General features: G+C 31.6%; 7 protein-coding genes across 12 annotated transcripts; 3 read left to right on the forward strand and 4 right to left on the reverse strand.

Annotated features, from left to right (window-relative positions):
- Positions 1-1,428: 1,428 nt before the first annotated feature.
- LOC148277954 (uncharacterized) lies at positions 1,429-13,501 on the forward strand. Its single transcript, XM_088232125.1, has 2 exons — positions 1,429-1,830; positions 12,884-13,501. The coding sequence occupies exons 1-2, from the start codon at positions 1,483-1,485 to the stop codon at positions 12,908-12,910; spliced, it is 375 nt and encodes a 124-aa protein (XP_088088251.1). The 5' UTR covers positions 1,429-1,482; the 3' UTR covers positions 12,911-13,501.
- An 8,676-nt stretch (positions 13,502-22,177) lies between these two features.
- beta4GalT7 (beta-1,4-galactosyltransferase 7) lies at positions 22,178-26,520 on the reverse strand. Of its 2 annotated transcripts, none has more exons than XM_088232127.1 (3): positions 26,199-26,520; positions 25,011-25,587; positions 22,178-23,074 (listed from the first exon to the last, which is right to left on the reverse strand). In XM_088232127.1, exons 1-3 carry the CDS (start codon positions 26,293-26,295, stop codon positions 22,804-22,806), a joined length of 945 nt encoding a protein of 314 aa, XP_088088253.1. In that variant the 5' UTR covers positions 26,296-26,520; the 3' UTR covers positions 22,178-22,803. The 2 variants fall into 2 exon arrangements, with proteins under 2 accessions (XP_088088253.1, XP_088088252.1); XM_088232126.1 differs by having other exon boundaries at positions 25,011-25,596; positions 26,199-26,508.
- A 133-nt stretch (positions 26,521-26,653) lies between these two features.
- On the forward strand, positions 26,654-31,165 carry dgt6 (dim gamma-tubulin 6). Its single transcript, XM_088232114.1, has 2 exons — positions 26,654-27,958; positions 29,856-31,165. Exons 1-2 carry the CDS (start codon positions 26,792-26,794, stop codon positions 31,026-31,028), a joined length of 2,340 nt encoding a protein of 779 aa, XP_088088240.1. The 5' UTR covers positions 26,654-26,791; the 3' UTR covers positions 31,029-31,165.
- Positions 31,166-35,547: 4,382 nt separating this feature from the next.
- On the forward strand, positions 35,548-42,356 carry LOC148277957 (sperm flagella and cilia-associated protein 1-like). Of its 3 annotated transcripts, none has more exons than XM_088232123.1 (4): positions 35,548-35,761; positions 35,884-36,201; positions 38,571-38,719; positions 42,226-42,356. In XM_088232123.1, exons 1-4 carry the CDS (start codon positions 35,638-35,640, stop codon positions 42,250-42,252), a joined length of 618 nt encoding a protein of 205 aa, XP_088088249.1. In that variant the 5' UTR covers positions 35,548-35,637; the 3' UTR covers positions 42,253-42,356. The 3 variants fall into 3 exon arrangements, with proteins under 3 accessions (XP_088088249.1, XP_088088245.1, XP_088088250.1); XM_088232119.1 differs by lacking the exon at positions 42,226-42,356 and adding an exon at positions 39,274-39,625; XM_088232124.1 differs by lacking the exon at positions 42,226-42,356 and adding an exon at positions 38,819-39,162.
- Positions 39,851-61,841, reverse strand: LOC148277958 (retinol dehydrogenase 12-like). 2 transcript variants are annotated; one of them, XM_088232118.1, is made up of 3 exons: positions 61,689-61,841; positions 42,211-42,496; positions 39,851-41,076 (listed from the first exon to the last, which is right to left on the reverse strand). In XM_088232118.1, the coding sequence occupies exons 2-3, from the start codon at positions 42,491-42,493 to the stop codon at positions 40,349-40,351; spliced, it is 1,011 nt and encodes a 336-aa protein (XP_088088244.1). In that variant the 5' UTR covers positions 42,494-42,496; positions 61,689-61,841; the 3' UTR covers positions 39,851-40,348. The 2 variants fall into 2 exon arrangements, with proteins under 2 accessions (XP_088088244.1, XP_088088243.1); XM_088232117.1 differs by lacking the exon at positions 61,689-61,841 and adding an exon at positions 50,051-50,152.
- A 24,164-nt stretch (positions 61,842-86,005) lies between these two features.
- LOC148277959 (retinol dehydrogenase 11-like) lies at positions 86,006-96,383 on the reverse strand. Of its 2 annotated transcripts, none has more exons than XM_088232115.1 (6): positions 96,152-96,383; positions 92,949-93,079; positions 90,555-90,753; positions 88,825-89,010; positions 87,366-87,475; positions 86,006-86,353 (listed from the first exon to the last, which is right to left on the reverse strand). In XM_088232115.1, exons 1-6 carry the CDS (start codon positions 96,312-96,314, stop codon positions 86,159-86,161), a joined length of 984 nt encoding a protein of 327 aa, XP_088088241.1. In that variant the 5' UTR covers positions 96,315-96,383; the 3' UTR covers positions 86,006-86,158. The 2 variants fall into 2 exon arrangements, with proteins under 2 accessions (XP_088088241.1, XP_088088242.1); XM_088232116.1 differs by lacking the exon at positions 96,152-96,383 and adding an exon at positions 93,163-93,328.
- Positions 96,384-97,503: 1,120 nt separating this feature from the next.
- On the reverse strand, positions 97,504-118,036 carry IFT46 (intraflagellar transport 46). The gene is made up of 8 exons (XM_088232113.1): positions 117,883-118,036; positions 113,024-113,238; positions 110,213-110,342; positions 106,904-107,063; positions 105,628-105,794; positions 104,554-104,657; positions 101,081-101,193; positions 97,504-97,842 (listed from the first exon to the last, which is right to left on the reverse strand). Exons 1-8 carry the CDS (start codon positions 117,911-117,913, stop codon positions 97,572-97,574), a joined length of 1,191 nt encoding a protein of 396 aa, XP_088088239.1. The 5' UTR covers positions 117,914-118,036; the 3' UTR covers positions 97,504-97,571.
- Between the last annotated feature and the right edge of the window lie 7,975 nt (positions 118,037-126,011).

Raw genomic sequence — 126,011 nt, forward strand, 5'->3', positions numbered from 1 at the left:
GTTGAAATGCAATATTATTTAAAAGTGTGTTTTTACACTAGAATATTTCATAGTCCCTAGACTTGTACCTGAAGCGTAAGACTGATCACTTGACTTTCATGTAACAAAAATGATCAAGATACTCTGCGATTGGTGTACCAATGCAGTGCCCTATGCACCATTAGGTGCGGAAAGGGAATGATGATGACAATATCCGGAAATACAGAAATACGAAAAATTGAATTAACCATTAAATTAAGACAATGTTTTGAAATAAAATGCGAAATTTACTCTATGGTCACTTTTATTGCCTTTGAAATAATGCAGCGGATTGGAATCACATTAAAAACTCACTTGAACATCTCCAGCAAAGTTAATTGCTTTGACGAAGAAACCCATTTACGAGCAGCGAGGTCCTTATTTCGGGGTTTTATTTCCTGATAGGTTCTGGATATTTAGCGATCTGGATGACTGGAGTTTGGATAAACGGAGTTCTACCGTATCTTGTATATTAAACAATATTGTTTTATTTTCTTTCGATAAACAAGGGCCTCTTCTACATTCTTCTCATATTCAGCAATTTGTATATACTTAGGAAATTGTTATCTATCTATACTCATTACATTATGTTACTTTTTCAACATATACTATCGTGTACACACGATACATAATCCACAAATAAATAATAAACAAAATATTAAATTGAAATTCACATGATTTATTATGCATTAAAATGTGACCGAATTGCGCTATTTTTGTTTTTATTACAATTGCACATATTTCAGGTTTATTGTTTCCAGTTATTAAATTCTTTTTTTTAAAGCTATTATGCATGTACCTATATATATTTCTTATCAAATTGATAATAAGTCATTTTTGTACAGAATGCTGAAGCCTTTTCAACCATCAAATGTATGAAAAAATGTTTTTTCATTCTGCCAAGATAAGGGGTAATGAGTTTTACCCATCAAATGTATGAAAAAAAATTTTTTCATTCTGCCAAGATAAGGGGTAATGAGTTTTACCTGTCCAACTGATGACATTTTCCGATAAGATATATTTTATTTATTAAAAACACTATACATGCATTATATAGATTAAATATCGAATTATTAAAAATATATATACAACTAGCAGATTCTGAAGGTATTTTTGAAAAGGTTTCTTTTTTATTGCTATTGCCAAAATTGACAATTCACGAGTAAAACCCCTGTGATCAGTTACTGATACAATACTTGCATGGAGCATTGTGATTTAAATAAATCAATTTACAGAAAATAATTGTCTTTGTAGAATTCTAAAAAATGATTCAGCTAATAATATTATTTTGAAATACAGATTAAAGAAAACGAACGGAAACAGCAGCTAACATAATTGACTTTTCTTTTTCTCAACACGCTTTCTCTTGCCGATGGACTTGGATTGGATTGCAGTAAGTTTACAGAATATTCTTTCTTAAAACCCTCTGTCATCACCCCGTCCCCTTCTCCCAACGATGTGGTTATGAAATCTCCCCGCGAGTACCGCTCCTTCAAGGCGGACTCTCCGAAGCCTCGAAACTCCCACATATCATCCAAGATCATGAATTACTTGATAGGAGTCGACGAGGCAGACAGTAATGAAGTTTATACTTCGAGCGCCCACGGCCAAGTCAACCATTTTAAGGAAAAGAGAGTCAGGCTAACTAACAAAGTCTCTTCGACCGCCGACTTGTCCCCTAAATCGTTCTGCGGCGATCTTAACAAAAACTATGCAGATTCAAACGAAGACGTCCGAGCCACTCCGAGAAAGGCGGTCAAAGTCATAACCGATCTTTCCGGAGTCCATAAAGTCATCGGTGGCAGTAAGAAGGTATGTGATCTCGAACCAGACTTCACCGACGAAGTATTTTTATATTTTAATTGTCATCCGGTCGATGGCTCTACTAAGCTTAGCAGCAATTGTCTATCCCTCGATTTAGACAAGCTAAAAATTAAGGATGATGAAAAAGTAGACAGTCCTAGGAGCCCTCTGAGAAGTTACGATGATGTAGTTAAGTTCATTTTTTCCGAACACGGTATTCAAGTCTTGAGCGATAAAGAAACTGTAGTCTAATATTACTTTACTTCCCATTTACCTGTGCCAAGACATTCCTTGAAGTATTATTTTTATACCAAACAGTATTATGTAATGTATTGTATTCTGTGTTCAAAAGTGTAATGCATCGTCTAATTAGACATTGTCAATTGAACATGTTGTTTCAGCCAAAACTTCAGATGGTGGTGGCATTTAAATGAACGGTTTTATAATACATTTATTTTAACAAAAAACAATAATCTTAATGAATATGTTTGACATCAATTATAAAATATTTGTAAAGAGTTCAATACTTCTGATAAAAACTGAAATTGTAATTATCGTCCTTAGTATTTTCTTATGTCAATTAGTTTAATATATCAACTAAAGAATACAAGGAGTAAATTACAAAATGACAGTTCAGTTTACCATCATCTATAATCTTCATGTTTTCTTTACAATGAAAATAACTCATTTTAAAAATGATTTTTCTTCACAATCCTAAAGATTTCTTAATATGGTGCCACTAATGAACTATTTGAAAATACATACTGTTGCCACACTGAAGATCTTGATAGAATTTTGAATAATTCTGGTACCATTTAAAACCCAATTTGTTTTAACGTTAGTCCTTATAAAAAAAACTCTGAAACATTTCCTCTATCTAAAAATGATTGCCTTCTTGTTGTAAACTATTTTCTATTGTAGTAATTGAAAACATTAGCAATTAATAAAGTATTTTTATATCTGCCCTTTAAAAGTTTTCAATCAAATGAGTTGAAAATACAGAAATTAATTAAATTATCTGTACTATAAAGGTATGTATGCAAAAAATGTTTTATTTTTAGATAATAATGTAAATAATTGTGAAGACATATTTTCGTCCATTATTTCTTCTCTTTAGAATATCAACATTTTTACTCGTAAAAATGAACATTTATATTTGTAAAATTCATTCACAATACATATACTATCTTCAAGTTATGTCTTATATTTCATAAATACACAAAACAAACCATACATATTATATAAAATCATTTGATTTTCAAACATATTTTTATTGAATAAGTTTTCAACCATAAAAAGTGTTTTCTAAACAGAAACTCGCATAACCTTTAAATGTTAGTTGCCCTTTCATTTTCACTCAAAACACGACTGACTAAAATTTCTCACTTCTCATTTTGTATTTTCCTTTCATTTCATTAATATACTAATCTGATTTTATGTACAGCTCCCGCATTGTAAAAATCTGAATGCATAAAACATACATTTTAATTTTATTTTTCATTTCGGCGCATTCTAATGTATTCACTTCAATTACACACTAATTTTTAAGCTGAAAAAATAAGTAATTAGTGTTTTTCTATGCGAGGTGCAAAACATTTGAAAAAGGAACAAAAAAAACTTCTCTTATTATTCCTTTTGAAACTTTTTTATAGTGAAATATTTGAAAATTTATTTATTAAGTAAAACACCTTAAAAAAATATTTATAGAATATTAATATTTGTTTTAACCACCTTTGTCCTAGGGTATCGCAGTTAAAATAATAATTGGGACAATTCCCTTTCGTGACTGGGTTCAAACTTAAATGAAAATCTATGGAAAAAAGATTTACTGTTGAAAACGTTATAGAAAAAAATAGGTGTAATGAAATTTCATAATAATTTTTAAATAAACTCTAAAAATCCACGTTGAGACAAATAAATAGTATGATCAAGGCCAATGGTGGTAAAAAAAAACTAATGTTTTACAAATTAATTCATCAATATTTTTTAAGTATGCTTGAAAGTGTTTTATTTATTAAATAATTTCTCAAATATTTCTTTCTAAAAATATTAAAACTGAATGATAAGAAAACTTTTTTGTTTGTTTTTCAAATGTTTATGGTCTTTCATAGAAAAACTCTCATATTAAAAAAAAAAAAAGATATTGTTTCTTTGAAGTAAAGTTTACCTTTATGTTGACTTATTGCATAAAATTGTAAAATTTTGAATGTGCTGGAAAAAATGAGAAAAATAAATGAACATCGAAAGTGTATTTTTTTTGCGTTTGGATTTTTATGATGCGGGGGCTGTACATTATACTTTAAAGTCTGATTTTAACTAATGACTACTTTATTATCGAAAATATCATAGATTTGCTGTATATTTAATTCTTGTAGAAACTTTGTCGACCTTTCCATATATATATATATATATTTTATTGATTATTTTTGTCCAGGATTTTTACTGTGGCTTGCTTTCCAGAGATTCATTAATTGTATTTTTTTCAAACGTTTCTTTTAAAAGGTTGCAATAATTTTCATTATTTTTTTTTTACTAAAAAAGGCCAGTCACTATTAATATTCTGAAAAAGAGGAATGTATGATTTTTAAGAAATCTTAATGTGCCTCAAATGTTCTCAAGTTATTTTCACTTCAGTACTACAATTATTTAACTGTGCCAAAAATTATCTTCCATGAAGCCTAGATTTACGGATTTAAAAAGTTTATTTTACCTATTGGTACATTAGGGGCTGTATTGGCATACCTCAAAACAGGGCTGGTATTCCAAACGAAATTATAGCGCGGTATAGCGCGTTTTTACGTACTAAATACGCATTATAGTGCGCTGTAAACGCGTTTGGAATACCAGCCCAGGTGTACACCTAGTGAGATACCAATCTCATAATATTATTAATAGAATTGTCCATCTCGTGGTCAAATGGTCAGTGTGTTTGCCTAGCTGACATAAAATGTTTATTTACAAAGGTGTTTTACACTATAATATTTCATAGCTCCTGAGACATAAAACTTATTGTCTTACGTTTGTATAACAAAAATGATCAAGATATGCTGCGGTTGGTGTACCAATGCAGTGCCCTGTGCACCATGGGTGTGGAAAGGGAATAATGAATGAAAATGAATTCATTGATAAACTTAAATTTTTGAACCAATATTTGGTAATTATGTCATAAGGACATTTAGTTTTATAATCATTTTAATGTCTTATAATGTTTTACATCTTATTAAATAGTGTATGTACATTTTATCAAGAAAATATCAAATATATATATTTGCTGCTTATTAGTATATTTGCTGCTTATAGTACAATCATCTGTGTATAAAAAGAAAAAGGAAAATATGACATTTGTATAGAGATCTAAAATGTAAAAACCTTCTCCGAAAATCTCCCATCATTTTATAAGTAGACAGATTTTCGCTGCTGGAGTGTAAAATCCACAGTTGTTTTTCGATTACCTGTTGAATACATATAAATTTTTACTTCCATTCGCACGGAGAAACATGAAAAGAGATTGTTTTCTTCACTATCTTGATAATGTCTAAGATTCAACTCTGTTCTACGGTTCTCAAATGAATATTAAGAATGTTCCCTTTTCCAACATAGAAATAATTGCCCCTTTGCAAACCATGCAACCATGCTACTTTGATTTTATTTTCAACACTTAAAACAGTTGTAGTTACATTTTAAAAATGATCATTTTTACTTTGTTAAATTCATCTACTTTTGGCTCATTTTACTTTTCTTTTCATACACAGAAAGTGACAATTTTATGTAAATCAAGCATTTCTTTCAAGTCATACTGCCGCTTTCTATAAAATGTGTATCAGTACTGTTTAACTCGTGTTATGCATATTTATGTTTGTACTAACCAAGGCTTTTTGAATCAATGGGATGTGGTACTAAGCTTTTTGCTTTCAAATAATTATTATTTTACTTGATAAATTAAAGTGACAGTAGCCAATGTCTCTTAATTTCAAACAAATCTTTTTAAATACTAGTTGCAGTGTGATAACTATGTATCTTATCATAAATTTATTTTCAAAATATTTTATTACTATATTAATATCATTTTCAAAGAATAATTGAAAAATTGAAAGCACTGTGGCTAAATTAATAGAAAATTGATAAAAAAGAGGAGACTTGATTAAAAAATGCATTCCTAAATGGTCGCTATGATTGTCCCCTGCAAGAGATTGATCAACTCAACACACATTTTTGCAAAATTACTATTGGAAGCTCTATCGTACTCAGCGCTGGATCTAAGGGTCAATTTTTTTTTGCACTTTTTCCACCAAATCTGGCCTTATTTACGAAATATTGTACATTATATCAACTTCCGATGCTCTGAAAGTTGTTGGTTTGTTTCCACAGAGCATGGATTTAATGTCAGATTCAATACAAAGAGCAATGAACAAAGCACTTAAAGTAACATTTAATTTTAATAAATATTCTAGAACCAGAGATTTATATAGAATAACAAATATGCTCAATCTAGAGGAATTAATCTACACAGAAAAAATTAAAATTATATTTAAGATGAAAAAGAATAAAATGAAGACAAATATTTAATTAAATTTTAACTACAACATACATAAAATAAATACAAGAGCATCAAATAATTTGACTTGCGAACAACCTAGGACCAACAGAAAAAGAAACAGTTTTTTGTATACAGCAATAAATTTTTACAATTCAATGACCTAAAAAATATACAAAACATATACGTACTTAAAAAACACCTAAAGAAAACAGTTCTTACAGCCCGTGTGACGAGTGATATGTGATGTTATTTCATCAACTTTTTATTTAAACTATTGTTTTATTATATATACATAATATCCCCTCATACCAGCACTTTTGCTGATTGGGAATATTTCGTACAAATAAAATATATAATGTAATGTAATGTAATGTAATGTAATACGTAAAGTTTATATTTTGTCATAAATAAATAAAAAAATTAGCCATATAGGAAATAATCCAATGGCGTCGAATCCCAGGAATGTGCAGGCCAATTAACGGGACCATTTCTGGAAATAATGTTGTCTCCAAACTTGTCACGCAGTAAATTCTTTTCAATTATCAATTTATTTATTAGAAACATTTATGTACAATGCAAAATATGCGTTTCAAGGTATACATAACACGAGAAACATTAACAATAGAGTTAAAATTTTGAAAATGGTTAAATAAGTCTACCCGTCTATTAGAGTAAAAGAAAGTTTTCCTCTCTGAACTTTCTTTCAGCAACGTGAAAGGTGTCGGTATCTGAAAAGGTACGGTTTAGTAAAGATATTACTCATCCGACTGGCATTGGCAAGCTGGTTCTGCAAGTGGGAAGATAAAACAGTATTAGCCGCTGATGTCTAAGGTAGTCACATGGAACATACAGAAAAAAACTTCCCATTACCCCCAAGTTGATTGTAAATACCACATATCAAGCAGAAAAAATACATGAGCAAATATGCATTTCTTCTTTTCTCCAAACTACTGTAGCCAAGCATTTCCAGTATGAAGACTGATGGGTACAACCGCGGATAACATCTACTCTCTATTATCTATTGTACTCTATTAAGTAAAAATACCTTAGAAATTTCTTTATGGTTTACGAAGAGTCCTATATTAGAACTAAACACTGATTTTTAAAGTAATTATTTTACAATTCGCAGCATTGTCCTTGTGTAAAGCGTTACATTATTTTTTTAGTGTTTTTACAGAAAACAAATGTTAAACAAAAACTTAAATCAGTTTGAAAAGAGGCAGTATTAACCATAAGAAAGTTTTATCACTACAAAAAACACCCGTGACAATTTTTTATAAATTTAAAATACCAGTTTACGCTTCAATATATTGTTTCATTTTGATGTAATTATTATGGCTTTTTAGGCTGTGCATAATAATTAACATGGAAAAAATTGTAAATTAGAAGAAATATTTTTTTTACAATAACAATATTAAGAGCAACAGTCCAGAAATGAAAATAAATATGTACTTTTAAAAAAGTAATAAAATAATATGTATATCATACAAAGTTGCAAATATAATCTAGGAATTCAAATAACAAAGAAAAATAGCAATAAGTACATAAAACACTGCTACAATAAATTTATTCCCGTAGCAATCTCATATTGGTTCCCCTCAACTTCGAAATTGACTTACATATATCTTTAGACCATATCTATTGGTTTAAATATCCTCGGTACTAACTTCTCCATCTATTATATTTAAATTATTTGTAGAAGTTCGTATTAATATTTACAATAATTCCGCCCTGTGATATCCTTTGAATAGTTAGTTCTCATTACCTTCATCAGAGAATCGGGACTGTACTTTTTCATCATTTTTAATTAGTGCCATACTTTTTTACTTTTCATAAATAGATGTAGATAGAAATTTGTAGCAAGACCTTATCATCAGCCAAAATAAATTTACAGTCAAACTCAAGTATTATAAATAACGTTATACAAAATCGCCATTTAAATTTATCAATTTTTAATTTGATCAAGTATTATTTATAGATGAAATATGCTGTTTTGCATAATTATTTTCATTGAAATGATTTAAATTTTTTTCCATGGCCTCTGTCAGGAATATTTATTTTTATTATTTTAACTTTAAAAAAAAATCTGACCGATCTTATTAACTGATATCCCATTTGCAGTGTCCTATACACCATTGGGTGCGTATAAGGGAAGGATAAATTGAATCATTTTCAACAATTTGGGAGATCATATTGACACATGGATGATTTTAGAGAGGGGAATATGGAAGTCTAAGCATTTACAGGGCTTATGATTTTTCATTTACCGATTTTAATTGCCACTGTACCTATGTTTGAAAATGCGTATTTCTTGAATTCTTACATCTGTTTATTTTTGTGAAGTTAAAGAGCTGAAACCTATTTGAATGCAGGTGAGGTTCACCTGACCGAATTTTTCCACCTTCCCTTCTCTAAAATGTTCTCCATCTCTGTTGAAATATGTTAATCTTAATAACTCCCTAGGGAGTGAAATCCAGTCCTTGTCTACAAACATTTGGAAAAACACAAAATATTTTTATTTTCACTTTTTTTAAGATCACTTAAATGTATTTTATTAATGTTAAATAAGGAAATTTTCTTTTTGGTAAATAAGAAAATCCAAGTACAATTTTTTAAATATAAAAGATATTAAAAAATAAAATCTTTTGAATGCATGTCCGTTTTCAGTTGTAAATACAATTTTTTTTACATATAAGTTTAATGATAATGCCAATTTATAATTTGAATTATTCAAAATATCGTTGGTGATACTGCAATCCAGTGTGTGCAATCAATTGTTTTTTTTTTGCAGGAGAACCTAAAAAGCTTTCTGTTAATATCTCAGAGTAATAATGCACCAAGCTATAGAAGAGCCCAAACGTAGGAAAACCATTCTATGACTATTAGGTATTAAGTTAGCTACAGTTTGCAGCAAAACAATGGGCCTTACTCAGGTCGAGAATTGCCAAATGGATATTAATTTGCATTGTAAATATTTAAAATATGTACCTATGTAGTTATTATTGCAGGGTTATTCCAATTTATTTTTTTATAATTTGCCTTTATTTATTTTATAAAACTGAAAATATGTGTTTGTTTATTTTTTTATTTATTTATTCATTTTATTCACAATATACTTATGGTAAATTTATTGAGACAAATCCCAACTCCGTGGAACCAAAGTCCTGTGTTGAGTTTTTTTGTTTGTCCGTTACATCGCCGAAATGGTGAGTCGTAGCGGCCTGAAAGTTGGACACATCATTTAAGATGCGATTTCAAGATTAACAAACTCAAACTTTATATGGATGCCTAGTGCGGCCCCGACATATTGCCCGTAATTAACTGTCATTATCAACAGTAAACATACTTTAATTCACAAATTTATCTCCCAAATTGAGAAAAAATAGTATCTGAAGTAAATATGTTGATATAAAGAAAGTTTTTTAGCAACATAATACACGTGTCTGGACAATAAATGCCAAAAATCAATGTAAATCATGGGAAAATATTTGGAATCAATTACCTGTGAAAACTGACTCCTTTAGCACCTTTGACGCTTCTACTGCTGCAACCAAACATACTGCAATTCACCATAGTCGATTTTTATCTATTATAACGTAAATATCCTAGTTATTTACAAACAAAGCCAAGCACATCGAAAAAAGCATCCGATCGAACCGTTATGTTTATGTTGTCAAACAAAACAAAATGGCCACCAATTGGTTGCTAGCCAACAAACCAACATCGCTTGCGTTCTATGAAAAATAGTGATAGAGCTTCTCTATAGGTTCACGCATTATTACTCTGAGGTTCTGTTAATATATTACTTACGATTTTATTCAACTGAAAATATTTTTTGTGTATCAGAAAAACTATCTTATTTATAGTAAAAATAGCAATAATTTCAAACTAACGGCTCTTAACAAACGAATTGATTGCAGCAATACATTTTTATATTATAAAATCAGATTATGCGGTATTGTAGTATCACTGACGATATGGTATTTAGTTCTGAGATAATCATAGTATTTCAACAGGACAACTGAATAATAGCATAAAAATGGATTTCACTATTTATACTTACGTTTTCTGACATTATAATAAAAAGTAAAAATGCTTCTAAATCATATTTAGGTTACAGACCTAACCGACGCATATATAATCAGGGTCCTGTGGTAGTATCGCCGACTCATAGATTTCAGTTTCGAGGTACAAATTCTGCTCCATCACAACTTGATTTCCACTTTCTAGTACAATTATTTACGGCTACTTGAAAATGACAACAACTTTATGTTATGTTTTTTTATTGAAAAAAAGTACTGTGTCTTAAATATAGAAAACACACATGAAAAACATTTGTTGATTGATGTATTTGTTCGGGCGGTTTTTGAACGCATTAACCGAGTGTGCACCCAACACTTTCCCATTGCTCTACAACTCGGTTCGTCAGAAAGTTTTTTCTGGGGTTGGATGTGAAGGAGTTAGTGTTGAGCGTTGTTGATGACCCATGAAATGGCGATTATTGTTACAATTTTTTTAATAAAACATTACATGAAATGTATTGGGTGTTAACATAAGTTGTATGTGTTTTTTTTCCAAATGAAGAGAGAAAGAGGACACAACAAAAAAAAATTACAACAAATTAGTCACAATAATTCATAGCATCTTCACTGTACACTGCGCAAATATCACAATTCGCTTTGGCAGCTTTATTCCTTCAATTGAACACGAACAGTAGGAGGCGTCTAAAATGATTACTTTCGTCTACTTGACATTCTATTTTAAAAGCTTGTAATTAAATAACATAACCAGAATAACCCAAAAGCGAACATAATATCTTGTAGAGCAGAAAATTTTCTTTCAAACCTTTACCATTTTGTTTTATTTTTGGTGCTCATTTTTTAATTGAAAAAAACAGACACAACTTATGTTAACACCTAATATTTAAATACTTCCTCTGATAAAAATAGATTTTACTAATGTGCAATATTTAAATGACATTATTTCAAAATTATATAGGGCAGAATATTTATCATGGTCACTTGATATACTCTGTTATTGTAAATAATATACAATTTAAATTAGAAATTAAATTTTAATTCAAGTAATACAACTTACGGCGTTATTCAGTTGAACTGTTGATTATTATAACATTTTTTTTATGTGTTCACCAAAAATTGAAGCTGAATAAAATATTTTATTTTATATTTCAAGTTTGAGAAATCTTTTTTTCCTATTATTGGTATCTTTTCAATACATTTTTGGTGACCACAAACTTAACAGCTTATAATAAATTTATTTTAGAGTGTACTGACATTTTGCCCTACAGAATAAATATTATATTTTTTAAAAAATCATCATTACGACCGTAGCAAAATATTGCTTACTGGTACCTCAATTAAAGCTTTATTGATTTTTCTGGCAAATTCCTATTCATGACGTATAATAAATAGACACATTATTCCCATGTACTAAAGTAGAAATCTTGACTAGTCGCCTAGTTCTAAGAAGTACAATTTATTGTCCCAAAACCTTCGTTTTATTTTGTTATGTTTATTCACAACTTATATAAACATGTAATGTTTCTTCTAAATAATTTATAGAATTGTTAAGAAACCAGTTTTGCATGACTCAGGATTCATTGAAGTGTGGTAATCCGTATTTGGCATATTTTTTTAATACGAATATAAATTAAAAACAAGATTTCGTCTTATCGGTCTAGATGGCACACGGAATGGAAGTCTTTTAAGAAGATTAGGAGAATCAATTTTATTGTTTATCAATTTGTACGGGAGTAATTGGTCTAACATTATTCTTCGATTTTGAAAACAGTTTATTCCATGGTACTTGGATATAATACCCATGTATTTGCCAAATGCGTATTTTATACTCATTATTAATTAACAGAGAACAAAATATAAAGACAGTGTAGGTACAGTCTAGTAACAGTGTAGTGGTAGGTACCTAAATTTAATTTTAATGACTTCTACCATTAAGTTGAGATGTACACGCAGAGTAATTTCAAAAATACAATAAAAACATAGTGCATATGATACGTAAAAATGTTGGCTTAGTTTAATATTCTATTAACAAATAAACAAATATATGAAAACCTCTGAACTTTCTCCTTTGAAATGAGCAAATCACGTCACACATGCAATCATTAATTTAAGAAAGACATATGAACATTTCCCTAGTTCATATTTATTTGTGTTTGAAAATTGAGCTTAAAAATATAACTTTTTATCTATTATTTCTTAAATGAAATAATATATCTAATTATATAATTTTCTTAAGCGGCGGCAATATTCTTTGTAATATCATGTCTAATCACGACAAAAGTCTGTTTGATAATGAAGGCAATAATAACCCACAAATTGATTTGCCGTTATGTATCTATTTAATTATACGTCATTGGTTCTACTATAAAATAGTATTTTTCTCTTTTATTTTGTACGGTGAACTGTCAAACTTTGTGTTGCCATTTAGCAATCCTTAACGACTTGTTGTGTAGCCATTTTGTTTCTCTGTTGCATGTTATTGCAGGACGGCAACCCTGCATGCCTACTTTAGCTGACATTATGCTGATTATCGGGAGAACGTGTGGAAGGCCTGTTCTGCTTGGACCTAAGGCCGTCACTGAAGATACACGGGATGAAAATAACCTCTACTATCACAACATTTAAATCTTGTCAAAAAACTCATTTTTAAAAAGGAACAATTGAGCTAAATTTTAAGACAAGCATTGAAAATATTGTCACATCGATTTTCGTTTGCGGTAAATCATAAAAATTGACATAGGTATACATACCAATTTCTTTTAAATATGAGAAGGTAGTCAGCCTGATTGAAGTGTTGTAATTTTACCAAAAACATTTTTAAACCAATTAAATTTAAACAATACTAATATGGAGCCGAATGGAAACATTATGGTTAAGATTCTATAAATTTATGAACAGGTTTCAAATGTTTTTAGGTATGGGATATTTTCAAGTTATTTTAACTATACAATTTGTAGAAATCTAACCAAAATGTCTTTATTTAGTTATTCAACATGGAATTGTAATAACCATTAATTAATTAAATAAAACCAATTATCCACTCCGAGCTTGTAATTTTTATTGAAAAGTAAAATTTCATATTATGTTGTACAAAAAAAGAAAATTCTCCATAATGTATTTATGTATGGTATGTTCTTATTTATACATGTTTTCAATAAATTTGTTAATGTTATAATTTTTTTCTTGGAATAGAACTCTGATAATAATTAAACTAGCTAATTCAGTTAAAACAGCCTACATATGTATTTGGTGAATTATTATTTATAAATTTTTTTTTTTCAAACTGCATATTTTTACGTAGGTGCGTAGATTTTCACGGTCACTGTAGTCAATATGTATTGTCTTTTTTGGGTGATTCCGTGTAGGTTGGATTCGTTCTTACGTTTTGGTTACTGTTGCAGGAACCATCTTCAGAGTGAACTGTTTGTAGTATATATATATATATATATATATAAAAGACGATACATATTTTCAGCACATTTTTATTGAAGATTTATTACGTACTTCCGTCAAATTCGCACCACTATGTTTTAGGTAAATTTTCAACTATCATTTTTGATGAGATTTTGACGAGATGTATTAATTTTAAATTAACGCGGTCAAACCGAATAGTAACTTTTAAAGTATCTACGAGTATCTTATTTATAAAAAAACAGCACCAGTTCTTATTTGAAAAATAGTGTAAATTATGTGATAAGTTACACATTGATGTTAGAATTTTTGTCATAGTTTAGTGGATTGAAATGAAAATTGTGATTAAGACTGGTTAATTTTTATTTTCTTTATCAATAGCGTGTTATCATGAAAAATACAGTTTTGATTACTTAATAATTCATACAACAGTATCTATTTTTCTATTGCATTCTTGTCATTCTACTTACCAATAAAATAGCATACATATTACTAAAAATCTGCTATTAGTCACAATGCACAAATGAGCGCTAAATTTAGGCATAAGAAGTAATTATTAAACATGTTTAGTCATACTTCAAATATAAATCTATCAGTGTGGAAAATTGTATTATTAAACTTAAATCATCAACTAAAATGTGTAGGAACAATCGTGAGTAGACAAGCACGTGGTTATCGCTGGTTCGATTCCCATTATAGGTATATTATGACCACCGCACCACCCTCTATGAGCTTAAACATAAAAATAATTGATATTATAGTGTTTTGTAGATTCCTATTTTTCAAAATATATTTTTTAATTTATATGGATGTAGTTTTGTACTTATAATAGATCATGTGAAGTCAGTATGAGAGGAAATGTGTTAATTTATCATCATTTAGGATATTATTGAATATTTTGTTATTTAATTTGTGTTTGCCAAGCAATTTTATGTAAATAAATTTACTTTAGATTTTCAGTAAAGCTTGCCCACTAAAACACCATTTTTATTTGTCTAAAAATAATACAATTAAATGATTGATTTTATAATGGATCTCCAATGCAATAAACAGAATTTGGATACCTATTATATTATTATTTTTATACACGTATTTTCATTGTAATATGGTACTTGGAACAAATTAATATGTTGGTGATACTTTTGAAAATCAATAAAAAAATATAATTTTACATTCTTTGAAAGTATCGATATAATTATTTTGAATATAGTTTATATGCTTTCTTTCATATTAAATAAAATAACGAGAATACAATCCTTTTTGTAGTATGTAATCATAGAAAACACTTAATTATATTACTGACTTGCAATGCTAAAAATAAATTATTGTGTTTAATGAAATAAAAAATGAAAACAACTTTCTTATTGAAATAAGTATCCTATCTATATTAAGAAAACTGGTCAAAAAGTTGAAGGGTGCATGGCCAAGTCGGGCTCATTGCGTTTCTTCAAATTTGAGATATTGATGCCATTCTTTTCTTCTAAATGACTTCAATCAAGTGGAATATTAAAAAAACTAATAAAATGTGGCTTCCTGTCTTGTAAATTGTAGGAAATAAATATGTGGTCATGGTAGCCAAAAAAATGACATAATATAACAAACTCGTTTTTGTCATTTTAAGAATGTAGTTTGTGTATGATTGTATTCAAAAAGATATAATTCATTAATTGAAAACCTATTTTATTAAATATATGAACCCAGCGTCTCACAAATGAGGTTTTTATTCTTCTTTTTCCTCTCTTAATGAGCCTGTTTTTGAAGTGTTCCTTTCACTGATTTTTTGGAAGTTTTCTTTGTACTATTTACGATGTTTTGAGAGTACACAAGTTTCATTAATGTGTGATTATAGAAATCATATAGATTGTGTGTGTATAAAAAATTGCGTGTCAAATAATCAGTCTAATAAAACAATGAATTCACGTCAATGAGCATATATTATGTATTGTAGAATAGCTATTGGTACTACAATGTATAAATTACGATTGTGTATGACTCTGTCAAAATTATTAAGTTGGATTAAGGGTTTTCTTATTTGGTTCCTATATTATAAATTATCTCGTAAGATTTTAAAAAACAATTTCTTTTTAAAATCATAACCCCCAAATGAATAGTCATACTTAGTACTTAATATTATTCTGTCAGTGTAAATAAGATTTTGAGACAATTGAAACAATAAGATTCTTCATTATTTATGAACTTTTTACACATTTTGTTCTTTTTCACTATCACATTTTAATGTTCTTAATCAAATTACTTTGTTATGATTATGATGCCATCTGAATGTATTTTGTGGAAAAAATAAAAATATTGACTGAAAAAAGAAAATCGAATGATTTCTCTCATTGCCAGTGGTTTGTTGTCAAAAGAATAGCAAATATTTTAGTGTGGAATCCGAAATCTGTTTTGTCAAGTTGCTTATGTATTGCTGCACTTTATAGCATTATATTTATTTTATATGGATTCAATTTTTTTTTTTTTTAAAGGAAAAACCCGCTAGATTTTATTTAGAGCCTTGTCAGCAGGTGGGATAGAGGGTATATGGAAGGAGGTAATGAAAAATACACTACAACACCTAGACCGATTGAGAAAAAAATCTTTCTTGGATTTTCTCTTGCAACTGGCGGGAATCGAACTCGCGATAACAGTTTCACAGTTAGCCGTCTTATTGATTTAACTCATGTTTTATTTTGAAATAAATTGGATCAAATTCATTAATTAAACAATACAAAAAAAAGTATTATGTATGCACCTTCTAATGGATCTTTTGTGAAGTTTATCTTCAGCTGCAGATTATGGAGATCTATGGAGCAATCCATAAAGATGGGTTTTTGCTTATCGATAATTGGAAAATTTTTGCAAATAATTTTTGACCCCTGCAATTGTGACTTGAGATAAAATGTAGCTATTCTTTTTTATATTGTCACTTCTCTACTCACCGCTATATAACTGAAGTGACCATAGCTCTATGGCATTTGATTGTGGCTGTTGTTTAGCATGCTGATACTTAAAATAAGCTTTAAATATTTCTTGCTGATGATAACCTAATTATTTATTGGTAGAATCTTTCCTTGTATTTTGCTCAATATAAAATAGTTTTATTTGTAAACCAGTTGTAGTGCTTTGTAACATTGAATTACCGCTTGTATTATGAAACTATTTTTTAATAATTCTAATAATATATTTTTATCAATACATTTTTGTACTTGTTGCAATCTTTTGATAAGCTTAAGGGACTCATTTCAATAAGTGTGTGCTGATAAAATACTTTTTTGTCTTAGAAATTTTAAGTGTTATTGCCTCTTGAATCATGTCCTCGATATTACAAAAAATATTCATTAAATAGAACTATATTTATTTTCCGATATCATTCCGTTATACCATACTGTTATAGTTTTTATTCCTCGTTATATTATGTTTATTCATATTTGTTATTTCAATGTGTATAATGATATGTATTTTTATCAAATAAATAATAGCTGTCAACTAAATGCGGTTTTATTTTAAATATATATAAAACAACTTTGTTTTAACCACTTATCTTTGTATTTTTTCTACCGACCAGTTTTAAAGCTACCCAAGCTTCTTTATCAAGGTATAATTAACTGATGAATTCTATCCTATTTTATTTTAACAGTGATTACTAAATATTACATCGATACATATTATTATATTAATGTTCTATTAGTCAAAAATACATCAGCATTTTAAAATGCATATTTTTAATTTACCTTCAATAATTTAAATATACCTTATGATAAAAAATAAATGGAAATTTGCCAAAAAAACGCAAAATTTTAATTTTCAATAAATTTCTTTATTTTCCCCTTCAAAATACTCTCCATTTGCGATGATACATTGATGCAAACGCTAAATCCAATTGTGCATGCACTTTTCATAGGCCTGCAAAGGTATGGATTTTAGCTCTCGCAGCGAATTCTCTTTTATGACATCAATCGTCTCAAGGTGCATTCCTCTTAATAGCAATATTAGTCTTGGGAAAATAAAAAAGTCAGACTGGGCCTGGTCTGAAGAATACGGTGCTTGGCTGATAACCTTAGTCAAATTTTTGGCCAAAAACTCCGAAACAATCAACTAGTATGAGATGGCGTATTATCATGATGCAAAATCCGTACAGTATTTCAACGCTGCTTTTGGACAAAATTCAGTGTTAATGGGACGAGGCGGACAGCGATGCGTTTCATGCCCAAAACATCGGTCAAAATTTGATCTGCCGATCCATACAAGATGCTCAATAACACAGCAAGCTCTCGGATTGGTACACATCGATTTTTCAACACTATTTGCTTTGCCGATTCAATGTTTTCTTCGATAATTGACGTTGGACGTCCAGTATGTTCATCATCATCTTATACCATTCGTATGCCCGTGTTTTTGACATACACGATTCTCCAAAGGCTTTTTTCAACGATTCGGCACACGAAATGTTATTAGCAACACAAAATTTGAGGCACGCTCATTCCAATTTTTTATCCATTGTAAAAATCGCCACACAGCAATTTTCCGACTCACTCAAACAGACGCTGACAGAATACTGACCATTCAATCACCGTCAAACTTTGACAAATTGTCAAAAACAGTGCTGCCAACATGACTGCAAATATACAAAATAACCGCACCAATGTGCAGCGCAGGCATTTCAAATAATTCCCGTTAATTTTTGACCATATGGTATATAAATAATAACGCAGAAAAATATACATTTTTAAACAAAGTAGGGACAAAAAAACAAACATTAAAGTTATAAATATTTTATAATTTAATAAATTTTGCCATTGGAAAAATCTTATGTAGATTTTCAAAATCTTTTATAATTCAACACATAAACTAGAAATACTGTGTTACACTATATTCAGTTAGGCATTTTGATAAAATAAATAACTTTATAGAATTTTAAAATTAAAATTATTATTGGATTGTGGCTATCGTAATGCAATTGTTGCAATTTGGCCAGATTGTCAACAAGTTTACACGGACCATTATTAATGCATTTTAAAAGTTAGTTTGTATTACATACAGGAAAAATATTCCGATCCCTCGAGTTTTTAAAATTTAATTTTGCTATACAGCGCCTTTTTATTAAAAAAGCTAATCAAATAGATATATTCGATCAAAATTTGTTGCAATAGAGAGTGAAAACATTTTTGAGAAAGGGATATGGAAGTCTAGGCATTTACAGGGCTAATGACCTGTCATTGGCTGATTTAAGTGCAATGTGTAACATTGAATTACGCGTTGTGCAAAGGAAATCTAGCCTGTCTACAAACATTTGGACATACCCAAAATACTGTTGACAGGTATATTAGAACTGGAAAAATACATAACTGTTAACAAGGTTTGCCCTCTACTAGACTCCAAAAAATTAATAATTCTTTTGCCTCAAACTGCATACAATTCTACAACAAGGTAGGTCTCTTGAAAATTAAGCTTTGCCGACTAAATATTTTGTCAAGCACAGGCTGTTTGGAAAGAGCTACTATAGAATCAAAGAATATTTGCAGGACAAGACTGCTAGGCAATAGATTCGTGTTTAGTTTTTTGATTTTCATTGTGTTGTTGATTCGAATTTATTAGTTTGTTGAGTTTAATTTATTAATTGTTCAACTGGATTATAAAGTTGTAATTTATTGGAGTTTATAAGTGATTCAATGAATCCTATGTAAAGAATATACTAAACTAAACTGAGTTCCATAAAAAAATCTTTAAAAAAAATCACTATTTTAGTTATTCTGACCGTCTATGTATCGAAGAACATTGGTAATATTTGAGAGGCTTATATTACTAAATTAAACTTTATAATACATTGATAATTAACCCTTAAAAGACTGCTAAAAATTCCGTCTGCAAATGGTGCTATAATGTCAAGGCAAGATATTTTGAAATGCAAATAAAATTGCTTTATTTTTTAAATAAGAGAGATATATCAAGTCTTGTATTCTGTGTATCTTCATGTGGCATCATAGCCACACATGAGGTAATCAAAACATATTGTTTAATATAAACAACTAATTTCTGTGCATTTATTAGCTGCCTTAATAATTCATGGGTATATTAAATATTCAGCGTTCACTTATCTAGTTATTCTTTTAAAGTTCTTGGTGTTACCATACAAATGAAAACTGGGAAAATTAATTGAACTAATCTTGGATAACCAATTTTGAAAACGTCACAAAAGCACCTACAACCAATCACTAACTTTCCAAACTCCTTGGAATTTTGTTTCACCCATGTGTTATTCCCAAAATAAATGGAAAAATCAGTAAACACTTCATCTGTCTGAAGTATTGATTCTGTTATTTTTCATTTTCAATAATTCAGTTTTATAAAATAAACGAACAATGCATATTTTTTACTGGCGTTTATTTTGGTAGGTAAAAAAAAACTAATCCAAATACATATTACGTAGGTATATACAATGTGACATAATACTGACCACCAATTGAGCTAAACAGTGTTAAGATAAAAAGTTTTAAATTAAGCAATAATAATTTCAAAACATTAAAGATTTGTAAAACTGTAAAACATAATATTGTTGGCCTAACTTGTAAAAACTCATAAATCCCAAACTTACTTTTGTTCAGGGGAGAGTATAAACAGTTTTTACTTCAGTAGCGAAATTTTTGCACTGCGAATGCTAACGGAGAAGTTTTTGGCAAAAAGTCAAAAACTATTCTGCGCATTTGTCGATTTGCAAAAAGCGTATGATAAAGTAGATATAATGAAATTGTGGGGCGTGTTGGAAAAGTATGGAGTAGACAATAAACTTATACGTGCAGTATCGTCTCTCTATGAGGAGAGTTCTGCGTGTATAAGAGTTAATGGGGGATTTACATCTTGGTTTGCGATCTTTATATATTTAAAAAAAAATGTAGTGTCACTATTCTTATAAAAGTGCAATTTTATAGTCCCAAGAAGTAATTTTATTGCCAGGAGTTACATAAATTATTCTAGGACAGTACAACTAAAAGTGAAAAAATTATTACAAATTATGAATTTGATCATTATTTACAAATACAAAAAAAATATAGACAATATAAGAAAATCACTTATGGCACGATTCTGAATAAAAAGACTATCTTATGAATATATTTTTACAATTGTATTATTTTTATTTCACACATATCACATGAAGATAACATATGGCTATATAGCAATGAAGGAATATTTGACTACCTACAAAAATAACCCCTTTTGAACATAGCACAAATTACAAACAAGTAAAGAAAAACATTGCGTAAAATAATGTACATGGTTGACAACTGTAAAACATATTGTATTTACCCTTTAAAGCTTTTCAAATTTATTTTAACATAATGTGTGTACTTCGGTAAACGAAAAGTATAAATATTTTTAAGTATTTGATTATACTGTAAAACAAATCATAGTGGATAAAATATGTATTATTTAAAAAAAATAACACATTTTAATGAAAATAATGAACAAGTAAAAAGGGGTAATAATTGCATTAGTTATTTAAATATAAATGAGGAGGTCAGCGCAGAAATGACGTAACCCACAAACATTTAGAACTGAGATAATTGCATTCACTGATTTACCATGTATGTAGCCCTGTGACACACTGGTAATGGTGTAAGCAGTGCCATTTATTAATGGATGGGAAAAAGTGGGTCCAATCACTTTTTATAAAATTCATGATTATGGACCCTTTGCAATTTGTGACTGCCTTAAATAAAGTAATGCATGAGTATGCATATTATACGTACGTAAAAGTATTGCTGAGAGGGGACCACTGGTTAAACCTGAGGATGTAAGATCGCTCGCCTCCTACATAAGGACGCGGAGATTTAGCAATATGAGAACACTCGCCCTCCACTCGGTAGCCAGGCTCTCTTAAGATTGATTAAGATCCTGGGCTTGGAGGTTGAGAACTAATTTACGAGGAACCGTCACAAGAGATCTACATAGGTCGCAGTGACGTCAGGAGCTTATATAACACTGACCTCACTTTTCAGAATAAGAATATTTAATAATAAATATGTAATTATAAATTAAGTGATGCATGCTTAAGAGTATTGCTAAATATAAAATATCGGTCTACTGTGTCAACATGTTTTTAAAAAGGAGTATTATGCAGATAAATATTATGAGTTTTCACAATAAAATTGCACATAAAGAAAAATAATTATGAAACATAATTATCATATAATATAAGAATATAAAATACATTTTCACAAATAAACAATGTTGTTAACTTAAAAACTGTTTATAAAAAAAATAACGTTATATTCAAACTGTCAATGATCTAAAAATAAACTGAAATGTAAGTAGATCCTTCTTAAAATTAGTCTAATAAAAGCATGAACATAAATAAGTCAAAATAAAACAAATATTTTTATTTTTATGTTGATAATTCAATATGAAGTACTGGGGTAACACCAATAAAAAGTCATGCTTTAATAATCACCGTATCAAAAGAAATTAAGCAAATATTATATATCATAAAATACAACAAAAATTCTACTTCATTATGAAATTTAAAATTTGTATTTCATATAATTAGGGTTCAAGTCATTCTCTACACCAACTTTTATCATTTTTTTTCCAAAGAACAGCGTGTTTACATTTGTATATTCTTTTTTTATTAAAACAGTGCTAATAAAAATGTGTGTTTTTATTGATGCCAATAAAATATATAGAGTATTTACAACATGATATTAGGTAGAAACAAGATGATTGTGTTTTCTGTAGTGTTGTTTTAACTTCATTCAATAAGGAATTTTATAGCTACCCATTAGATAGGACATAAGAGTGACATCAAGCGTAAAAATTAAAGGCATTAAAAAAAATAAAATGTCTCATCATAGTTTTCTTTCCACACCTAACGGTGTATAGAGAACTGCATTGACTCACCAATTGCAGCGAGGTAAGATGATCAGTCTTACACTTTAGGTCCAGGGACTAACAAAACTAATTAAAATATATCATAATTATGTCTTATAAAATCTATTTTTTGAATCATGATGGTCCATTTTTAATTTTATTTGCAGTTTTAGCATTGTCAGTCACTTGGGATGTGCAATCACACCACGGAGTCCTCTGTGGGTCACATTTTAACTTCACATTAACTACGGTTACTGGGACACTATCTATGGTGAGATTTCGCCTGCCAATGACTTGGTAAGCAACATTATGCAGACCAGTTTCTCGGTCTCTCTTCCTCGTAGCTTCTCTTTGGTTGTAACACTTAACTGTGTCCCTCTTTCGGTGAGCCTTATCATGAATATGGCTTAAAAAAGAAAAATACATCGTAAGAATGTTATTTAAGTACCAGGGTACGTATTCTGATGGGAATTTCAAATTTATCTTAAATTTTATCTACAAAGTAAAATTAAGTTTTCTGTATGAAAAATATAATATATTTACATTTTTTTTTCTAAACATGTTCAATAATCGGTAACCGACGAAGGTACTATGAATTTTTATACAAATATATACACTTTCGTACATAAATGTTGATATTAGTTACCGTCTCAGTATATACCGATAAAGATAGCCGTTCATAATCGCAGCCCTGATCTTGTAAACGTCATATTTCAGTCTACTTAACCCTTATTTTGGCAGAACAAAAAAATTTTTTTTTGCACATTTGATGGTTGAAAAGGCTTCAGGATCCAAACATTATTTTGTTTATTACTTTTTTGTATTAATCAAAGTTTATTATGAATTGTGATAATGCTATAAATTTCAATCATGTTTTAGTTCATGAGGAAAAATGAGATCATATGTATCCTATAGGATACATTGCCAAGAAAAGGGTTTATATTCAAATTCGTTTGAAAATGCCCTAATATAATAAGGTGAAAAAATTGATAGATTAAAAAAAAAAAGTACTAAAATCATTGTTTGATTTTATTCCGCCTTTATTCATAATTTTCACCAGGGACAATAAAATCCGGTCACTAGTGAAAATGATAAATAAAAGTGGAATTAAACTCAGTATGTATTTTTACTATTGTAATTAAAATCCAGTCGCACTAAGAAATGTCAGTAGACAAATGATAGAATAAGGGTGGTATTACCATCCTTATTCTACTACTATGCTCAGGCGTAACTTTATACCAGGATTATAAGTAAGGACCCTCAATCTACTATGTCGTGTGGTAATTACTACAACTATAGTCCTTAAAATGTAACATGATTAGAATGACAGTTGTCAGAAAAAGTGATGACATAACTTTGTAGTAACGTCAATGGAGCTATTTATATTGACACACGAAAAATCATTTGTATATGGCGTGTTAATTTTTTTTTTAATACAATGCTTGAAACATAAATCAACTTTTATATATAAAATTAGCTTTAAAACTAAAATAAACCTAATTATTAACGACTTGTCTTTGACCCGTCTCCAATGACCCGTCTTTGTCGTATTGTTAACTCAAGACAAGATCTGGACTTTTTTGGTTTGAGTTTACAACGATTTAACCGAGCACTAAATAAATAGTCCAGATCTTGTCTCGATGTCCCTTATGTTTGTCAAGGCTTCTTTTATTTTTTTTAATGTTTTAAACTATTCTTTTGTTGTAATATTTAAACTCTATAAATTGTATACATGGACAATGTCCGTTAATAAAAAAATAAATAAAAACGACGTTCTTACAAGGTTACATCATCTTGCAAAAACGTTAGAGATGGGACAATTTGATCTGTGTAAATTGATCGAATAAAAAAATAATGAAAAAAGTAGAAATGTCTCATTTTTTGGTGAATAATTGTGTTAAACATACTAAAATAGGCTTGTTTTTGCGTTTTTTATATCAATTTTCGGAAACAGAGTTTCATGATTGCATGAAATAACTGATAAAATCGATTTGATCAGTGATCAGTAATTTCCCATCACTAATGAAATTAGTTTGACAGCTGTCAATCTAATCAAGCTATATTTTAAGGACTAAAGGTAACTTCGAAATCAGCACTTTTTAGTTACCCACTAAAAACACATTTTTGTATCTTTCTCCATGAATGCTACAAATAGGTAAATAGTGATTAATTTCAATCATATGACGATGATTTGAATGCACAACTGTTTAAAAAATGCATTTTCAGTGGGAAACCTCAATTGCTGATTTTGAAGATACCTAGTTGCAGTAATTACCCAGCGATATGTAATTGTTTTTTTGCAGTAAATATATGCACAAATATGCCATTAGTTCAATACATACCTAAATGTGTTGGTTGTATCTGTAAGAATATTTACAGGCCTTGTAACATTTAACTTGGCTTCTTTCAGCCTGACGTAAAACTCGTCGTCTTCTAAACCCCAGCCCCAATACTTGTTAGACATTCCATCGACCATCTCGTAGTGCTCCCGTTTCACTAGTAAAATACCGCCAACAAACGTGGGATAGTGATAACGGGGATGCAAATCCGGACTGGCGACGTGAAATGGCCCAAACTCCGGGTAATTGTAGGATAGCTCGTTATTCATCGGCAACAGATCCACATCGTGCATCGCGATATAATCAAAATCCGCCTTGCTTTCCATGAAACCGATATTTATCAACGAGGCTCTGTTGAATCTATACTGATCCACCTGATTAATTACGAATATGTGGTGGTCGATGTTTTGAAGTGATAGGAATTTGTCCATGTGCGGTGCGAATTCTAATAGTTCCTCGAATCGGTCTCGGAATGGAACGATAACAGCGAGCTTGTGTTTTTTCCATTTGTGATCTTTAAGGATCTTTTTAAAAGATTTCACTTCCGATGTCTTTTCGTCAACAGTGCATATGCAGCCATCTGAAAAATCTAAATTTCAGGTACTTATACATAAAATATTAATTTATTAAAAATCTTTTTTTAAGGAAGGACTTTTTTATTTTATTAAGGGAATAACCCGCTAAGCCTCTATTTTGAGGCTTGTCAGCAGGTGGGATAGAGAGGATATGGAAGGAGGTAGTGAAAAATACACCACAATACCCGGAGCAATTGAGAAAAAATTATTTCTTGGATATTTTTCTTGCAACTGGCGGGAATTGAACCCGCGACGCCAGTTTCACAGTTGGCCGTCTAACCAACTGCGCCACGGCGCCTGTCATGATTAGTCTTCAGTAATGTGCTTATAATTTACATTTTTTAGACTCTTCGATAAATTTATAACAATTCAAACAACTCATACTTTATTCATAAATTGAGATGAAAAACATATATACAATTGTTATAGTTTGGGTATCTAATCATAAAACTATGATCCAAAGTTGTAAAAACTAAATGCAGACATATTATGCGCAGAATGTAAGGCAATAGTCATCAATATTACTACATAAGGGGGTTATATATGGGTATAACTAAATATCAATTTGATCATAAGACGGGGCTAAATTTAGCAATATCTATTAAACCAGTATTACCTGATGTTAGTGGCAGGACTGCCACTAAACATGTTACTGCAAAAGAAGTTGTGATACAAACAATAAAAACCGTGGACAATCTTATTTTATAACCCATTGCATTGCTGATTGTGGTTGGTTTATTGCCGAAAAACTAAACATAAGAACACTTAAATATATTCATATCTAAATTTTAACTGTTGAACGGAACTAAAATATTACATTTATTGAAAGATATTCGCGAAAATTACAGATTTTAAGGGTTATTGGTGATTGTTATTTATGACATCTGACATTTGACGACATTTCTTTCTTCTTTTTATTTTGACTTGACATGTTCATTATTGCCAGTGTTAAAAAAAAACTTACATAATTGCGGACCTACGTAATTTAGTTAGGAAAAATCCCAATTATCACTTATTTTTTTCACTGGCAATACCTTCAACGGCTTTGTATTTTAGTTTTAAATCCTGAAATTGTCAAAAATCGTAATTTCGCAGTTATAAAAGTTGAAGTTTATTCAAAACACCATAGTTTTATTTCCTTTTGTGCGAAAATATCGTGAGTAATGTAGTAGGTAACTGTTATTATCCAAAATCAATCCGATATTCAATATGGCTAGCTTAAACCAGAAGGTTTTATTAATAACCAAGCTTCATAGGGCGCTTCATCGGAATGTTTACCTCCTTGGATTACACTATCCCATGAGTAAAGATTTACTTAACTATTTCAAAGAATCTATGTTTGAGAAGCCCAATGGTGCAGCTTTTCACCATTTATCGTTTTACTTAATGTCCATAATTGATCCAAAATGTGTTGCATCTTCATCGTCGTGGGCAATGTTTGAAATTAAGATGGAAGCTAAATATCGCGTTGAATTTTTGAAATTTGTACATACAGTCTCCAACGAACACCCTGGGCATCTTTCCCACATAGTAGCATCTTGGATTGTGAATGCTGGGGGTGTGAAAGTGACCAAACTCATGTTTGAACTATCACAAGTTGCCCTGAAGCTCCACATTCAACGCAAGAATACAAAAATGCACAATTTAAATATAAACGAAATGGATCTCGAAGAAATCGCCACAAAACAAAAAGAATTGCGAGAGAAACTTGTAAATAGAGTTACATGGTGGCATACAACTTCAATTAACATGAAAAATATTGCTGAAATTTACCAAAGAAATTTGCCAAATGTTGAAAAAGTCAGGTCGGAAAAACAGAAGCTTTTGAACGGTGTTATGGAAAAGATTATTTCTGCTGTTGGGCCTGAAAACGTTGGCGTCGTCAAAGATTTATCAGATGTTTTTTCAACATCGGAATTCATGCAAAATTGGTATTCCTTCATTAACTGTAGAATTACAAGCACAGATAATCATTGGAAAGAAACTTCAACAAATATCCTCAGTGCTGCGAGAAAATGTAAAAACAGAAGTGAACAGCTCGTGGAAATGCACACAAACCATTTTAGTGATAAATTTTCTTTGCAATATGATAAATCTAAGGATAAGTTTGAAGTTCCTGCTGAATTTGAAAATGGATTGTCCATATCACAGAATGCCATATTGAAAAGCAATGTTCAAAATGACGTTTTGTATTTTCCAAATCTTTTAAAATCATACTGTATCATTATTTCCAATTGTTTAAAAAGTTTTGCACCCAGTGATTCAACTGCTTATTTACAAAACGCATTGGATGAAAAGAAAACTCTTGTCATGTTTATTAAGCAACAATCTAAAGAGCTGATTACAGAAGCTTCTAAATTTCACAACCAGTTAAAGGTAAGACTATGAATACTTGCTAAGTTTATTTTACATGTATTAAGTACCTACGTATAACTTTTCTTACTATCAGTACTAATTATAATTTATTTAAAGTTAAACCAATGATATATGTTAGTGATGCAACGGTAGTGTCATAACAGAAGCAAAAACGTAAACAGATATAGAGAGTTAATTTTAGCGGAAGTAGAAACGGATACGGAAGTGTAAATACTATGAAAAAAAATACATTAAAAAAAAACAATTTTTAATGAAATTAATATTCAAAATTAAGTAGGGGTAAGTTGTATATTATGAAAAGTAGTAAAGCCACTTTTACACCTAACAATCTGTTCCGGTGTTCTTCATATGTAAGACCAGTTCCGCTACATAATTACTCACTGGCGACACTGCTGGAAGGAGCTGATAAGTATTGGCGCACTAATGGCAAAAGATTAGTATATTTGTATGAATTTAATTTCCGCCACATAAGGGGATCCTCATGTAAAGGCAATCATTTATCTTTTTTGTTCTCCTGAAGTTGTGACTGTGTCTCCAAAAATAGATTGTCATTCTCGTTATTTGTAATTGAGTCTTGTTGGTCTTCATTAATACTTAACATGGATTCTAACATTTGTAAAGATGAATTCATCCTTTATGATGATGTAGGTTGAACTTCATTCTCAATATGAGATCGGCACATAGTTTACATCTGGCCGTTAGATTGTCTATTTCAACAAAATCGTTCCAAACATGACTTATTTTTGGTTTCATAATTGCACTTACGTTACACACACTGCACAAATTAATTACTAAAACAAACAAGAACAGAAAATATTAACAACTTACACTCATGTCACGGCGTATAGTGAAGTAAAAAAATGTATGTAAACCGCTTTGCGCCGAAAGCACGCGCCCTATGCGCTCGGGGTTGGCTGGAAAGCCTGGAACACTCTTGCTGCGCGTAAAGTTCTGTTCAAACTTCCGTTATAAAAGTTGCGGAAACAAACAGAAACGGACGTCAAAAACCACGCAGAACTTCCGCAGTTGCGGAAGCAGAAGCAGAGGTCTATTACATCACTCATCTATGCATTTATTTGTAAAGTTCTCTTAAGCAAATTTCTTTTTATTATTTTTATCCGCACCGTATTGATAGTTTGTTCACAAAGACAGGAGCCAGATAAGCAGACAGACGAGCAGACAATTACAAACGCTATCGTTATGGGTATATATTGAGACGGTATAATTCTATGCTCTCGGACGCTCTACCGACATATTTTCAGTAATATGTGGCTATCGATAGAAATGGTAATATTTATTTTTCATAGTGGTCACATTTTTTCGTAAGTGTTGCCGTTGCACCTTACGGCTCATGCACATGTTATCTCAAACATCAAATGATCTGACGCATATGCTGTAACTACTTTGAATTTTCAAATCTTAACCGCTGCATGGTTCGGCCAACGGTCTTAACTCCCTGCTCGGTGTTAAATTAAAATGTATATATTTCTCATTCGTATTTCAAATATGCTACTGTGATTAAAAGGACCCACCTCAAAACGATTAAAACTTAAAATAAATCGCAATTAAGTAAATCAGAGTGCTCGCTTGAACAAGATTTTTATCATTTCCGGTGTGTAGATGTGTACCAAAATGCGAAGTTGCAGGGTTGACAGTGTATCTTCGTAATTGCTAGGAAGAATTTATCTTCAACTATGCCGCCAAAGTGAAAGTATGGCTTCCATATCGTCAAACGAGTCAATCACACAACAGAAGAAAGTACTACAGCAATATTACAAATCTTTATGTAAAATAGCAACAATTCAATCAAAAATGCCTCGTATTTGTTTTATAAAATTTAATATTATTTGATATTAGAACCATGCCTTATTGATGACATATTTTTTTTTCATTTCAGGATGCAATGGATGTAGAACAGTATACTTGCTCGAGTATAGAGTCTCCTTCCGGAGTATATGATGTATTTAATATTCCATCTCTGAATCTCCAGACGAAATCTGAAGAGGACGTATCAGACTACTGGTGTAACTGCATGGAAAAGTTCAAATTAGCCGAGTTCAAACATCCGTACAAAGGCAATAACATCCCCTACATAATGCAGCAGGAGAACGTCCAACAACTGACCACCCAATTCAACAAAACCGTATTAGACGATACAAGAATATCATGCAAAGAATCAGTGCTCAAGGTGAATAAAAAGCCAGATTATATGAGGAATATTGAAGAACTAAAGAGAAACATGGAAATAATATACGATGTAGGAAACAAAACTACTTTAAACCCACTCAATGTGACAACGATGAGTCGGTTTGGCACAGAAAGAAAACCAGCCCCGATTCCGTCAAAATACATCAGAAGTTTGCTAACAACAACCAAGAAAAAGTCTACAACCGCTCCCAAACAACCAAAGTTAAAGCTCAATGATTGCTCCTTCCGCAAGACTTGGGGTAATTTATTTAACGAGAGTACGAATGATGCGTCCATTTTGCACAAAGCGCAATCGTCTCCAAATTTATATGTAAAAGAGTCTAGTGAAAATAAGAAACGAAGAGAGAGAATCGACCGCCCGGTGTCTGTCAACTTACACGAACGAATATCAGGCATAAAAGAAATCGATTACTCTAGTTTCTTGTCAGAATTAGGTTCCACTCCTAATCTATCAAGCTCCTCTCAAAAAGAAAACATCCCGAGTAATAACCAATTAGTTCTGACGGATACTGTTTCAAGTATAAATAAAATCGAGATAGGTGACAGTGATTTCAAAAAACCCACCTACACACCGCCAAATCAAAAAATCCCGAGCCCCAATCGAAGGAAATCAATAGACTCTCTTATCGATACTTACAAAAAATTCAAACAGTCACGCGGTATCGGAGCTTCTGAGAAAAAAAATGCTGAACCCAGTAAAGACACTGGAGATTCTTTTTTAGAGAGACTTGACATCGGCGATAGTAAGAATTCATCTAAATCTATACCCAGAAAAGATGACTCGCATTTTTTATCATCGGTCCCAGATCTTCTTAGTCCCAGTATAGACTTTCAAATTAGAAATAATGCCGACAAGAATTAATGCATGGCAATTATTGCGATTGAATATCGAACCGTAATGAAGCTGCATTCTCATAAGAGCTATAATTTTAAAATATTCTTAACCTGCCCAAATAATTCCACAGCAATGTTTCTCCCATGCTGTATCCTTTTCGCTAATTCCATACATACATTGCAGACAAAAATTCCTTGGTCATCAGATAACCCATTAGAATTAGTATCACAATGCCGAACACAGTAATACATGCAATGTACAGTTTGGAATATAAACCTATACATCTTTAAATATTAATAATTTTTGTACAAAGTATCAATTGATTGTATCAAAATTACTAACTTTGGAGTTTTATCAAAAAATATTAACACAAATATTAATGTGCTATCTATAAATGTGCTATGCGTGTATTATGTTTAGCATTATCGATGACATATAATTAAATAAGCACCTCACAAGCGCTATGTCAATGGTATTTCTATTCGTTGGTAATTGACTTCCCTGCCTTCGTACGCTAATGGACTTTCCGTGTGATCAGAAAATGTTTCAATTGCTCTGCAACTAAAGAACAAAACATATATGAGGCTAAAACAATGATGGCGTTATCCATTTTTTTTTCGATTTTATTAATGTGCAATAAATATTTTATTCAGGACTTTTACCCAGACTGCAATGATAATTGATTATTGTTGCTAGAAGTTCTAAATCTGTAAATTAATGACTTACATAAAATTTTGATGGATGATGCCATTTTTGTTCTTCAATGTTGGATACTGCCGGGTTAACGCTGGTTTTTTTTTTAGGCAAAACAAGTAAAACTTAGAATGAAAATACTGAATTATATTGAAAGGAGAGTGAGTGCTGGAAACTGGGTGAACACATATTATGTAGATATTTATAAAGTTGTATGGAGAGGTTCGTGTATAATTGAGGTGTTAAGATACTTTTAATATTAATATTTGTAAATACGAGTATATAGATATTTTTCATTGACCAAAATTCAATTCCAAATTGTTATACATAGTCAAGTAAGATTAAGATGCTATTTATGTCAATTGAAATGTTTTAATATCTAAAAAATATATTCAGCTTAATGGGACTGAGGAACAGTTTATAGGAAACCGTCTTTCAATAATTTTTATTGCTGGTATAGAAAATAAAGAGTTTTTTTTTTATGTATCTTCAATGGCCTTTATGGCTTAACACGGGCACAGCCTAAAAAGCCATCAGAAGTTAGTGAATGTATAAAGAAATACATATATGTAATTCGAAACAAATAAATAAATGTGAAATTAAGTCTTCTGTGCTTCTAAATGAAATATACAGTAATTTTATTTTTGTTTGATACATACTTTGCATGAAAAATATATTACGCACATATTCCCAAAATTAGTTTTAAATAAAATTTATAAATAAAAAAGATTTTAAGACTGAATTAAAATTAATTTAACTTATTGTGCTGCAATATTCTGGATTAGAAGCTTTTTATGTATCATGTTACCCACTGGTATATAACCATTAGCCTACTTACTAATGGTTTTTTTAGCTTTATTTTATAAGTAAATAAATATTTTTCATAAAATTATTTTAATTATTGTGTTATTAAACTTTGAAATTCATGACTTATGTTTTAAAATGAAAATATTTAATAAATATCGTCTGTATACTGGTAAACACTCCAAAACAGTTATACTCCAAACTTTTTAATGTGCGGCCTGAAACACTTATCAGGAACATGATTTTTTTAAATCTTGTATTCTAAGATTGGAAATCCGCAAACAATCATCGCTCGCTGCAAACTGACTGGAATTGACGCCAGCTGGACTTGCCTACACTTCCCAAGCCTCGTGCTTAACTCGGATATTGTACTTGTAACTTTTTTTTATTTATTTAGTGCCTGTTGTTTCAAATTGCTTAAACGAGTTTAAAAGGGAAACTCTTAGTCTAAAATAGTAAAAAAAATATCTTGAAACTACCTTAGTTCCTTCAGATTGTTTCAGTGAATGAGATTTCAAATAAAAATATCTAGTAAATGGAATTCATGGTTTTCACCAGAAAACAGAAAAAAATATATAAAAAACTAGTGGTTTAATAAACACGATTAACTAAACCTCGGATGATTAAGAGACTTTTATCAGTTGATAAAGCTAAAAAATGACAGAACTGGATTTATAACTTGTTTTCTCAAATTTTGTCATTCAGAGGGTTTTACCAGTGTACTGACGATATAAAATATGCATATTTTCATCTGATGATGGACCCCAAACTTGTGTCAAAATTGGAAACAAACTTGTCTGTGTTCTAAAAAATATATTTATAATATTGAATATTTACTGTGTCACTCCAAAAAGTTGAATGATTAGTTTAAAATGGAATGTTTTGATTATTTGGGGTGGACTCATTTTATTTTTTGAACTGTTTTTTCTGGATTTTACAATTATTTGATTCAAACTTCCTTGATCTATGTATAGAAATCAGTGTGTGCATCACATTATATTATATGGTATTATTCCTATGTTTGAATACAGAATTAATTGATTTTAAAATGTATAGCAAGTAATTATATGTATTAGGTAATTTAATAAATTATGTAAATAAAATGTTTTGATAAAGCCAAATTGTTTAATTCTATTGAATTTTCAAGCCAGATTATTTGTTCTCTTGGTAACTCATTCGAATCCACGATGACAAGAATAATTTTTACACAGACTTATATATATGATTATAAATAGGAACACAAGTTGCAGTGTTGTCTTGATTTTCAATCATGTATGGGTTAGATGATCAGTATTTCTAAAATAATCCATAAAACAATTTTAATGTGGAAAATCACATTAAACATACTGTTTCTCATTTATCTAGTAATTGTTGCCAGAACAACATCTGTGATAACCAACCCCTCATGCCTCACCATACTACAAAATCACACCATTTTTAAACTTCATTAAATCTTCAAATCGGTTATAATTTTTTGTACATGTAATCTGTGCACTTATCTGTTACCATCTTTTTTGGTGAGAAATCTTTATAAAAAGTTTACAATTAGTAGGCACTTGCTTATATAAAGAAAAACATAAATAGGTTGGTAAGGTAGAGGAGCACGGGACACTTTTAAACCTCCGATAAAATCAAAAGGGCCATTCATAGCCTTCAAAGTAATGGTTTCGGTTTTCCATTTCATAGCCTATTTAATAAGATACTATTTATTTCTCAAGGGAAAATGATCCACTGTGACCCAGAAGTGGGCCACAGTGGATGAACCTTAAAGTTACAGCAGATTAGACTGGAATACACTGAATTATGCTATTAAAATAAAGATGTTAATTTTAGTAATAAACTCTTTGTTATTTTTGCTTGATGTAAATTCTATCAGGCTTTGAAGACAAAAAATCTCTGATGTCTGCAATTTAAATTATGAGCATGACAAAACTAAAATTCTTAACAAGATTAAATTAAAAATTCTTATTGCTGAAACAAACAAAGACACAAAAGAGTCCTTAGAATCGGTATCAATACACATCTAAAACTTAAGCAAAATCAAAGTTTCCTTTTAGAAACCTCAAGTTTGGTTTTACAAAAATTGAGGTTTGAAAAATCAATAGCAAAATTATGCATTCCTTACTTTCTCTTTGTATTCACAAAAAACCCAGGCTGAGGTAAATTTATCCTAACATCGTGCAGTGCAACTATGGCAATATCTGGCGCATTGGACAAATGGAAGTTATTTGATTTTCTAAGGAAACTGCCCTCGGTGTCGTTGCTATTTTCACCTATAACTTTTGATGCATAGTAAATTTTTTCCCCATCTCAAATGAACTTATATAAAGTTCTGTTGTTTAGGGATACTTTTCAATGAAAGGAAATTATCGGGATCTAAAGTCATTGTTTCTTCGTCTTCCTCAAACATTGGTTCTTCTGAATAAATCCTCATTTGATCATCTTGACTAGAACTGTCGTTTTGCAATTTGTTTAGTCTTTGCAGCCCTTTGCCCTTTTTTCTATTCCGTTTATTAAAGAGTTTATTTGGGGTATTGGTTGCAATAATGGGCCTTGTTTTCCGTCTCTGTGCTCTTCCCCCTTTTCTTGGAGCTGCCTTTGGTAATCCACAAAACTGGAAAGTTCTAAATAAATATATAAAAGGATAAAACTTCATGGGTTACAGTGGATTGCGATCCACTGTGACCCAAGATGAAAATTCGATGGCAATTTTGGTAAACATTTAAAAAATAAAAATAGCAAGCTCTTCTCCCAATAAACTAAAATAGTGTATTCCAATATTAAGTACTGACAAATGAAGGGAGAAATCGAACCATTCAATTTTAACCTGTGTTTGAACAAAACACTTTAAATACACCTAAAAAAAAAGTTTTGTATTTTTTTTTGTAAAAGTGCATATAGAAAGTGCACACAAATACACAATACACAAAGCTATTGCAAACCATTCACTGTAAACCGTGATCCACTGTTACTCGTGCTCCTCTACCTACTCAGTTTTGGAATAAATAAAATAAAATGAATGTTTATTTAAATTCAGAAATAGAAAAACAAATAACTTTATTCACAAATCACATTTTGAAGTTTTGAGCACTTTTGATTGTCATTTTTTGTAGCATTTATACATAATAATTTTTTTAATATGTCAGAAAGTGATGACTCGGGTAATGTAAAAGGAAAAGAAATTGAGGAAGTAATAAAGTGGCTGGATCAGATAAATATTAAAAGACCCAAGAAGCGCATACATAGAGATTTTTCAGATGGGAGTATGTTTTCTTTTTCAAATAATTTAACAAAAGGGGGTGCTTTTATTATCTCAATTTTAAATTATTCATTTTAATAACCTGAACTTTTAAAAAACATTCAATAATGTTTTTCATTTTCTCAGAACTGCTCGCAGAAATCATAAAAGAGTTTTACCCAAAATTGGTGAATTTGCACAACTACAGTGCTAGATTTTCTGTCGCAACTAAGAAAGAAAATTGGCAATTTCTAAACAAGCATGTTCTAAAGAAACTTCATCTTTCTTTGGATGAGAAAAAAATATTCAATATTTGTAACTGTACACCGGGCGTCGTAGAGGAGCTTTTATTCAATGTAATGGAAAGGATTAGGAAAGATGAAGAGAAGAAAAAGCGAGATGCAGAGGGAGATAAAGAGTCAAGTGATGGAAGTTGGTATGATGTAGGCGCTATTGATGAAGACAGTAAGTAGATATAATTTTTTTATCGCTGTTAATTAAAGTTGATGATTTCATCATCATATGCCTGATATTTATCAGGCATATGATGAAGAAAATACTAATTTTTTTGACATTCAACCAAATACGTTCCCCGTAAATCAGTCAAAATATGGGTTATTAGTGAAAATGTGTGTAATAGTTGGCACTCAGGCTGATTAAAGATTAAATTAAGTATCAATGTACCTTATGTTTTTGTGGAAAGAATCACGGTAAATACATGGACATAGGAAATAAATTGTTTCACTGTAAACACTGTCACAAGTGAATTAAATAAGTGGTCTTTTAAACATACATAAGTGCTGATTGTACTGAATACAGGGACACCATCTCGGGCAATAAACAATTTTCAAAAGCAGCATATAATTTAAACTTTCTATATATTTATATTTGTACATGCCAAATGGCAATCGAAGACCTTTTTCAAATTCAGCACTGAAAAAGTCATTGTCTACATCAGTTTGTTTAAAAACAGTAATAGTCCACATCAATTTGTAATAATCATTTAATTGGCATTTATACCACTATGCACTGCCACTATCAGTCATTGTTTGACAGTTTAAAGGTGTTCTGGATCTTCTGAATATTTTTTAACATATTTTTACACAGTTTACTAAATATTTTTACAAATCTAAATATTCTCAGGTTACTGGTAAAAGTTAGTAAATACATTTGACTATTTGTGAGATATTACACTTTTAAAGTCTAAACCTCATCCCAAATCAACAATTCAAATATAACCACAAGTTAAATATTATAATTACAGAATTACATGCAATTGAGAATTTTCATTTACTTTTTGAACAAAGATTATTTGATGCCATTTATAAAGACATCTCATTTTTCAAGAATTTTTAGTTATGAACTTGTGCCAAATGATATGAAAAGTTCAACTACTATACAAGCTTTTGAAAACCCCTTTTTTATATAAAATATAAAAACTATCATCGACCTCGCGGTGTAATGGTCAGTGCATTTACCTACCATGCAATAGGTTTCAGGTTCGATTCCCGACATGGTTGATTTGAAAATACACCTCGCGGTGTAATGGTCAGCGCATTTGCCTACCATGCAATAGGTTTCAGGTTCGATTCCCGACATGGTTGATTTGAAAATACACCTCGCGGTGTAAAGGTCAGCGCATTTGCCTACCATGAAAGAGGTTTCAGGTTCGATTCCCGACATGGTTGATTTGAAATATTTATTTAAAACTGTTTTCACACCAGAATATTTCATAGTCCCTGGACTGGTACCTGAATCGTAAGACTGATCATTTTACCTAATGAAAAAAATGATCAAGATACTCAGCGATTGGTGTACCAATGTAGTGCCCTATTCACCATTAGGTGCGGAAAGGGAATGATGATGATTCAAACATTTTTTGTTTATTTTTCACTAAAACCCACAAAGGTCCAAATATTGTCTAAAAACCTCAAATGTCACTAATATTTTATTTAATATTTAAACATTCAAGCAATCTTTATAAAATTTTCAATTCCTATTCAGCGCACTTAAAGTAAATCTATGATTTCATTTTGCTAGACATAAAAATAATATTAAAACTGTGAAATGAATACATTTGAGTTTTTTAAAACAAAGTCTTCAATTTCTTGCAGCCAACCTATTAATAAAATTAGAGTTTATACATACTCTAAGAATAAAATACACTAATATACAAAGAAATTGTCAATATTTCTGTACATACTGTTTGTTTACCCAAAAAAAATAAAAAGATGATGTGTTATATATTTATTCTAGTTTCAATATGTAAGTGAAAAAACAAAACAAAATAAGTAATACAATATAACTAGCAAAGAATAAATATGTACACCAGTCTTTAACCCTTTCTCTGCATTAATATTTCACATATTTTATTTATTAGTTTAAACACTCATCTTACATTTTATTATTGACCATGAATATATAGACTCTATACTTAATGAATACTTTAGTTATTTACCTTTTTGATAGTAAATTACTCACATATGCTGTGAGAACTGCCTAGTAGTGCTGTCATAGGTGCTCACAGATATATGTGAGCACCGCAGAGAATGAGTTAATGGGAAAAGGAGAAGAGGAAAATATATAAAAAAATAAATTAGCGCTTTTTGTGATTTTGTTTGTAAAATAAAATCTTGTAAGGAAATTTTTCTAGTATATCTGGCAACTTTTGGTGTGTGCAAAATTTGATGGGAAATTTTATTTAATAGGATATTGTTTTTTCCATCACCGGGAGTGCTTTTGAAGGAAAATCTTCTCTGTATCTCTACAATTTGAAATATATTTATAAAAAAATTATGTAAAAAGTTATTTGAATTAGTTTACCTCCGTTCCAGCCGATATCATGGTTATACCAGTTCGAAGAAGATGCGGAGGTGATAACATTGAAATATTCAAGAAAAAAGTTATTTCTTATGATTGCTATGAAACTGTTAAGAACGATTTATCTGAAAAGAATGAGGCCATTGAAATTCTAAAGCAAAAGGTAAAAATATTATGTGAATAGAAACTCTGCAAGTATTGCCCATTTTATTTTTAAGAGTGTGTACTCGTAGATATTCATAATTTTGTATTGTATTATAAGGATATCCGGTGGAGGTAAATCAACTTCGTTGTGTAGCGTTTGACGCATTCACCTACCATTCATAAAGTCTTGGATTCAATTCCTGGCAGGGTTAGATGATTAAACAACACTCCATTTAGTTTACCGATGTAGCGCCCTATGCAGCGCTGGATGCGGAAAGAGGGATGACGATGATGATGATCATTTTAGAAACACCAATTGGCAAAATGTACAAAACTCAATGATTTTTTACAGAAATCATTTGTTCATTCATGTTTTTATTATGAATAAGTACCTCCTTTTCAATAAAAACTTTTTTCAACTTTGCTTATATGTATGTAGTTTGCACCCATTTTGACAACAGCGCTGTTAATTGATATGTTTTTTAGCCATTATAACCTACATATTCAGACTCGTACATTGATTGGATTGAAACAAAAATAATAATATCAATTTTGAATACGTAATATGTTTAGGTCTGCCATCTTGAAAACATGTTGAAAACTAAAGATATCCATCTTGATGAACTACATAAAAGCATGTCCAGGAAATCCCTCCGATCAAAAAAGAATGAAATATCTTTGATGGATTCCAAACCTGAAATACTCTCAACAATATTAGCTATAGATGATCTATCTGGCCTTGAAGATGACATTGTCAAAGAAAGCAATGTTAAACAGATGAACAACATCTCAGAAACAAGTGAAACATTAAATGATTTGATCAATTTTACAGATTAATTTATACAGAATCACTGTTATATATTTATACAAGTATATTATATTTGTAATTTATTGTAGCTTTTTAAAAAATAAATGAAATAATAAATGTTTTTTTGATCAAATATTAAAAAGTTGAATAAAATCATCTGACAATACAATTAATAAATGAACAAAAAAAGTCGACATTGTTTTTACAAAAACAAACGCTTAAATTTTGTTCCTGCTAACTTCGATTGACCCTTTATTAAATCTCAAAATTTATTCGTCATTTAGTCAAACGATTCAAATATCTAGTAGAATATGTTTTTATAGGTAACAATAAAAGTCTAGATGGGCAAGAATATTTTTATTTTATAAAAGTTAACTAAAATATATTATTCAATATTAAAATTATCTTCAATCATTTTAGTACAATGTTTGAATTATAACAATAAATTAATAATGACTCGTAACAATTCAAATACCACTTAAAAATACCATGTTTTGGCTAATATAAAAAAAGAGTATTGTACCTACATCTTCAATTGAAAATGCATGTGTGCCATTCAAAATTCCTTACTGCAAATAATTTTTATCAGCTGTTGTAGAAGTAAAATACGTACTTAGTTTTACAGTGACCAGCATAACATTACAAATGTTCAAGAAAAATGTAAACATTCATTTATATTAAAATATTGTTCAGAATGGCGCATTTTTTAAATGCACAACATAATTAACATTTTCAATAAATTTATTACACTATATAAAAATAAAGTTGTGGTGTATTCATAAAGAGTGTGTACATTTTTTGGACAGTATGCTTATATAATGGAATGCATTAAATTTTAATTTAGATCTTGGGATCAGTTGGTTGAAGCTTAGACAGGTCTTCAGAAAGTTCCCATAGTTTTTTAGCCTTGGCCATATCGCTGGCTCCGGAATGGACATCTCTCTCCGCACAGTCGAGGAAATACTTTCCTGTAATATTTTCCAATTCTTCAGAGATTGCGACGTGCAATGTAGTTTGGCACCCTTGTTCGGGAGTTTTGAAGAATCCTTTAATGATAAGCTGAAGAGGCAAGTTCAATGGGAACGGAACATTTCTCCAGATTCCTGAATCCACCATTCCCGGATGGAGGCAGTTGGCTGTTACATTTGTGCCTTCGAGTCTCCTAGCCAATTCCTTTGTGAAGGAAATGTTAGCGTATTTAGATACATAGTAAAGGTATGCTGGGAAACCATTAGTAGGATTGGGATTCTCTAAATTAAGGAAAGCCAAACGATACAGTTCCGAAGCGACTACCACAATCCTAGCTGGAGCGCTCTTCTTCATAAGATCGATTAGCAGATGCGTTAGCAAGAATGGGCCGTAATGATTAGTAGCCATTGTTGTTTCAAGACCATCTTCTGTTTCAGTCTTCTTGAATGTTTGGGCATATCCAGCATTGTGGATGAGAACATTCAGCTTATTTTCATTTTTTATAACCTCCTGAGCAAATTCGCGAACAGATTTAAGGGAACTGAGGTCCAATTTCATCACGAGTACTTGGTCGTTCTTGGTTGCTGCGACAATTTCATCTGAAAAACGATAATTTCATTAGAAATATCATTTATAAAAATAATACAATTAGGTTTTGAAAATTTTTATTTAATTCAATGTTAAAATACACATTTCAATGAATGCATAATGTGCCAATTTATAAGTTGACAAATTCCATCCTGTTAAGATTTATTTATAAAAATATGCAGCTTGGTTTTTCATGTACATATGTTCTAAATATACACATAGTTTAAATATAACATAAAATAGAAAATTAAGAAAAAAACTAAAAGGTAAGCAAGTAATGAAAAACATAGAATAGTCAAATGATATAAAAATGTTGATCTGATTTTTTAAGCAGGGAACACAGAATTACACGTGACTTGTTGTGACAAGGTCACGTGTTCTAATTCAGTACCGCGAAACCGTCCAATTTTTCCCTGGATGGATATTTTGCCCAAACAGTCTAATCTATGATCAACCTTTAAAAAAACATATTTCCATTTGATTTCGGTAAATTTGGTACCAAATTGGATGGTTTCGCGGTACGCCTTTTTTAAGTGTTACACTAAGAAGAAAGCTATATGAACATCAGCTCCCCACAATGTATAATAAATATAAATAGACAAATTATTATCCTACTAGTCGCATTTAGGAAATATTGCATTGCTAATGATAAATTAAAATAAAGAGAGAGCAAATCATGATACAAATGTAAATATTCATATTTCCTTAGTTCGTATTTCTGTGTAACTTGTCAAAGTTCTGAGCTGTCAGTGTTATTATTTAACTTGTGAAAAATGTACCAAGAAAAAAAAAACATCTACTTCCTTAAGGCATTGGATTGCATTTACTATTAAAACAATAAATATTTTCTTCTTTTTATAGTTACAGTGTAATTATGACATTTTCTTATCACATATTGTATTGTTCCACTGTCTTGTCCTGCGTAAACAAGGCTGTTCTCAGATCCGGGACAGGACAGTATTATCCTATCTATGGTAGCATTCTCATGTGAGCTCTGCTTTATTTAGAGAATGATAACAAGGAAGGCAATCACCAACCAATTTAAAGTGCCATTGAAAACGCGCTAGTAATATGTCATTGAGCGCCCTCAATATTTCTTATCTTATTGCTATGATGATATTATTTCAATTATTATAAATGTGTACCTTTTGCTTTATTAGCCAGGTCAATATTTCTACATGCCATAATGACCCTGGCACCTCTCTTGGCCAAGTTCAGAGCGGTTTCCTTCCCGATGCCTCCATTGGCTCCGGTGATGATGACGGTCTTGCCGTCCATCTTTGCCTCACTTCGGCACTTGCCCATGGTGAGATAGGCGTAGAGGCGGAGGGCGGCGAGAACTGTCAGGACACTGAAGAGGATCAGAAGGAAGATTGCGATCGCAGCGGGGATGATGACGTACAAATAACTCCAGTTCCACCAATTCATTCTCTGAAATACAAACATTAATTTTATTTGTGTATTTGTAGAAAAATTTTGAAAAAAAATGTACAGAAAATATTATGAATAGATAAAAAACAAAAAAGAAAGATAAAAATGCCATTTAAATAAAGACTTTCATTTTCTTTTTTATAAATATCCATCTATAAAGATCTGGATATGCTTAAAATATTGTTAATAAAACCAACTGGAACTAAGTATCTTGCAGGTAAATAATTAGTTAATGTTTCATTCATTATTCCTTTTCCCCACCTAATGGCTCTTAGCGCACCACATTGGTACACCAATTGCAGCGTATCTTGATTTTTTTTTTGTTACATTGAAGATAAGATTTAATATATTTTGCAGAATGCTCTAAATGAGGTTTTCTGTAATTTGAATTATTTAATACTGAAAGCACGCACGACTTTCGCTCACGGAAATGTCTCTTTTCGGCCCCTTTTGTGGAGTGTTCAATGTCCTAGATGAACATCTTAAGTTCTCTAAAACGAAAGCCATTTTCAGGAAATATGTACAAATTTGGATTTTGTCTAAGGGAAGAGACTATTGCATGAGACTACCGCAAGACATTGCATAGACTTATATATGGTACTATTAAGCGTGTTGTCCAGACGTTTATTAACCTTTTCCTCACTAATTAATGTTTCTGTAATAATAAGTGCATATATTTACCTATATTAATGCATGCTTCGACTAACTATTATGCTGTATCCCAACTCAACACAGGGCTCTAGGCCTTATAGAGTTAGATACATATTTTTTTTGTAAGATGTATCTTTATATGAATGAATAAAATTAAAAAAAATATTATAATGTAGGTAATGTTTAATAAATTGTATATTTTTTGTGGACATGCTCGTACATAATATTACCCATATATTATAATACAGAAAGATACAGTTCTGGGTGTAAAATAGAACCATAACCCAGGACAAGTGTTTTCGATTTGATGGCTGGTCTCCGGTAAAAATCCTGAATAAGGATATTTCCTCTATTGAGTGAAGTACCTTGTTGTGTAGTGGTTGGCGTGATCGCCTACCATTCTTAAGGTTAAGGGGGATTTATTTATTTATATTTCTCCTTGTCCTAGCATGTAGACGATAAGCAGGGTTTTAGAGCGACAGGGAAAGGGACATTGAAATAAATATGCAAAAAAAAATATGCTCGATTGTATGAGTGAATCCGAAGAAAGACATTTAGTCTTTAAAATGGACTCGGGTATGTGGTGGATGCTTTCATTAAGGTCTTGGGTCCGATTCCTGACAGGGTGGACATGAATTATTGATTTTAAAGCTAGTTGAAACTGTAGTATTTTATGGTTCCTGGACTGGCACCTGAAGCGTAAGACTGATCACCTTACGTTCATGTAACAGATAATCGAAACACGCTGTATTTGGTTTTAAATGCAGTGCCCTATGCACTACTGGATGCTGAAAGGGGAATGATGATGATTGTAATAATGTTGTTCTCTTTTTTTGCTTTTTCAGGAAAAACACAATTTTTCCGTTTTCTTCAGTATAAAAAAAGAAACTTTAAAAATGTAAGTTTTTTAAAAAAAATTAGTAAGTACTATAATTTCCATTACTTGGCTATCATATGCCAATCCTTCGAGATGTTTTTTTTATTTTTTTTATTAAATTGAAAAACATATTATATATAATTTTATGTAATATTCCCAAGGAGTTTAAAAAAAAACTCATTTAGGGACATGCAGATAACAATATTTATTTAGAGACGTTTTTATATTTTAAACTATAACATTATTTACTGAAGCAGAATAAAAATTATGATACACTACAAATTAAAAGGGTATGAAAAATATTTAAAAATAACAAAATAAACGGCGTAAGTATAGCCTGTGAGCTCGCCGATACATGACAGATGACATTAACATAACCATAGAAAAACATAGCAGTTGAGCTCTCAGAAGCAAAGCAACGTGAATGCAGCAATGCTTGAACTACATGTCAATAATATTCTAATAATAAATAATATTATTTGGCCATACGGAACTTTAAAGCACACCTTGGTTTAATTACTAATAGTATTTTATCGGTTAGGTAGGTGTATTTAAAAAAAATGTTGCGTACCTGAAAAAAGCACAAATAATTATGTTTTTGTAAATGATGTCAGTAGCGACACTCAGAGAGTGGCTTTGTGACGTTTTGACATTTTTTATAAGAAATTCATGGCGTAGCCGAAATACTGTTATAAAAACGAGGATGTTTTTGTTGATTGACGTTAGCAGGCGCTACCCAGGGGCGACTTTGTGACGTGAGAAATTATTAAAAAAAATAGATTCATGGCGTAGCCGAAATATTGTAATTAAAACGAGGATGTTTTTGTTGATTGACGTTAGCAGGCGCTACCCAGGGGCGACTTTGTGACGTGAGAAATTATAAAAAAAAGAGATTTATGGCGTAGCCGAAATATTGTAATTAAAACGAGGATGTTTTTGTTGATTGACGTTAGCAGGCGCTACCCAGGGGCGACTTCATGACGTGATGAAATTATTAATTTAAATATTTTTTTTCATTTTACATAGCGTAGCCGAGATAAGAAATTGCGTGGTGTTTCGAAATTTAACCGTGTAGGTAGCCGCCTAGTTACAATATTATTTTTGTATTTGTATAACTCCTGTTTTATAATGTTTATGTATTTATCGCTATAAGAATTAAACTAAAGATAGTTTTTACTTTTAATCGCTATCCGTTTTTTAAATTATGTTTGTAACACTCAGTAATATTTATTTTTCAAGTATTCAATGTTATTTTTGCATTTGAATGAATATTGTTAATATAAAGCGTATTTTTATTTATTCGAATTTACTAGACTGTTTTTATTACAAAAAATAAAAATGCATATTTCTCTATGTATTTTTCTGTTATAAACAATCTATTAAAATAATACACATCAAATTTCCATTGTCTGTTGATTTTATTTGCAATCTTCTTTTTTTTCGATGGTTAAAACTCTAGGAAATTCAAAGACAATAAATTTTTTACTGTCATATATTGGCGAGCTCACACGCTATACATAGCCCAAATAAACATAATACTAGGTATGGAAATAAATTCAAAATGATATATACATTATACAATCTGGGAAAGAAAATTTTAAAAAGTTTAAAATATTACATGTATATTAGTATAGTATGTATATTAGTATATTATGTATACATGTATATAGTATTACATGTACAAACTGAACTAGTACGAGAATGCAAATGTTAAAAATTACAAGAATAAAAAAGTTTTTCTTAAATTAACAAAATTTATTTTTATTTTGTGCCATCGCATTATTTAATGCGCTTCGTGTGAAAAACCCGTACGCTCAATTAATTGAACAGGTTAGATAGCGGGTAACAAGTAGTTAATTTGTGGGAGTATTTTAGAACAATAATTGTTACTGTACATTTTTGAGTTTAAAAACTTATGCAGGTGACTATTTTAAGCTATTATTACTTATTACACACAAGACATAAGGGTCAAATAAAATCAAAACTCCGAAATATGATCGTTATTTTAGACAAGTGAATACATATTATTATGTATTTATTTATAATCGCGGTGGTTTTTTACTCTTTTATATCACACACAATGGCAAATCAAATTAGCCCGAGAATACAACATTTCCAAAAAGTTTCCAATATAGGAAGCCTACATAAATCATAAAACAGCTATAATAGGTTTCTTTCCGTATTTTGTATTTATTTTCCCGCGCTTTTACATGTCATTAATTAAGACTGGCGAACCTAGCGACAGAAAATGTAATTAATTTTCCTACTTTTTCGATTATCAAACTGGTTTACTCGGGGCATAATTAAGATTTAAAATAATTATTCTGGGTAGGAAGTGGTTTTATTGCGTTTTATTGTCATAATATTTATTTCAAAGTATAAAAGTAAGCGTTTCGTTGCAATCTGCACACAGCTGCTGTTGCTATGTGCAAGGAAGCGCGAAATCAAAGTTATGTTTGGGTAGGTACCCATTGAACAAAAAATAAACCCTCTTTATAAATGTAGGTAGGTACGCAGTTAAAGCTAAAATTTATTACTCATGATAATATTTATTTAAATATCGTAAATTGACCTTTTCACACACATTTTATTAACTTTGTATCGAAAACCTTATATTTTCTTTCTTTATTGAGGCCTTTTACCAAAACATGACAATATCGGTCGAAAACAAGTTACATACATATTTTCAAATTACAACCAGATAGAAACAACAAAACTTTAAAATTTGTTCAACTTTAAAATAAATATAAAAATAATAAAAAAAACATAAATAACTTTAAAAAATACACTATTTTCTGCCTTAGAACGGGGAAGCTATTCCTAGTTAGGCAGCCTAGATGACTCACTAGCAAAAACAAAAAATATGTATGTATACTTTTACTGCTAAGTTTAACCAATTGTATAAATAATTAAATGTAAATTGCTGTAATAAATAGGTAGCAATAAAATAAACAAAAGTAATAAATAAATAAAATACGATGGATAGCAATTATAAATACGAATATAAAAATAATGTTCAATGTACAAGAATAACATAAAATGATAGTTAACGAAATTAATGAATTTTTTACATAAATTGAAATGAGGGCAAACTCATTAAAAGCATAAGTACTCAGGTACCTAATTAATAATTGAATAGTGCCAAACATCGGAAAACTGAACAAATCCGTACCCTTAGTAAATACCTACTTATTTATTTCAAAAGGTAAAAATCCGATCGGAACATTCAATCCTTTGTTAATTTTTGAAGGTCTATAAAACTCATAATAAATTATTTTTAATTTAACAAATTGTTTAAAATACTTACAATAAATAATTTTGTGATGTAGATATAAATACCTACACCTAATCTATTCTAAACCAAAATTAATTGGACCGGATTGTGGTCTAGTGGTACTGTGAAATCACGGATCAGAATAAATAACTACGCACCGAGCTTCGAACCCCACTCTACTAAAACTGCATTTTGTGGTTACCTACCATATTGTAAAGGACACGTCGCACATTATTCATTCAGTGTGTATCAATGAAATTTATTTAAAAAAAGTTGTTTTTCACAATAAGGTTTTTAAATTTATTACACTTTAAAAAATATAATTTATAACATTTCTTGACTTAATTATTTACAAAAAGGTTTCGAAAGAAGGTAAAATTTTTTGAATTTTTTATAATCAAACTTCTAACCAAGTTCTTTCCTGTACACTTTTCAATATAATTACAAGTTTTAAATTATTCACCCTCTCCCTCATTTATTCACACACGCACATTCACACTCTTCCTCATTCATTCACACATACACACATGAATACAAACGTCGCACACATACAATTACGTAAACTCTTTTCTTATATATTATATAGTATTTGATTTACAGTGGATTTTTTTAATTGGCTCTAGTATTGTTAGTATATTTCTACTTATTTTTTATGTAATAGCTGTAAAATTACAAATAAAATAAAACTTGATTACCATTTTCAAGCACGGTTATTAAAAATTAGTTAAAAACGTTTAAAAAGTTGAAATAGTTGTAAAAATTATGAAAATGCCCTTGGTAAAAGAGCAAAATTGTTGATTAAACGGTTGCAAGATAATTTTATTCGCAATTGGGAGAATACAAGAGTTAGCGACGTGATTCGGGTACAAAGTAAGACATTATACATTTTTTACCGCAAGGTACCCATTAATGAAACTTGTTTCTTTGTTGTTATCAAGAATATTATTATTTTGTAAACGAGCGTGCCAGCACTTCTGCGTGCGCTGTATGGGTCAGAAAATGATACCAACAATTGCAGTTTCCTGTACCCCCAGCAACTTTCGTGCCTAATCTTGAGCCTTTTTATTCGTTGTTTTACACGAGACAGTTTCTGGGACTGAAGATTGCACGTTGGCATGCGCAGTACGTAGATATTTTCAGCGCCATGACAGATAGCGGGCAATTTCACAGTCGAGAAAACGAGACATCTTATGACGACGAGACAACTGATAACTAACAATATATCATTTTGCAAGCCAACATCAGGATTCTAAAATAACACAGATAGTTAACCTTATTGAAAATCTATATTTCGAGTAAAGAAAGACAAGCGTGAAGTGAAAAAGTACAGCGAAACAAATAAGGCTGAGGATAAATAACATGACACAAGCAACAACAAATTAAACCCTGCACTTTGACAATTGAAGATCACAGTTAACCGTATTACAGGCGTAGAGTGTGTGCGCAGACGTGTTTTAATTTTTTTGAATTTGACCACCCGCCCAATTTGTGTAGGTATTAAATGACACAATATTTATTGGGTCGAATCGTTTATAAGGTCTTGTACCATTTTCTGACCCATACAGTAAGAACTTCAGTGCGTATATTGATCATTTGTTACATGAAGGCAAGGTGATTAGTTTTCCGTTTCAGGTGCCAGTAGGTACTACATAAATAGTTACATATTGCCGGGAAAGTAACCTTTTAATAAGCAAATATGTGACATTATCGAGAATCGATCCCGGTACCCCATGCATGGTGGACTTACCTTGTGAGGTGGAGCAACTTATCAGATATTCATGAATAGCAAAATTGATGCGTTAAACAATATTTTATTACCAATTAAAACTATAATTAATTCAACAAGGTGAACCGTTATTATGAATAATGTCACAAAATTGAAGACTCCTATAGAAAAACCTGATTTAAAAATATTACGAAATGTCCATTAAGTAGAAATGTTGATGAAAATCTAACCTTGACTTTCATTTTCCAAAAGCTTTAAAATACGAACTTTTTTATATCCCAAAAATTTTAATCCTTCTATTTTTGGGAGCATGTGCATGCTCGTTGAATGCAGCCCTGATATAAATAAACAAAGTCGGTAACTATAGGTAATTTTTCGTGTTACTTCTTTTTTAAATATTTTACTCTATGAGGCACGTCTATGTATTAATATGACAATGTATGTGGATATCATCATCATCATCATTCCCTTTCCGCACCTAATGATGCATAGGGCACTGTATTGGTACACCGATCGCAGCTGATCTTGATCATTTTTTTATCATCATTCATTACCAGTTCAAGGACTATGAAATATTTTAGTGTAAAAATACCCTTTTAAATAAATATTTGATGCCAACCATGTCGGAAATCAAACCCGAGACCTCTTGCATGATAGGCAAACGCACTGATCACTACACCGCGAGGACGACAAATATAAGTATGAGGATATACTTTTAGAAATAAGATAAGAAAAAAATATAATTTAATTTCAATATAAGTTGGAAAAATATGTGTTTAGCAAATAAGTAAGTTCTTGAAAAGTGTATTGTCTATAGTTTGCTAACATTAATAGTTTATATCACATAGTTTAATGATAATTATATTCAAGTTAATATTAGGACATTCATATTGTATTTACTATTTTAAGATTAAATCAACAAAATAATAGAGTAATCTGAATCCAATCGTATCAATTGTTATTTTTTCTCATAGAATTATGCTTAATAGGTTGATAATTCTAATAATGATTTAAAAGTGGACTTACATGTTTAATAAGAAGTGTTGTATAAAATTCAACTCAGACAGAGAAACTTTTTGAACAATGTTATATCTTTGGTAGTTCCGCTTCAACTAAAGTTTAAAAGCCTGTAACCTTAGGAATAATAATAATTTCAATATATTTACAACACAGCATTCCCTCAATTAACTAAATTCAAAACATAAATCAAAAAGATGTATTTCATTACACCGCTGCAAATAATCAATTAAATTTTCATTCGACATTTTTACAACTTCTCATTTTCCTTGGTATTTTCTTGTGGATTGACTTCAACGCAATAGTTCGGTAATTTAGCAGGTGAATAAATAAGAAATTTTATAGCATTTGAGAACTTATTGGTATTGTACGTGTATCGTGTATGTAACTTTTTATAAAGTGGTTTAATTCGTGACGTTTTAGTTTATAATAATCCCCAGAAACAGGTTCTTTCTTTATTCTAAAAATAGAATTATTGGGAAGCATCTATTTTGTTATTAGTAGTCATGCAGTTGTAGTGTAGTAGTAAGAACTTTGGCCTCGTCATCATCATTCCCTTTTTTACACCCAGTGGTGCATACGGCACTGCATAAAGGTAAGGTCTTACGCTTTAGGTACCAGTTCAGCAATATTGAAATTTCAGTTTGTACAACCTTTAAAATTTACGTCCACCCTCTCGAGAATCTTTTTATGTTTTTTATATAAATACACATATTACAAAAAAATAATAACGCATCCTTAACTCTATGAGACCAAGAGTCCTGTGCTGAGTTGGGATACAACAAAATAGAAAGTGGAACCATGCATATTAAAGAATACTACAAATAAAAAACATTACATTTCCATAAATTAATTACTAACTGATCAAACCTATAGAAGAACCTCAATAAGAGTAGGCAAACGCGCTAACCGCTTCACAAGCGACCTATCTCACCTCGATTTCCTTATTCAGGATTTTTACCTTAAGAAGCCATTGATTCTAAAATACTCGTCTGGGTTCTGCTTATATTTCACAAACAGAACTGTATTCAATGTTTATTTTTTGGGTTAAACCGTGTGTGTTGAATTTGTTCCGACGTTTCGGCTAGAAAAAAGTATGTGTTTAAGTACTAGTAATTTGTACCGTGTCGCAGTCGGCAGTAGGCATATTTCTATTCATTTTTGTAGTATGTAGTGCTGGGAACCATGTTTGGTTTAATTTGAGCCCGTCGTCTTTGTTTATGTTAGTTGGGTGTCGGGGTATTTCAATTGCCTCTTTTATTATTCGCGCACTGTAATTACTGGGTTTATGCTAAATTTTTGGTTCAATCCAACACACACAGGTATCGTCCAAAAAGGAAACACATTGATAACAGTGACCCTGAAAACCATCAGAACTGTATTTTTCATCCGCACAAATATAATATCTAAAAAGTTAATAGACTGACCTGATCTACAGGTAAGGTAAAAAAGTCAACCATGTCTTTCACAACTCTAAAACTCGATAGAAAATTATTAATCAAAATAAACAAATCGACTGCTCGTCCGTCTAGTTTCAACTCTCTCATTACTATGAAAAAAGATGCAGTTAACGAACGAAAAAAAGAGTTTCCGCTTTCGAATTAGTTGCAAACTTTTAGTTTCACGTAATCATGTATAATGATGTAATTTAATGAGAAAGTGAAAAAAATGCTGCTTAATTAATGCATTCGTATTTTACAATTATAATATAATATGCATTAGTTCTCTATTGTATGGAGGCTATGGAATTAACATATGAGCACTGAAGAAAAAAGAAAGGTACGTTAATTTATAATTAGACTATCAATTTTTTATCAAATAACTTTCGAAATTAATAGTTCAAGATGATGAAAAAAATATAGAATGAAGAGGTAGGCAGCAGGAGCGTGTCGTGAGGGTTTTGATTAGAGAAGCAGTCACTAGGTACAAAGGTAAAATATGTACCTACTATCAACACAGTAATTCGAGGTAAGTGCTTTGAAATAAACTGAAATGCAATTTAATGCCATCATTTCAGCATAAAAGAGTTATGTTTCGTAGTTTAATATTGTAATACCATCGTGTCAACATATTGAAGTGTTCAATTTGCTATAAAATGGTCACAATATATGAAAAATAGACATGGATTTGTTTGTTAGAACTGCTTCCACAGAGTTTGTGCCCAGTTCCTTATTCCAGAATTTAAAGAAGCGAAATTAATTTTACTTCAGATAGGGAGTAACTGCGCGGGCGAAAGGTTGTGTGTGGGTTTGTCGCAATTTTTTAGAAGTTATCAATGAACAAACATCGAACTCATCTCAGATCGCTACGATAAACAACCAACTAAACTATTTGTTGCAGTTTCTAAAAAAAATTGTTGACTTTTATAGCTGATATGTAAAAAAAGCAAGTACTGAATGTTTACACGAAAACTATTTAGGGAAACTTTGATTCCATCCAAAACATGGACGGACCGCGCATGGTAGGCAGGCGACTTGCGACAGTAAATGTTTTCTTGCGCTCGGTAAAAATTGGATCAATAAATTGTACGGCAAATTTTCCAGAAAATATACAAAAAGAAAAACTAAAAACGTTTTAATAAAAACGGACTACTTTACACGATGTCACTGGTCCATATGAATCAACCAACGGTAAGAGAGTTATGGAAGATTTCCAGTTTGCTTGCCGTAAGCGGACTAATAGGCAGAATTGATCGAGAATAAGCGGAAGAAAACCTCTGAGGTCACACGCGAAGTTATTTCAGAAATACGAAACTTTAAAAAAATGTAGCGCTGACAATATGATAAATAAAAATTGAAAAAAAAATATTCATGTGAGATTTTGTATTCAAACATTTACATGAAAAAAAATGTATTTTTTTAATCGGAGTTAACCGTCGAGAGTGACATGATTAAATACTTTGTGTTAGGATCATTTGAGTTTATTTTAAAGCACTACTAGTTTCGGAAAGCACAGTTCTTTCCATCAACAGGTGTAATTTTTAACTATTTATAACATTCAATATGTTTGATCAAAACATATACCTAAAATTGAACAGTAATTGCTTTCATACAGCGTTTTGTTTACTACCAATCTGTGAAAGATATAACCTTCTGTTAATTTATTTTATTACTGGGTATATATAATAAGTTCTTTCATTCACTATGGAAAATGTACATCTTTAAATTTTATGACAGTGCAAATTTTTTTTTTAAATTCTGTGTACATTTCATGTAATTTTTGTTATTTTCTTAAAATAAATCAAACAACACCGTTTGTAAAGGTTTTGTTCTTGTCCACGCATTCACATTTTTCATACAATCGTACTTTCAGGAAAACGAACTATACTTAATATTCCCAGCGCGTTAAATTTGTACGAGAAGCTCACGTAATAAAGAATTAAAGAATCAATGATAGAATACGAGTAATATACGATTTGGGAAATTAAAATAATATTTTGATTTACCGTCGTTGCGCAGACAATATCGGTCCAGTGCTTTTTCTATTTTAACCTTTCCGAGTGTAAGTGCAAAAAAAATCCGCAAGCTTTGGGAAAGGGGGAGTGCCAGGAATACCTTAGGTAAAATGCTAAAATACGATTTAAAAAAGTCATTATGATTGTCATTATAGTCTTTTTATAACTGTTTCATAATACTTTGAGTTTTCTGCGACATTGACATAGTATATTTTCATAAAATACTCTTGCGAGAGCATGCACTATGACATTACGCTCTTCTCGCTGCTACATGTTGAATAACACTGATCTTAAGTCATTAAACCCGTTAGCAAGAAGTTTGGGGAAAGCATGTAAAATCTGAAGAGCAAAATCATTTTATTTGGTGGTTACTGCTGGAAATATGCCACCAAATGGCAACAAGCTCACGTGCAAGCTAACCAAATATTATAAAACTGCAGAGCAAATGAATTGTAATGTTCGATGTATGCACGGGGGAAAAACAAAGACAAAGGTGAATTATTTTTTTAATAATTTGGCAAAAACACAATTAAATACGTTCTTAAGGGTAGGATTATGCAAAAATTTAAATCAATATAATAGTAAACAAAAAAGTTATTTTAATAAAATGCCCCCTTGGGCTTTTTCACACGCTCTCGCGGCCGTAGAAACACTATTATCTCGTTTATTTTGTATTAAAATACACGAGATAAAAGGGTTTTCTACGGCCTTAAGAGCGGTTTAGAAAAGCACCCTAGAAACCCCGTTAGACCCGGAAGATTTATTATTATTTAACTTTATATTGTATATTTATCAACATTATTGCATTAACATATTACAACAGAGATGAATAACATTTAAGAGAAGGTAATATAGAAGTCTAGGCATCTACAGGGCTTATGACCTGTCAATGGCTGGTTTAAGTGGCCACTTTACACACTGAGTAACATTCACCATTCTGCCCATATTTGAACATCTACATTCCTTCAATTCTTTCATCTGTTGATGTTTGTACAGATGAACAGTTTGAACAGATGAAAGAATTGATGGAATGTAGATGTTCAAAAATGGACAGAATGGTGAATGTTACACAGTGTGTAAAGTGGCCACTTAAACCAGCCATTGTCAAATCATAAGCCCTGTAGATGCCTAGACTTCTATATTACCTTCTCTTAAATGTTATTCATCTCTGTTGTAATATGTTAATGTTAACAGCTTCCCAGGGAGTTGAATCCAGTCCTTGTCTTAAAAAATTTGGACAAACTCAAAATATTGTTAACATTAATACACATTGTACAAAAACTAAAATCCCACTAAAAGGTTAAAGTATTTTTATTTTCTCATAAAGATTTCGCTATTTAGTTTCTACAAAATATACTGAAATAAAATACAATTACGTATTTTTCCTTTTTGTAATCAATGAGAAACCTTGTAAAAAAATCCTTCATAAAAAGGAACACAAAAGGACATTGTTTTACTATCTCCTTAACAATGTTACTTAACAGATACTGCCGATCCAACGACGTTAGACTGTATGCATTTCACGTAGCGTTAAATAGTTTTTCACAAAACTAATGCATTCATTATTAGATAAATCATCTTTACATGCACACGGAACCGTTATATTCCCCAATGAATAATTTATTTTATTTACTTCAATCAATCATTTCCTTGATAATTCAATACTTAAAAAAAACACTCTAGCTATAGAACTTTATCGTTCTGACTTATAAAAACAATTTAAATAGTTACTCTTTGACTTCACAATAATTAAAATTAGGATATGAAAAGCAAACTTAGAAAGCTCCACCAAAAACGGAAAAAAGTTATTGATGTCAAAATAAACTATACATAAAAACCTGCCTATCTAAATAATAGCGTTATTCAAAACTGTCTCTAAATCTTGCAAAATCAGGTTTCAATTATACTCCTTGACACCGCAAACTTAACATTCTTCATTGAGTCATAGAAGCATAATTTTATGAAAAATTTCACAATTCTTTTTTCAAAGTTTTTCGCAAATATCTCAGAAACTCCTTCAATGGAGATTTCTAAGTTTGCTTTTAATATCCTCTAATATAAAAGGAAAAACATATAATTGAAGAAATATGGATATTATAAAAATATATATAAGAAATATATATAATAAATATATTAAAAATATACTATGAATATATAAGAAATATATATATATAGGCAGAATGGTAAATATCACACAGCATGTAAAGTAACTACTTAAACCAATGCCAATGACTGGTAAGTTCTGTAAATGCCTACACATCCATACTCACACCTCTGTTGTAATATATTGATTGATATGATTGATTTATATGAATAACTCATATTATTAATTTTATTTTAGAGCAATCTTCATTTTAATACCTCCAACAATAAATTTATTTATGGGTCAGTTCAGAGACAAACTTTGAGCTAGATGCTCGGCTAGAAGTCTGTTTAATTTGAAGACATGAATAGATAAAGATGTTTTGTGACAAAAACCAATAGCAGATACATACATCTAGGGTTAATGTTTTGAACACCAATACAATTAATGATCAAATAATCCCTTATTCGCCAAAATTGATTTGTCTGCTACTATTTGATGGCGTAGTTAGCTTAATACAAAAGGACTATATATAAAAATTTCAAAAAAATTTCAAAAAAAGTACATAAAAAAAATTGTGCCCAAATGCCTTCATCCACTTATGTCTTCAATTGTAATTTTTTTGAAAAAGGTGGAAAATGGGACTGTGTAAGTGCATAAAATACCTAGCGCCAGCTGCTTGCTAATTTGTGTCTTGGCCTTAATGAAAACAATAAAAAATTTAACAACAATATAACTTTCTTGGGGCATTGACCTTCACTTCACGTATAATGTTAAATGTGAGTAATGTTCCCATACCGGTTTAACGAAATATTTCAGCAGAACTACGATTCTCAATCCTGGGTTACGACAAAAATAAGTTTAATAAAAAAAAAATTTAAAAAATACTAAAGCAATGTGATGATGCACAGATGCGCTATACATTGTGAATTATTATATCCCAGTGAAAGGGTTTCAAGTATTGGTAAATGGAGGTCTATTGCAAACATCAATATTAATGAAATTATTATTTATTTCATATGTTCAGTAAGTCGTTTTCCAAACAAAATATGTAGTTTTTATATTTTTAATAGACAGGTGCCGCGCCGTGGCGGAGTTGGTGAGTCAGCCAAGTGTAAAACTGAAGACGTGGGTTCGATTCCCGCAAGTTGCAATAGTAAAATTCATTAAATACGTTTTTCACAATGAGGAAGTTCGGTGTTTTTTTGACAGAATTCAAAGTGCTATTTTTTATTCATTTTTTAATGAATTATATAATAAAGTAATAGATAATATATCTAAATAACACAATATATCACGAAGTTACATCGTTTGCCTTGATTTTATGGATGGTTGTTGTATCACACAGAACCACAGAAAAATATCAACTTATAGTATATATTATATTACTTACACTATATTATGTACCTCCTTTGTACGTACAAATATATGATATTTTTTTATGGCTTACCTGTCAATAAAATCACCATTTGCCACTGAAACATAGCCAGTCAAAATTTAAAAGGTTTATGTTAAATTTTTTTTTTTTTTGTTTACTTTAGGTATATTTAAAGTGTTTATTTCTACACTATTTATTTTTTGTTAGGTAAAGGGCATTGTCCACATTGACACATTATCGGCCTCGTGGTGTTATGGTCAGCGCGTTTGCCTACCATGCAAGAAGTCTCGGGTTCGATTCCCCACATGGTTAAAATGAAATATTTATTTTAAAGGGTGTTTTCACACCAGAATATTTCATAGTCCCTGTACGGTTACCTGAAGCGCAAGACTGGTCATCTTACCTTCATGTAACAAAAAAATAATTATCAAGATACGTTGCTATTGGTGAATCAATGCAGTACCCTATGCACCATTAGGTGCGGAAAGGGAATGATGAAAGGGCACCGCGTGCCGCGTATGTTAATAAATAAATAAAAATATTGAAGTAGTTAGCATATTGGTACGCAATGTCCACCTGTCATATTAGCAAATCCATAGGTACAACTTTCATTTTAGTTACTAAACTTTTGAATGATTGAAAATATCCGGAAAGATTAAGAACCGGTTGTTTTGAATCAATAAATAACTACACTATTTTGTCTTCCAAAAATGGTACCGGATATACGCATTTTTAATACTTGAGAGTAATATTTGTATCTATGCTATTACTTTATTACAGATATTTATTTTATTAAAATAAGGAACTTCAGCCCTACAGGAAATTGGATTCAATAAAAGTTTTTTTTCGCGTGGTAAAAATTGGGGCATTCAATTGTACGACAAAGTTTCCTGAAAATGTACGAGAAAAATATTTTTTTTTTTCAATAAAAACGAACTACTTTGAACGACACCATTGGTTAATATGAATCAACCAATAATAAGAGAGTTATGTAAGATTTCTGGTTTGCTTGCCGTCAACGGACTAATGGCAGAACTGATCGAGAATAAGCGGAAGAGAACCTTTTACGTCACACACGAAGTTATTTTAGAAATATAAAATATTAAAAAATCATAGCGCTGATAATACGATATTTAAAAATTGATAAAAAAACGTATGGGTTAGTTTAATAGTCTATTAACAAATCAAAAAATTAATGACAGTCGAAAAAGGAATCATGGACTGAAATTATACAATAAACTACCCGACAAAACTAAACAAAAGACTTTCAAAAAGTGTAAAAAATATTATCATCAACAATAATGAATAAAAAAGATACATTATTTTTGCAAAGTGAATGCAATAATCCATAAGGGTTAATAAACAATTTTAAATAAAAAAAATGAAAAAAGCCACTGAACTTCCTCATATTTATTGATTTTTTATACATAATATACGCATTGGCAGGCTTATTGCCAAATGGAAATTTCTTGCAACCAATCGATAAAATAAAATAAGTTATTTATTTAATTTATGTTTCCAAAACGTAATCGAGAAAAAATAAAATAATGAATCAAAATAGAAATAAAAACAGAAAAAATAGTATATGTATGTTAATGAATTAATATCTATACTAGTCTTAAATGGCAAAATGGAATAATTAGTGAGAAAATGAAAGGAGATTAAGGAAGAGAAAGGAGACATTTATTTAGGCGTGATTTTAACAGAACTACTAGAGAAACGTCTTTGATGGAGATTACCTATTTCACAAAGTATCGAAGCAGGCATCTGAATATATTTACTAAGCAGTATCACACGTGTTTTAACATGAGTACCTACCAGGGGCGAACCGTGTGTAGAAGCGATTATGCGCAGCTTACCATTATATTTGACTATCCATAATAATGTTTTATTGTAACTTTATTTACAGAAAAACAAATAAATAATTACCATTTTAAATCATTTCCACCGTTTGTATTTTTATCCTAATATAAATATAAATTTTAATAAAGCGCGCCCAGTGCCTGCGGTGAGCCAAGAAACTAGCCGATTATTCCAGTTTATTTTTTCATACAAATAAGTATACTATATTTTGAATGTATTAACCCCAGTGCGGGTTTTTTCTCCTAGATTAAACTTGCAGATTACACTAATTATTTGAAGATTTTTGATTTGTAAAACAGTATTTCAAACATTGTTTCTTAAGAACTATTTTTCTTTCAGATGGTACTTTTGACAAAAGACCATAATTACTTTCATGCGTCATATTGCAAGACATATAGCGCCCCACGCGGCCGTTTTTAGCACTATTAATTGCTAGAATAATTCGGCCAGTTGACATTTCAATTGAATACTTAATATCGAAGGAATTCATAGTGGTATTTTTTATTTGTATTTTAATGAATTATATATTAAAGTAATGGATAATAAATCTATATAATATAATATTTCACGAAGTTACATTGTTTGAGTTGATTTCATGAACGAGAGTTGTTGTATAACAAAACCACAGAAAAATATCAATTTATAGTATATATTACTTACATTATATTATGTACCTTCTATGTAGGTACAAATATATAGTATTTTTTTATAGCTTACCTGTAAATAAAATAACCATTCGCTACTGGCACCTACACGGTAGTGTAGGTATACCCACGTGTAGTGATTTTTACTGTTTTAAATATAGGTAAAAATGGTACAGGGGACCACAAAGAAATAAAATTATTTCATTTTTTACCTATAGGCAAGATGATCAGGCTTATGCTTCAGGTGCTTTCCGATCACCTATTAAATTATGGAAGGTAACTAAATTGCTCAACATTAGACAGCGCAAAGACTATCACACCCCCCATCTTTTGTTCATCGTATTTCATAGTTCTAACGCACCTATATACCTCCGTGAAAAATATTCACGCTTATCAGTTCATGATTTACCTTTTCATTCTTATACTCAAAACACCCTCTTATAATGAAGTAAAGTGGTTTTAATTTTTTTTTGTTTGTTAATAGATAATTAAATCAAACCCAAATATTTTTTTTCAACTTTTATTTATCGTATTATCAGCGCTATGATTTTTTAAAGTGTTGTATTTCTGAAATAACTCAGCGTGTGATATCAAGGGTTATCTTCCACTTATTTTGTCAGTTCTGCCAATTCATCCGTTTACGGTAAGAAAATCGGATATCTTTCTCAGCTGTCTTATCATTGGTTGATTCATATGAACCAGTGACGTCGTTTGAAGTGGTTAATTTTTAATCTTATATTTTTTATTTGTTTTCGTACATTTTCAAGAAACTTTGCCGTACAATTTAATGTTTCAATTTTTACCGCGCGCAAGAAAACATTCATTGTATCTAATTTCTCGTAGGGCTGAAGTTCCTCATTCCCATCCACGATTTCTCCTTCTTTAACTCATACGGTATCCATGCAGTTTGACTGCGGAATCAGCTCCCATCCACTATCAAAGATATTTCTACAGTCACTCTGTTTTAATCATGCCTGAAGAAACATCTCCTTTCTCTTCTTCAATCTCCCCTCTTTTCTACGTTTTATTCTCTTTTCCCATTAAAGACCAGTGTATATTCAAGTAAGTTTTATGCGCATTTGACATGTTCTGTTTTTGTACATGTATTTTTTTCTCTCGTACGTTTTGAAACTAAAATAATATGAATAAGACCGTTTATTTTATAGGTTTGTTGTTAGAAATCGCCATTCAATGAACAAAAAGTTGAATAAATCAAACGTTAATGTGTTATATAATATTTCATTGAAAACCCATTCTTTAAATACAGGCAAATTCAACAAAAACATGCCTGTTGTAAAAAAAATAATTTAATAAATTGTTTTTAGCAATGTTTTCTGAAATCAAGCTTACTACTAAAAAAAATTCCGTGGTGAATACTGGAAATGATAAAAATTTGTCAAATGAAAGAAATACTAAATTAAAACATAATTATTATTTACAGTTATGTTTTTAAAAACACGAATAAAATTAGACGTTTTTATTTATTTATAACAATTCTCGCATGTGACGTCCCATTCTCTCTGCTACGCCAACGTGAGTATACCCGTTTAATATTTATTTTGAAGGTGTATAAATGCAAGGTTCTAATATTGGCAAATATTTTTTGGATGAGCAAAAAATTAAAATAGTAAAGGTATTATTATTTTTTCCGTTAGACGTCACATAAATTTAATAACCTGAAAATGAGACGTTTGGCGCCCTATGGAACAAACAGCGCGTATTACGTAACCGCAGCATACTTGAACGCAATGTTTGTTGGAAGCGCAGTCAACGGGCATGACGTGTGACGTCAAAGTGACACCAACTGCGAGCCGTTTTGTATGTGCTCGTTATTTTTTTTAAACCTTGTTTTTTCTACATTAATAAAATTAAACAGAATATAGAATCGTAAAAATCCGCTAAATAATTAAAAAAAAATACTCATAAATAAACTAAATTAATTTACCCAGCCATTTCAGAATTGTACGTTATTTACGCACTTAACTTTAAAAACGTTTGATTTTGGCGGCGGTTTTCATGCATTAGCGCCTCTATTGAGAAAATTGAAAAACATCCCGAAAATCATCCCTCAGTAAACTGTCAAATGTCAAATGGAATATTCCATGAAAACATTGTTGCATTGTTCCGACTTAAATAACTAATATTCAACACCATTTTATATGGTTTACCATTATTTTTGGTTATTTATTATAAGAAACAGTTATTTCAAGGGTTATCAAACTTACCGTGCCGTATATTTGACGTTTGTGTCAGTAGAATGAGCCTCCGCGCACTCGGAAATGAACGATTCACAGCCGACTTCACACGACTCAATGGGAGGAATGGCGACTGTAGACTGACTTGGATTCAATGACAGCGCTGTGGGATTAATAAAAAAATGAAATTTCTCCTAAAGAATAAAGCGAGCGACGTGAACCACCTCCATAGTACTCACATCCACGTAATTTCATACAAGCGGTTGAAATTGATTTTGCTTTGGTCTAAATGCACTTTTCAAAAACATTTATTTTATGGCCTTTTGTAAATTAAATTTCAGGCCTGCGCACATATTACAAAAACAAGTTAAGAGTAATCTTTAATGAGGAAGTTCTATGTTTTTTTATGTTTTTATTTGTTAGTCTAGCTAAGCTAAATATAAACTTTTAATATTAGAAATCAAACACTGATTTGAGTCTACTGAACACATTATTTTATTTTTACAAATATAAAAACAAAAATTTCGTGACATTTTCAAATGAATGTGAAGATTAGATGGAAATTTCTTCATAATATTTCAATATGGTTTAAAATAAAAAATAACAGCAACCTATTATAATATTATTACATTTTTATTAAAAACCCCAAATCAACTACTCTCTAGGGGGTAATGAAGATTCAAAACAGCACCCCAGAACTTTGGTTAGCACAGTTCTGTGTGTGAAATAGATTTTACACACATAACTGTATTTTTCATCCACCCAGACACTATTGACTATTTTTCAAATATTTTCTCGGATGTATTTTTGTATTTATTTATTATTGAATATAAATTATTTCAATTGACTGAACAAACGTTGAATTCGATTTATATAAGAAACATGTGAGAAAAAAATACAAATTTATTCTGAAAGATGGATGTAATTGTGTTAAAATTAGTTGTGTCCGTTTTTTTTCCAAATGAAGAGAACAAGAGAACGCAACAACAACAACAAATTAACAATATTTTGAGTTTGTACAAATTTTTGTAGACAAGGACTGGATTCAACTCCCTGGGGAGCTGTTAATATTAACATATTACAACAGAGACGAAGAACATTTTAGAGAAGGTAATATAGAAGTCTAGGCATCTACATGGCTTAAGACCTGTCATTGGATGGTTTATGTGACCCCTTAACACACCGTGTAACATTTACAATTTTGCCCACATTTGAACATCTAAATTTCTTAAATTCTTTTATCTGTTGATGTTCGCGAAGTTAAAGAGCTGAAACCTTTATTTATGCGGGTGAGATTCGTCTAATTGAATTATTTCACCTACGTACTAGGCAACACCTAAAAATCTTATTTTTTCAATTTCTGTACTTCTTCATGGACCAGTTGGGTTTTTCAAAAATGTTTTAAGTCTGTCCAAATTTTGAAATAACGCAACTTGATGAATCTTACCCGCATAAATAAAGGTTTCAGCTCTTTAACTTCGCAAACATCAACAGATGAAAGAATTGAAGGAATACAGATGTTTAAATATAGGCAGAATGGTGAATGTTACACATTTTAGCCACTTAAACCAGTCAATGACGGGTCTTAAGCCCTGTAGATGCCCACACTTCTATATTACCTTGTCTTAAATGTTCTTCATCTCTATTGTAATATTTTAATACCTAACATTAAAATTAAAAAGAAAATGGACTTATAACTTTCGTGTTGTAAACAGTTAATACAGACATAGCATGCTAGTAAATTTGGAGAGTTACTCACACCAAACCAAATCTGACGGAAGTACTTACCAGAAATACTTTCTCAGTGTAAGCTTCCTAAAGGTTCAATACCCCCATCACAAGGTTATCTCTGCAGCGAAAATAAAGATGAATTAACTTAATTAAGGTTTACATTGACAATAACAAAAAAATAAAATTTAACGCGAAAAATCGTAAAATATGCTGCCGCCCACCCTTAGAAAAATTCTAAAAGTACACTAAATTCTATTTTTACGCGGTGGGTACGTTTTACACAGTACCGTGTAAAAAAACATTAAAAACATTAACAGTGCTGGATAGGTTTCCATGTAGAAAAATCAATTCAAGATTTTAAAAAACCAAATTGTTTATGAAATCTAGAGCATTTGATATAATTAACATATTGCAACAGAGGTGGAGAAAATTTTAGATAAGGTAATATAGAAGTCTAGGCATCTACAGGGCTTATGACCTGTCAATGGCTGGTTTAAGCGGCCACTTTACACACTGTATAACATTTACCATTCTGCCCGCACTTGAACATCTACATTCCTTCAATTCTTTCATCTGTTGATGTTTGTGAAGGTAAAGAGCTGAAACCTTTATTTATGCGGATGAAAAACAACTAATTCAATTATTTCACCTACATACTAGGCAACGCCTGAAAATTTAATTTTTAAACATTTCTGTACTTCTTGATGGACCAGGGGTGTTTATCAAGAATATTTTGTGTTTATCCAAATTATTGTAGACAAGGACTGGATTCAACTCCCTGGGGAGCTGTTAATATTGACATGTTACAACAGAGATGAGGAACATTTTAGATTTTTATTTTGGTTTCAGATTATTTTAGAATGGTAAATGTTACACAGTGTGTAGTGGCCACTTAAACCAGCCAATGACAGGTCATAAGCCCTGTAGATGCCTAGACTTCTAAAATGTTCTTCGTCTCTGTTGTAATATGTTAATATTAACAGCTCCCCAGGGAGTTGAATCCAGTCCTTGTCTACAAAAATTTGTACAAACTCAAAATATTGATCATTTGATATAAGATAATCAGTCGTATGCTTCAAATTCAGTGGAAGTATTATGAAATTATTGTAAAAATCACTGTTTGTAAAAATCTAAATATTTCATGTCGGCCTTACGGGTAATCGATCTCAGGATCTCAGGCATGGTAGGCGATAGCTCTGACCAGCCACGAGGCGGAATACTTTTCACTCGATTTTCGTTTTCAAGTTTTTTTCCCGAGAGCAGCTATCGAGCCGAAAATGCTCGTTCAGGATTCTGGTTAAATTTCGCACACAGAAATGGATTCTTCTTCCGTCAGGACATAGACTAATCTGCAAATCCAACAAAAAAACGCCAAAGTGGTGAGTATTAAATTATATAGTATTGCATACAATCAAACGGCTTTAGCGCCACATTAAATATTATTTTAATTCAACTATGGTGGAAGAAACTAGATTATAAAGCTATTTTTTTAATGGTTTGGTTTGATTTATATTTATTAATGCTTTATTGGACAATGGGATCACACTCATAACGGTGTGATCGCAGCAGATAACGAGAGGATGAAAGGCGAGTTTCTGGCGCCTGCAAACCAGAACCAACCAGCTAAGGGAAGGTAGCCCCGACAGAAAAATCCACCAGAGAAGGCAACGGGAAACCACTCTGGTCATCTTTTCCCAGGAATCACTATGGCGAATACATACAATAAGCAGTTGTCCTGGCTGCGGAGTAGCGCAGGACCGAGATGCTTTCGCTGTAGTGATCGCCAACAAAAAAAAAACAGAAAGTCAAAGTGATTTTAACGCTATTCGAATAAAGTAAGTTATTTTTAATTTATCGCTGTAAGAATTTTTAATCTAAAATCTGACAATGAAAAAAGAAACACATCAATTTCTCCATACTCGCTTCAGAGCCAGTGTAGTCTGACGATTGGAGAACGTACAAAATAATTATGTCAACCAGACACAACAATGAAGGCAGACAGTCAATCTAGTAATCTTGTATACTATCAGTCTCGTTTTACTTATCAGTCCATTTAAATCAATAAATATATAAATAAATGTAAAACGATCTCCTTCTCTAAACCAAAGTTTTTACTCTTTTGGAGAGGTAGAAACGTTATTATTTATTATTAATGTTTTAAACATTTGTAATTTTATACTTATTTAGTCAACAATATATTCATGTTTTTTACTACGCTTTTACTACATTTATCACTTTGTTTTTACTATGTTTTTGCATCGTTTTTTTAGTACATTTTAAATATGTTTTTACTACATTTTTTACCATGTTTTTACTCCATTTTTTACTTTGTTTTTCACTTTGTCCTCTATCTTTATCACTGTTTCTATATATTGATTACTGTTTTTTATATTTTTTTTACTGTCTTAAAACGGAGTAAATAACCCTAGTTAGGCAGTCAAAGCAACTTTGTATAAATTATAGTTTTGTGTATGTAATATAATATGATAATATCAACTATATTTTTGAATTAAAAAAATGTTTGAGTATGTCCAAATGCTTGCAGACTGGCTGGATTTCCTCCCTAGGGAGTCATTCATATTTAAATTTATTTCAACAGAGAGGGAAAACATTTTCGAGAAGGAAATATAAAAGTCTAGGCATTTAAAGGGCTTATGACATGTCATTGGCTGGTTTAAGTGGCCACTTTACACACTGTGTAACATTCACCATTCTGCCCATGTTTCAACATCGACATCTCCTCAACTCTTCCATCTGTTGACTTTTGTGAAGTAAAAGAGCTAAATCTTTATCACGTGGGTGAGATTCATCCGGCTGAACCAATTCACCTACTAGGCAACGCCTGAAAACAATTTTCTAATTTTTATACTTCGTCTTTTACCAGGTAGTAATTCAACAATGTTTGAGTATGTCCAAAAATAGGGAGTCATTAATATTTTAATTTATTATTACTGTGTAACATTTACCATTCTACCCATGTTTCAACATCCATATTTCCTCAACTCTTCCATCTGTTGACTTTTGTGAAGTAAAAGAGCTGTGAAGATAATTCCCTTCTTTAAAATGTTTTCCCTCTCTGTTGAAATAAATTTAAATATTTTTTAATCTTCGTTGCTTTATAATTTTTAAGTTACGCGTTGGAAATTTTTAAATGAATGTTTCCATCTAAGTAATATCGACGCCAGATAAAAATGCCTACGCTTTCTTAGTAACCGTAGTATAAATTATGTGTTAGCGTATGCATTCTTATTTGGCGACGACTTTACACGTTTAAATATTTTATTTCATCAACGGAATTTATGGCTATTTATCAATTTGTCAATGATTGAGTATTTTAAAGATGCAAATTAAAATCTAAATATTATGGTTGATCTTTAAAATTCGAATACAAAATAAAATATTACGAAAGGTACCTACGTTAATTGATCGATCAAGTGCGATTTCCATTATTTTATGCATTAAAAAAAAGTAAAATACATAAATGCGAATCATTCTTGTGACAGTTTCGGTTGGCCGATAAAACGCATTAGGCGTGATTTATAATGCAAATTAGCTCGCTTTCATAGCCCAGTGGGAGCCAGTCTTAATTCCATGTATGAGGTACAGGATCCAATTCTCAGTAGGTGAGATGTTTTATTCAAAACTGTAAAGAGTTGCTTTGATGAAAAAATTACAGAACTTTGCATAAAACACTCAATATGCCATTATTTACGCTAGCTCTTGTGTGGCTGTGATGTCACACTAGTCTACATAGGATACAATACTTGATATATCTCTCTTTTTTTTATGATGAAGTTGGATTTTTTTTTCACGGTGAAAAATGTTTTTTTTCCATCACAGTAAAATACATTCTACTGATAATTTTACATTTTTAAAAATACAAAAAATATAGATTTTCATTTTTTTTGGGAAGTGACAAAGATTAAAACATTTCTGCGTTCTCGTTACTACAAAGTTTTAAAGATGTTCAGTAAAAATGTGCTATCCCACTTTTTTGTTAAATTTTTGTACAAAAAAAACGTTATTCTCACCTTTTTTGGTACTTTTTATGTATTGAACTTTACAGCCAAACTAAGTTTTGAATCGTATTTTTGAACAATACAACACATTTTCGCATAGCACCATCCAAATTATAAATTTATTTCTGTGTTTTTATCTTATTGTAATTTTAAAAATAAATAAAATATCTGGGGTACATACTACATACACTGACGTATATACTTCATATATCTATTATTAGTTATACCAAATATCGCGTTGCTCTGAACAATTAGAAAAATATTTCATTGATCATTTCTTATTTCAGCAATCATTGAAATAAGAAAGAGATAATATACATATCTCCTTGTTCATAATTATTTCTGAGGAACTCATTACTGTAGAAACGATGCTAGCTGGCAGCTGCAAACATTTTGAAAAGCGTTCTTAAAAAGATAACTAATTAGCTGCGTATTCTATTAATTGGATTGTATTTCTGAATGAAACGATATTTCTGTTTTGCTTTTTACAATTGCAATGCAATTAAAGCATTTTTTAATCACACATAAGGGCATATTTCTGTGTAGCGTCACGTCTGATTATTATGAAAAGCCGTTAAAAAATGTAGGCACAGAAGCCAATTACGACAGATAATATAATCTCTCTCTTCAATCCGCGCATCATATCTGAGGATGGTGATTACGCCTGACTCCAGGCATGCTCGTCTGTGGACAGTCTCCCTCCACCTGGCACGGTCATGTGCTCTTCTATAGCCATTCGTCAGTGATGATTCTGATAATTTAGTGGCCGCTCCATCTTGTCGGTTAACGTCCACGCGACTTTGTCCCTTCGACACTTCCCAGGAGAATAGTTTTCTCCAAACTATCAGAGTTACCCTGGAAATATGCCCAAAGAACTGCAGGATTCTTTTCAGGTACATGGATGTTAGTCTTTCTCCTATGTCCAGTTCCTGAAGTAAAGATGCATTCGTACGTCTGGCCGTCCGCGGAATCCGCAGCATTCGCCGCCACCACCACATTTCGAAAGCTTCGTTTTTTTCTTTTCAGATTCCCTCAGTGTCCAACACTCCACACAGTACACGAACACTGAGAAAACCAAGGCCTTCACCAGTCTCTTTTTTGTGAAAGTGGCCGAAGCAAAATTTGAATTTTTTGTTTTCGAAAAGAAATACAAGCGTTTTAAATCACATACATTTTTACGATATTTTCCTTTATTTCTACGTAAAATTATGCCTTCGGTAATACTTAAAAAAAAAAAAAAATTGAAATAATTTATTTGAAACCTCTTTTTAAAGAATTGTATTTTTTTTTAAAGAAGATAATTCTGGTTGAAATATTCAATTTAAATCAACATCTTACTAACTTTTTTTATGACCTTCATACCTTCCCTTATTGGTACCGGCAAAATCGTATAATTTCCTAATTTTTCGAGCGTTTTACCAGGCTACAGCCTTAAATGACCAGGCAAATGAGTGGAGGACGCGTGTTTTCTTATAATTCTAAATTTGCCCCTCCAAGCCCAAATCCTTAAATTATCGGACTATTAGATAAGGGGCGAGCGCTTTCACATCCTCTGGTGTAACCAGTGGTCCCCCGAGGATGCGACTTCTTTTGTGATATAAAGCATCACATTCACATATAATGTGTTTCATCATCTGCACTTAATCTACATCCAGAAGTTTCAGAAAGGTGCATTGTAGCAAGTTGTTTATTCAATCTGCAGTGCCTTGAAAGGGCTCGAGTGAACATCCTTACTCGGTTTGGCCAAGGCTCATTAGATCGAAAGCAAGCCTTTGAGAGTAACCTAATAGTAGTTCCTTCGCACGGGGCTGACCAGGTGCTTTTCCAGTACTTACATAATTATCGTATTATGCGCATCCGAAATTTTTATTTTAATTGATTTAGTGTACCTACTTCCGAATATATGCAATTAAAATTGTAAGTTTTGAACAGCCTAACACGCAACAAAAGGTATGTACGTGAATGTACCTTCCTAATTAATTGTAAATCAGTGAAAGTTTTGTTTTACGCCAATATTTAATCCAAAATAATAGGTCCACATGCACACACTTTACACGTAGGTACCTACGTAAGTAAGTACTTTCATAAAGCATTATGAACACGATACCTACTAAACTATATTATTTTCTTATATTTTCCACATCCGCTTCTAAGTGGAGCACGTGGACATCACCAGACGCCCAGGGCCGTAGCCAGGGGTATGTTAGGGTAGGCTTTGACTGCCCTCGAAAATTGTATGCCTGCCCTAGCCGCTAGCCAGAACTTGTTCCCCAACAAAATATTATCGCTACATGTATTTTAATAATATTTTGTTCTAATTCCAGATAAAAACAATCGAATGATTAATAATTTGTCTTTGATAATATTCAATACGGAAGTTCAGTGTTTTTTGTATTTTTTTTATTTGTTAATCGACTATACTAAGCCAAAAATAATAAAAATATATGTATCGTATTTTCAGCACTGTGATTTTTTAAAGTTTTGTATCTCTGAAATTCCTCGGCGTGTGCCATCTCAAATTCTTTTCCGCTTCTTCTCGGTCAGTTCTGCCGATTGGTCCGCTGAATTACCGTAAACCGGAAATCTTTCACAGCTCTATTATCATTGGTTGATTTATATGGACTAGTGACGTCGTTAAAAATAGTTCGTTTTTATTACAATTCAATGCTCTAATTTTTACCGCGCGAAGAAAAACATTTTTTCTATCCCATTTGCCGTAGGGCTGAAGTTCCTCATTTAACAATGATGACCGATGACCTTCTTAAACGCAATACATAGGCTGCGTTTTAAGTTTTTTAATTGTGAAAACAGTAACAGCTCAGAAATGGATTGAGTACTTTGTTTAGAGTAGAGCATTTAAAAATTAACATTTCATCTAAAGGTTTTCATTGGATGATTTTTAATGATTTTGGAAAAGGCCTAATTTAATACCAATGCCTAGAATTGCTTCGTTAAACTTTTGGTAATGAAGCGTCATCAGGAAAATGGTTTTCAACAGATTTGGAGAATTTCATCAAGACCGTACTTCTGTCAGTGTTGAATTTCATAAATAAAAAGTTACTGAAAAAATGTCTTTTCAGTCTCATATACGAACAAAATTAACAAAGTTTGGCGACAAGCAAAATTGTGCATAAAATATGGACAATTTCAGCAAGCCTTAATTTTTTTTAGCCTGCCCTGATAATAGTCTTCAGGAGACCCTACCGCTAGCCAGATATTAATAATGAATATGAATCATTTTCATCAAATTCACATTGGACGAGTAGGTAGCTTTTTCTCCAACGGAATTTTTATTCCATGAGAAAAAATGACTAAAAGTATTGATTTTATTGATGTTTTTTGTAGATATTTCTTGACAAAACTCCATAGTTAATTATTCAGATAAAATTATGAATGAAATTATCAATAAAACTTCTTGGTTTAATTTTACTTTTATTTAATTATAACCCACGAGCGCTTCCGCTTACGAAGGCATCTTCGGTGTATTTCCCACTCTGTTACTTCTTCCATATTCTCTTTCCCTACCCTTTAAATAATAAGAATTATACAAAATGACATAAACAGACTACAAAGACAGCAAAATAAAATATTAAAGTTAGTATATGACCTTCCCTATCTAACAGCAACTAAAGAAATTTTTGAACAAACTAAACAATTAAATGTAACTGAACTCTTTAAACTAGAATCTTTAAAATTTATTCATAAATTAGCCACTGATGTAATTGTAGATGAAGAATTACAACTTGAAAAAAACTGTAGTAAACATGAACACAATACGAGAATATCAGAAAAATATCATATACAATCTTTTAAAACGTGAAAAGGACAATCAAGACTTATAAACCATGGACTGAAATTATACAATAAACTACCAGACAAAACTAAACAAAAGACTCAGACAACCTTTACAAAAGATGTTAAAAATATTATTATTAACAGTAGAATGTGAATTTCAAAAGTGAAAATATTTTGTTAAATGTATGTAACCCGTAAGGGTTTATCAATAAAATTTAAATAAAAAAAATATTAAAAAAATATTAAAAAAATAAAAAATACTAAGACTCTCAATTTCCGTATAAAACTTTCCGAAAAATGAACGGTTTTTGCAAACCAGTTGTAATAATATTTATGTTGTCTGTCCCTTAACAAAATACTAATGTGATCTTTTTATACTCAAACCTTGTAACAAATATTAGAAAAGTTCAAAATGTTGTAAAAAATTTAACAACTCCTGAAGTTGTGAAAACTCGATAAAGAACGAGCAAGGAATTTAAATTTCTAAAGTATTAGTATTTAAATGATTAGGGTAATTTAATTTCATTCTGAGTTAGAAATGATTTAAGAGGTAAATATCTATCGACCCTCGGTGCAACGTGAAACAGTGTGTTCAAATATTGCAATTGTATGTGTTAGTAGTCTGGAACCATTTCAACCAAATTTTAATTTTCACGCTCGGGTGATGTTCCCTTAAACGAAAGCGCTCGTTGGTCAAAATTAAATAAAAGTGAAACTAAACCAAGAAGTTTTATTGATAACTTTATTTATAATTTTATCTGAACAATAAAAAGTGTTGACACAAAATGTATAAATAAGAATTGCACATATTTTTTTAATAAACTCAATATGATTTATTGCCGTGACAATCATTTAGCTAAAAGACGCTAATTTTCATGTAAATGAAACCATTTCAACCAAATTTTAATTTTCATGCTCGGGTGATGTTCCCTTAAACGAAAGCGCTCGTTGGTCAAAATTAAATAAAAGCGAAACTAAACCAAGAAGTTTTATTGATAACTTTATTTATAATTTTATCTGAACAATAAAAAGTGTTGACACAAAATGTATAAATAAGAATTGCACATATTTTTTTAATAAACTCAATATGATTTATTGCCGTGACAATCATTTAGCTAAAAGACGCTAATTTTCATGTAAATGAAATGAAATATTTATGTAAATGAAATATTCAAATTCTCAAGTGTTTTATTCTATGACCCCTTTATTTTAATAATAAAAAAAAATAAGGTGTGTAAATGTCTGATTTGTTTCGGCAGACATTAAAATTTTAAAAAGAGTATTATTATGCTTGATAATTAATGCAGCGCTACTTTTTGTGAAAATCACCTCTGGAGCATACAGTAAAGAGTGTTATTTTATTATTATGCTTTGTTGGGTTCGTTCATGATTTCTTCATTCTATTTAATTATTTATTATTTACATACAATATTAGATTTTGATTATTTTTCAAAACATTATTTTTTTACAGGACTCACCAAGCCAATTAATATGGCTTGTCAGTAAAGATCCTTTACATTAAAACATATGATAACACTACATAGTTGTATAATAACAATTACTACTAACTCAACGGAGCGAAAAAAAGGACATATAACTTATGTTTTCAAATAATATTTAGAAAAATGTAAAAAAAAGCAAAAAATAAGTAAACGATATCGCAATTATAAGATAAAAAATAAATACAAAACCGGAGTACCAAAATTAAAAACAGAAGTGTGTACATATTTAATAGGCACAAAGCATTTTATTAAAAACATTATTTCTTTACATATCTATATCTATATATATATTTTATTTTATTTATACACATATAAATATCCATGTCAATATAACATATTTATATTTCGGTTTTATATATATCGATATTTACAAATATTCATTTTTATTTATATATTAACTCCTGATCGAATAGCCAGTCTATTATTACTTAAATGTAAAATTAATTTTCTGTTATACATTCTAGATTTTATTTGTAACTACATAATGCGCTTGTTTTTTTTTAATATATGTATATTGTACTTAATCTACAATATTTTGAGTATGTAAAAATATTTGTAGACGAGGCTGGAGTTCACCCTCAAGGGAGTTATTGAGATTGAATTTTATTACAACCTGAAAAAATTCAGCCAAATGAATCTCTCCCGCATCAATAAAGGTTTCACATATTTGCATTTTAAAACTAAAAAAATATTCCTTTTATTTTATTGTTTAATTTGATGAATTTTCCATCAACAATAAGCCGCCGATGTGCAAATATATCTGTACAAAAAGGCAAATAAATACATCGAACCGGGTTGTGGTCCCGTGGCCAGTGTCACGGACTCACAGATCAGAGGTCCGAGGTTCGCTGTATCACAACTGGATTCCCATTTTCTAATAGTGAGTTATTTACAATTCGTTGAAAATGGCCCCCGAAATTGAAATATTTGGGTAAATGAGAAGGTGAACGGTAATTAAACCTTTTGTATAATTACTATCTGAAACAATAACTTTATGATTTTACTTATTTATTTAAAATATATTATTATTTAATTTGATTTTTACATTGCTTTTAAATTTCTAAAGAATGTGTCATATATTTTTTAGGTTTAATTTTTGTTTCTGGGTAAAAAAATGTATGTTTAAAAAAAAAAAAAATTAACCAAATATGTTCATATTATTAGTTTTGTAAAAGGCAATTTTGCCGTAGGTATATGTTATTAAAATAAAAATAAATTATAAGAACGCAAATATTTCTATAAAATATATTCTCTATCTCTGTTGTAATCCGTAAAATAAATATTATACCTAAAAAAAAACTATTTTTAAAGCACACTGATCGAAAGTTGGTATTTGTGGGGGTGGGTGCGTTGAAATTTCTCAAAACAATATAATGTGAAAGTCAATAGGATCACTCCAAAAATTGCGCTCAGAAGAAACTGGTTTGAGGCACGTTTATATTTTTGCAGTTGTGTAGCGTATAACAGGTACTATTTTCAACAACAACTCTGTTGTGTGATGATGCAAAAGAAATATGTACATATATTATTGGGGACATGAGTTGTAAACAATTTTTTTATAAAAGGTGTTGGAGAGATTAGGCCTTTGTCGAATGCCACTTTCACATTATTTGTTGTCTAATGCTGTTTTAATGATTGGCGTCTTTATATTATCATAGATATAGATTGGCTCATTAGAGTAAGTTTTTGCATGCGAAATTTCGAAAATATTATTTACACACAGTGTAACGGACGGTTAAAAATGTTAATAAAATATGCAATAATATAGTTAGGGCCCCCGGTATCTGTAGGCTAAATGTTGGACCTACAATAAAGGATGAATATTCCGCTTTCGGGTCTGACTTTAGCGATACCGGGGTACTAGAGAGTAGAAATTTGTGTTACAGGCCCTAAAAAGGGCCTGAATCTAGATCTTTGACCAATTATTGCCCTAAAATGGGACTTTGCATTTGTGTAAACGAGACTAAAGACTGCCTTAAAAAAGGCATTTGTAAACGAGACTAAGGACTGCCTTAAAAAAAGCATTTTTGCAAACGAAATTAATGTTTGCCTTTAGAAAGGCATTTTGTAATTGATGTGGCGCGTGCGGCGGCTCCCAGCGAAGTGACCGAGCCGAGCGCCGGCACCTCCCTATATGCACTTTGGGGGAGGCGCGCCGGCCGGGTATAGTGGGAACGGTATTTCCCCCCCCCACTCCCGTATTGGCCTAACGCCGGTTCGGACGCAGGTAGCGCGAGCCCGCAACACGCCCTATATAATGTGTACATTTTAAATAATAAAGATTGAGTTCGCCTCGAGACATCACGTTAGTCTGATCGTTTCATTTCGTCACCCCGCCCGACCTCCCGCTCTACTACTGGATCTACACCTTGGACTTGACCATCGCTTCACCCCAGGACTACGAACCAGTATCTTCTACCGACCTACGCAGTGACACCGGACTTGAGAGGAATTTCGAGACTTCATAACTTTCGGGATTTACGACCCCGAGAGCGACGACGGCAGCGAGAGACGGCCAACACCTACCCCTTGCTACAGGATTGTGGAATACAGTCCAAAATGTTACTTGTACAGTACACACAGTTTGATCCAAAAACACACAGAATTTGTTTCTGTTTAAAAAAAAACTTTATTTAATCCTCAATACTAATATATAAATATTTAATTAAATTTTTATTTTATAAGGTAATTCAATAAAACATACACTGGAACCTCGTTTTACACGGTTCCAAAATAATACGACCAAAAAAGAAATTTAAAAAAATAGTTGAGATTAATTTATCAATGCGTAATAGTAATAGAACACGGAAATATCAGTTTTTTAAACGATTTTAAATTAATAAAGGTCTCGAGTAAAAAAAATAATTTGTACTTATTAGTAGCATAAAAATTATTTTTTAATTAATAATTGTAAATTTACGCGAAAACGGTTTATTGCATTGGCCACGCCCCTAATACGTCACGATTTGGTTAAATTTTAAACTTTGTGACCCTTTTATTGCAATGGAACAGCGTCATGAATCTTGACGTCACAATTGTCAAGGCCAAGCAAATCGCGTTTTTGTGGAGACATGTTTTAACAACTTTATTTTAAAAGTTAAATATGAAAACATTTCTCCACAATATCCATCATCTTCTTCAGCTTTCTGTCCTCTACTGCTAGATATAGGCCTCTTCCATATCCTTCCAGTTTTCTCGGTCGGTTGCTACTTGCAGCCAATTTTTACCCCCTACAGCAGCTTTGTCGTCGGACCATCTTTTTTTAGGTCTTCTGACGCTTCGCTTATTCTCTCAAGGTCTCCAGCTTACAATTTTCGGGGTCCATCTTGCGGGGTCTTGTCTCGCAACATGTCCTGCCCATTGCCACTTCAGTCCTGCTACGCGATTCATGATATCCGTTGTTCTGGGTCTGTTCCTAATTTCTTCATTCCTTATTTTGTCTCTTAGGCTTATACCAAGCACGAATCTTTCCATAGATCGCTGTGTGCATTTGAGCTTTTATACATTTCTTTTTGTGGGGGTCATGTTCTCTAATGCATATGTAGTAGGTTTTAAAAATACAGTTAATTTTTCTAAGCCTGTTTCACATATTTTTATCGGTATCGTACTATGTGATATTTCCCTATTCGACACTGGAATGCCCTACGTCGCCGTTTAGGCAAAATGAGGGACTTATTTGCGAGTTCGCGATAGCTCTGGCGTGGTGTGCATGGTACGTATATTTCGGTGTGTGTATGCTTCTGAGTGTAAATGCAAGTATACATGAGTAGAAAAATTGATTAATGCTTAACACAGGTAGAAACCATAAATAAAATCTAGAATTCTATAATTACGCCGACGCCCAAGAGTAATTTAACATTTAAAATAGCTTGCATTGCGCAAGAGGGCGTCATTCAACTATTGGATTTGTGATTAGATCTGGATTCTAGCACATTCTATAACTGATAAGTTGATTTTCAAGTGTCCGATTAAAAGGTACGTAATAATTATTGCTTATATTCTAGAATGAATGCCACGGCCGCGGACTGCAAGGCTGTTGACTCGGAACTCGGAAGATCTTTCGAGAATAATTTCGTCGGCGTCGGTTGCAAGGTGAAAGTTTTTTTCGGCCGTTGATCTTATAAAATGGATGCACATATTTTTTCCGCAACGATTATCGCCAGCCAGCGGAGGAGTATGAACGAATAGAAGTTGATTGATTTTTTTCTTTACAATCTATTTTTAGACAGTGACTGTTGCTGTTTTTGCGTTCTTTACCTACGAACATGTATTAAATCGGAGTAATCGGTATAGTTCGACCGCCGAGCCGCACAGATTTTCGTTTCATCCAGCTAAACGCAAAAAATCTATAATGCCTCGAAATCCACTCGTGCGATGTATTTCATTCTGATTATTTTTTCTTATAATTTTTAATTAATAAGGGTCTATGAAATACTGGCAAGTAAAAAAACATTTTGTAATTATTAGTGGCATAAAAAATATGTTTGAATTTGTAATTTTAAATTCCCGCAAAAATGGTTCATTGCATTGTCCACGCCCCTAATACGTTACGATTCGGTTAAATTTTGAACGTTAGTGACCGTTTAAATGTAAATAGAACATCGTCACGAATCTTGACGTCACAATTGTCAAGGCCAAACATGTCGTGTTTTTGAGAAAACATATTTTTGACATATTTTATTTTAATGTTACGTATGAAAACATTCTTCTTCTTCTTTTTCACATCCGCTCCAAAGTGGAGCATGTGGACATCACCAGTTGCCAGCCAGCATTTTCGCCTCTTTCCACATCAATCCAGCGACCCTTAACTCCGCCGAATAAAGTCGAAAGATCGTTATCAACGGCCTTCCAAGACGACGCGAGCCCGCAGGTTTAAAGAAGAGGCAATATGGGTTTAAGTTCTCCTGAGGCATGCGCAGCACGTGTCCAAGCCAGGTCCACCGCCGCATCCCCAAGAGGCTCGTTACAGGAGGCTGCTGCGTCCGTTCTCGGACTTCAATGTTAGTTATAAAATCGAACCACTTCATATCTTATATTCTTCTCAAGCACTTACTCTCAAAACTCAGAAGTTTGGTGTTTTGAGCTTTGAAAGGTGCCAAGATTCGCACCCATATAGGAGTATTGGCATTATACAAGAGTTGATAAATCGGCATTTCGTTTTGACCGAGTATAGACTAGAGTTCCAGACAACATTGTTTAGTATGAAAACATTTCTCCACAATATTGGTATTGATTTTAAAAATACAATTATTTTTTCTAAAACACCACCATGTCCAAACATGCACAAACGTGCAACGTTGTGTTTGCATCCCCTTCAACTCTGCATGTAATTTGTGTATTTTTTCGTAAATACTGTGTACACCACCATGTCCGAACATGCAACCTTGTGTTTCCATCCCCTTTAACTCTGCATGTAATTTATGTATTTTTTCATAAACACTATGCACACTACGGTGACGGTAAAGGTGAAAGTGTATAAGCATGTAAGTGTACTGAGTGTCCTGACGAAGAGACGTGTACGTCTTGAAGCCAGTAGACATAAAAGTCGGTATGTGGTTAAATACTAATATTTACCAACATAAACAAAAAATATTTATACTTTCGGATGCACCCATTAGTCAACACTTGTATATCAAGCATGACTTTGGCACGCTAATAATCTGGGAGTACCTTCACGATGTCATTGTTCAATAATTTAAGTGAATTTCTAGCGTCTAGCTTGTATGAATCGAAATACTGTGCGCCTTAAGACGATGCACCGCAATAGTTATAAATTGTGGAAAGTGGTCCTACAAGATTGCAATAGTGGATTCAAATTCTTACCTTCCTATAGTAATTTGCTACCACGGTATGCTCTCCTCATTATGATGAAGGAGAAGCAACTTCACACAAGGAAAGAATATTGGGTAGCCTCCTCCCAAGCCAAGGATATCTTTTCCATCTTAAACCAAATATTACAGATAAAAACCTTGGTTGTCCGAAGTGATTCTGAAAACCGAAAAGACGTCCTCTATGAGTAGGATTGCACACTGCTGCAATGGTTCTCACCTGTTCATAATCCATGTCCAGGAATCTGCCGTGTGCGAATGTCAGTTTGAGGAAGATCTACACCAGTGATAGGGCATTGAAAGCAGTCAATGTAAATTCTAAATAACGCAAATCCTATAAACAAAGATTTTTTTTTTTATTAATGAGGAAGTTTGGCATTTTTTTTAATTTGGCAATAAACTATTAGAAAAGACTAGACAATAGACTACTAGAAGCAGTTAACCGTTTGGAGAAGATTTGGCAAGATCGAGGTCTATCAATAAACACAAAAAAGCGGTTAATGGAAGCCCTGGTATTCTCCGTTTTCCGATATGGGGCTGAAATGTAGAGAATGCGTGCCCCCGAGAGGACGAGAATCGATGCATTCGAGATGTGGTGTTGGAGAAGGCTGCTGCATGTGCCTTGGACAGCTGTCCATAGTGGCTGTTCTGGCTAGAAGGATGAATGCATCGATACTGGAAGAGCTCTATATTACAACTTGTCTGTTAGTGGTGTGTGTGTCTGAGGAGGATACTGTCTTTCTTTAGGCATATTGCTAGATGTAAGCCCGACAATCTAGAAAAGGCAATGTCTGGCCTAGTTGTAAGTAGGAGAAGCCAGGGTACAATCCCATATAGATGGACTGACCAAATAAAGGAGGCTACGGGGCTAAAATTTGATGCGTTGGTTCGTCGGGCAGAGGACAGACTGGAGTGGAACAGACTAATCAGAAGTGTACATGGCGGTCACGATCCTCAGCATTGAGGGACCGACTTGGAAGAAGAAGACTATTAACTATCAGAGCTATGATTTTTTAAAGTTTTTTATTTTTTTTATTACTTCGTGCGAGTTGTCCTAAATAGTGGGTTGGCTTTCTGGAAACACAATCACAACACACTATCATGGGTTGATTTAGAAGAACTTGTAACATCATTTAAAGTAGTTGGTTTTTATTAAAATCATTTTTATTAATTTTTTCATACATTTTCAAACTTCGGCGGACAATTTGATGCTTTAATTTTTACGCATATGAATACATTTTTTACATAAAATTTTCCAAAAAATTCTTCATTTATTTATTTATTCATATTTTTTGCTTACAAAGTATAATTAATAATAAAAATAATGTGACCTCACTGGGGTTTCCCGTGCCGAGGACACTTAAGAATATACTTTTTTAAATTAAATTTAAGAATAAACAAAGAAGACTAACTTAAAAAAACAAAGATAATTAACAAATATTCAGACAGTTTTAAAAACAAGGTATTTATGTACATCTTTCTTCTCTGGTCTCAATCCTGGGATTGGCTGGCAGCAATTACATTCATTCTTCTCCTCCATTCCTCCCTGTCTTGTGCGGCTCTTTTAAAGTCAACATATGATGAGCAGCGCACGTCCTCTAATAGGTCCTCCAGGTACTCTCGGCGTGGCATCCCCTCCATTATGACATGCAGGAGGCCTTCTTGACGTATTACATGGCCGATCCATCTCGCTCGCCTTTCGGACAAGGTCCTGAGCAGGTGCCTTCCACCTTCGATTCTATATTATCTATATTATTTATATTACAAAACACACAATGAAAATAACAAAAACTAACCATAAGCTATACACTTGTGGAGCAGTTGATTCAATATTGGTATGGGCGAATGAGACAATCCATTTTACTTCTACCTAGCTCCACTATCCATTTTTTATAGCCTTTGTAAACATTTTCTCATTACTAATTGTTTTAATAGATAGTGGAAGTAGGTTATAGATTTTAATTGAATAATACTCAAAATCCCTTTGTCCGAAAGTGGTTTTAGTTTGTATTTGTTTAAGTTGTCTATGTGTTGAGGATCTAGTAATTATATTATTTGTATATGATGTATTGTGGGGGTTTTGTCTTTCATTTGAGTAAGAGTAGTTTTTAAATCTATAAGTGAGTATTTTTTTAGCGTATAATTGTTTTGGTGTCATAAGTTGTGATTTATGGAATTATTATACGTTCATTAAAGCTTAAACTTTGTTTTTACAATGTGCGGATCTGAAAAGGGGGCTCAAGACAATTAGAACGGTTCCAAATAAAATACTATAAATACAGTGCGTTTTGGTGAGCAAAATAATTTTAAAAAAAAACATTATTTTCATACACAAGTTTATTAGTTTTTTAAAAAAAATATTATAAAATCATTTAACATGATGTTATGACTATATTTATCATTGATGACTTAACCCTTACGCTGCTACGCAGTTTTTCAAGAATCTAATCAGAAATCCTCTTATTTATACATTTCAAAAATATTTTATCAAATACGTTGTTTTCCAAACACACTACTGTTTTATCAATTAATAGCAATTCCAAGAAAAATCTTCCATTTCATAAATATCTAGTTCAAACCCAATGGAGTGAGCAAGATAGAAAATTCGTGCCGCAAATAGACAATTTTCGTACAGCGGTTGTAAACCCTTTCTAAATTGAAAATTAAAACAAACAAAACTGATCTCGTACTGCAATCTCAAGGCGCATTGTTATTATTGAAACGAAATAATTATGATAGTTTTTTTGTTGATTGCGGGGCAAAGTGCTCTGTTATATATTATCAAACCTACCACTTCCATAAATGCATGCTAAACAAAAATTGAGTAAAATATATCTTGAAATTTGTTGCAACAGAGAGGGAAAACATTTTTGCCAAGGGAATATGGAAGTCTAGGCATTGACAGGACTTATGATCTGTCATTGGCTGGTTCAAATGACCACTTTACACACTGCGAAATATTCACTATTCTGGGTATGTTTACACATCCACATTCATGGTTATTTTTTACCTCAACTCTTCCATCTGTTAACTTTTGCAAACTAAAAGAGCTGAAACCTTTATTGATGTCGGTGAGTTTCATCTGGAAAAATTATTTTACCTCCTAGGTAATGCCTAAAAATATTTTAAATTTTTTATGTAAGTTATTTTAATCAACAATATTTTGTAGTATGTCCAAATGTTTGTAGGGAGTTATTTAGATTGAAACTTAAAGGTAACCGGTAAATGTACTAAGTGATATTATTTCTTGGTAGTTGTCATAATTTTAATTTGAAAAAATAATGTTTTTGTACAACTGTCTCACAAATTGATATCTCTTCTAAGAAAAATATTCCGTTTCACTAATAGCTAGTTCACGCATAATGGATTGAGTGAGATAGACAAAAGTTGCCGAAATTACAAACAGCTGAGGTAAATTACATATTTTTTACATTTATATATATTTTTAATCTTACTTTGTTACTTTAACTAACAATTTAACTCTGCAAAGCGTCCTTTTTATTATGAATAAATTTACAAAATATATCATTCAAAATGATAACGGATAGTAACAGAGATAAAGAAATAATAGAATCTCGCCGAGAAACTCAGAGGCTTAGCAGCTGAACCTATTCCGAAAGTGAATTAGACAATAATGATATATTTTTAAGTGATAGTGATAATAATTTATAATATGACTCTTACGAAAAGCACGAAATCGAAGAAGCTTTTTCTGAAGTATTTTTGGATCAATATCGAGCTGATATACCTCATTTACGTTTTCTTTGTAGAATAGTTTGTAGAATAGAGTTTGTATAGTAATAATTACGTTTTGTTAGTAGAGTAATAATTACTACCTAATGAACAGCTAAAATATTTTGATTTCCCATTACTGTGGGTACCCATTATAATAAATTAACAAATGATTTTTTTAATATTCAAACGTCCTAATTGACAATCATTAGGTTCCATGGTGAATTATTTTTATGTTTAATGGCTCTTTACTTATTTGTTTATATTCTTAATTATGGGGTTTTCCGGTGATATAGGGACCTCACTAGATAAGAACTTTTATATTAAAGGTAAAGTATTCAATTAGTTGTTCATTACGGAAGTACATCAATATTTTCGTAATCACTGAATCGGGTTTAATAGCGGGGAAAACACCGAATATAATTATTTTCCTCAGATGTCATATAAGTGATAAAAAATCTTAGTATTAACATTGATTTATTTTTTATTTAACTGTTTCTGGAATGTAAAAAAGTTCACTGTTTCAGGTCCCGACTAGCTAGAAGTTTCCTGTGTTTAGTCGTTTCTCTTTTCTTAAAAGCACTGTGAATTTAAACATCATAAGTAAATTTATAATGAGGATGTTTTTTTATTTATTTATTTAACTTTTTGTACATAATGTTATTTGTGCATTGGCGGGCTTATTGCCAAATGGCAATTTCTTCCAACCAACCAATAAAATAAAAGTTTTATTTTTATAATTCAAGTTACAGAACATATTCAATAGAAAAAAAAAAGATTAAAAAGTTAAAAATATATAAAAATAGAAATAAACGTATTTGTTTATAAATTACCTTAGTGGTTTAAAAAAATAAAATGGTTAATAGACGAAGCTTTTTTTTCAATTTTTATGTATCGTATTATCAGCGCTACGATCTTTTAAAGTTTTGTATTTCTGACATTAATCCGCGTGTGACGTCGCAAGGTCTCTTCCCCTTCTTCTCGGTTAGTTCTGTTGATTGGTTTATTGACGATTAGCAAACCGGAAATCTTAAACAACCCTCTTATCATTGGTTGATTCATATGAACAAGTGACGTCGTTCAAAGTTGTTCGTTTTCATTAAAATATTTTTTATTATTTTTTATTCATTTTCAAGAAACTTTGCTGTACAATTTAATACTTAAATTTTTACCTGAAATAGGTACGAAACTAAATAATAAGCCGTCGAATAAGTAATTTTTATGTTTTGAAAATGTTTTATACCACTGACGGTTAAGTGCAACAAGCAGTTCCCGAATTCATTTACCCTTTTGGGGATTATGACGTCAGCATCAGTCTAGTTAGAACTTTATGATAGGGATTAACAACAACGATATATCGTTGTTTAGCAGTATAAGGGTTAAATGCATCAAATTACGTGAATATAAAAACAGTAATAAGGAATATAAAAATATTTTTTGTAATTATTAAAATAATATTTATAAGTACAATTATGAAAACATATATATTTTTTAATGCAGGTAATAATCTGACGTATAATAAAGATAATATATGACACTGTTTATTTTTTAAATATAACAAAATAAATACTCTATCAACAATAAGTAACGAAAGGTAGTAAAGTATTTAAAATGGAAAATCACAAAGCTTGTGTTTTAAATAATAAATATATATAAGCTTCTCAGTCTTAAAAGAAATTCAATTAAAAGAACAATATTCGGTAATATAATTTAAAAAAAAAGGTTAGTGTAGATTCTTGATAAAAGTCCATGGTAATTTATTATAGAACCAAAAGAGTGGAACTTGTATCCACAAATTTGTAATAACCAGTGACCGGTTTCATCGCTTTTGCGACATCTGCAAGATTGGTATCTTAAAAATAATATATCATGATTCTTAAATAAATGCAATATATTGTGTATTTTTATAATAAAGATGTCGCAGAAGCGATGAAACCGGTCACTGGTCATTCTAAATAAGTGGATTTGTATAACCCGTCACCTTTTTCTATAATAAATATAATTATAATGTTAAAAAAAAATAATATGGAATTATAGAAAAGCTCTGTAATAGGTAGGTACTGAGTATATATATTTTTATTTACATTTTATATTTTTATTTATCTTCTTGTACAAAATTCACTAAATTATAATTCATGTATCCAATGTAAAACTCATATTTGGTCTGGCTATTTGTTGTTACTTTGTACAATAAATACATACATATTTTTTCCTTTTCTTTTTTATTTACTCTAAATAACATATCTCAAACTCTGTGAGGCCAAGAGCCCCGTGTTGTAACCTAAGTGTATTTTTCGTTCCACCCGGACTTGAGATGCTCAACTTATTGACTTAAACAAAATATATTATTTTATGAATGATGTATAAAAATATTTTTTTTTTCTTAGACTAAACAATACGAATAATTATTGTATGACTTATTATTATTTTATGGAATTATTTATTAATTATTTTATGTAATATATGTAATTGTATGTAATTATTGTATGAATTATTGTATGACTTTGAAAGGTCCAAAAAATAAAATGCAAATTATTTTTAATTTTACAAATCTTGATCGGAAAACTGAAAAACACTGAAAAACCGGACCACTGAAAAACACTGCAAAATGCAACTAACTTAATAGACATTTGAAATTCAAAACATTTGCTGGCACGATCTGATTGTCACATATATTATCAAATGCCACTAAATGTTGGATATAGCAAATCAAGTGACAATCGGACCTATGTTCCCTTTAGTTTTTGTCATTTGTTGTAGTTTATTTTTACGACACCAGCATTCCATGCAGAGAAATCGTGATGATAAAAAAAAAAGAAAATCATAGTGCAATTAAAAAACAATTGATCCGCTAACTTCAACTGAATAAGGGTTGATTTATATGCTTCGAGTTGACCAGTCGAGCTGATGTGTATGCATTATGTAGCCTTATATGTAAATATTAGGCTACACCACCACTGTAAAATGCTGCAAGGTGCTGTTTCATCAGAACAATACTCCAGCTCACAAGTCGTTACTGTCAATGGCTGCTATACATGAAGCTGGGTTTGAATTGGTTTAACACCCTCCATATTTACCTGATTAAGCTCCCAGTGACTAGTGGTTATTCCCAATGCTCAAGGAAAATTAATTTTCTAGGTGACAATGAGGTCATGTGCTGCGTAGATGAGTGGTTGACTAGGGTGGGACAAATCTATTTTATACATCTAAATGTTATAACTGAAACTCTCCAAAAAAAGAGACTAGCTCTTGTGCTTGGAGAGTGACTTACACTGTTATTTATTTATTAGAATTTATATAATTTTGAATAAACGAGTACATGAGAAAAAAAAAACTTACATAATGTAAAAAGAAAAACAGAAAGTAATACTACATTCATACTAATAAAAATTGAATGTAGTTTTTACACTTGTTCAAAATATTTCTTTAAATTTAATTTGATTTTATTATTTGATATATTAGTTTTAATAGTTTTTAGTTCATTGGGGAGATTATTCTAATTTATGACACCTTTGAAGACAAAGCTATTTTGATCATGACTTGTGTGGAGTTTAATGGTAATGTTTAACCAAGAAGCTACAGAAATGTTGGAGAAGAAATTTGAACGGAGTTGTGGTCCCATGGCTAGTGTCTCGGACTCATGGATCAGACGCCCGTTATTTGAACCCCACTTTACCACATTTCCTAATAATGAGTTATTTACAACTCGTAGAAAATGCCCCCCAAAATTTAAACATCTATTTGAGAAAATCATAAGAATCCAAATATATATTTTTTTAAAGTGCATAGTCCTGGGGAGTATGTTGAAAAGAAAAGTACAATAACTTTATCTCACCAACTTCAAAATAGGTGGAGTATTTTAATCAACCCTCGCATACTTAAGTTCCTAATTATTAATAGTGTTTCTCGTCAGGCTGCAGCTTGACACACTCTTCGGAGATTTCCCAGACCTTCTTGGCAAACTCCACATCCTTAGCCTTGTCAGACATGTCCGCTTTCTTGCAGTCCACAAAGTATTCTCCTGTGACATTCTCCATTTCTGGAGACACAGCTAGGTACACGGTGGTCTGGGCGCCTTCTTCTGCTGTCTAGAGGCAAGAGAAACCACAATAGATGGGATAAGAAAAACCAGTCAGTCGAGTGGCAGATCAGAATGGTTGTCTTTGGTCAGTATAGTGTTAGACTGTGATCAGTTGAGTGGTGGACCGTGTCAATTATTTTATTTGTATTATTTACAGTAAATAAACGGTTTTGTTTTGATATTCCTAAAATTAAAATCGAGACTTACAAATGAGTCAATAGTTGAAATCTGTGGCATTTGGGTAAAGAGATACACGTCACTTTTGTAGATTGTGCAGGGGAGCAATTGAAAGTTTTTTACTGATTTGGGTGTTATTTTAGGATAAATTTCAAATATGTTAAGTTGCGCCCCCGAGAACTTAAGTCTCCTCGGCAGTGTCCAGATACAAATAAAATAGCTTATAAGGAAACCCAAAAAGCTGCCCAAAGAAGCTCTCCGTAATCTAGCAACTTTGGCATTTTTGTGCAGAAAAAAGGTAATTCAGAAGTATATGATACGTCCTTCATTAGATTGCGAAGAAAAAAAAAAGTTTCACATATTACAACAGAGAGGGAAAACACTTTTAAGAAAGGAATATGGAAGTCTAGGACGACTTGTCATTGGCTAGTTTAAATTACTGTGTAACATTCCCCATTCTGCCTACATCCACATTTCTTCATTCTTCCGACCGTTGATTTTTAAGTCTCATCTAACTGAATTATTTCACCTACAAATTAGACAATTGAAAATATTTTTACTTCTTCTTGGACTAGTTGGTTTAGACAACAATATTTTGAGTTTGACTATTTTTTTTAACAAGGACCGGATTTAAATGTCAAAAACCGTTAAGAAGGGAAGTAAATTCTTCACTGACAGGGATTTAACTTATTGCACATGATCAATTCACCGAAACGATTAAAAATCTTTAAGTTCTTTTTGGAAGCCACATCAGACAGGACCTAAAAAAGGGCTTGGATAGTAGCGAGGAGGTCTTTGATATAAAAGAAATCATTTGAAACAAATAAGTAAAGTTGAATTACCTTATAGAACACTTTAATCAACCCATGGAGAGGAACTCGGAACCAACCAGGAATATTCCTAAAGATTTCTGTCATCACTACACCGGGGTGATTGGAGTTTGCTGTGATACCTGATAAATAATCAGATCATGTCTTTTATTACTAGTGGTTTTTTTCCAGTAAACAAAATAAAAGTACTTATTTCAATCTAGAAATATTGAAATACGTTGTTTTTTTTTATAAGAATAAAATGGTTTATTTATATCTTTAAGTACAAAGACTAAGTACTTTGGTGGATTTATTGGTAAAAGCAATATCTTCCAGCCAACCAAAAACAGATTGCTTAAAAGAAGAGTTTGTAAAAATATTGTACTAAAAATGTAAATCAAAAGATACATATATGAATTCATGTAAATTATTCAAAACGACAACTGTGTTTTAATGGCGAGATAAGGCTTGGACGTATGAACTTAATAAAAGTACATTATATTATTCACAATAAAGGATTAGGAATGTGGGATAAGGGCCGCGATTACAAACGTTATCTTCATCGGTACATATTGAGACGGTATAAACTAACATCGACATTTACATAAGAAAATGTGTACATTTGTATGAAAATTCAAAATATCTTTGTCGGTAACCTGTAACTGAACATGTTTAGAAAAAAAAATAAAATGCGATATTTTTCATACAGAAAACTTAATTTAACTTTGTAGATACAATTGAAGATAAATTCTAACTACCCACTTTCATTTTCTGAATTTGTGCACCCATCACCACCTGTATTCCTGGACAACAACAGTTTAGCGGTAACTTAAAAAGTCAAGTATCTAGGGCGCATACTGACTGATGATTGTAAAGATGATTAGGACATAGAGACACAGAGAAGAACCATCAATGTCAGGGCCTCTATCCTAGCGAGACGCTTCTTTAAGTGCAGTGACGGAGTAAAGAAAATCATCTTTACATTGTATTTGACGTCCATGTATACAGCGGAACTATGGAACAATTATATGCAAGCAGCATAGAATAAATTAAGAGTCACGTATAATAATTCATACAGGCAGTTATTTGGACTGCCTAGGTACTGCAGTACCTCCGAAATGTTTACAGCTGGACGGGTAAACACCTTCGCTGCCCTACTTCGCCAAAGAGCCTGGAGCCTACAGGAACGCCTAAAAAGCTCCAACAGCGCGCTTTTCCAAGCCACTGCAGGGTGGATTCATTCACCTCTAATCGAGCGATGGTGGGATATGCTGAGACTATCATAAGTGCTTCAAATATAACATTTATTAGGTAATTTTGTTTATATGGTAGAATTGGCTCTGCACTATGTAGCCATTTAACTGGAATAAAAAAAAGTAAATACAGACCCAGGTAATAAGTTTGGAAGGAGACAGGAAAAGGAACCATAAAAGAAAAAGAGTAAAAATATTTAAAAAAAAAAGAGTTTCGTTGGATTAAACATAGTTATTACCTTTTCCCTCAAATCTGCGGGCAATTTCATTAGCCATGAGGATATTACAGAGCTTGCTGTTACAGTAGACCATTGTATCTTTGCTCCCCTTCTCCATGTTTATATCTTCGAGGTCCACTTTGGCAAACTTGTGCCCCATGGCTGAAACTACCACAACTCTGCTCGGTGCTGATTCCTTGATGCGACCTGAAATAAAGATCAGATATCATAACAATTAATAAGGGAATTCTGCACATCTTTATTCAAAGCACCAACATTTTCTTGACAAAATTTGTAGTTCATTTAAAAAGATTTTTTGAAGTATCAACTTTTGAAACAATAATCATCATTATCATTTCCAGGGTGCATGGAGCTCTCTAGTTGCAGTGTATCTTAATCATCTGTTAGATGAACTCCACTTCGAACCCGGAATGTCAAGCATGGTAGGCAAATGTACTAAGCACTGCACTATAAGGCGGACTTTTCTTCACTCGATTTCCTTTTTCAGGATTTCTATTTGAGAGTAGGCATTGAGCTGAAAACACTAGTCAAGGGTTCCGATTCTATTCCACTCTAAGCATCAGATTTTGTTTTTGATACTCTTATAAATTTCATTGCTTTTTATTACAACTGGTTAGCATATATAAAAAAATATGAAGCAGTAAAATTTTATCACTTAAGACAATTTTTTAGTTTATTATAAGAACTTTTTTGCTTTTTACAATGTTACAAAATATACTAATCCCACAGAGGCACGAGCTGTGTGTGGGTAAAAAAAAAAAATTAATTAAAGGCTACTAGAAGAATACAAAAGGTATCAAAAAAAAATAAATGTACTAATATTAAGATATAAAATTAAAAAAATATGTCGTCAGGATTCTTTCAAAAGTTAAATATCTCACAAATAATAATATGTTAGATACCAACTTGTACTAGAAACACAACGATATATATGATATAAATGAAAAAAAGAAGCTACTTAAATCTGTTAAATTTTCCATCCTTGATTTAAAAAAAACTTAAAATTAAATGATGAATCTATCTTATCTTGTAATATTATTTTCATGTGTCTAATAGTTTTGAAGCTATGAAAAATGAGTGTCTCGGCGCAAGTTTTGATTTACAATAAGAAATTTCTAGTACACTAATCATTCTTTAACTGGATCAATTCAAATAATATAATTTGTGATTTTTAACATGCTAGTCAAACACAATTGACAATTCTGTTTTTTGTTTTAAGGTATTTTACATATTATTGGGAACATCATTTTCTAAATTTAACTAATACGCAATTATTGATAGTGTTTAAAATGCTACAACCCGGACATTTTCTAATAGGAGACTTCATTCAAAAGCAATACAATAAGCCTTGATAGACTAGATAAATTTTCATAGTGTTTTAATAAATTGCCGGGACACGAACTGGTGTAATGTCATCCTGATTTAATAATATTTAATTTCAGTTCTCCAGAATCAGATCGGTTATGATTATTAAATCAAACGTTTGCATTATTAAATGATACGCTCTTAAGATAACCTTGCATCGGATTTATTTTCACTGAATTTACAAATGGCAAGAATAATTTACAATCGAGAGCTTTGGAAATTATATGTCACATGTTAATCAGAGGCTGTGATCTCTCTTGTGTTCTCCTTCTATATCAGCTTTTGACAGCGTCCTCTGGTGTCGGTCTTGCAAATTGTGGAAAATTCCGGAATGGCACAGAATAATAACATAAATAATTACATACCTAACAGTAGGTTTGTGAGCAGAAATGGCCCAAAATGATTGACTTGGAGACCGAGATGAAGTCCATCCTCTGATTTGACATTTCCGAGTCCACCAGCTCCAGCGTTGTTTACCAAAATGTTAATTTGGGGCTCGGTTGCCAGAACATCTTTTGCAAACTCCCGAACAGACTTTAAAGATGCAAAATCTATTTTCTTTACCTAAAAGTTATACATATGTTTCTTCACACGGATTTTTTTAGAAGCAATAATAGGGGAATATCACATACTATGAATACCGATAAAAACTGGATTTGGATAAATATTAAGGTATAATTTAGAAATGAGAGCACTTTGTATATCAGAAACCGGTCGGTTATGAAATAAATAATAATTTATAATTAAACAGTTTGAACTGGTGAAGTATGTAGTTATTTTATTACAAAAAAATATGACAACAACAACAAACCATCACGCTGTTTCCCCGTAAGGGTAGGCAGAGAGGATAGAACGCCACATCACTTTATCTTTGCATACAGATCTCGCTTCCTTTACATTCATACATCTTCTCATGCATGCGCGCCGATTATTCCGACTTTTGACATGTCCATCTTATAGTATTTGTTGAATTTGGTCATGCCATGTCTTTCTCGGTCTTCCTCTATTTCTGCAACCATCAACATTCGCATTGTAAATATTCTTAGCCGTTCTTTCGCTGTCCATTCGTTCTAGATGTCTAAACCAGCGCAGAGATCCTTTCTTGATTTTTCCGATAATGCTTGTCTCAGCCTTACATAAGGTGCGGATCTCAACATTTGCGCATCTATTGTACATAGTTTTACTACACATTCGCCTGAGAGATCGGATTTTGACAAGTCCATACTTCGCTCCCATACATCAGGGTCGGGACCAGGACTCCGTTGTGAACTGCTAATTTTGCCTCTTGTGACTAGGTTGATATAAACATATTTCTTATAAATGAATGTATTAGAAGCTAATTTAGAAATCTTCACCAAAAATGGAAAATTAGTTATTGATGCCAAAATAAACTATACATAAAAACCAATTTGTGTAAATTATAGCGTATTTCAAAACCGTCTCTAAATCTTGCAAAAACTGATTTCAAACTTAGCATTTTCCATTGAATTGGTGAAGCATAATTAGAAATTATTTTTTCAAAGTTTTTCATAAATATCTCAGTAACTTCTTAGATGGAGATTTCCAAGTTTGCTTCTAATACCCTCAAATGAAAGTAGTTATGCAGAAAGCAGCTAGTCCACAATTTAGAAAAAATTAGATACTGGTGTTATCGGGTGCACTAAGGTCAATTCTATGTTCTGCTAAAAACAGCTAGACCGCTTACATACAAAAAACTGTAATAATCACCTTTTTTAAATTTATTTTTTTTATTTGTTTATATTTCCATACATATATTATTTACATAAAAATATAATTACGAAAATACACTTTAGAAAAATACATCTTAAAATTAAGCTATAACATGAATTGGAAAAAATGCCCACAAAGACTACAGCGTCTGAGCGTGGGTCATTCTTTTTTAAATTATAAAACAGTTTATAGCACATATATATGGTATGAAATGACCATGAAAAGAAAAAAAATAAAAGAAAAACCAAATTAACATATGCTGAAATTACGAAAATATGATTTATTTGCAGTATGCATTTATTTTTCTGAAAATAGTGTCGATCATAAAAAACGGCATTTCTCAATTTGCAGAAAACACCCACAACGGTACTTTAAAAATCACTGAAACTGGTCAAATAATAATTAGATTCTTTATTGTAATATGACAAAAAACTAATGTATTCATTGTTTATCATTTGTCAAAGTCAAAAACATTCCAACTGTTGTGTACATTTGATTATGCACTCTTTTCACAAAGGAGCTATTATCTCAGTTTCATTTTTCTATGGCTGCCTGATTTCTGCATAACTACGTTCAAATATGATATATGCATCTTAGGAACCAACTCAATCTTAAAATAAATCAAACACAATAAACCCTCAAAACTATTTCTCGATCAAAATGAACTACCATTAAAAAATACATATATCAATAGTCAGATTTTAACTTGGTTTAAAATGCTATAAACAGTTAAATTAAAAATTGGATATTCAAAAGCTTCACCTATTAATTTTGAGTAAATAGATGCTCTCTTGTGGCTCTCTCCTTCACAATGATAATTACCTTCTAGTTACACCTAGGTGGATTGAAGATTCTGGGATAGCACTGATAATGATCTTCCTCATAATAATTATTCAATGGAATAATTATGAATTTATTTATTTGAATGTACAATACAGCACTACTGCCAATTACAATGTACATAATTTCTATAATTTGGTAACTACAAAAACATGATAAAAATTTAGTGCAATTATTCATTTACGTACAAGAACTAGTTCATTTCCAGACTCCTTTATAATAGTTTCCTTTGCTACTTCAGCTTTAGTCAAATCACGACACGCAAGTATAACCTTTGCCCCGCGTTTAGCGAAATCTCTCGCTACTTCATATCCAATACCTGAAAGAAACAAAATAAGTAATCGTTATGTTAAATTCGTAGAATTTGATTGACAATGTTTACCACTTGGGAATTTTGCTTACAATAATTGAGGTCCCAGGTTTGATTTTTGGCAAAGTGGACGAGATACATTATTCATTAGCGTATAATTTAAAGTTCATGTGCATTCTACAGCGTTTATATTTAATTATAATTTATTGAAAATTCTTAATGGCTTCCTCTCCCTTACTTAATCTCTCTATCCTCAACCTTTTTGCAATGAATTATTTTTTTTATTTATTGGGGATATCAACAGTAATACATGAAAAAAAAATATAACAAATAAAATATCGGCGGCCTCCGTGGTGTAGTGGTCAAGACACTTGACTCACGCACGGAAGGTTCCGGGTTCGATTCCCGGTGAGAACACAAAAATTAAAATGTGATTTTTCTCAAGCCTGGTTGTTCTGTAGTGTGATTCACCACTGTAATTGGGCCTCCTGGCCTGTTGTGGTGCAAAAAAAAAAATAAAAAAAATAAGAAAATATACAGAGCATAAAACCAATGACAGATATCCAAAGAAATACATGAAATATTCGTAAAATACATGCTAGTGTGAGTGTAAGTGTGTGAGAGGGTGTTATAATGGAATGAGGGTGGACATGTGTGTAAATGTTATTGCACAAGTGTCAAAAATATATAAAATATTAGGAATTAGAGGTAAAATAAGATTTTATTATAGAAACTAATACCCGTATGCAGAGACAAAACTTAAGGTGAGGAAAGTACATTCTATTGTCTTCACCTTCGAGTATTTCTCTGCATATGAGATTAGAATGTACTTTCCTCACCTTAAGTTTTGTCTCTGCATACGGGTATAAGTATAAGACAAAAAAGTGTGTTTTAAAACGCGCATTTTAAATGTTAATTTGATACAATCAAATGGATCAATAAGGGAAAAGTTCAAATTATATTCACAAGCTAGACGTATAAGTGGAGAGTTCTGGGCATAGTTTGTATAAACTGCTGGCACATGAAATAGAGTGCTCGACGTGTGACGGGTGCGGTAGCCAGGGACATTTAATGATAACTCCGACATAAAAGCCAGACTCTCAAGCAGTCCACTAAGTATGTCATCAAGCTCTTCGTTTCTTTTCTAGTATCTTTTTATTCTTATTACTATGTCACGTCGTGTTTTACTATATTGTGAGGTAATTACTACAACTAAAGAAGCATTTTTGAGTTACTCACTAAAAACACATATTCGTATCTTCCTCCATGAATGCTACAAATAGGCCAGTCATGATTCATTAAAATTATAATATGATGATTTGAATGCACGGTTTGTATATTTGTAAAATGCACGGTTTGTATTTTGTTATTAATAAAGGCTTAAAAATGTATGAAGAGATGCCTAAAAGTATGAATGTTAAAAAGTGTTTGAATAAATTAAAAATTAATGTTTTGTAAAATGTAAAATGATGTAAATAGATATGTAATTTTATTTTTTATTTTATTCAGAAAACATAGTCATGCATAAAAAGTAATAAAATGATTTTCTAACATATAAGACCAATTAAATTTTCATAAATTATGCAAAAGATTTAAACACTAAATGTGACAAAAAAATTAAATAAATAAGAAACTCAAGTGAGAAAAGAATAATTGTTAACATTTGCGTTTTCCATGGAGGTTATCGTTGGTAATAAATAAAAATACCGAATGCACACCCCGAGTCATCCACGCACATATAAAACATACACAAACATATACATTACATGCGGCACATATACATAGCACAAACCACTCAAGATGTACATTCAGCAACTATCCCAAAATGTGTTCATCAATACTGAGTCCATTATAATAAGCAAGGAAGTAAATTAAGTGTAAATATTAGTTTATATACTGTGTAATGTTAGCTAACTTAAAAAGAAAGTAGGAAACAAGTTTTGATAGGGCGGGGTTTGAACCTCGAACCTACTGATCCGGAGTCCACGACACTGCAACAACTCTCATTTATTAATGTAATTTCTGTCATTTTTCCCAATAAAATAAAGCAAAGTTTTTTCTTTACTGATGAGCCCCCAGAGTAATAATATGCCACCCACTTAAAGAGTCGCCCATACGGACAAAAACCATTCTATGATTATCGATCATAAAGTTAGCTACAGTTAACAGCAGTACGAAAGGCCATAGGTACTCAGGTCATTAAGAATTGCAAGTGCAAACCAAAACCGTCCGTACATGTTTGTTATTAAACCACAAACCGAACCAAAATATAGAACGCTATTGTTCTATGCAATAAAGCGAAGGGCATCTCTATAAGTCAAAGCGAATTATTATTCTGAGGATAAGCCCGAATCTTTTTCGGGCAAAGCTTGCTACATTTGTTGGGAGTGTTTCTCCCGAACATCGTTTGGGCAGTTTTTTTTCACCTTGTTTTCTCCTAACTAAATATATTTTGGTATAGAATTAAGTACTTCACAGTTTGTCATAATGCTACGTCGTATGTTTTATCATTTAGTGTAATCAACATGCACGCAACCACACACATTAAAAAAATCCATAAAAAGTATATTAATTTAGATACTGTGTAATTTTCAAAGCGGAATCAAACCCTTGAAAAAAAAAAAAACCCGCCTTATGCTTGATTTCCTAACAAAATAAAAACGCAGTTTTTTAAATACAGTTTTCAATAAAGGAATCTTCATTATATACTATAAAAATGAATGAAGTTTTTATTTGATAATTAGATCTGTTTTCCTTCTTCATAAATATTTGATATTCCGCTAACACATGATATAAATAATAAATCCTATATTTTCATTGCATTCAAAAGGATTCTAATGTATTTCATAAGTTTTATGTAAAATCATCATATTATATGTGTCAATTTGTAGAATCAATTGCGCAATTTATTTTTAAGAGTTACATCACTATTTAAAAGTATTTAAAAAAAATTCAAGTATGCGATATACTAATGAATCAATGCGTGATATTGTTGACGAACCACGTAATTCCGATTTGTTTACATAACAAGAGCAAAGATTGCATCAAGTTCGCTTCGAATTCTATAAATAGTTTTGTTACCTGTATTGGCGCCGGTAACAATAGTTGTTTTTCCGTCCAGTCGAATACTTTTGTCACACATTTTCGAAGACATTTTATTATATATTTTAAAGGCAGCTAATGCACCCGTAATACTTGCAATCGTACCATAAAACGAAGGCGAAGCCAAGATTGAGGTTGACATTCCGAATTCCGATAACACGAAGATAAAAGAAAATAATAACAGGCGTCAGTGTTGTTAGATTTCAAAATTATTAAATGTTTCCAACTTAGTGTGGCGAGTAAAAAAATAGTACCTATATAATATTTGAAAATTATTGAAGATTTAAAACTTTTTTCTTCTTTTTCCACATTATCTCATATCTGTAGTCTGTGATTATCTACTAAGTGATCATGTGGACATCACCAGACGTCTACAGGAGACCCTATAGTTAACCAGCAATATCTTCACTTTCTTGGTCAATTCTGCGTCGCTTAATTCCGCTAAATAAGGTCGAAAGAAAAATTGTTATCAACATTTTTCTAAAACAGCGGGAGCCCGCAAATGGGAAAAACAGGCAATTTGGGTTAAGACTATCTCGAGGCATCCGTAGCACGTGTCCTAGCCAAATCCACAGTCGCACTCTTAAAGCGTTCGTTATGGTAGGCTGCTTCATTTGTTTTCAGATTTTAATGTTAATCATAAAATTAAACCACTTTATACCTACTATTCTTCTCAAGCACTTACTCTTAAAACTCAGAATTTTGGTATTTCAAGTTTTGGTAAGATGCCAGGATTAATACTTATATAGGAGTATTAGAATTATACAAGTGGTTAAATGAAATCAATATTGTTGAATTTCTATCTTTTATTAATGTTGACAGTTACAAGTTGTATAAATATTGTATGAAAAATAGGTATAATATTTTCACAATTTATAAGCACGTTTCCTTTGATAAATCTTACTTATCTAATAATTTAATTCGTGGATCTTTAGGAAAAATACATAGTTTATTTATTTGATTTTCTCTGCGCATAGGGTCGCAGTTTTATGTAAAAGTGTACATACCTACTGTACTTATTGATGAACTGTAATAGAACCAACAATGTTTTAAGTATGATATCCTCCCGAGAGGAATCTCTTTAGTTATTTAGATCTGAATTTGTTGCAACAGAGAGGGAAACATTTTTGATAAGGGAATATAGAAGTCTAGGCATTTGCAGAGCTTATAACCTGTCATTGGCTTGTTTCAAAGTGGCCACTAATTCCTTTCTCAAAATTGTTTTCCCTCCATGTTGCGACAAATTAAGATCGTAATAAAGCCGTTCACATAGACATTCAATGTCTGTGTGTATAATTAGGGCCTCAGGTTTCGCAGTGAAAATAATATTATTTTGTTTATACTTATTTATTACACTAGAAAAGCAAAATAATTTATTTAATTCCGCTTAAAATTAACTTTAACTCAGAGCACTCTCTGTCTTTTGCCTGTCTTTGTAAAGTTGCGAGTTCTTGATAGCAGAATATAGTGTGAACAAGACGTGTAACGCCTGAACCTTCCCATTGAGACCTAATTCTGGGTGGACTGGTATGTCGAAAAGGCTGCAGATGATGTCCACGTATTGGCTTAGTGGGCAGTCCAGGGAAGCGGGAGGGAAACCAACTTCATTCAGTTTGTTCTCCATCGCCTCTGGCCATTCTTCCATCAGAGTGTCAATATCTGGCATGGGCCTAGGAATGAAATCAAAAGCATAAAAGTAAAATATTCAAATTATGATTTTTATGGTTTCCACTATTTACATACAGTACATAATTCGCATGAAATATCTATTTTAGTTTCGTAAATCTACTTTTCAGGGTACGTATCCAATACTTATTTTGGTATGTAGAATAACCAAATATAGCATTTCATCATCATCATGCCCATAATCGTACCAGTACCAGTCACAAATAACAATCGACGTGATAACAACTTTTCACCATAGTTGTTTATCGTATTCGTGATCGCAATGGAACATCCGTGAACACCTAATATTAGATGTCAAAATATTTACGTTTCGCGACGTATAATCCTGCTGCACAATCACATATTTAAATTTTACCGGTGTAAATATTACAAATCTGCTATTTTCGTTTATTTTTTTATTATTTATCATGCTATTTATTGCATTTGGCCGGCGGTTAGCAGGCCAAATGTCAAGAAAAGCAGTCGCCATAGGATTTAAATTTGATTTTCACTTTCTTGTATTGGATACTCCTTACTATTTTGCAAATGCAATATATTGTATTATTTTCTATAGTAAATGCCGATTTTTCAACAATGCTGTATTTATTTACGACACGAGCGTTGACTTATAAATTACACACGTGATAATGACTGCGATAACTTAAGCATGTTCATTATTGTTCATTGTGATCGCTCAAATGCTTAGCATGTTTTTAAGCACGTCGATAGTTATTTGTGATTGAGCTACAGGCCTCCTGGTCTGCTGTGGTGCAAAAAAAAACGTGAATTCTATTTAGATCAAACAGTAACGAAAAAGTTTTAACATCATAATCAACTATAAAATATTTAGGAATTAAATAAATAACACAGTACATCGAAAAATCAATTTGCAGCTATATCAAAGGATTTGTGTTATTTAAAAAGCGCTACAAAAAATACGCATAGGTTTTTTCAAATTCGCGCTGTGTTTGGTATCTACGTAATAACAAAAGGTGTGATTGGGAAAAATTACAACAATACACATTTGTGACGATTGGTCCATTATAAAATTAATATTATTTTCCGAAGTATGATTGGCCAAAATATTTTTTCATGCATCTAAGAAAAACTTTGAATTTCACATTGTTATCGTATTCGAGAAAACATTTAAAAAATTACTCATTTTGGGTTGGTGGGTACCTAAAGCTGAAACAGACACAGAACAACTAAAATTACTATTTACATAACAATTATACAAATTGTATTGGTATGTGGGTGTGAGGTGTAAGGCATTAACACCGACAGTGAAGATGGCTGAGATGCTGGACGCTTTTGAAAGAAAAGTACTCCGAAGAATCTGCAGACTAGTGAGAGGTTAATCAGCGGCCATTTGGTGCAGCGATGAACTGTACAGCATATACTAAGCCCCAAGCATCTCGGCACATATGAAGTTGTTTAGATTAAGACGGGCCGGACATGTACAGCGGATGCCCAATTCACCCGCCCTGAAACTATTAATGAGCGGACACCCGGGTGTAAGGAAATTAGTGGGAAAACCCAGGCTGAGATGGGAGGATGAAGTGAGAAAGGATGTAGCGCAGCTTCTCCAGGCGGCAAATTGGAACACGGCGGCTGAGGATATTCAGAGTTGGAGGCGATAGTTGCAGGAGGCCAAAGCTCGATATGGGCTGTAGCGCCATCAAAGAGAGAGAAAGAGAAAGAGAGAGAGAGAGAGAGAGAGAGAGGTACCTAACGCTAAGCTTTCCTTTTGTCATTATGTCTTAGAGTTAGGTAAAGCTGAACATTTGTACAAAAGTAAATCCGGACCCAAATTCATCGAACTATTTGCTCCTCTAAATTATTTCAAATGCATTATTGTTTTAATGGATTTACATAGAATATTTTTTAAATACTTCAAATCAGAAATGTCTATTATTTTTAATCAAATACAATACTGTCCAATTTGCAAGAATTATTCTCATTTTTTACGATATCTTCCAAATTTTTAATTTTACAGTATTTGACTCATTAATTCGTGTTCTCAGGTGCTTCGGCCACGTTACAAAACGAAGAGATAACATGGCAAAATAAGGACGTAGAGGGATGTCGATCTTGCGGAAGAAGTCCTACAAGACGGACAGATTAAGTGACAGAAGCAACTGGCGTCTCTCTTCAGGAAGCCTCCAGAAATGGACAGAGGCGGATTCTAACGTTCCTAACGACGTGCTTTCCTCCTATCAACGTGACCACGACTTTGATTGAAGAGACAATCATTATTTGCCATCAAAGTTTTAGGGATTGACGATTGGGAAAATTCATTTATTTAAAGCTGTTTAATCAAGAACAAAATAACTCATATTTTATCTCTTATATGAGAATACATTTGATGTTACTAATCGGCTTATCACTGTCAGTAGGTATTTTATCATTTTTTAGTAATTAGTTCCAAAAAATTACTCCTAGGGATCAGTTTTGTATAAATCTGTCGTTTGCTTGTGTAAAATTACTACTCCTTTACAAAGCTCAATATTATAATTATGATAGCAAGTATTATAAGGTTTTATTATTAATGCGGGGTTATTTTTTTTTTACTAAATACATAAATCGTATTGAAAAAAAATAACAACTTTTTGTTTTGCAATTCCTTCACAATTCATATTTAAATTTTAAAAAAATTATGTACAGAGTTTTTTTACAAAACAAGAAAAATACGCAATTCTTTTCAAGCTATAAATAACATAATTAAATAATTAAAATTTGAATACCGATAAAAATATATGAAATGGATTAAAAATTATCAATTGTATTTTTGAAATCAATATGGGTATTGTGGAGAAGTGTTTTCATACATAAATGTAAAAAAGAAATTAAATAAAAATACGTTCGTAGAAAAACGCGACGTGTTTGGCCTTGGTTGTTGTGATATCAAGATTCGTGAAATTTTTCAATACAAATTTCAATGGCAGGAACAAATAAACATGAATCGTGACATATTAGAGGCGTGGTCAACGGAATCACTATTTTTGCGGGAATTAAAAATTACAAATTTAAAAGTATTTTTTATGCTACTAATAATTAGCAAAAAAAAATTTTTTTTACTGGACAGTATTTCATTGTAGACCTTTATTACTTTAAAAATGCTTGAACAAATTATATTTCCCTATTCTATCAGGGTTAAACAACGCAATACTGATTGTATAAGCTAATTAATTTCCTAAGTATAATTTTATTTATAGTGTGCATTCCAAAAATATTTATTCTTACTTGGTATAATGAACATTTGGTGGAGGCTTTGATTGGTGCAATTCACTGACATCTTTGATCCATCTTTCTATGGCTTTTCCATTTTTTTCGGCATTCTCTATTTTCTTGACAACCTAAAACGTATTTTTATAAGTATTACAGTTATTACAAATACAGTTTCTTAAAATGAATTGCATTGTTAAATACATGAAATCAAACACTGACGTCAAATATTAGACACGTTACTCATCTACTGGCTCCATCTCAGATTTGCCAAATATTTCATCGCCCTTTTCAATAAAAAAACAGTGAAAATAAAAAAAAAGTTCACGATGCACATTCAAACATTTCTGAGAAAGATAAATTCATATTTCATTATCAAAGTCTTGTTTGCACTCGACGGCGCATACGGCACTGCGTTGTAAATGCAGCGTATCTCAATCATCTGTTACAGGTAAGTTAGGCGAGTGCCAGTCCAGGGACAGTCAAATATTACAGTGTAAAACGACCTAAGAAAAAAATATTTTATGTTGACCTTCCCAGGAATCAAACCCGGTACCTCAAGTGTCGTAGGCGAACACACAAACTTAGCACACTTAGAGGTGGTTTTTTTTCCACCCGATTTAAATTTTTCAGGATTTTTACCTGCAAAAAGCCCGGACACATATAAAAATATATTCACATAGTTTTGTGCTACTACTACTGCTGTATTGTTTATGTAGTTTAAAATTGTTAAACATGTACATGAACATAATATTAATTATCTATTGTTATTTCAAGCTTAATGGTAAAGCTTCACGATGAAGTTGACTGTAGTATTGCCAGATGTAGAACGGCTAAGACCAACTGTCAGAAAACAGCAAGAACTTGTTCAAGTCCCCATTACTAAATTTCATATATAATTCCCTTTCCACACCTAATGGTGCATAGGGCACTGCATTGGTACAGCAATCGTAGAGTGTCTTGATAATTTTTTTGTTACATTAAGATAAGACGACCAGTCTCACGCTTTAGACACCAGTCCAGGGACTAAGACATTATTCTGGTGTGAAAAAACTTTTTTGAATAAATACTTTATATCAACCATGTCAGGAATTGAATCTGAGACCTCTGGCTTGGTAGGCAAACGAGCTGACCATCACACCACGAGGCCGACTAAATTGAATGAATTCGATATTTATTCATCTGTTTTATATAGTTACAGTCAGGGCCATTTTTTCAATGAGTGCAAGTGGGTATGAGCCACAGGTCCCTCGGCCTGATGGGGGCATCGATATTCTAAAAGGGCCCCTTCCTAAAAGCCCCAAACTCTGTGTGCCCAAGGGCTCCTGCATGGCCTAAGACGACCCTGATTACAGTCATTGATGTATTAATTAATACACAGAGCATTGAAAAAAAGAAGTGACACGAAAACCTCTCAGACTCTCTGCGACCGATTTCACGAAGGAAAACAGTCAGTAACTATTTAGCTTGAGGCTCTTACAGCGATTCCACAGTTCTTGCATCAGATCATATTATATTTGTTGTCCCGTGTAAGAGTATTGCCTCTGTGCAAAGATTTGACTATTTGTCGAGAAATCAGATAGCTATCGCAGCTCTAGTCTCATAATGATGAGAAACTGTATGACCGTCCACCAATAAGACCTTGCTGTGATTCTGAGAGTTCCCTTTTTCCTGAACTCATGATATCGGGTTTTCCCCATCACACAAGATTTCCATGATACGGGCATTTATAGTTTAAAACATTTTCATATTCTCCTTCGATGGCGCTACAACTTAAACTGAGCATTGCCCTCCTTCAACTTTTGCATCCAACTCCGCCTGTCCTTAGCAGCCATTTTCCGATTTGCAACTTGTAGAAGCTGAACATAAATGATCAATGATTGTTTTTTTGGTCATTATCGGTTTGTTTTATTTGGCTGATGGAGGGGTGGTAACGGTTCTGGTTCTCCCGATCGGACTTGTTTCTTCTGGTTTACTAACAAGCTAATGAACTAACATACCCCATCGCCGTCAGAATTGGGATAATTTGATTGAGGGTGATAGACAAATTGACTGTATATACTTGACAGGTTGCTCTGACGGCTATCGGGGCATTGAAAGCAGTAAATGTAAATTCAAAAAATAAAAGTACGCAAATCTTTTGAAACAAAGATTTTTTTTGAAAAAAAAAAAATACTGCTCATTACAGCTAAAAAAAGAATTGTTTTTGCAATGTGCGAATCTGAAAAGAGGCCACAAGACATTTAAAACAGATTCGGGTAAGTAGGTGGGGGCTTTGAACGTTGTTTTGTAGAAGCTGAGCTGCATTTTTTTTCACGTTTCCTCCCACCATAGTCTGAGTCTTCCAATCCTTCTTTTACCCCAGGATGTCCAGTCGCGATTCTCTTAGTTACTCGCGCATCGAACATTCTTTGTACGTGTCCAGCCTATCTCAACCTGAGTAGTTTTGTGTGTTGAGTATTAGGGGCTTCATATATGCTGTAAAATAATGCATTTTGCCTAATGCACCACTCTTCTACTTTCACTGGACCACAGGTTCGGCGAAGATCTCTCCTTTCAAATATGTCCAGAATCTCAGCGGACTTTACTGCCAGTGTCAGTGCTTCACATTCATACGCCAAGACAGTCCTAATAAACATTTTAATACTTTCTTCATTCTAAACTGCACGATATTCGAACATTCTGACACACCTAAAAAATTTAAGTACAATTTTTGAATGCTTGCCAAACTGCATTCTCTTATGGATTTTATAGTTCCTTAAACTTTTCATCATGCATTAGTGATCATATTTTTGGACCCACAATATTCCCTCTTTGATTTTGTATCACTAATTTTAGGAAACTTCTGTTTAAAATACATGAAACCGGGAGTATTTATTTATATACGGCATTTCTGCCATTTACATTTATGTGGTATAAAGAGTGCTTAAAAATAAAAATATAAAAAAATCGAGTATGAAATAATATTAATATACTCGTACTGTACACATTACACATTACTTGAAATACATATATATTTTAAAGAAATTATACAATAACAAAATCCATTAATCAATCAAATTATAACTATTCCAACCCAATCTCCTGAAGATGATTTGCTCTTTTTGATAAAAATAGGTTAGTCACTTTATTTTTTAAGTAAGGTAGAGATAAACTTAATATATCAAAATATGATGCATATTCATTCCCGGTATTCTGAAATCTAACAATAGGTGAGTTATATTGAGCTACCGTTCGAGAAAAGATGTTCTGCTTAACCTAGGTGGTACATAGAATTAAATCAATTTCAGTAGATCAGGGGTATCAAACATTGGTTTTATTATTTATTGTCCATGGCTTTGACGAAATTTTGTGGGTGATGGATGAATTCCAAATACATTTTTAAAAACACAAAAAAAACTGCATTAAGTGAACATATTGGTACACTTGAAACAAAATTATATCGACCAGTGTAATAAATATTATAAGTCATTAATTAAAATACTCTGTACCATAGTCTGTTTTGAAGAATTAGATTTGGTAGCTGCCCTCAATTGTAAATGGAGAAGCGCAGGATCACTTTGGTTGGGCGATGGCTCATCAAGGACTATAAGGCCTATAAAAATATTCAAAGTATCCTTTAAGAATTAAAAAAGGCGTTAAATAAAATCAATAAAAAAATAACACAACTCGGGAGAATCAACTACAGGCATTTTTTAAATAAAATATAATGATTGTCTCCACAAGATTTTCGGAACTTTTTGGAATATCATCATCATGCTCTAACTCGCACACAGTAGTGCATAGGGCACCGCATTGGTAAATAAAATGCTGCGTACCTCAATCATTTGATACCCGAATGTAAGGTGATCAGCCTTATGCTTCAGGTGTCATTCCGTGGATAGTAAAATATTAGTGTAAAAGCACATATAAAACAAATGTTTTACAATATTTTTGGTCTGTCCAAATTTTTTAAGACAAGGACTGAATATAACCCCCTAGGCGGTTATTACGATCAAGATATTACAACATAGACGGAGAATATTTTAGGGAAGAGAAAATGGAAGTCTAGGCACCGTGTGAAATTTACCATTCTGCCTATGTTTGAACATTCAGAATGAAACCAGCAGGGTCATAAGCATTGAAAATGTTTATTCTATGTAATTCTGTAATAAACGATATATCCATGTGGAATTGTATGGACGAATATTTACAAATCGTCGCTTCAGTTCGTTTTCGTCCAACAGACCAAAACACAAATCTGCAGAAATAGAGATGTAATTTTTTTTTACAAAATCGGCTTATGCCGAATTTATATAATGACCAGAATTTTAGACAAAATTCGTTCAAATTTAAATTTTTTTTTTTATTTTTTTTATTTGAATTTTATAAATAAAGCCTTTTTCAGAAGTCCTGCACACTTAACTCCACTACGTTAAAAATAGTCTGTTGGAAAAAAACGAACTAAAGCGACGAAATCGTATGTTTTTAAGATTATATATTATTTTTGTTGAATTAACCAATTTATTTAAATAATAAAGAATTAATTAAAAACAATATTAAACTAATGGGTAATTTATATTTACCCAATTCTCCGATTTTATCCAACGTCTTTTGAGGTAAGGTTTTCCCTGCGAGATCGCATTGTGGAGTAACCACTTTGATGAAGGCGTCTATATCACCGACAGCAGGAATATAGTCCGGAAGAAATGGCTTCAGCTTGAAATCTATATCTATTTTTTGTGGTGCGTACCTGCAAAAAATGGCGTTATTTTAAATACAACAGGATTCGAAAACATAATCAATTAATTATGGATAACTTATATAGCGCCATATATAAGTTATCCATATTATAATAATTCTAAGATAAAGATTAGTATGGTAAAAATATTACAAATAAAATGCTTCCAATATCAATAAAATACTTCTCCATGTTGGGCAACTACTAAAGTAAATGTGTATAGTGGGATGAGGTGAACCCAGGTCTTCGTCAGGACACTAATTATACTAACATGCAAATATCACTATACAGTGTGCATACATACTGATTGGCATGTTGATGTTAACCTCTTCTAAAATTTTTTGAATTTTTTTTCACATTCACAATTTCATAAACATAAACTTAATTCCCGCTAAACTGCAAACGCAGTTTTTGCAAGGATTTCTCTCTTTAAATCTTTAAGCAATACAAATATGTAATATTAGATACTTTTTTAAAAATAAGTCTTTTTTAGAAAACGGTATATAAAAACAATGAAAAAATAACCTATTTATATTTTAAAAAAACGTTATTTTCTTTTTCACACTGAATTTAGGTAGTTTTTAAAATTGTATGAAAATGTTTTCTTTTCGGCGGGCTCCGTGGTGTAAGTTGCTTGACTCACACACGGAAGGTTCCGGGTTCGATTCCTGGTGAGAACACCAAAATTTAAGGGTGATCTTTCAAGCCTGGGTGTTCTTTATATTATTCACCACTGTTATTAAGAATCCTGATTTGTTGTGATACAAAAAAAAACAATAAAAAATACTTTATTTTCGTTCATTTTACTTTTTTTTCATTCAAATAAAAATAAAAAAAAATTCCACTTTTAGGCACGATCTATACGTATCTATACATCATATTTTGAATGTTCTAATAGTAGGTGTCCTATTAACAATTTGGTTATATATTTGTGTGTTACTACTATTGTGCAGGTGTATAGTGGGATCTGAATGTTTGTGTAATTAGTATCCTGACATAGAGATAGGTACGTCTCGAAACTGGTAGACATGGAAAAGCAGTAACTGGATATATATACAAATATTTACTAACTGGTAGTTACTGTCTAAGAATAGGTTCTACTCAATGTATTGTTTGACTACCTCAGAATGTGCTGGAAGATCTCCGCTATGTCTGGGCTGACGTCCAAATCTGCATATTGTTGGGGGTCATACGCCCCCTCGGCCGGGATGACCATACTCGTCCTTCCCCTTACCCTGTTACTCCCCACTCCGAGGTCTTCTAAATCATTGCTGTCGGTATCTGAAAGACGAAAGACATGAAAATTTGATGTTTTCGTAAGCTTAATATCTTCTTTTCAGATTCGCTCCTAAATGGAGCACGTGAACAGCACCGGACGCCTCCAGGCGACCTACTCAGCAGCCAGCACTCTCACCTACTCCCACGTCTTATGGCTTTACCGAATAAAGCCGAAAGATCGTCATTATGGCCTTCTACGACGATGGGAGTGGCCACTTTACACGCTATTACACGCTATTTACGCGGAAATTGGATACAAAAAATGTTTTCTTACGCTTGATATAAATTAGACCGATTATTGAATGGAAAAGTTTCTCGAAAGCGTAGGTATAAAAAAAAGGATTTAATGAAAACCAACTACTTTGAACTATGTCACAGGTTCTAACAAATCAACCAATAAAAGTTTTGCGAGAGTTTCAGTTTGTGGGAAGCCAACTCACCAATCAGCAGAATTCAACGATTAAAACTTTCAAAATTAAAAGGCGGAGTAATTTCAAAATTATTGAGCTGATAATACCACGCCTACGCTTTAAAAAAATAGGTTAAGTTTGATAGTATATTAAAAAAAAAAAAAAAAACACTGAACTTTCTGATTGCAGTGGTGAATACAGAACAAAACAGAACACCCAAGCTAAGAAAATTCGCATTTAATTTAAGTGTTCGAGAATCGAACCTGGAACTTTCTGTGCGTAAGTCAAGCGTCTTCAACACCATACCACGGAGGCTGCCTGCATGAATTGTATACAGTGTAAGAAGTGACATAAAATGTATGAGATTATTATTTCATTTATTTATTTTATATCATGTAGTTGGAGACAAATAGGCGCAAGTAGTTAGACAATCGGAACAACTTCTATGTTAAAAAATAAACTTTGATGGGCGCTCTCAAAAATGGTGCCTTTCGTCAATCTATTTTGTATTTTTCTAATTTAAAATGTTATTAGTCTAGTACCAATCTTTATTAATAAGATGTCTATTTTAAATATTTGTTAAATCCGTGAGGATTTCTGCCTATAGTTATATAACATTAAATTTAGTTACATATTAAAACACAGCATATCGATAAAATAGAGTTACAAGTCAAAAAAGCAGAATTTCCAGGAGAGCCAAAAAAACTCATTAACACGTTGTCTTATAATCGTGTATTTTTTAACTAAGTTTATTAGCCTTTTTTCATCCTTTCAGTCAACGCCGATGTGTCATGAAACATGTATTCAAATTCGTCTTAAAAAATACCATGACATTTAAAAAATTAAATCCCGATTATTTTCATTAAAAAAAAACTAGTAAAATACGACACTCTTTGAGATTATTGTATATGTACTCGTATACAAACACACAAGCAAACAAACAAACAAACCATCACGCCGTTTCCCCGTAGGGGTAGGCAGAAAGGATAGAACGCTATATCTCTCTATCTTGGCACACAGACCTCGCTTCCTCTACATTCATACATCTTCTCATGCACGCACGCTGATTATTCCTACTTTTGACATGTCCATCTTCAAGTATTTGATGGACTTGATCAAGCCATGTCTTTCTCGGTCTTCCTCATTTTTTGCATCCATCAACATTCGCATTGTAGATCCTTTTAGCCGTTCTTTCGCTGTCCAAACCAACGCAGCACCCCTTTCTTGATTCTGTCGATAATGCATGTCTTAGCCTTACACACTTCACGGATCTTGATATTTGTGCACCTATCATACATCGTTTTACCACACATTCACCCGAGGGATCGCATTTCGACAGCTCTCAACCTACTTTTATCATCATTTTTCCAATTCCGTAATTCGCTCCTATAAATTAGAGTTGGCACTAGAACTCCGTTGTGAACTGCTTGTTTAGCTTGCTGCAATACACATTTGTTTGCTAAAGTAGATTTCAGTGCACCGTTCACCCTGTTCCCGGCACTCACCCTCCTTTCAATATCTTTCTCGGTTTTTCCATCCCTAGTAAACATACTTCCCAGGTACACAAATTCTTCTACCTGATTCAGAATATCTCCGTTCACACTGATCTCACATTTAATTGTATTTTCATCCGTTTCAAAAGCCATCACTTTCGATTTATCAACATTCATAAGCAAATCGATTTTCTTGCATACATCGTAGACTTTTGTTACCAAGAATTGCAGGTCTTCTTTGCTGCTAGCAAGAAGCACGGCATCATCCGCATACAAAAGACAGTTAACAGTTATACCACTCATTTTTGCTCCCCTTCTTAAATCTTTCAGTTCTTTCATACAGTTATCGATGTATATGTTGAACAACATATATATACAAATAAACTCATTAATTCATCTGTTACCTTGAAACACTTAAATAAAAGGTCCTTCACTCAAAAATACCTCAATTAAAATTACTTTCACCTCATTTTGCATTCTCCATCCTCAGAGTTTTGTATAAATATATTGAATTTTATAATAAAGACAACAGTCTCGAAGATGTCACGAAAACGATGAAACCGGTCACTGGTTTTTCCAAATTTATGGATTAGAGTATCAGTAGTCTTTTATTTCTGTAGTAAATTATGTCAATTGTTTAGCATATGAGTATTTAAAAAAATATTTCGATGGCTCAGTTCCATACAGAGATAACTAGAAATAGCTTGTTTTGAGTAATGGCTGACATAAGTTTTGACAGACCTAAATTGATTTGTAACAAATAATTATTTACGTCACTTTAAGTGTAGTATATATAAATATATTTATGTAAAATATGTATATAATAGTTACTAGTTGTAGGATTAAAGGTTTTATACAAATTATTACAACGTTTTAATTAGTTATGGAGCTGAGAGATTATAAAGTTTATTTACATATTTCCATTTAAAAACATTTGTCTCTCATAAGAAAATCAATCGTTTTTAAGAGTTACACTTTTGTAGAATTGAAAAAATATGTTTTTTTAATACAATGAATCGTATAACAAACATGTTTTTAGGACTCCTTTTATGGAACTGAGTCATCGATTTATTCCGTATTCTTAACTAATATAGATTTTTTTTAGTTGAAAGTCTCTTTTATTCGATATGGTTTTCAAAACATTAGTCCTAGATATTTCTAATCTTTGTTTATGTCACATAACACTTTTATATAGTTGCGCCTTTAATTATTTCAACATTTTAAGAGGCGTCATATTTAAGATTATTACCTGAGTTATCGGAAGAGTCGCTAATTTTACTGTTTTGTTTTGTCATTTCAGGTCTTTCGCGGGAAACTTGTTGGGAAAGCTGTGGACGCTTTTCTGTCATCCGAGTAATGTTTTGCGGTTTATCTGGACTCTAAAACGAAATAAAAAAACTGCATATTAATTTAAAATATTTATTTATAATTTATTATAATTTGCTAAATAATCGGATTGATTGTGCCGATTTGCTGTCGGAAATAAACTTTAATACTCCTATTCGTCGCACTCGACATACTGTATTACTGAGCTACAACAAATGCAACACCAGAGCAGCTCAAAATTCGCTCTTTGGAAGAGCAGTTAGTAACTTTTCTAAAATTGAGAAGATGTACGATTTAGACATCTTTAACGACTCAGCTCTCTGCTACAAACGGAAGCCGAGTCTTATAGATTTTAATTTTTAGTATTACTAATGTTATTATTGGAGCACATAGGGGAATTTGCTTATGAGTGCCCTACTTCAAAGTTTAAAGTTACTGTAATATTAGTATCATTTAGCCTCTTTGAAAATAAACAGAAACAATTAATACTAAACTAGGTACTACCAGAATACACACTACATAAACATCTTATACATCTTATACACATCACTCCATACACCTCACTCCACGCACTACATTTCATACTCACAACAATAAAAACACAATCACTAGTAAATTCACATAAAGCACAAATTCTTCTTATATCTTGTTGTACTGTTAGATAGTTGTTTCATATATTGTGTTGTGTACGTAATTGGTGCTGTGTTAGGTTTATTTTTTGTTCGTAATATTGTCTAGATTTATATTAACATAGCACTGTGTGCACAACATTAAATTTAAACAAATAAACAAATAAATAAAAGAAAGTAAATTTTGAAGTATCTCGGCACAGATTTTTTTTTCATATTTTTTTCAACAAAATAAATAAATACAAATTTATAATATAATATTATTTTGATTTACGATGTCCTAATGTTCAAAGACGAGGCTGAATTCTACCATCTAGGGAGTTTTCAAGGTTAAAATATATAACAGCAGAGATTAAAAACAACTACAGCACAACATTATTATACTTACAGAGGAATATATTTTTTTAATGTAATGAACAAAGAAAATAAAAAGTGCAGTCAGGAATCCAATATATTTAAGAAAAAAGTGAAAAGTTACATTTATAATTCTTTTTTGTTTAGCACTGATTAAAAACACCTTTATAATTATTTTTTTTGTAATTTATATGTTATCCTTAAAATATTAATAATTAAAAATAAAATACAAACTATTGTAAGACGCCACTCCCCATTTTATGTACACAAGAATTCTTTTTTTCTTATACGTAAGATGGGAAACGTTAACGTTAATATATGTATTTCATTCATATAAAAATTGTATTAAGTAGTAATATTGTATACTTATATTTGTTATATGAATAATTAAAAAAATTAAATACATAGTGTTTTTCAGAAGGAGTGTATGTCTAGGCATTTACAAAGCTTGTGAACTGTCAATTTGTCATAGGTTGGTTTTAGTGATCACTTTACACATTGTGTATCTAACATTCACCATTCTGCCCATGTTTGAACATTCCTGATGGAATATGCAATTTTCCGGTGATACAAAAAATACAACATACAAATAAGTGCTTCGAAGGTAAAACAATTTGATATGTAAAATTGAAAGGAAATATTCATGGCAGCTTCACAAAATACAAAAAAACATCGTTGAAAGCTGTATAATATATTAAATAATATGAATTTATAATGATATAAAATTGAAAAATTAAGTATTAAAAAAACAAAATTATAAATAAAAACTAAAAATAAAATAATAAACCACAAACAAAAAAACATTTATGTTTGAGTTGAAACGTTGAGTTTGACCTTTTATTTTATTGGCATAACTGCATGTTTTTTTATTAATTAAAAAAAAATATGACCGCACTAAATATTATTTTCGTAAATACTCCTTAGGCTCATATTCATATATGTAATTAAATAAAAAAATAGCATAAAACATTACGTTTCGTAAAACGGATAATAAAAAAAAGATGTTTTGAGTATGTCCAAATGTTTGTAGACATGCTGAATTTCCTCCTTAGGGAGCTACTTAGATCCAAATTTGTTGCGACAAAAAGGGGAAACATATTTAAGAAGGGAATATGGAAGTCAAAGCATTTGAATATATAAAGGCATGCCCTGTGTGTGAGTGTAAATTCGATTTAAAATTTTAATAAAGGCTTCTAGAAAAATACGATATATATAAAAAGTAAGTGATCAATTAAGGAAAACGTGTTTTTTCAATTAAATGAGACAATAATAAGTAGTATTTGCTATTCATTGAAGAATAATTATTTAAATCTTTGCTGAGCGGGGGAGTCTATGGATCCTTAATAATTCTTAAAAAAACTAATTCAATACTTTAGCGGAGTTATTGTCGTTAGCAACTCGGGTGAGGTTGGGTAACCTACTGGGACAAAAGGGCCCTTACTCACAACACTGATCTGGCTGAGGACAGTGAGATACTATATGGAGGTAGGTATGGGTCTAGATTGACATCCTTATCTAAAAGTTGATATAGTTTTCCTATGCGGTATCCTTATCTGATGACTGATGATCATGAAGGAAATATGAGTTTGTTGATGTAAGTGTGTAAGAAGGCACTACTACAATGGTAAGTTTATGTATTATATGTTAGTGTTTTTATCATATTTCCTTTATGCGATACATTGAACAGTTTTGGAGATATGGAAAATGAGTGTCTTTGCACGAGTCTGATTGACTAAATAAGTATTTTTTACCTTTTTTCGTTGCGATGGGAGATCATTTATAAATCTTTCTGGTTCCGGAGAATCAGAATCACTCAAATCGTACATGTCCATGGTTCTTTCATGTTTGGCGAGAGGTCTTTTCTTTGGCGGCATCTTCTCCAGTACCTCACTTCCTTCCTGGTCCGAATTACTCGGACTTTTTACCTCAGAAGCATTCAGAATATCTATCGTCTCATCGTACATGGCTTAAAAAATATAATAAAATTGTACAAAAACAATAGCATCAACTAATAATCCCGGAATCGCAGAATAAAATCGGAATATGATGATGCATCATTGTTTCCCTTTCTGCATGTAATGGTGCATACGGTACTCCGATTGAAGCGTTAAGCCATTTTTGCCAAATGGAAGGCAAGGCGATCAATATTGCGCTCTAGTTGCCAGTCCAGTAACAACGAAATATTGCAGTGACTAATTATCTCTTTATTCCACCCTAACAGGAATTTAACTAAGAACCTGAGTATGGTAGGCGAAAGCGCCAAACACTACACAACGAGGCGAAATTATCTCCACTTGATTCTTTTTATCAGGATTTTTAACTGAGAGTAGCCATGGAGTCAAAAACGCCCGTCTAGGGTTTTGGTCCTATTTCAAACGCAAAGTTGTCTTTTTTTTTCGCAGGGACAAATACTAGTAGTAATATATCACGAAGTTACGTCGTTTGAGTTGATTTTATAGATGAGAATTGCTGTATAACACAAAACCACAGAAAAAAATATCAATTTATAGTATATATCACTTGTATTATATTATGTTCCTACTATGTAGGTACCAATAAATGATATTTTTTTATAGCTTACCTGTAAATAAAATCACCGTTTGCCAATTATAGGTATACATTAGTTACAAATATAAGATTCACTGTTCCACAAACACAAAAAAATCCCATAGAGCCACGGCCTGTGTGTGAGTTTACATTTTATTTTAAATTTCAATAATATTCAATGAAGAATATGATAGGTATAAAAAAAAAAAAATTAGTGCCAATGTTAGGACACAATATTTTTTCTCAATAAAAACGAGAAAATTGCAATAAAAGTAAATGCTATTTATTGCGAAAAAAGCTATTTAAATCTGCCTTTTTTATCCATGATTTCAACAAAAATTTAAACCGAAACTAATTCAAATAATCAATTTCTATCATTGTATCCTTATGAAATGCATTGAACAGTTTGGAGCTATGAAACATGCGTGTCTTTGTGCGAGGCTAGATTAACAAAAATAAATTTAACTATTTTTATTATTTATTTTATTTTATTTAGGAAATCAACAGTTCTACATACATATTTTTAGTAAACAAACAGATATAGTGTATAAACTCAGAACTAATAACAGATTTCCACATAGTATACAAAGTTAGTAAAGAAAATATATTACATATCAAATAAATACATACAATTTATACATGTAAAAATGTTATTTTCATGTACTCAATAATCAAAGATTTTTTAAATATTTATTTTAAGAACATTAAGTTACTGTAAATTGGGCGGGATAAGGACAAAAATGCTTGAAGAGAGGATAAGGAGGGGAGGGGAGATGTACATATTTATTATTATAATGTCTACTAAGTTACATAATACATTTTTAGGGTAAATTTTAAATCTGACAGAGTGATCTTTGTGTAATCTATATTTTTAAATTTTGTATTGTACATTAAATACAACATATTTAAGACATTGCTGGCAATGGCAAAAGTTCAGCATCCTGTAATAATTAGTTTTTGTACGGTTTTTAAAGGCTTAATATGATTATTATAGGTTCCTCCGCATACAATACAGCATAAGAAAAAGAAGACTGTACAAGGGCATGATAAACCATGTATCATAATGTATATTAGAGAATTATTCGTCTTTGTTTACTTTTTTTTCTTATTTTTTTTTGCACCACAACAGGCCTGGAGGCCCAATTACAGTGGTGAATTACATTACAGAACAACCAGGCTTGAGAAAAATCACATTTTAACTTGTTTTGTGTTCTCACCGGGAATCGAACCCGGAACCTTCCGTGCGTGAGTCAAGCGTCTTGACCACTACACCACGGAGGCCGCCTTGTTGTTTTATGGACTATGTGTTGGACCCATAGAATTAAGAATAGTCCAGAAGGAGCGTAGAATCATATTTGTATACATCGGACTGTGTCCAATAATCCCCCACTATGCTCTGCTTAGGTCGCAGCGTAATGTTGCTTGATGGGAAAAAAATTATAACAGAAATAAAAGGTAAAAAAAAGCAATCTGTTAATTTCTCTACAATTTTATTGTGCCTGCGGAAATATTGATTGACACAACAGAGTAGATAAGCATAGGGTCATTTAATAAGAGTAATTGAATTTATAAACTTAAAACTTAAAATAAAAAACTAATTTTATTTTACATAAAACGGATATTTTTATATCATGTTTTGAAGATAATGTCGGTCAAATGTCCACAACAGAGTTGTTTAATCCGAGATCCAATTTTCATTATTTCTTTCATTAGATGAGCAAAATAGGGTAAAAAAATTTACTACCCTGGCAACACTAACAAAATTTCCATTTTGTTTCTTCGACAATCTGACAGATGAAAAAATAATTCAATTTTTAAGCAATGCATTTGTTATAAACACATTCATTTCCCAATTACACATGAAAGTGATTGCATCCTGTTTTTTTAAGATCCTAGCAGTATTTGGTATGTACGCGTGTATGGTGAAAGTAAGAAAAAGGTTAAGCAGGGTGTATGTGAACGGAAGAAAAAATTGAAGGATGAAGAAGGAATGAAAATGACACACAATTTCCATGAAAACATTAAAGTTTTCTGGAAAACTGTGAAAAACTCCAGGAGTAGCAGTGAAAGCGGAGGCATGACAGTTGTTAAAGATAAGGATGGAAAAATGGTGACTAGTGAGAGTGGAATAAAAGAGAGATGGAAGGAATACTTTGAGGAAGTTTATGAATCGCACACTGGTAACTCGGGCGGTGCCGATGTATCGACATTATCCGAGGTGTGTCTGAACGCAAATGATGAGGTAAGTCAGATTAGTATGAAAGAAATTATCAGCGTTGTCAAATGTATGCGGAATGGTAAAGCGCAAGGGTATGACTGTATTGCAGCAGAGTTTATTAAGTCGGGTGGCAAATTAATTCTCACATGGCTACATAAACTTTTTAACTTGTGTCTCAAGGAGGAAAGGACTCCACCTGATTGGAGGAGGGCAGTTGTTATGCCGTTATACAAGGGAAAGGGTTCTAAGGTGGAGTGTGGGAATTACAGAGCTATCAGTCTTCTGAGCGCTGTCGGCAAAATGTATGGAAGAATACTGATAGAAAGAGTAAGAAACGTGACCAAGGAGAAAGTATGGGATGTACAGAGTGGATTTATGAATGGTAGAGGATGTATGGATCAAATATTTGCATTACGCAATATGACAGAAAAGTTTTTGGCGAAAAACCAGAAGCTTTTTTGCGCTTTTGTTGATTTGCAAAAAGCATTTGATCGAGTTGATAGGAAAAAATTATGGATGGTTCTATCGGAGTATGGAGTGAGTGACAACCTTGTCCGCGCTATTGCTTCCTTGTACAAAGATAGTGTAGCGTGTGTAAGGGTAAATGGGTCATTAACTTCCTGGTTTGACATCCCTAAAGGAGTCAAACAGGGATGTGTAATGTCACCGTGGTTATTCAACATATACATGGATAAATGTATGAGAGAATTGAAAAGTATGGATGTGGGAGCGAAAATGAGTAATCTTACTGTCAGTTGCCTTCTGTACGCCGATGACGCAGTCCTCCTAGCTGACAGCGAAGAGGAACTGCAATCCTTGGTTACAAAGGTTTACGAAGTGTGCAAGGAGAGTGATTTGCTAATGAATGTGCAAAAGTCGAACGTCATGGTCTTTGAAAGAAATGTAACTATGACTGAATGTAAGATTGTAGTAAATGGAGATAGTTTGAAACAGGTCGAAGAATTTGTATATCTGGGTAGTATGTTTACTAGAGATGGAAATATGGACAAGGATATTGAAAGGAGGGTTAGTGCCGGTAACAGAGTTAATGGTGCCTTAAAGTCTGTCGTAGCAAATAAGTGTCTATCGCAAGAGGCTAAATTAGCAGTTCATAATGGAGTTCTGGTACCAACCCTAATGTATGGAAGCGAAGCATGGAGTTGGAAGAAAAGGGACGAAAGTAGACTGAATGCTGTTGAAATGCGATCCCTCAGGCGAATGTGCGGAAAAACAATATATGATAGGTGCCCTAATGTCGAAATTAGAGCAGAATGCAAGGCTGAGTTAAGCATTATCGACAAAATTAAGAAAGGTCTTTTGCAATGGTTCGGTCATGTGGAGCGAATGAATGATGAAAGAACGGCTAAAAAGATTTATGATGCGAATGTGTCTGGTTGTAGAAGTCGAGGAAGGCCGAGAAAGACATGGCATGATCAAGTACAACAAATTCTTGAAAGTGGTCATGTGAAAAGTCGGAATAATCGACGTGCGTGCATGAGAAGATGTATGAATGTGAAGGAAGCAAAGGAAGTGTGCCAGGACAGAGTGGTGTGGCGTTCTATCCTCTCTGCCTACCCCTCTGGGGAAATGGCGTGATGGTTAGTTAGTTAGTTAGTTTCAGCAGTATTTCTACACTTTAAAAGGACACAACACGGCATAGTTGAGTTTAAATCAGGAGTTGCGTACTGAGCGACGTCTACAAAGAAACTAAAGGGTCAACACGTAAACCTACTCAGTTATGAGTAGTTGAGTTGCCTTTTGTTTGATGTGCATATGCGGTTTCTGGAGTATTCTTAATTCTATGTATGCATGTTATTTATGACATATTAATAAAAAATCGCTTACTTATTTCAATAGAATCCAATGAAAAGACCATACAATAATGACAACAATATAACCGAACGAACTGATTAAATATTAACGCATTATATAATGCCAAAAAACAACACGCATCAGACAGTAAGAGTCACGTTTCAAAACGAAAAATATTCATGTTATTGTTTTGATGCGCGGTCGTCATGGTTACATAGTTTAAAAATCAATATATAAGGCTAACGAATGTCAATTTTTACAAAAACAATATTATGTATGGGCAAGTGAGTAGGTACTGTAAAAAATGTATGATAAAAAATGGTCTAAATTTGGGCATTAAAAATGAGGAAATATGTATGTGTCAATGTACCATGAGCATACACGGAAAACTGGCCAAGTAAATTTTTTGCAATTTCGAGATTTTTTCATCAAGTTTTAGCTGTAGATAATACTTTATAATGAAAATAAAATACAAATCCACTTATATTTCAAAGTTTTTTTACAAAATTGATAATTGTTTATTGATTAAGTTAGTCAACGAATATCTGCTACAAGAAATATGGACAAACTCAAAACACTTCCATACCAAGACAATACATTGCGAGTCTGGTATTTTCATTTGTTTTTTTGTATTTTTTTACTATTTTAAATTATATTTTGATATTTGTAAATTGTTTATGGTTATAATATATATATCCGTATATGTAAAAACTCTTTGGACGTCAATAAATAAATAAATCTTTGTCTTTGTAAAGGAAAAGAAACTTAAAATCAAAAGCTTACCAAATATCAAAACTATTTATTAATTAATTTCAATCTTTAAGTACAAAGAATTAGTCGTTTGTATTAAGAAACGAAAATATATATCAAAAGATACATATGTAAAAAAAACTAATTAATTAAAAATTACAGCTGTTTTTGATGGGGAGATAAGGCTTGCTATTACATTTATTTATTAACTGACATTGTCCATTTATTCAATTTAAAGGGTTTTAATTCTACAATAAAAGAAAAGTTAATAACATTCAAATAGAAAAAGAAAAGAAGCATTGACAAACATAAGGGACATCAATACAAGATCTGGACAATTTATTTAGTGCTCGTTTAAATCGCGGTAAACTCAAACCAAAAACGTCCAGATCTTGTCTTGAGTTAACAATTGGAGAATTAATGCCATAGATTGTTCTATGCTGATCGATGAACAGTACTTCATTGTTTCTCAACCTACGAGTCGGAATATGCAATTTTACTTGTCCCAATAATTATGGAACATCGATTATACCATTTAGTATGCCAAACATATATATGGAATCAATATTAGTTCTAGGTTTTTGTAGTATAGAAATATTCAACATTGACTCTATATCAGCATAAAAATAATTACCTCTCTCTAGTCCAAGCATCTACGCTATTTTTCGAAGCAAGCAATGTTGGATAGATTCAATGTGATGTACAAATTATAGGATGAGGAATGTGGAATCAGATAATGAGTTTGGAAGAGCGAGAAAGAGGAACCAAGGAAAGAAAACGAGTGAAAGATATATTAAAAAAAACAATCATGTAAAGAGAGGTCAGGATTCTAAGGATGTATAGTATTGTTTCTGGCGTTTTTTAGTTTGTGACAAAAAAGAATTACGACTTAGTCAGATTCTCTTGCATGCTCAAGATAAATTGTATTTATTTATTCATTCAAATATATATTGAACAAAAAATAATAACAAACATTTATGCATAGTCAAAACACAGTTGACGTATCCCTAATTCTATGAGGCAAAAAGCCCCGTATTGAGTTGGGATACAAAATTATGGGAAGTGAAAGCATGCATAGTATTAAATAATTCTAAAAAAAAATATTACACAAACATAAACTTAAATAAACTTCTGGACAACACGCTTAATAGTATATAAATCTATGCAATGTCTCGCAGTAGTTTCATGCAATGGTCTTCCCTTAGACAATATTCAAACTTGTACATTTCTCCTGAAAATGGCTTTGGTTTTGGAGAACTAAATAGGTTTATCGTGGACATTGAACACTCTTGGGGCTACAAAAAAGAAATTTCTCTGAGCGAAAGTCGTACGTGTTTTTGGTATTAAATCATTCAAATTACAGGAAACCCTCGTACTAACCAAAACAACCAATAATAAATATCTATAATAAACCCATTGAAGTTTTTCTTGTGTAAATGTTTTATTATTATTTATCCATTTCAACTTTTAGTACAAACATACATGCACCTTGGCGGATTTATTTTTTATTAAGGAACTAGCGGACCCGACAGACGTTGTCCTGCCCGAACGTTGGCAAAATACTTTTCATTGATAAGTAGGTACCTAGGTACTTGATTGTGATTGAATTCCGAAACTAAAAATGGTTTATATTGAATTCAAGTAGGTACCTAGGTACTTATTTATGGTTGTATTCAAAAACATAAAATAAATATTTTTTCAAATATGGCATTCTTTTTGCAAACGTCAAACTCCGGTTGTCTCACCAACAAAGGGGTGTACTCTTAGAATGTATATACTCTAAGGGTGTACTTACGTCGATATACGATTTTTAAAAATGTATTAAAGTTAATAATATTTTAGTGTTACCAAAAATCCAATAGTCAAATATAATAGTTAGCTGCGCATAATCGCTTCTATACACGGTTCGCCCCTTCAATGCAGTGCCCTATGCACCATAAGGTGCGTACAGGGGAATGATGACGATACAACATTGTTTGGTGGTTATTAATCACGTATTATGTGCTCTACAACATTTTAAATGGCAAAATTGCTATTAAATCGTGTTTTCGAGGCCCTACAAAAAGGTCAAAATTTTCAACTTTAACCTAAAAAAATGCATCACGTTTGCGCCAATGCATGTATTTTTTTATGAAAGTTTGCCTTGAAAACAAATCAAAACCTTGAATAAAATCACAGCTTACAAGTTTTGCCTACATTAATAAAAACATCTTGAACATCAAAAATGATTTTTACTGTGATTTATGCACATTTTTTTCTGAAGTGAAACAAAATGCTCGACCAAGAACTGATTAATGTGGCAAGATTCACATTAAACTAAGTTTTTATTTAATATTTGAATATCTTAGGATACGATGTGGTCTGGTAATAAGTTTTTTTTGTATTACAGTAGAATTTCGTTTATCTGAACACCAGTCATCCATATTGCCAAATATCCGGATCGATATCAAGCGTATGCGGGACCTCGCTGCTCGTAAACGAGTTTTTTCGTCAAAGCAATTAACTTTGCTGAACATATTCAAAGTAAGTTTTTAATTCACTGTATTATTTCAAAAGTAATAAAAAAGTGATCTTATAGTAAATTTTCCGTTTTCTTTCGAAACGTTTCCATAATTTAATGGTCAATTAAATTACCCAAATTCCTTCATATCCGAATAAAGTCTATGAATAAAAAAAGATTTTCCTCAATGAGTAAAAAAAATCTGTAAATTAATTAATGAGTAATGTTGTGATTTTTATTTATACATCATATTTTGTGAGCTATATAATTAAATACTCATTTACTGTTAAACTAATCAATAAGATAAGTATGTAATTTATTTATTTTATATACGGCCTTAGCCAATTACAACAGTTATATGAAGAAACAAATGTATACGAAACTAAACATAAAAGTGTTATATTTCATAGTTTAATATTATAATGCCGTCGTGTCAACCGATTAAAGTGCTAAATTTGTTATAAAACTGTCACAATACATGGAAAAAAAACCTGGATGTGTTCGTTAGAATTGGTTCCACAGATACTAAATATTCCTATTTGCGCATGCGCGGACTTGTAAAATTCTGTACTTAGGGACCGCTTTAAAGGAAGTAAAACATTTACGCAGATCCATATTTCAGAATCAGACAGAACGCAGTGTATTTTATACCAGTCCGCGCGTAACCGCGCAGTCGGAGGGTCGTGTGTGGGGTTGTCGCAATTTTTTAGAAATTATTGATGATTGAACGTCGAACTCATCTAAGATCGCTGCGATTAAAACAACTAAAAATAGTAAAAATATTTGTTGTAGTTATTTAAAGAATTAGTTAATTTACATCACCTACATAATAAACTTTCAGAAGCATTGGTTCCATCCAATATATGGACGGATCACGCTTGATGTGAACCATTTTACGTTTCGTAAGTTCTACTCAGTTCTAGAAGGACTGAAATTATTGATGGATTTTGACTGGGGCATTAATGGCACTTACTAGAGATATATTGATAATTAAAAAGCCCTTAAAATTAGAATATTTTGGTAAATCTTCAAAACGCTACTATTTATTTTGAAGAAAACATACATTTAAGCAGCTTGTGATTATTTAAATAAGAATACATCCCAGGTTGTGAAGGTTTTAATTTTATATGCGGAAGAATATTATGTTCCGGTAACCTAACAAGGTGACAAGGGCTCTGACTTCGAACTAATACAGTATATTATTATTTAAAGCGATGGAGGTCATAGGCTTAATTGAACAGGTGAATAAAATGATTGATGGTAGTTTAATACATATGATAAAATCAAACCATTTTATGAATATTTGTTTTTTTTAAAAAAGAAAATCAATTAATCAACCCTTTTAAATAATCAAATTTATTAATTTTACTATACTTGAAGTACAAAATAAAACTTTAAATTCTCTGCTTCTGTACAGAGGCATTTCGTGTTTTGAAAGGGGCCTTTCAATTATGTATTTTTTTATTCTAAAATATTTATAATATATTTTCTTGGCATATTTTGATTCTTATAAATTATAAAAAAAAAAAATTTGCCATACTTATGGTATAAAATAAAATTTTAAAATCATATGTTTCTGTACAGAGAATTATCGTGTTTTGAAAGGGATTTTTAAATGTATTTTTCTTTTCGATATTATTTTTTTTGACATATTTGACTTTTAAATCATATAAAAATTATTAAGGGTAGCTTAAACAGTGCCATTTTTGTAATATAATACTTCAATGGTGCCTTACAAAGTGCTCCAAGAATATTGACATTAATTTGACTTTAAATTTATAATTGAAGTAAAACTTTTTAGTAACACAATTTACTATGTTATTTTTTTAAGATGATTTTCCGATAAATGTAAACAAACAACATGTTTATTTACAAAAAATATCAAATAATAAAAATGTTCTACTTTTGTTATCACGAGAAATAAGGTGAATGAAAGATAAGCAATAAATAGTTTAAAAATTTTCATTCTAATATTATTTGTGACGTGTAAAAAAGCATGACCTACCAAGGTGGTTTAACTTTGTGAGAAATTAACAAATAAGGGAACGGACGCAGCAACTTACGATGATAACTGTTATCAAGCAGAAGCGATTTTTGGCTGGTCCATATACGAGTATTTCGTTCGTAAGAAAGTGAACACTTTGTGTTTAGGAAAGTGAGTGGCTTAATGTGTAAAAATCAGTTCACATGTTATCAAGGATTAAATCACAAATCATTTACAAGAACTTAATAATAAGAAAATAACCATATTACCCAAGTCATCAGCAACTGGGGTTACTATGATAACTACATATATATAGTTAGTTTTTTAAAACCCAACTTCATAGTCGAATTTTTAAAAGTTATAAGTTAAACAGATATTAAAAAAAACAGTTGTAATAAATAAGTAGAAATGGGTAACTTTCGTTAAAAAAATAATTAAATTGTTATGACATTAAAAAAAGAAAACAATTATTGCAGGGGTTTTCGAATCCTATGCACAATTCATGCAACCAGTTCACAGCAAATAATAATTTCATTCAATATTTGAGTAAATCACAAAAAATCATGTCCATGTAATAAGACCCCTATAAGTTCAAACCCCTGACTAACTAAAATGGTAAACTAAACAGATAATATTTTTTTACGAGTGCTTGTCTAACGCCCGTTACAATAGATTTTCACAGGTCACAGTGACGTTAGGAGCTTGAATAGCACTGACCTTCCCCCCCACCTTTAAGAATTGTCTAAAATTATTTTTAAAACTCTTAAAAATATTATTATGAAAATACCTTTCTGCTAAAAAACACTAATGTTAATTGTTCTATAAAAGCGATTTATAATATTATTATTATGTATGTATGTAAATGTGTTGATAACGATTATGTATTTATGAATGGATGTCATCAAAGATCAAGGAAATATTTTTATGTTCTACAGAGTCGAACATTTTTTTCTCTAAATAAAATGTTTATTGATTATTTTTAATTTGATATGTGGGGTTCATGCTAAATAATTGACACACATACTAAATCATTTCATCTGAGTCATAACTTCGAGAAGCAAGTCAGCGTTTTCTATTGAATTCAATTCATTGCATTTTGCTAAACACGAGATCAACGTCCTGCAGTACATTCACATCGTCCCTACCATGAAGACATGAACAAGAAAGGAACGTGGCTTATAAAGAAATCACAGGGCGCAGTCATCGCCCTGCTCAGTCCAGTAAAATTTAGTCAGTCAGTCATTCAGTTCCAGCATGTAGTTTAAGTGCAGTGTCTTCAACCCATCATCGCCGCTACGCTCGCGCTACAAAACCAAGTACTGTATCTTATTCATCATATAATAAATACGCATTAAACATCAACCCCGTGTCTTCTGCCAATCTCTAACTAATAACAACCCAGTATTTTTTTTTAGCTATTTCTTATTTGTATTATTCTAAGCCAACTGCGATTATTTTAAGATTCTTGAATTTGAGTAAAAAATATATTATGACATTGATGTTTTTGCTTTTAAGGCTATATAAAGAAAAACGAGTCCAAGTCAACAAGATAGCTGCAATCTCTGGTGCTCTTAAGTCTACAATATGGAAAAATAAAGATATGCATGATAAGAATTTATATATCATGTATCGATAAATGGCGTTGAAGCGAGGGCAGACACAGGCAGGACAAAACATACTATCGAAATGAAGACACCGAGGATGACAGCATGCAAAACAAGAGATCGCGTGAGCAACACCAGAATATGAGAGATATGTAAGGCTGAGGACATCGCGAGATGGAGTGGACAGCGAAAGATGGACTGGTTTGGTCATGTCCGAAGAATGGACATCACCAGACTCTCTTATATTGTACTAATCAACCCCACAAAACTCGTCCACGTGAAACAAGTCCCAAAAAACGGAAGGACAGCTGGAAATCCACCTCATAGGAAGAGCAACCCCCTGGAGAACAGATCACATAGGTCTATAGCAAGGAAGAATAAAAAAAGGCCACGTAAATATTTTTAAGAATTATGCTGTTTATTGAGATAATAGAAAATAGTAAAAAGGGGAAACATTTTTGAGAAGGGAATATGGAAGTCTAGGCATTTTTTTTCCCATTATATTTTTTCCATTAATATGTGTTTAAACAAAGATTAACAATAAAATAATATGACCTCACAGGGGTTACCCGTGCTGAGGACACATAACAATATGCTTTTAAAAATAATTTTTTTTCATGTGAGAATAAACAAAGAAGATTTAATATACTTAACTTTCTTTTTATACCCTTGTTTTAATATTGTTTTTAAATTTTTGTATATTTAACTAACTCATTATTTTGTGTATTTAAGATAGTTAAACTTAATTGTGCCGTATACAATAAATACATAATAAATAATAATAATAATAATACAGAGATACTTAACAAAATGTTCAGAAAGTTTTTAACACTACGTATTTAAGATTATATTTAATTTATGTACGCCTATACTCTTCATATTACAATAAAATAACAAAAACATAACATTAACAATACATTTTGGGAGCAGTTTATTCAATATTGGTTTGGGCGAATGAGACAGTCCATTTTACTTCTACCCAGCTCCACTATCCATTTTTTAAAGCCTTTTTGAACATTTTCTCATTTCTAATAGTTTTAATATACGTTGGAAGAAGCTAGTAGTTTACAGGTCTTATAACCTGTAATTGGCTGGTTTAAGTTAGCCACCTTACACTAACAGGTTATTAACCCTGTAAATGCCTAGAATTCCCCATTCCCTTCTCAAAAATATTTTCGCTTTTTGTTGGAAAAAAATAGATCTTAATAACTCCATAGGGAGGAAATCCAGCCTGTCTACAATTATTTGAACATACGTTTACGTATGTTTTAACATTGCTGGGAAAATAAAATATTCAGAAACATTTTTGCATATAATTTTTCTC

Source organism: Micrasema longulum, unplaced genomic scaffold, assembly GCF_059751315.1.
Source record: "Micrasema longulum isolate JH-2025_06_02 unplaced genomic scaffold, ASM5975131v1 h1tg000949l, whole genome shotgun sequence".
NCBI lineage: Eukaryota > Metazoa > Arthropoda > Insecta > Trichoptera > Brachycentridae > Micrasema > Micrasema longulum.

Excerpts from the sequence above, each read along its gene's own strand:
- beta4GalT7 (XM_088232126.1), bottom strand. The coding sequence starts at position 26,295 with ATGGGTTATAAAATAAGATTGTCCACGGTTTTTATTGTTTGTATCACA. Across the intron at positions 25,597-26,198 it reads AGTCCTGCCACTAACATCAG|ATTTTTCAGATGGCTGCATA; the intron begins GTAATACTGGTT and ends CCTGAAATTTAG. Across the intron at positions 23,075-25,010 it reads GATACAACCAACACATTTAG|CCATATTCATGATAAGGCTC; the intron begins GTATGTATTGAA and ends TTCTTTTTTAAG.
- LOC148277954 (XM_088232125.1), top strand. The coding sequence starts at position 1,483 with ATGAAATCTCCCCGCGAGTACCGCTCCTTCAAGGCGGACTCTCCGAAG. Across the intron at positions 1,831-12,883 it reads TCATCGGTGGCAGTAAGAAG|GACGGCAACCCTGCATGCCT; the intron begins GTATGTGATCTC and ends ATGTTATTGCAG.
- LOC148277957 (XM_088232119.1), top strand. The coding sequence starts at position 35,638 with ATGTCAGAAAGTGATGACTCGGGTAATGTAAAAGGAAAAGAAATTGAG. Across the intron at positions 35,762-35,883 it reads TAGAGATTTTTCAGATGGGA|AACTGCTCGCAGAAATCATA; the intron begins GTATGTTTTCTT and ends TCATTTTCTCAG. Across the intron at positions 36,202-38,570 it reads AGGCGCTATTGATGAAGACA|CCGATATCATGGTTATACCA; the intron begins GTAAGTAGATAT and ends CCTCCGTTCCAG.
- LOC148277959 (XM_088232115.1), bottom strand. The coding sequence starts at position 96,314 with ATGTCAACCTCAATCTTGGCTTCGCCTTCGTTTTATGGTACGATTGCA. Across the intron at positions 93,080-96,151 it reads TGTTACCGGCGCCAATACAG|GTATTGGATATGAAGTAGCG; the intron begins GTAACAAAACTA and ends TGTTTCTTTCAG. Across the intron at positions 86,354-87,365 it reads TGATTAAAGTGTTCTATAAG|ACAGCAGAAGAAGGCGCCCA; the intron begins GTAATTCAACTT and ends TCTTGCCTCTAG.
- IFT46 (XM_088232113.1), bottom strand. The coding sequence starts at position 117,913 with ATGGTCTTTTCATTGGATTCTATTGAAATAA. Across the intron at positions 101,194-104,553 it reads ATTCTTCAAAACAGACTATG|GTTGTCAAGAAAATAGAGAA; the intron begins GTACAGAGTATT and ends AATACGTTTTAG. Across the intron at positions 97,843-101,080 it reads CCAAATGTTCATTATACCAA|GCCCATGCCAGATATTGACA; the intron begins GTAAGAATAAAT and ends TTTCATTCCTAG.
- LOC148277958 (XM_088232118.1), bottom strand. The coding sequence starts at position 42,493 with ATGAATTGGTGGAACTGGAGTTATTTGTACGTCATCATCCCCGCTGCG. Across the intron at positions 41,077-42,210 it reads CCTGGCTAATAAAGCAAAAG|ATGAAATTGTCGCAGCAACC; the intron begins GTACACATTTAT and ends ATCGTTTTTCAG.
- dgt6 (XM_088232114.1), top strand. The coding sequence starts at position 26,792 with ATGGCTAGCTTAAACCAGAAGGTTTTATTAATAACCAAGCTTCATAGG. Across the intron at positions 27,959-29,855 it reads AATTTCACAACCAGTTAAAG|GATGCAATGGATGTAGAACA; the intron begins GTAAGACTATGA and ends TTTTCATTTCAG.